The sequence below is a fragment of the Acipenser ruthenus genome, chromosome 15, assembly GCF_902713425.1.
Source record: "Acipenser ruthenus chromosome 15, fAciRut3.2 maternal haplotype, whole genome shotgun sequence".
NCBI lineage: Eukaryota > Metazoa > Chordata > Actinopteri > Acipenseriformes > Acipenseridae > Acipenser > Acipenser ruthenus.
Window position 1 is genome coordinate 32,314,384 of NC_081203.1, and position 144,179 is coordinate 32,458,562.

At 37.7% G+C, this 144,179-nt stretch overlaps 4 protein-coding genes and 1 pseudogene across 8 annotated transcripts in view; 3 read left to right on the forward strand and 2 right to left on the reverse strand.

Annotated features, from left to right (window-relative positions):
* Positions 1 to 273: 273 nt before the first annotated feature.
* LOC117431949 (homeobox protein SIX4) lies at positions 274 to 9,119 on the reverse strand. 2 transcript variants are annotated; one of them, XR_009307412.1, is made up of 4 exons: positions 8,110 to 9,119; positions 4,273 to 4,970; positions 1,430 to 2,944; positions 274 to 1,374 (listed from the first exon to the last, which is right to left on the reverse strand). XR_009307412.1 is itself a non-coding variant. In XM_034053300.3 (3 exons), exons 1-3 carry the CDS (start codon positions 8,838 to 8,840, stop codon positions 2,121 to 2,123), a joined length of 2,253 nt encoding a protein of 750 aa, XP_033909191.3. In that variant the 5' UTR covers positions 8,841 to 9,119; the 3' UTR covers positions 274 to 2,120. The 2 variants fall into 2 exon arrangements, 1 of the variants encoding a protein (XP_033909191.3); XM_034053300.3 differs by having other exon boundaries at positions 274 to 2,944.
* A 1,282-nt stretch (positions 9,120 to 10,401) lies between these two features.
* On the forward strand, positions 10,402 to 55,997 carry LOC131697625 (CDK-activating kinase assembly factor MAT1-like). Its single transcript, XM_058987981.1, has 8 exons — positions 10,402 to 10,642; positions 14,355 to 14,507; positions 15,229 to 15,302; positions 15,860 to 15,963; positions 16,771 to 16,911; positions 20,658 to 20,786; positions 34,700 to 34,821; positions 55,518 to 55,997. Exons 1-8 carry the CDS (start codon positions 10,554 to 10,556, stop codon positions 55,636 to 55,638), a joined length of 933 nt encoding a protein of 310 aa, XP_058843964.1. The 5' UTR covers positions 10,402 to 10,553; the 3' UTR covers positions 55,639 to 55,997.
* A 350-nt stretch (positions 55,998 to 56,347) lies between these two features.
* LOC131697624 (tRNA (guanine(37)-N1)-methyltransferase-like) lies at positions 56,348 to 74,481 on the reverse strand. 3 transcript variants are annotated; one of them, XM_058987980.1, is made up of 5 exons: positions 74,401 to 74,481; positions 58,704 to 59,332; positions 58,412 to 58,536; positions 57,128 to 57,782; positions 56,348 to 56,636 (listed from the first exon to the last, which is right to left on the reverse strand). In XM_058987980.1, exons 2-5 carry the CDS (start codon positions 59,188 to 59,190, stop codon positions 56,578 to 56,580), a joined length of 1,326 nt encoding a protein of 441 aa, XP_058843963.1. In that variant the 5' UTR covers positions 59,191 to 59,332; positions 74,401 to 74,481; the 3' UTR covers positions 56,348 to 56,577. The 3 variants fall into 3 exon arrangements, with proteins under 3 accessions (XP_058843963.1, XP_058843961.1, XP_058843962.1); XM_058987978.1 differs by lacking the exon at positions 74,401 to 74,481 and adding an exon at positions 60,323 to 60,457; XM_058987979.1 differs by lacking the exon at positions 74,401 to 74,481 and adding an exon at positions 60,323 to 60,455 and having other exon boundaries at positions 58,704 to 59,357.
* On the forward strand, positions 60,380 to 83,657 carry LOC117422545 (probable sodium-coupled neutral amino acid transporter 6; annotated as a pseudogene).
* Positions 83,658 to 103,037: 19,380 nt separating this feature from the next.
* Positions 103,038 to 144,179, forward strand: part of LOC117422680 (protein kinase C eta type-like) — a 43,009-nt gene continuing 1,867 nt past the window's right edge. Inside the window, exons 1-12 of one of the 2 annotated variants that reach the window (XM_058987977.1) lie at positions 103,038 to 103,129; positions 114,192 to 114,255; positions 121,880 to 122,033; positions 122,531 to 122,565; positions 123,165 to 123,247; positions 124,545 to 124,674; positions 125,142 to 125,275; positions 125,558 to 125,701; positions 126,126 to 126,299; positions 131,080 to 131,234; positions 141,828 to 141,966; positions 142,361 to 142,549. In XM_058987977.1, coding sequence (XP_058843960.1) covers positions 103,070 to 103,129; positions 114,192 to 114,255; positions 121,880 to 122,033; positions 122,531 to 122,565; positions 123,165 to 123,247; positions 124,545 to 124,674; positions 125,142 to 125,275; positions 125,558 to 125,701; positions 126,126 to 126,299; positions 131,080 to 131,234; positions 141,828 to 141,966; positions 142,361 to 142,549 — 1,461 coding nt within the window. In that variant the 5' untranslated portion in view covers positions 103,038 to 103,069. Of the gene's footprint in view, positions 103,130 to 103,236; positions 104,644 to 114,191; positions 114,256 to 121,879; positions 122,034 to 122,530; positions 122,566 to 123,164; positions 123,248 to 124,544; positions 124,675 to 125,141; positions 125,276 to 125,557; positions 125,702 to 126,125; positions 126,300 to 131,079; positions 131,235 to 141,827; positions 141,967 to 142,360; positions 142,550 to 144,179 lie in introns of those variants that run through there. The other variant, XM_034928084.2, reaches the window with a different exon arrangement.

Here is a 144,179-nt window from a genome sequence, read left to right on the forward strand (position 1 = left end):
GCCTAACATGAAAAAACTTAATAAATCTGTAAAGAACATTTCTGGCAACTGCTTACATACGTCAAATGATTTTAATGCCTATACAGATACGTTCTAATATGTCATACACACATAATCGAGATGCAAAAGATAAAGAAGTGCCTACATCCATTGTTTATTTTCAGGAAATGTTCAAATACAATTTCAAATAAATGAATTGCCCAAGATCCTGAATATGTTTAAGGAACACTAATAGCATATATGAAGAAGCAGAAGAAATAACATCAAACTATGTATAAATATAAAGTTTTATTGAGTATAGTGTTTAGAAAAATAAGTTCACATCATTTTAGAATACAAACAAAAAAATGACATAACATTTCAGGCATACAATCCTATTACAGTACAGTACAAACCCTTAGAAAGATATCTTTGGTATAACAATAGAGCACAGGAATGCTGCCTTGTATGCTCAGTGTACCACCACCAAGTAGTGCAGTATAGACCTCCTGTTCTCTACCCATACCCCACACATTGTACAACTGTATCACTTCATCTGTAAAAAAGATATAAGGCACATAATCGGAGCACTGGTGTATTGGACTAAATTCAGATAACCATGCAAAGTAAGAAAGAACCCCCTTTCCAGTTAGAAAACATAAAAACAAACATTTATACACTGCATATTCAAAACATTTTAGGGAAATCTGTCTCTTAACAGAGATTCACATATTTATCTCAATGCCTTGCATTCTCAAAGCTCACATAGTTACAGGTAAGCCTGCATATAAAATGTATTAAAAAAAACCTATAGAAACCTTATTTTATTCTAATCTGATTTTATTTTTTTACAGTTCAGGTCGGTATATTGCATATAGAACGGATGGAGACCACAGGATAGCAAGCTACAAATCACTGCAAGGGGGGTGGTAAACAGGCTGCTTTCGGGTCTGTCTTTAAAGGGGCTCCTTATGGTCAGCTATGTCAATAAAGTCGTGTTGGAAGATGTAAAAGTAAAGTGTAATCACAGCTGTAAGGCCTACTTTATTACACTCCCCTGCAGTGAAGCAGCAATCCAAGCGCAAGTGGAGAAGCTCATTTGGATGGATATGATTACGTTTACTGATAGTAGAAAAGGCACCTTTAATTGTAATAAGTCATTCTCCATGACAAAGTATCAAGAAAAATCCACACAAAGGACGGTAGGTCAATAATGGGTGAACCGCAGGTCTCCTGCAAGCTGAACTGGGAGCCATGACAAACGTACTGTGAATGTATTGCTCAGATGAAGATTGTATCTGTCTAGTTCTTTTTTTATGTAATAATTACATACATATTGTGTCTGATTCTTTGCTTGGTCACCCCACACACTTGCTGTCTACAGGGCACTGACTCCTAACTTTGTGGTTTCAGAACTTTTTACTTCCTGATGGGCTTGAGACCCCACAACTTTCAGATACCGCTTTAGATAAGTAATTAACCTTTGGTTAAAGCATGTGTCGGTCTCCTTTTTGCTTACAGGCTAAGAGTGTTGTTTACGTTACTCAGCCTCATTAAAAACAATCTATAAAAGTAGGAGAATTAAATTAAATGCGCAGTACAATAATCCATTGAATTATCAAATGATGCATGAAATGCAAATACATACATTGGACTAAATACAATAACGCTGACTTTACAATCAATTATTTTCTGTGAAGTATTCGCCCAAACTTGGAATCTTTAAACCACGGGAGTCATTAATACCTTCAGAAAGGCTGCAATTTACTTGACAAAAGGTATTACAACAAGTATAGTTCCCGTTATCTTCCTGTATGGTAAATTACAGTAAAAAATAATAAAAATAATAGTGGTTCATAAAGAGGTACACAGTCTATAACCTCTGACAAAAACAGCCTATTTTAACACCCTGGTTCCAAAACAGAGAGGTTTCCCTTTAGAAATAATACAGATTACAGTACATCTGATATCATATATATGCTACCTTCTCTGTAGAACCATGAAACTATTGCAAATTGATTTGTAGGTTGTCAACATTATAAGAATTCAGAATTGAATAAACAGAGTTGTCTAAATGCTTTGTAAAAGTATAAGGCTAAAAACAGTCATATTGTCTGCAATTAATAATCTCTTAGTAAAAGTTAGATATCACTGATGTCTTCATCCATTTGGACGTTTTGCAGTTTTGCAAGCTGTTTCTCTTCTGTCTCCATCTCTCCACAGATGACTCTCACCATTTCACTCATTGCACACTTTGACTTGGAGTCGAGCATCATGAACTCCTCGCTCGATTTGTTCTCTGAAATTGAAAGGAAGTTGCCCTTCAGTGTGGGAACCAGCTGCTGCACTGTGACGTGCTGGCTCCTAAAGTCTTGAGAAAGATGCTGCCCTGATCTGCAGGAGTCCTCCCCTCGGTCTGCGGCCAGCATCAGATGGGACTCAGAGACGGTCAGTGTGCCTTGAGCTGCCGTGGAGATCAGAGGGATGCTCTGAAGAGTTGCATAGCTAGTGTTGCCCACAGAAACTGTGTTGGGTGGGTTGCTGGCTGCCACAGAGACAGGCTGGTTAGACACTACTGCTGAGGGCCTCACTAAGCTGTTAGAGTTCAAAGGGTCTGAAGAGCCAAGGACAGCTGGCGACACCAGAGAGTAATTCTGGTTCAACGTTACATTGCCCAGAGGCGAGATCACAGTCTGTGCACAGGCCCCGGAAAGGTTTTCTGAAGACACATTCACATTTTGCTGGCTATTTTGATCGACTTGCAACAATTGAGAAAACACTAAACCCCCCTCTGCTGGCTCCTGCTTGATGGAGGTCACCCCCTGCAGTGTGTTTGGGACCGTGTACAGCACAGTGCGAGGCTGGACAGGGGACAGGACTAGTTTGCCCTGCTGCACTGTTGAGGATGGCCTATTGGAGAAGGATTCCCCTTGTCCAGTGGCAGCATTGCTTAATAAAATGTTACCTAAAAGGAAGATAACAATGGAATTTAAAATTATATTCTGCATCACATTTGTGCAACCTTTTAAATTCTATCTGGTGAAAGCATTTAACTATAGTGTGCACCTAGATCAAATCCCCTAAGTGCACATCTAGTTTATTTTTGTGAACTGTATGCAAGAGGGGCGACGCCAATTAATGTATATTGTAAGGGTGACACATTGGACCGTATTTACTAATTTATTTAAAGCGTGCTACTGTATTACTTAAACATTCTAGTGCATCTCTGAAATTGGCATGGTTTATTTTCCTATTTGACACTATTTCATGAGCCATCACAGAGTAAACAGTGGGCATTTCTAATAGATTTTGATATATTTAAAACATGCTTAAAGATCTTTCACCTTGACAATCAAAATACTTCAGTGGCTTCTGTGTTCTGCTGGTAATGGCAGTAAAGGGATTTGCATGTTAGACTTGAACAAGCTCACCTTGAGATACTACTGCAGTGCAGCAGACTCTGCAGGGCTCACATCAGAACACAACGTATTAAACTTCAAATGCACTTAGCAGAGACCGTACTGTGATGCGAAAATTAGAAGCGTGAGCCTGGATTTCAAGTAGAAAATCAATAACTCCTTTTAAATTGTTTATATGATATGCACTCTCCCTCTTCTCCTGCAGCGAGCCAAGAAAATAAAAAAAATATTATAATGTAGTGCATAATTTTAACCTCTAATTTAACACCCAGGCACCTGCTGTAAACACATAGCCATACTGTTTGTGTGTGTCACTGGAGTGAATTTTAAACTTGTGAGTCATACTGTGCACTTTCCACATATCCCATCCAATGCCAGATCAGTGCAGACACTCTGAGCGACTGCCTTAAATACACAGAAGGAATCCAAGCGGCAGACTACCTGCCCTTTTGTGAATGTATTACATTACAAGGATACAGGTCACCTTTCATACTTGTGGATGACTTGACAGGATGACCCTCAGTTTCCAGGGTGTATGTGACAAATTGAATGGACTACATTATTTGAAACCGACATGCAGATGAGCTAAACTATCACAAAAGTCTTGTCATAATTAGTGCACAGTATAGTAATCCGTCAAATATTGGGCGACTTACATAAACAGTACTCCAGTTATATTTAGAGTTAAGCAGGATTACATTTATTTTACAGAAAAGTCACATTTGTTTTTTTTTTTTCTTTTTTGTGTCCTCAAAACTAGTCCCCATGCAAGCAAATAAACCGAATGAATGGAATTTCACTTGAACACCCTTCGTTTGGGTCTCGCTCTCTGAACGAAGCTAGTGGTAGTTTTAGGTTAATGGAAACAACATACCATGGGAAGGTGCTGTTGAGACAGGAGGCATTTGTAATGGTGGAAGCCCAAGGTTCCCATTGACCATCTGCCCACTGGTTTCAGCAGTGGGGATTTGAACAAGGCTGTACTGCTTGACTTGAAGGGGTCCATTGCATGTTGTAAAAGTGACTACAGGTCCTCCCTCTTGAGAAGCGAGGGTCTGTAAGCTTCCAATTTTGATATCTCTGGCGTTAATGGCTGCTGGGAAGGAGGCACTTGATGTGGTGAGATTGTAAGACATGGCAGAGTTTGTCACAGGTCCATTGAGGAGCTTAAAGTCTTTCTCATCAGACGAGTGCAGCATGATCTCTCCATTGCTTGTAATGTTGTTGGTGCTCCTCAGCGGGCTGAAGGCAATGGCCTGGGTTCCTCCCACGCTTAGTCCATTGAAGAGGATGTTACTTGGCGTCTGAATGTAGGAGCTCCCATTAAGGAACACCGAAGGAGTGTTAGCAGTCACAAGGTTCCTATTGAACACTGAACCAGGTGAACCAGAACAGGTTTTTGGATCCCCTATCTGTTGAATGACCATGCCTTCTGTAGTGCTGGTGAGGGAGATGCTGTTGCTGTGGTGGTGGTGGTTGATCCCGTCCGACGAGTTGGACAAGGGCCGAGGGGAGAGGTCATCATGCCCTTTGCTCGACTCGTCTTCAGTACTGTGATTGCCATCAGACTCGCTGTAGAAACAAAAAATATCTGGAGTTACTGACTGTGCTGCTTCATGGAGACTGTGGCTATGGACAAATGTTTAGCATCACCTAGAATTTTAGGAGCGAGACAATTTAAAAAAAATGTATATATATGTGAACATAATTTAGATCTTATTTAACATTATGTAAAGCAATGAAACTACAAAATGATATCACGAAAGTCTACCAGAAGCCATAATAGTAGTACAATATTTCATGTTAGATTGCAAAATGTCACATTTTTCAATTTGTCAGTTTTTCGTTAAGTATATGGAAAACTACAAAGTGGTGTGTAATTTAATATGTTAACGTAACTTTATTCAGCAGGTTTCATTCGACTTTATGAAGCAAAATTAGTTAATTACATATATACAGCCATTGCTGTATATATCACTTCTGACAGAGCTGATTGGAAACATTCCCCACCCCCACCCCAAGCCACTTTGTCTCATCAAATCATTATGACAGCAGTCTGTAGATAAGGGTCCCCTCCTACACGCTTCATACAACTATGAATGTATGCATCTTTCCACTTCAAGTACAAGAAATGTAGTTTGTCATCAGTTTGTGTGCTTCCAACCTTAATTTAAGATTTAAATCAAATATCTGTAGCAGACTAACAACTTAAATGAGTTTAATTTATGAAAAATTTGAGATCCCTTTGCATTTGGTTAATTTGCGGTTGTGTGTGTGTGTGTGATTATATATATTATATATATATATATATATATATATATATATATATATATATATATATATATATATATATACACACACACACACACATACATACAGACACACACACAATCGTGGACCCTCTGTGTCCCAAATATACAACTTTAAAACTTGCTTCTAGAAAATGAATGCCTGTTTTTCCATATCAGTAAATCGATTTTTCACTAGATTTTGCATATTACAGACTCACACTATAAACATGCATGTCCTTCCAAAAAACCTGCAGATGTGAAGGAGGCATTTACTGATTGATTTGTGGAATTTACATTACATCCGCATGGGCAAAAGGCCCTAATCCCTGAGTGTAAATTAGATTAAAAAAACAAACTAAATAAAATCCTCGATTCTCATGATGCAGGTTTTAACTGCAGATAGCCTGAAGGGGAGCTTGAAAGGATTATAAACAATCTGGAACCATTTGGTGCAATAACAGTATACTGTGATAAATGTCACTAGTAGTCCTGCGTCGTCACAAATGGGCAATGACAATGCCCTGCATGCGTCTACATTTATGATGTTTATTAAAAAAAAAAAAAAAAAAAAAAAAACACATTCGGTATAGAAAGTGTTCCACAGACACACCTAGTACAACAAATGAAAAAACAACGCACTTAACTTTAGAAATACAGTACTCGGTGTACTACAGCTATGGTCAAACGTTTTGCATTACCTAGAATTTTATGATTAAGACAATAATAATAATAATAATAATAATAATAATAATAATAATAATAATAATAATAATAATAATAATAATAATAAATCTCCATGAACGTAATTCAGAAAATGTATTTAACATGTCAAAGAAACTACAAAATTATATTGCAAAAGCCTACCGGAAGCCATAATAGTAGTGCAGTATTTCATGTTAGATTTTGAAATGTTACAGTTTTTTGTTATATATAGAAAATTATAAAGCGGTACTTTATGAAGCAAATTAGTTAATTCTATAGGGTGATGCAAAACTGTGGGCCATAGCTGTACTTACATGTTAATTCAATCAGTCACAAACTTAATATTTTATAACAAAATCAGTTCTCAACGAGAAATGTATCAAATCAAAATTACTTTTGAATTTATATATATATATATATATATATATATATATATATATATATATATATATAGTTGGGGGGAACTTTTCCTTTTTATATGAATAGCCCGTGGCTATTCAAAAATGCTCTTTACGCACACTAACAGCTGAGCTTCCAGCACTTTGAAATTGTAACAGTTCATACAAAGGAGTCTATTGAAGCTTTATAAAGCAGACTTCGTCTACAGCATTTTTACAGGATATACTAGAAATACGAAGTCTTCATCTTTGTTCTCACTCAAGTATCTCATTTTATTTTGTTGCACATTGACGCCAAACATACACACAAATAAAACAATTAATTAATCAAGGTTTTCCTATAAAGGGATTTTGACTTCCCGAATTTATGAGACGTTCTAGTTGATTACAAAGGCGTCCTAGAAGCCAAAATGCCTTTGAGCAATTTATGACATCAGCTCCGGAAAGAAAAATGGATTCAGCCTGCAAGGGGAGGTCACCTCCACCAGGTGCTCATGAGACGAGCGTTACTGAAGAGCGATAAGAGAATACTGTACTCTCAATCAACAATCTGTGTTCTTTATTTGAACATCGCACTTCACGTGGTTCACGCGTTTTAATTAAGGTCGGTGAAGATCTAGAAGAATGAATAAAATAACGTGTGTTGTTCTGTTGCCTAAATAAAACATGCATGGCCTATCGCAATGACGATTACAAAACAAACATGAAAATAAGTGTATTACTTTCAAATATGATTCATAAATGTAAATAGCCTGTAGGTTTAGCGCAATAACTTTTACTAGAAAGTTAAGACATAAACGGTAACTAGATCATTAATTAATAAACAATGCATACTTCACATGGGTTTTAAAAAAACTAATTATACACTAAGATTAAAGCAAAACAAAATAAAAATAAATAAAAATAAAAACAGAATAAAGCAAACAGATAAAGAAAGGAACGGAGCGCGTTAGCAAAACCTGGTCATCCATCTAGACTTCTAATGAAATTCGATCTGAATGCGGACAGAATCATGTTTCAAAACACAGCAGCGAGTGCATGCCATGCTTTTCCTTTTTCAATTAGTTTTGTAAATGATTAACTCTGTCAAAACAAAAAATAGCGATCCGCAATGCAAACAGTATGGTATAGCCTCATTCGCCGTCCAGATTCTTAGGAAAACTTTTTTTTTTTTTTTATGTGCACCGTATCAGTACAGAATGCACTTTCCATATATGGATGTTGTGCTTTATTATATACAAACAGAACAATATAGAGGTAGAGCAAAGCGCCATATTGCAGCACCTCACCAAAAAGAGGGAAAAAAAGGTTTGCGCTCACCTTTTGGATTGCGTTTCAGACGGATTTCTGTCCCGCTGCCTCCTGTTTTTAAACCAGTTGCTGACCTGAGTTAATGAAAGCCCTGTGATTTTCGCCAGGTTTCTTTTTTCGGCCGGAGAAGGGTATCTGTTGTGCTTATAAAGCTCCTTCAGCGCGTTCCTGGACCGCTCTTTGAAGCAGTACACCGTCTCCTCCCCGTCCCAGATGGTCCGGGGAAGCGGGTATTTTCTCCTCAGCCTGTATTTGTCCACAGCTCCCAGAGGTCTCCCCCGAGCCTTCTCGGCTTCTGTATACCGAGCCTTGTACCACAGGTCCTGCAGGGACGAGTGGTTGGAGGTGGTGAAACTGTGGTTCTCCAAAATGCTGTAAAGTTCCTGGTATCGTCCCTGATGGAAAGCCACCAAGGCTTGGGCTTTCAGGATGCTTTCGTTGCCACGTAGTAGGTCGCTTTGGGGCAATGACCACAAAAACCTGGCTAAGCGATCCACGTTACCACCTTGCTGCAAAGCCTCACAGACGCAAGCCACTTGCTCTGGGGAAAACGACAGGGCAGAACTAGCACTAACCAAAAGTTCATTGTGGAGCTGCTCAGCTGTTGAAATTGCATGCTCCATAGACAGGGCTGCGGAATCCAGTTCTAGCAGTTTCGTGGTCTCCTGCGAGTCTCCCGTCCTAACATTCTCTTTCTTTATCTCATTTGCACATATGACTTCGCTTGAGGAAGAAGACATTTTTTGTATGCTTCCTGGTAGTCACTCCTCCTGGTTTCGGCAGGCTTTAGCCGATCAGGTTTCCGTTCGCCATACACAAACTATCAGATGTTGCTGTAAATGGATAGCTCTCTCCCCTTCTCCTCTGACTCAACGTGACTTCTAGTTAGCAAACTGTAGCAGGAAGGGGGTTCTGGCTGTGGAATGCGATCCGATTCGCCGACACGACACTACATGGGAGGAGCCAGTAGAATCCAGCGCAGACAACTTCTACAGGAGATGTCAATCAGAAGCACAGAACACTACGCTTACCTGTACAAGGTGATTTCAGACAGAACGAAGGATTACCAGCATAATGCCATATTAATTGGCGATTACGTATTCCCACCAGAAATAATAAGCATATTCATCTGTTTGCTATGCTGTCTATTAAAATGTTTACGCGGAGAATTTTGATATAGCTAACCGCAACACCACAAAAATGAGACAACGGCAAGCATCGGGCTACATGTGCTATACATTTGCCAGCCTTTAAATTGAAAATATGCAATAATTGTAAATGACAACATTTATAATGTATAAAGGGGTTGGGTGTGGTCGTCCATCAAGATAGAACCCATAATTTCCCATACGTTGTAAACATAGTTTGGGATAAAGACAGATGTAACCTATCAATTGAATACATGCTCCGTTTGAACGTGCATGAGCAGTTTTGCAGGGCGGCTAGATTGTTTCAGGAAAGTATTATGTCAATTCCCCCCCCCCTCATTTTGAAGTGTAGACAAGACACGCATGGACTAACAATTTACTTTTTTGTTACCTGCGGTTTTCATTTAAATCTGAAATAAATCTATACTTTTATAATAATAATAATAATAATAATAATAAAAATCATTAGATATTGGAGTTTGGTGTTTACATTGCTACAATGTTGCAAGTCATGTTTTGTAGTTTTGTAAAATGCATTGTAACAGTTATTAGTATTACAGATACACTTTAGAGCTTTATAACACAAGTCAAAAACATTGTTGCAGTTCCAATAACCTGTCTGCATTTTAATTTAAATAATAACGTATTGTTATAACAATTACCAATTTAACATAATTCATTGTATATATCTATATCTATATATCTATATATCTATATATCTATATCTATATATCGATATATATATATATATATATACATATATATATATATATAAGTAGTACAGTCAGTAACAGTAATTCATAATGGATTTTACATCCGAAAATATGCACCGTATTTCATTGAAGAATTCTCAATGTAACACCTTCTGTTACAGCATTTCTTCTTTCGTGTAAATTATACGCAGTAGCTTGCATTGTTTATAATCACCCGGTAAAGATATGCAACACAGTGCTTAGCTAACCAAAAACGTCTGCTTTTCAATTTCCACTGGGGTTTTAAGATAACTGCCAGGTCAATATGCTGTGCACATTTCTTGTTTTGTTGAGCTGCAAATGAATGTGCTCTGCAACATTCTATTTAATAAGAAACATGTACAGTAATTCGATCCTTGCACAAGCCAAATACACACACACAAGGAAGCCCAGAAATCAAAACAAAAAGCCGGAACTTTACTTCGAACGCACACTGTTTCCAACTCGGAATGTATTTGATGTGAGGCTGCTAGTGTGGGGATGGCTCCGAAACACAGTAATTTGAAAGCAAATTAATTTATTTTAAAAAAAATATCAGTTAAGGCAATAAAAAATGGACGACCAGGGCTGTCCGCGATGCAAAACTACCAAATACAGGAACCCGTCTCTGAAGCTAATGGTTAATGTCTGTGGACATACACTGTAAGTCATTTGGTACTGTTTGTATACACACACTGGATTGATTATGGTTTAAAAAAAAACAAAAGACATGTACAATAATACAAAGTGTGAATCTTTAACTTTTAAGGGCTTAAACTCCTTTTTAAATATCGTTTTTAAATGCAGTATGTGTTTTAAATGATATAGATTATTGTTTATAAAATGCCTCCGTTTAGAACTGATGGTTTAATTAAATATATTTACATTTTTGTTGTCTCCATTTTCAATCATAATTACATATAATTAGGCATTCTTGTACTGTAAGGTTTACTGAAAAACTTTACGGGTGATTTTTTTCCCTCCCAGCTAGACATACCGGTGTTATGTGGTATTCTTATGTACATCTCCTTATTTGTTTTGTTTAATCGCTCATCATCAGATCAATCTGTTACTGATGTAGAGATGTGTTTGTCTGTTTACTGTGTGTCTCAGAACACTTGTTCTTGAAGTTTAGTTTTGAAGAATTTAAACCCTATCAAATACATGGTTGTGGTGATCAGATCTTGACTTAATGCATTTTTTTGTTTTTTTCTTTTTTAAAATATCACTGAAATGTCCGTGCTGCTATATGAATAATATGTTCAAGGTAGTCCGTGGTAGTTGTTTTACATAATCTCATTTTGGCGAGCATGCAAATCATAATGCATAAACCTGCAAATCATAAAAGAGCCTTTAAACCCAGCAGGAGGACTACAAAAAGAAATGGCACAGAGACCACTGTTTAGCTTTTGGTCTGCCCTTAGTGGCAGTTTCCTTTGCCCTTTGTGGCATGTTGGCGCAACACTGATTCATTTTGTTATGGCATTTTTGGTAATAAAAATAAATACTTGTGCATTCAGCCCCCAACTCTGTGCAGTAGGTATTTTAAGACAACCTACTCCTTTTGTCAGGTAATTAAGATTTCAATATGTAGCGACAGTAGAATAGTTTGAAATGTAATCCTGATGCCATCTCTGGAAATCTAGACGGAATTTCCCTTGTCTGAAGCATAATTTATTATTTAGAGGATCAGGAAGTACAGTCATTTTAAGCACAATGTATCCACGGCTGTACCTGTCTATATTAACGTGTCTAAGTGCAGCAACCAGTGGCAGAAATGTTGATCTTGTGGAAGATTACGAAAATAAAGAGCTCTTTTTTTTAGCTGTTTCAGGAACAGAGCCAAAGTCACATGGGCTCATCATTCACCGGTGGTTGTTTATTGTGTTGGTGGTTGATTGATATTGCATGCAGGACAGTGCTGACAGTTCATGAGCTGCTTGAACGAATGCCCAGCTGGAAGGGAAAAATGGAATGGCCATCCTCTAAAATTAAACCAAGCGCACATTTATTTTCATATTTGTTGCTACATACTTATTTGTCACCTATGCTTGCTCACGCAATGTCCTTTGGTATTTAAATCCAGTACAACCCATCGTAAACAAGTAGTGTATTGGACAGCACAAACCATAGTAGATTTCCTCAGTGTCTGTATGTTTTAGCCGTCTCTGAAATACTGTAGCAAGACAGTGCAATTCTCACATGGTAGAAAGGTACTACACATGCTTCAGTCGTGTGAAGAGAACATTTTGACACTAAGCCACTGTTTTTGTATGTCTGCTGATCTCCCGGAATGTTATCTGCTAAAGGGAGAAGTGATCTCTTTCCCACAGCTTCATTACACAGACAGGGCTTGAAACAGTGGGGTTCTTGGCTGGCAGTCCTGAACTACTGTACTGAACTACTAATCTTATCTGGGAGGCAGCAGATATCCAGTTTGTAAACTAGTTGTCAAGATATAGGCCTAGTTGAATGTATTTGCTCATCTCAACTGCACACCTCTGAACTGGGCCTCAGTTCTGTTTAACTGCAATCAGACTTCAAAGCAGGATGGATCCCATTGGGAAATAGATTTTCGATTTCTGTAGATGGGAAGCTAGGTACTTTCTTACTGACTAAGCAGTTTGCAAGCTTATATTTTCAACCGTTTGTTTGAATTCCTTAGGTCCGTGCATATGTGAAGTATATAGATTTTGCCGGCTTTGCAAGATTTTCACAGTTTCAATGTTATCCTGCTTAAACCTGCTGATGTTTTGATAAAGCAAAAGCATATGTTAGCACTGCAGCCCAGCCTTAAAGATTGGGAGATTAACTCTCTGGGATTTTCCCTCACATAGCTCAGCACTGAAGAGGGTGGGTACTCCAGGACTGAGCTACAGTAGTACAGTAGCACAACAGCTACCAAAGCTCTAAGATTAAAAGTGTTGCCCACTGTTTTAAACTTCCAGCAAGTCCCCTGACCCACATCTTTTACTATCACCCCTTTGCATCTTCATCCCATTTCACCAGACCTTAGCACTTTGTTAGGCATATGTTCTGAATGCAGCCATTGTATGGATGAATCTGTGGGCATGAGTTATCAAGAAAGATGTAACCCTAACTACATCCACAGCCACAAACCCAATACAGTCTTTCTATTCTCAACAGGCAGCATTAAGGTATGGATTACTGGGAATCCAGGACCATTGCAATACAGAGTGAATGTTCTTAGTGAAAAGCTGTTGTCTTCCTGCTTGTGTTTCTGCAGTTTTGTTGCTTTAGCAACAAATGGAAGCTCTATTACTAAATGTATAGCTAGTTTTCCACCACCACACTTAAGCTCCTGCCTTGTAGAAAAACAAATAGGCGTCAGTCTAGAAAAGAGTCAGTCATGTTTTATTTGTTTGTGGGATTAATTGGAAATAATTGTCTCACATGAGTTGCAGCATTGGGCATCATGAAAACTTAATATTGGATCAAATGAACAATAGTCTGATTTGATGGCTTGGATTATAACTGTCAGGACCCTTATTTTTTAGAAGCTATTGGTGATTGATGCAGTATTGTTTCTCTCACAAGTGTGTCTTGTTGCCATGAAAACCAAATGAAGCTTAAAAGTCCTGTCCACACGAAGAGCCCTAAAGGTATAGGAACCCAGTGTTTCTATTGTTTGTTTCAAATTATTTGCAGTTGTGTGTTCCACGTGCTGGAAGGCATGTGATTATTGTCCATTGTGTAAAGTATTATCAGTGTCAATCAGCCTCTATGTCAAGGAAATAGTGTTATATTACATAGTCCAAATTGGTCAGAAGTTTAAGTCGCAGGATTTAGATCCACCAGTCTTTAGTTGTCCCCCCACCCCCCCCCTTAGATTTTCACAATAAATATTATGCAAGTCATCTAACTTTTTTTTATCAAAAACAAAATATTCTCATGGATATAAAATAATATATAACCACAATGTGTTTCATAATTAATGATGTACTTACTTCTATGCATACATGGTTCCAGTTACAGCAACTGGTCTGTTGTGTTACCAGTAGTTAATACATGGAGGTGGTAAGTATCAAAGAGTAAAGAAGAACAATTTCCAGCTGGTTTCCAATGATTCTGCATACAGTGGTCTCCTGGACAGCATCAAATATGCAGTTGACAGTAATACAATTTTCTGCTACTAAAATTACATAAAGCACAGCAATAAAAACATTAAAGTTGATGGAAATCTCTCATATCTGCAGTTGTGAAACTATCCAAGACAGATGGCAGGAATGTTATGGGCCAAAGGGTTAGTAAGGAGACTGGAATGAGTAGCCGTTTACCATTGTTCACTGCAGCCTGTGGGCATGGTTCTGATGTTGCTGGCTGTTGCTCACGCCCTTGTGTTTGTGTGTTTCAGATGCGAAAGCTGTGTGGAAATGCTGTTTATCCGCGGCTCTGGAAACTGCCAGGAGTGTGACACCCCGCTCAGGAAAAGCAACTTCCGAGTTCAGCTTTTCGAAGACCCTGCAATAGACAAGGAAGTGGAAATCCGTAAGAAAGTCTTAAAGATGTGAGCAGCGTGCATTGCCTATTGAGAAATCTGTGCAGAAGTAGCTTCATACTCCTCTATAAGGGACATAATAGGTGTTGTTAATCTGAACTCTCTTTGTTCTTGGTAATATAAATGTTTGTTTTGTATGCAGAGTCAGACCCCCCCCAACCCCCCGCCCCTTTGCAGTTATTTTGATTGGAAAACATAAACATCAGCAGTGAAAATGTTGTATTTGAAAGACGTTTTAGTGGCTTCTTAGTAAGTTCACAGCCGATGTTATTTATTACTGATGCAAAAAGGCCCTCACAGCAAATCTTTGCAGTCCTGTCAAAGGTTTAAATAATATATGCATTTGCAGACGATAAACCAACACAAACGTTTGTCTTTGATTTTTTCTAGTTTTAGAGTTTAGGTCACATTCAGAATTTAAACCAGGATCACTCTCATATCAAAACAGATTATCATGTAAAAAAAGAAAATATAGATTCAAGTGCAAAGCGCTACACTTTCACAAGTGAGCATTCTTGTGGGTTTCATTCAACAGCAAGCTATTTCTACAAGCACTCCTATTCTGTATCAACCCTGAATTTATAAATCATGAAAATGTGCAAGATACAGAGCAGATTTTCCTTCCTGTCATTTTTGTCCTCTAGATATATTGATTGAATAAAAGTGATATGGCACAGCATGTACAATTTTACAACGGTAATCTAATTTTAACTTTGTCCTGCAATTCTAGATACAACAAGAATGATTCTGATTTCCCCAGTCTCAGAGAATACAATGACTATCTTGAATTGATTGAAGAAATTGGTAGGTTATTTATATATTTATTTGTTTATTTATTACTTATGTCATATGCCCAGTATTGCAATTTATACAGTTTTACATTAATACATTAATATTTATAGAAAGAAAATCTGATCTCCAATGACCTTTTACGTTTTACTGTTGTTTACTTGCCAGCTCTTCTTGATAGTGAATCAGATATGGTACCATTTAAAAATAAGAAGAAAATAAAATTAAAAAAAAGGTCAGAGGACTGTCTTGTTGTAAAGTGTAAAGGTATTATTAACATAGGTTTAATAAACACGTTCCTTGGTTTCTAGAGATAAGAGGAAACCCAAGTTCGGTGCATATGATATGTTTACAGATGCTTCTGTAGCCTTAGTACAATGCATTGTTTTCACTGCGATAGTGAGTAAGATACAGGCCAGCTCCCATCTAAGCAGAACTGCAGTTTGCCAACACTGCCTGTCATGAGTCTATTGATTTTGTGTTGTAATTTCTCATCAAGCCAGATTCTCTGATTTAATGCCTAGGCTAAGATATATCTGTTTCATCATTTGCATTGGTTTGTGTGTCTGCAGTTTACAACCTTACAAATAATATGGACCTAGAGAACACAAAGCAGATGATGGAGCAATACCAGAGAGAGAACAAAGAAATCATTCAAAAGAACAAAATCAAATTGGTCAGTAGCTGTTTTTCATTAAAAAAAATAATATATATTATCTTATTCAAGATTTAGTATCACTATGTATGGAAAATCAGGCCTCACTTTCCTCATTGACACTAAACTCTAGTAGAAACAGTTGCTGAAAGTTGGAGACTGGGGCTTCCGTACATATCCACAGTCTCTGTATTCATACATGCTTTTTTGTGTACAGGACCAAGAATGCGTTTAAGTAGAAGCAGCACGACAACCTACATTTATGATTCATATATTAAAATAACCAACTTCAGTTTAAATAGATTGATAGCATTAGGATGATATATCAAACCACAGCCCTTTGTTAACAATATGTCTTCAGATTAATTCTAAGAAATGTAATAAAATAAAATAAAATTCCCAACCCTAATATTTATGATGTACATGATTTTGTATTTTGCTTGTTCTTTTGGCTTTAATTACATATTTTATTCCAGAACCACTCTATAGCTTTTGGAAAATTTCTTTTACCATGGTAAGTGATATGGTACCAGGAAGAAGAAAGTGGAGACATCCTTTCGCTTGAAAAATCTCCATGTACCATGAACCAAATTAAAATAAAATAATAAAAATGTGAGCAAAGAACGTAAAGATCTTCAGCCCAGCGAAAATCTTTTTAATTTGAAAGCATTATCACCCTGGTTAACATCATTCGGGTGAGACGTAAAACCGAGGTCCTGTTGTAAGTGACTCTGCAGCAGCAGTTGTTGATGCATAGTTCACCCTCTAGTCTCTAGTCCCTTTGGGTAAAAGCGCCTGCTAAATTCATTTCGGGGTTCTTTGTGTCAGACTCGGGAGCAGGAGGAGCTGGAGGAGCTGCTGGCTATGGAAAGGCAGGAGAATGAGCAGAGAAGACTGCTGCAGATCAAGGAGGAGAAGCGGCAGGTCCTGGCCAAGAAGAAGAACAAGCAGGCGCTGCTGGATGAGCTGGTGAGTGTCTTCCAGATACCAAGAGCAATTCCATTTTTAATTAAAAAACATTCCCTTTAAAAACCTGCCATCTTTAACCCAGAGAGTAATGTTCAACGACAGACAGTCATAACAGCATTTATTTATTTATTTTTAAATAGTAGATTTGCATAATTCTTTGGTTCCACTTTAACTTGCTGATATCTCACAAAACATGTAAAATGTTGGATATGTTTTTGCCATGTTAGCTGTCATAGTAAACCCCTGTAGTGTTTGTTTTTCTATAGGTACACTCTATATAGGGTAAACTCTAAGGGCAGGTAAGGCTTAGATGCCCAGAATGCATATGTCCAAAATGTTTTTCTACATAACATTGAAAAACCATCACTATAAATCCTAGATTGGGGGAGCTCAGTTGATACAGCAGCATACGCTCTTGAGAAGAGTGAATCGGTGATTGCATGAAACTTCCTCCTTTAAACCCACTTGACCCTTTATTGCAGTATTGCTTTGAAGTAACAGACTGTTTATACCAATTCCCTATGGGAGATGTGGTAGAGACTTGGATATGTGCACTCAAGAATGGTGAGGTGGGTTTTTATGGCATTCTGTCTGGATTGAGAAAGCATCTTATTTAAATGTAAGTTAAAACAGACATCTTTTGTTTTAAATAGTCTTTGGAACAGGGAGTTTCCTTAATCTTTTTTTTTTTGTCATCAGAATACAACTAGTTGCAAACTACAACAGATTTCCACAAAAATATCTGTGTTTTTTTTCTCTAAGAGTTTTTTGGCTTTGTTATGTAAGAAGTTTGTGCTTTTATGTAACTAAAGTACAAAGCATTTTTTTTATTTTTTAGTTGCAGGTAACATTCTGTGGCTGAACCAGCTTATTATGCTTTCTCTGGTTTGTCGTTTTAGCGTGTTGCTCAGTTGCTGGTAAAGAGTATGTGGGCACAACAGTCGTTTCATTGTTCTGAGCTGAAGGTGAATGAAGTCCAGATTCTCCCAGGTGAAATGTAACGGAACACAACTGTTTGGCTGTTCCAAGTTTCACAAAGTCTGCAAAGACTACAAAGTCTGCCATTGATTAGTATCTGTTTTGCCAAGTGTTTTTTTTAATTTTTTTGTATTTTTTTTTTAAATGTATTTATTTTTTATATCATTCTTTGTCTGTGTATCACAGCGAATGCATGTTTGTGGCTGTGATTTATTTATCTGTTTTGTATTACTGTTGGCAGTGTAGCCTCAAATCTACGGGTGGGGTTCTCTCTGTTAAAAATCTATTTCCCTGCATTCCCCAGCTAGGAAGTCCCAGAAAACAACGCTTCCATTAAGCGGAGTGATTGGCAGCTAACATGCCTAGGATGCCTCTGTGTCCAACTGCCCAGTGTCTAACACAGCTGTGTGTGATTGAACCCTACCCTTGTGTTTTCCTGTTTTTCATGTGGCCCCATTAAGGAAAAGTGCATCTGCCTCTAAGCTTGGGGTTGTTGCGATGCTTAGCCACTGAACTGGAGAAAGCCCTCCGCTGTTGAATAAATAATAAACAGCAGAGTTATTATCTGTATCACAAAAACAACACATTTCATTATAAAGGTTTTAAAAAAAAAAACATTGGTTCCAGTATCACTTAATTATGCACAATGGCAATTCAAAATCAAAAGCATTTTTTATTATTGATAGTTTCACTGACTGATTTGCAGTTCTGCTGGAAAGAGCAAGTAGAGTAACTACTGATTTTATTTTTTCATATTCTTAACAGCAGTTTTTTGTTATTTCTAAAAATCTAAAATATTATCTAAAAGGGTTTATTTAAATAAAAAAAAAAATGTATTTTTCTGTGGTTGTCATAGTAGTCTTCCAAAACATTGTACTGTATTATCTGCAACTTTATAATGTCCATTTGCATTATTGTCCTGGTTACTTCACTCCAAATTAATTTATTTTTTTGGTAAAAAAAGACTGTACAGGAACACATACACTATAAGAATGCGGACGTCTGTGTCCTTTAATCATGTAATAGAATGCTTTTGTTAAACTTGGTAAAAAACAAACAAAAAAAAACCAGTAAAAATAAATAAAAAAATATATATGCCAAATATGGGTGTTAGCTATAGTATCAGGGTTGGGGTCAATTCCTGTTTTTCAGTTCCATTTCCAATTCCTTTTTAAAATCAATTCCCAATTCCAGTTCCTGTGAGAAGGAATTTTGAACTTGCTGGATGTTTTTGGGGTAGAGCATTACTATAATTCCATATCATATGGAACTTTTAATATATGTGATAAATAGAGTAGTCGACTCACATGCTCTGAATAATCGATCAAAAGGGAACATTGAGATAAAAAGCCCTGGTTTAATAATTAGCCTTCTCAGTGATGGGCTGTGAGACAGAAGTTCCCTGTCTCAGACACTACCCAGGGGTGACCTGGAGGTTCTCCTTCTACCAGTGCCTCAGCCAGCATGCTGCTAGAGGCAGCTAGATGTAAAACCCAGGTCCTGTCTGGCGTGAGGGTGTTAAAGATCCCACAGTCCTTGTTCTAGAGCTGTAACAATGATCTCAATTCTATGGTGAAATTCTACCAGGATCCCATACTTCCTTACCCCAGCCTGGAGACAGGGATCTTATTGTTTTTCATTAGGAGTGCATTATTGCTCTGTACAGATATCTTTAAATGAATGCACACATTAGACTAGCTGAGGAAAGGACTTCAAATACATTTTTTTTATTGCATGCTAACGTTTATGAAAAAGGACTGTAACAATTTTTTGTGCTTTTTAAATATGTCATTTGAAGTGTTGCAGCCTTACAAGCTTCTTGTGTACAATATATCTGTACTCTGGAGAGGTAATTATTCAACGCTCACTGAATAAATCTCTATCTGTTATTTAACTACAGTTATCCACAACCATGTTCAGTTTAGCATTAAGATAATAATGTTTGCTATATTATAGTCACTTCAGATCTCTGTACAACTTGTAGCAGTAGGAGGTTATTAAGCTCTGTTATCCTCTAGAATGAACACATTTTGCTTCATTAAGTTGAATAAAACCTACTGAATAATGTTATGTTAACATACTGAAATTACATACCGCTTTGTAGTTTTCCATATACTTAGTGAAAAACTGACACATTGGAAAATATGACATTTCTAAATCTAGTATGAAATATTGTACTACTATTAGGGCTTCCGGTGGACTTTTGCGATATAATTTTGTAGTTAAATAAAAGATCTAAATGATGTTCATATACTTTTTATTTTTTTTATGTTTTGGTTATTATGTCTCAATCTTAACATTTTAGGAGATGCAAAACTTTTGGCCATAGCTGTAGAAACAAAACCGAAATTTTTAAAAATGATAAAAAATAAATAAAATAAATGAAAACCATATGGGGACAGAACATCTTTAAGAAATTCCCTCTCCTCTAATATTATCTCTGAAACTATTCACGTTGTTCTGCTGACCTGGCAGGGATGATCGATTTTTTTTTTGTATTAACAGCTTTTTGGCAATGATCCTCCACTACAATTTAACGCTTGACTTCCACCTACTACAAGTGGAATATAGTCACGACACTTAAAAACACTTACTGCCAGTATTAAGTAAAACATCTTGCTTATATCCCATTTCTCGATATCAGATCCCTGAAAACGAGCATTAATCTTTTAAGTGCTCAGAGTGAGTTTTTGGACAAGACCTCTTGAATTTGAAGAGATGAGTCTCCTTGCCCTCCCTCCTGTTGAACACTGATCTCTGTGTTACAGGAAAGCTCCCAGCTGCCTGCCACCCTGCTGTTGGCTCAGCACAAGGATCGCGCCGCCCAGCTAGAGACTGAGCTGGAAAAACAGCGGCAGACTGTCAGGCCCACCACCTTCTCTACTGGAATCATGATGGTAAGACCATGGAGTCAGACAGGGTTCATAGTTTGGGTCCAACACAAAAATTGCATTTTCTTCACCAGAACGTCTTTTTGATGATGTTTGCTGAAGTTATTTTGAGTGGTTCTGAGTTCTGTTGAACTAATATTGAGTTATTGTTGTTTTATTTTCTATATCTGTATTTACCAGTGAGCTTGTCTAGGAAATTCTAACTTCCTAGGACTGAAAAGGACTCATTCCATTTAAATCATCTGGCAAACCTTGGTTGTCCCTCCTCCTACTCACCCTCTCTATATATTCAGAGTAGGTTGAGCCAGCAGAGTTGACAGGTCACATTTTCCACTTACTATGATCAAAAACAGCTTCAAGGACTAAAGAAAGGTGGACAATTGAATACAATTATATTTAAGCTACTTTTAATGCATCATGGACTTTCATGGTAGACTTCTTTAAAACAAGACCTCCATTCTCCCTCAGCCAATTTCAGACTTATGGCAGCCCAAAATACCTGAATGGTTCTCTCTCCCCCCCCCCCCCCCCCCTCAGATCCTGGTGGTTTAATGTGCATCTTTTTACAATAAAGGTTTGCCATGGGATACATGAGCAATCAAGTATATTGATTTGACTATAACAATGTCCCATTCTGGTTATAAAAACACTAGCATGCACAGGTAACCACTTGCATACATATTACAGTAGTTCTGAATGATTGAAAGTCTTTTAAGAGTACATTCAATCATCCCTAGTGCCAAACTTCCTTATTAGTTTAGCTTAATGGCATCGACTAATCCTGGCTAATGTTGTGTCTAGATTTGTTATGTATACCATTTAACCTGGTCTAGTAGATAAATGTTCCATATAGTGAAGCGAGGGAGCTCTTTCTGTGAGACAGAGTTTTTCCACTGATTTATACATGGCAAGTGTTGATCCTGGCAGTTTAAGCCAGTTTCAAATACCTCAGTTTAGCAACCAGCAGATACTACTGTACCTTACAGAATATAAAGCCCCTGGTTTACATCCCAGGTGATCAGTATCTTCTGTTTCCAAATGATTAGTGGCTTTTAGAAAATATTATATCTTTTTGACAACTACAGCATGACAAGCCTTTGCTTAACAAACATTCCCAAATATCCCTGTATATTCCTATTAAATCTATGGGAGTTTTCCATACAGTTCTGTCTAGATTTTGATAACCCAATGGGGGCATAAGTTTGTCTGTTTCCTTTTCTTCCTGACATTTGCATGGTTCTTGAAATGTTTGTCCTCTGAACGATACCAAGTCATTTTCCAAGGTACTCTGATTGTGTGGTACAGAAGAAAGATGCTGTATATTAAGCTGGGCTTTAGTTTGGAGACCCAGAAAGACTGGAAGCTATAAAATAATAGGAAACAATACTGATTTGTTGGAATTTATAAATGCAAATATTTAGCCGAAGATGAAGATAACTTGTTTGGAGGGGGGAAAAAATCTGTAATATTAGGAAGGTGTTACATTACTCCTCTTATTTTTTGCTCGAATGTTATCAGAATGCAACTTTACCCAGTAGAGTTGTAAAACAAACAGCTATAACACTCAAATCAAGAAACCGCTGTACAAGCAAAGCACAAGCAAGCTGTATGTGCTGTCTAGTCTGGTTCACAGCCTTTTTTATGTGATGTTCTGTTAATGTTTCAGGATTCTTTTTTGGCAGCAGTGTTTTAGAGAACGGCTGAAATGATGTATCCAGCCTATCTATTTCATTACTTTTGGACTAGGCTAAAGAAAAAAAAAAGCCAGTGCAATAAAACATAATTCACTACATGAGTTAATTTCAGTAATTCTCAATGGACTATGATAGTCTACTACTGGAATTCACATTTGAGAGATTTGCTGTCAGTTTAGAGACTAGAGCTAAGCCAAATTTGTCCCACAACTCTACCTAAGACACCTCAGCTTCCACACCAAGAGATAGGCTTGTCTAGACAGGCGTGCCTTTTCATTTTCTGCCCCCCCCCCCCCAATTTCTGAAATTCTTCCATGGTGAATTCATAGAAGCAATCAAAACATACATGTGCCATATTTGTATGGTTTTATTGTACTTTCTTATTGTTAATGCTGCTTTTGTGATATTTGTTGTAATACTGTTTGCTGTGCTGTAAGTCCAGGAACACACAGGCAGTTGGAAGTATGCATTTATGAAAAATCAACTCGGTACAATGTAAATATTTTGGCTTTTTGCTTATTGTAAATGGTTTACATTTTCAAATAGTTTGATACATGAACCATCAACAGCAATTAAGAAAGGGGATCAAGTCTTGTCACTTCTCTTTCTAGTTCTGCCAGTCCCTGCCTTTTTCTATAGAAGTATGATTAGGTGCTCAGAAACTTTACATGCTGCATCACTGACTCGGACTGACAGACATAATGGTTTGGGTTTAATTTAGTTAAATGCTTTTCTGTTTGTTTAGCCTTTATGAAAAAAATGATTTGATAAAACAAACAAATGAGAACAGCTGTTCCCTGTTTGCAGGTGTTTATAAAACAGTGATTTGGCTTTCTCTTCTAAATAGCTGGCAAATGGATAAATGATCATTTTTCTACAGTGCCAAAGAAGAGGGCTTTATGATTTAATTCACCACATTTAAGACTTCAAGGGGCTCAGTGACTTGGCAATCAAGTATAAGCCCTGTTATCCCCTTAGTTAGGTTTCTGCTTTGACTTTGTTTCCCTGGTAGTGATTTCCATTGTAACATGCATTCTGGTGGGTTCAGTCCTATTTCTAGTAGGCAGGTAATAAAATAGAAACCAGAACCACAGCCCATGCTTTTTCCGCCAGTCTTTCAGAGTCTGAAGGTTTGGATGAACATGGAGCTTGATGTAAATATTTTGAGACAATCGGGAAATAATCACAGGTAGTGTTGTACTGTATCTTCTTAAGTCAATGAACAATAGGCTTCCAGACAGCATTCTGTAATGGACTGCATGTATTTCAACAAGATGCATTTTCAGTCAGGGTAACGTTTGTTATAAACCAAAATATTTATTAACAGTTAAATAAACAGTATGACGTTTGACTTTAAAATGGTTCAATGTTCAGTCCTTTATATCCGAGGCACTTGGTGCTGTGAATAAACAACGTTTTCTAGCCTGAAACACAGTAATGGACAGTATAGCAATTGTATTGCTGCATGTTGTAATTTGAACCCTAATTTTAGTCTCTCCTGTATATTGTAGCCAATATTGTGCTCTTCGAGTTAAGTTGTAGATGTTTTAAAAAAAAAAATTGCCGACTCCCAGACTTAACATTAAACAATAAAGAGTAACCAAAGAGCACTTACGAACAGATTGACTGTTCACATTTGAAGACCCTCACTTTCTAAAATAATGTTTGCCAGGTAGAAGTAAATATTTAAAATTTTGTGACATAACACTTTTTTGTCGAGCCAAAAATGCTTCAGCCAGCACATCAACATTGGGTTGCTTTTTCCATGAATTTCTGTTTATTTTTATAGTCCCCATTTTTGCATAGTTCTGTATTCAATCTGCTTTCAACCTTGCGCATCCGAGTCAGATTTTCAGTCCTGTGTCTTGGTGCCGAAAAGCATGTGACAGTAGTTTTTTTTCTTTAAATATTGAATGAAGGCACCCTGTTAAATCCAGGGTGCTAAACTCAAGAACAGTCTGAAGGCGTTTCAGGAGGGACTGGGATTGGCGTTTGCTCAGTTGCTCTAATTAGCATCTTGAATGAATCTCCCAACTAGAAGAAGCTGTCCTCGACATTGATCTCTTATACCCTGCCGCTCGGTCACTGGCACAGGGCCAGTTTGGCTTCCCCCGTCCATCTCCATCGTTGCCAGTTTGAGTGTTTGCCTCCCACACTTCCCTGTTGCATTAGCTGCACTTGATTATTTCCTCATGTGCGTGTCCTGGGCTTGTTCTGCTACCTTCTGCTCGGCAGCATTTTTTTCAACCGTCAATGCCGTGTTGAATAAAAATGATTATACCAGCTAAAAAGCGTATCTAATAAAAGAGAACAAGAACTATGTCATAAAACACTGACTTAACTCGCCATAAGAATTTTTTTAATGTTATTTTCCAGTTACACTAAAAAGAACAATAGCATGCCTATTTCCCTGTCATTTTTAAATCCAAGCAGTCTAATCCTTCAAAATAATTTGTTTGGTATTACTCAATACAAAGTCACAGGTAGCACATGCTCCTTTTTTTTTTTTTTTTAAACTTTCTTGAAACTTTCAGTTGCAAACCTTTTACAGATACCAAAATACCCCACCCCTTTACCTCAATGCAACCATTTTAGGCTGTAAAGGGTTACGTTTGTTTGTATTGAAATAGCCCAGTTATAGTAATATAACAAGTATTTTAAAACCTATAAATTTCCAAAGAAGAGCTACTGTGTAGTTAATTTAGCTGTGACAAGCTGGTATGGCTTGTCAGTCTGGTTTTAGTGTTGACTACACCAGATAATCACTAGAACAACAGGAGTTGTGAAAACAAAAAATGCATACTTTCATTGTCTTAGTAACATACCTGGAAAAAAAATCTTCAGCTTCTTTTCGGGTACATTCTGTATTGTTGTCTTGGCACCCAATAAAGCTTGGCTGACAACAGTCGCCTGCTAGACTGCTCACCTATTGTTCTACAACAACAGCTCATTTATTAAAGACCTTTGACAGTTTCCTAAGACACTGTTTAGCTTCAGAAAGGGCCTTGTTGTAGGTAGAGACTCTAGGTTACAATTATGACCCCCTAAAGAATGATTGCATAAAACCAAATCATTTTACAAACATACAGTTGCTTCTTTATCAAATTAAAAGTCCACCTTTTACCCATTTTAGGCAGTTTAAATGACCTGTTGCTCAGCAGAGGACTTATTGTCTAAATGTGTATTTTTTAAAGTAGTGACACTCTGCTTGCTTTCTGGGCTGGTGGAATGTTGCCTTGGAACCTCAGGTGATGACTTGATGGAAGCAGTGCCCGGAGGTCTTTGCAGTAACACTAAAGCACTGGGCTTATTAGTAAAGTTCTGAGGACCAGTTACTAAAATGTGTGTACAAATAGTCCTCCTTTTAAATCGCTCACTAGGGGCAAATGCCTAGTTTCTTCAGAGAAACTGAGCAACTAAATAAATGCTAATGATAGTTTAACAAGAGATGTTTTTGAGATTCCTTAATGACAATCTTCATAAGTAACAACTTATTAACTTCATATCAAATTTAAATGTAGTAAACTGTTTTGTATGATTTTGTTTGTACCTGATATACAGGGACCCATGGTTGAAAGCGAGTGCTGGGGACTGAAATGTAATATCTAAGGAAGTAATGTTAATCATTTAGATAAAGCAGTCTTGATCTTTGCAGCAGTACTGTCAACAAAGGTAACGGAAGCTTTTACTGCAGTGGTTTCGTAGCGTGCTCTTACAGGTGAATTGATAAACAGGATCAGTAGACTTCCATTATTGTTTTGACTTTTTAAATGTTCCTGAATTGTTCATTCTGTTTGACTATGGGTCTAATTTGCAGTCATGCTCTCTGAGCAAACAGTATTTCACTCCCCTTGTGCCATTGTTACTGGGTAGGTTGCTGCATACTATGCCTGGCATTTGCCCTTTGAAGAATCTGACCATTTGTGTCCAGCTTTTCATCACCACCTTGAATAAAGCATCCATTCGTAACTTTGTTGTAGGGTTTGCTTAAGTCTATTCAACAAGCAGCTGATGTATCACACATGCTGCACATGTTCTTAAGTATTATTATTATTATTATTATTATTATTATTATTATTATTATTACAACTAAGGTTAGAGTTCTCTAAAATAGAGGTCTGGAGGTAAGTGGTCTGAAAAAAAGTTTTTTAAACACCAAAAAAAAATCTGGTTGATTTAAATGTAATACATGGTATTTTTTCCTGCTGTTTAACCTTGGACTGTACAGTCAAGTTGTATTAGACAGTGATAAAGTTGCATTCAAAGAGCTCTTTTGTGAACAGGCTTATTTTTTTCACTTTCTTGTTTCTGTAATAGCTTTTTTTTTTTTTTTTTTTACTGTGGATTTAAGAAAACAGCATAAATTTTGTCTAGTGTTCAATTGCTCCTGAATCCCCCCCCCCCCCCAACAATTTTTTGTAACAAGTTAAGTAATTAGAAAAAAAGGGTGTATTCATTCTACACACATACATGTCAGTTTCCTGGAATGTTTCCTAGATTTTTTATTATTTTTTTTAAATAACTTTTATAACTTGTTCTTTACTCTTTGTTATAAACTGTCTGGTTAATGTGATTTTTTTTCTTCTTTTGAGCTGTCTTGAGGTAGAGGTTGTCATATAAAGGTGAATTTATTACAGCATGAAAGCAGAAATCCTGCTGAAAAAGGCCACCCATGTGTGTCGTTTAAAAAACAAACAAAAAAAAACCAAAAAAAAATGTCCATTGTATACAGAGATATATGTTCTGCCAACTGGGTTGCTTTGTACAGGTATGAGAGAAGTTGTGCTTCCCGTGTAGGTTTTCAGGAGTCATCAGAAAGGGCTGTTACTCAGCGATGTTACCGGTCAAAGATGAGGATTCCAGGTGAATGCAATATGTATTTTGTTTGTTTAAAAACACATTCTACCAGGAAGATCTCCGTGGAATGAGAGCATCATGCTTCCCTGACTGCTCTCTGTACGTTTGCATGATTCAGCAAAGAAGATCTTGCAGTCAGGGTCAGAGCGGCCGTTCCAAGTGATGCATATTCAAGAATCTTTCTTTTTCAGCACTCGATTGCTGTTGTACAGAGATTACACGTTTGAATATTTAAATGTATTTAAACTGGTAAAATGTATGCAAATCCACATGCTAGGATCTCAATATTGAAATACACTTTTTCCCAAATCTTTTTTATTTATTTATTTATTTATTTATTTATTTATTTTTAAAACGAATCAGAAAATAGTCTCCAATTTATTTATTTATTTATTTTTTTTAAAAAGGAGTGTTCCTAAACAGTTCTCTGAATCCTAATACCATGCAGATGGCTTTTTTTTTGCAAGGGGAATGCCATTATAGAATTATTTGTTTTGGCATACATTTATTTGAAGAATTCTTTTTAAGGCTGTCCTAATAATTTGGGAAAATAAAATGGGACCCCCCCCCCCCCCCTTAATCTTACTTGCTGTGTATTAGAATGTTTTTATTAGTTTATTTTAGTATTAATAAACATTGTATGTGTTTGTGAAATGGTACATTTAGCAGGTTAAAAGTTGGTATCCTACTATGACAGGATATTTAAATGAATTCACATTTGAAATTCAAATTATCCTTCCAGCCCTTTGCTAAAGATATTGTGATCTCTTTGGCTTTTTATTGTTATATATACAGTATACTACTGTTGTTGGCTAATGCTGTGCATGTTTTTCTATGATTACAGTAACATACTTCTAAACTATTAAACTAGAAGTATAACATACAACCTGATCTCCCTTGAAAACTGTTTCCACAGCCACATCCTGAGTTGTAAACCCAATTCAGTGATTGACATTTTTGTATTAATATTTAATAGTTTACTGTGTATTAACTAACCATTAACGGCTTACAGTTAAAGGCCATAGACTGCAGTTTTTCTCATTGCACCACTTGTGTTTTATGTGGGCTGTAGAAGAAAAAAAAAAAAAAAACCCAAGTCTGAGCCGCAGTGCCCCTTTCCTTTCCTATTGCTGTTATAAATCTGAGAAGTGTGTTCAGAAAAAGGGGGCTGTCTGCCAAACAGAACAGGTTCAACTCGTCTCTAAGGATTTATACTGCAGTAAAATGCACGACTGCCTCTGTGGAGGTCATGCTAGAGGTCACCACAACTACAGTATACACAGGGCTTGAAGTAACATGCGCCCATGGCAGCCAAAGATTTGGGAACTAATGATTGGTTATGCGAAGATCGCAAATCATTATATTAAAGTAAAGGCAGGCTGGATATGAAGTATGGTCAACGATAAGTGTAGTACAAAGATTATTATTATTATTTTTTTTTTATACTCATTCTAAACATTTTATGACAGGAAACACACTGCTTACTGTAGTAATACGTTAATAATGTATGTCTTAGATTTATTTCTTACATCCTGTGCTATTTTTCTAATGTAAATGTATGTCCTATATCTTGGGTAACTTATTTGAATATATTTTTTGTTGGCTTAAAACAGTATCCTAGTAAATGTGTCAGATGACTTTGCTTAGAATCTGTAGTTCTGGTTCATTTTCTTTGATTCACTGCTGACACAAGTATTTATATTTTCCTGAATTTTCTGCTTTGCTGAAATGCAGTGTTCTGTGACCTTTGAGAACGCATATATCTATATTTTTAATCTTGGGAGGATTGAGATACAGGCTATCATTTGTCTAGATTTACTGTAATGTGGAAAAACAAATCAATGGATTCGTTCATAGCAGTTCTTACACAGTTCATTTAAAATTGCAGTGCTTCTCAACTTTAACCCTTACAGCCCAGCTTATATAAAATAATTTAAATTAATTTTAGCAGCTTGCAGTTTTTTTTTTTTTTTTTTTTTTTTTTTTTAATAATAATGTTTATCGGAGAGGCATGTGAATACCTAATGTTTAGTAGTTTTAAATTCATTTTTGTTCGATTAGTTGGCCGGAGATTCACAATACATTCATGTGGCTCGCCACAGAAATGAACAGCTATTACACTGGCATTCGAACATTATATTAGAGCTTTTTGGTACATGTTAAAAAACAAAGCACGTTTGCAGGATCATTTCATGGGTCCCCTATAGTTTAAATTAAAAAAAAAAGGTGCTAATGTTAGGCTTATGAGCATGATGACCTCTATAGCTCGCACGTTACAGCCCAGGCTGTGAAACTGAGAGGAACTGAACTTTTGAAATGTTTTGGCTCCAGTGGGGCGAGTGACCAAGAAGTCTGCTGCCTCTTTAAATAAAAAGTGATGAGTATGATGAAGTGGCAGAAAGCCATCTGTAGCAGTGCAGTTAGCTGAGTGAAGAGATGAATGGGGCTCTGGAAGGTGCAGCGGCAAATGTTCCTGATTGACATCAGCATGTGTGAGAGCACTTGTGCTGAAGCCACCTCCACAGGCCTCACTGTAATATTTACACTGAACAGTGCTCAGCTTTCTGGGCTTTGCGAGCGGAGCAGCTGAATCTCTTTCCTGCACTCACGGAGGGGGAAAAAAAGTAATAATAATTTTGCAGATGGCTGTGCTATAACATTGTGATTTTATTGCAAACATTTTATCTAAATTAAACATGTGTTATCTGTGAGTTCTCCCTGTTTGTTGTTATAAAGCACTGGACACTGAGAAGGTATCAAATGTAATAAGCTGGTTTGCCCAGACCCTGATTAGCACTAATCTTGGATTACTTTATGTTACTTTAGGCAAGATATTTAAAAAAGTTTTTTCTATACTGGTAGTTGTTTCTCAATGACTTCTGATAATTGTAGTTTTGCCCCCCTTTTGGTTTGAGTTGTCAGACAGCCTGGCTTCTATTGTAGATGTGTGTTTGTAGGGGTACCCTTGGGTATGTAGTCTCACTCATTTTATTTGGATAGCCTGTGACTAGTACCCAGCACACATGGGTCACTTGTTCTGCACACCTATTTATTTATTTATTATTTAATTATTTATGTATGTAGATTAAGTGAAACAATGAATCACAAAGTCATAACACAGACTGGCTTTGAGCATTGTGGGTTGCATTTATGCCACAGGGTAGGGCTGTTTCTTGTCTTTATTAGTATTCCATTAGCAGACGGCTTGTGGCTTGTGGTGATGACACAGAACAATCTCATGTTCGTTGACATAATGTAACTGTTAGCTACTAAGGAAACAGACCGCCTATTACAGTATGTGGAAATGCCAAGCTATGACTGGCAGACATCTATAAATTAATTTGGACTGGTCCTTTTGACTTTCATATATGCAAATACAATTTGCTATGTAAATACGGATACGTGTGCAATGCATCTCATTGCAGAGCTTATTTCTAGTAAAATGTGAATCAAATATTTTCTTTATAGGAAATATCTGTTGTCGAATATTGAGATTGTATTTTTTTTTTATGGAAAAGCTTTTGCAGATTGAATTTAAGTTATTAAAATATAATTTATATTGAGACAAACATATATACCAAAGTAAAGGCTATTTCATTTTATTGAAGGAATACTGTCAAGCTAATGACATACATCCTTGTTTTTTTTCCTGTTCAGAAATGAGCTAATGTCCTTGTAAGTTAATACATTTTGTATAATTGCAAGGCAAAGGTTTTTTGAGTGGTCTAATTAATAAAAATCAATTGTGCATGATTCGTTCCCCAATCAAGTGTAGAAAAAAAACTAAACTAACTTCCAAACATGCATGCAAGAAAATATATAGAAACAATATGTGCGCTGCAATCACTCATGCACTAATTCAGTGCAATTTCTTGGCTGAATTACTTAAGAAGTTAAATAGATCATATAGTTAAGTATACAGATTAACCCTAGCGCACTGCCTTGACACATATTATAAAACATTTTTTGAACCTTGTTCAAAGCAACCCTGGTACGTACGTAGGTAGTTTAAAATAAAAATAAATAAATAAATAAAAACGTTGCAAGTGGATTTTCCCAAACCTGGATGTGTTTGCTGTAGGTATGTGATGACACAGGTTTTTTTTTGCTTTGTTTACTCTAGACTGTGACTTTGAGTGTTAATGCTAGTTCTCCAGAAACCAACTTGTATGTATGTATGTATGTGTACACACACAGGAAAATCCCCACTGCATGTGGTTTAATTTACATAGATTTTATTAGTTTGCAGCTGTCTGTTTTGAGCTGATTTTTTTATTTCCAGTTCTCTGTTGCTCGGAGCACTCAAGGGAACCTGCTCTATTCCAGTCCCTGTTTGTTCATTTTGTTTATTTTAAAACCAGTTCTGCTTCTTTGTTTAGTCTGGTGCTGTCACATGCAGGTTTATCCGTTTTGATTTTTCTCACATTGCCAAAAACTGAAAAGATTCTTGAAGAAGATTGTGCTTTGTTCATGATTACTTTTTCTCCAAGAAACAAAATGGTGGAGCTTTTCTCTATGCCACTTTGCTCCTCTTCTACTATATATATATATATATACATATAATATATAATTTTTTTGTTTGTTTTGTTTTTAGAGAGATATGTGGGGGCTCCTGAGTGGCACATTTTCTAGGTGGAGTGCCTTTACTGGACGCGCCACTTGATGAGCCTTTTCTTTTGTAAAAAAAATAGCTTGAAGATCGCTGGTTTGAATCCAAGCTATGCCACTGCCGACCGTGGCCAAGCGCTTACTGGCCGGGGTAGGGGTTAGGTCAGCTGGGGAATCATTGGGTCACCACACACCGGCAACCCCTGTAGCTGGCCGGGTGCCTGCAGGCCGGCCTGTACGCAATTTAGAACTTCGTGGTCCTCCGACACTGTAAGTTCAGACTTGCAGAGTGAAAAAAAGAGGATGTCTGACGGCACTCATTTACGAGGATGCGAGTGCTCGTCTTCATCTCTCCCGAGTTAGTTCGGGGGTTGCAGCTGTGAGCCAGGTTGAATAATAATTGGACATTCCAAAAATTGGGAGAAAATTGGAAAATGAAGAACAATAATTGTTAAAAACAAAACAAAACAAAGACAGATATGTGAGAAACATAACCCAATAAAACAAACCTTTTAAAACTGCAGTTCGTGCCACAAAATTCTTCCATTCAAAGGTTTTGAAGGCAGATGATGTTAAGTCTCAACTGTTTTTTCAGATGTTTTTAATATATATATGAATTGGTACAGTATGTATGTATGTTCAGTATATATTGAATGAGCTCATGATACATTAGAAATATGCTGCCCGTGTTTAAAATGCATGATAACAAAACCTTCCCTTTGCCCTTTTCTTTTAAAACCGAGATTTTAAAGTTGCTGACTGTTCTTTCACAGAACAGTGGTGCTAATTGAATTGCATTAATTAAAAGTGCAAGGCTTGCTGTTACTTGCTATGGCTCATTTATTTGCAAAATAAAGCGGGCTTTATCAATGAAGTAAGCGGGTACTGTGCAGTGAAGTATTCCTGGGGCTGATAATGATTGGAGGGAATTTCATGACTGCACGCACAGCATTGTTCCTGGAGCAGTACCTTCTTGGAATTACGGGGTCCCTAGTAATGGTCAGCCAGCTACTAATGACTTTATAAATACACTCAACAAATAATCTGGAAAGATTGTGATGTGTCTGATGACAATTTTAACATCAAACTGGTAGGGAAAGACTATCAGACAATAGTTTGCGGTTGTTTGCAGTGTATTACGAGTGTTTACATGGGCAGAACGTTATATAATAATTATTTCCATTAACCAGAGTTTTTTAATTAGTTGTGTAATTTGCCTGCCCTGCAGCTTTTGATGTTCAGCAAACAAATAATTACTCTGACCTATAGAGGGTGAATGCCTGTGGAGTAGATTAATCCCGGAGGAAAAGGGTAGGGTTGGCATGTGCAAAACTAGTTGTGGGTAGCAATTACGCTGTTATTAGTATTATTTTTTTTTAAAGATGATATTTGTGAATTTGCGTGCTCTTTTGAATCTATTTAAATCAGTAATAAAAGCAAATGTGCAAATAATATCTTGAGGTTCATTTACTTCAAAGGTCGTTGTCCCAGCTGAACCTATATTTAGAATAAAGCAATGCGGTCATGAAGATATTATTTTATAGTCCTTCACTGCATGCACCTTTTTCCCCTGTAACCTAGGAATGAACCCAGGCTAATCCACTGGCACAGTAGGGGTTTTCCTGAATAAACTGCCTTTGTTTACCTACCTCTGCTTTGTTCTCTATCGACTTGCAGCACAGCTGGTACATCATTACTGCTGAAGACTGGTAATGGATCACACAAAGTATACTTGTATTTCTTTGCTGTAAATTAGGATTCCTGTGTCTTACCGTACGGTGTGCTTTTGCTGAGCAAATTGTGTGCTAAAAGTAGTACATTTTATAAAACTTCTGATCAGCATATTGTTGTTATATAGCTATGCAATATAGGATTAAATAATCAGCCTGTCATGTGATTTTTTTTTTTTTAAGTGATCAGGTCAAATTAGCAGTCAATTGTGTAATTAAACTGTGCATTGCAGTAAACTGTAAGTGTTCTGCAAGTCAGAACAAAGCACATGCATAACAAAAAAATGCATACATGTAATTAGCTGTTGTCTTAGTTTAGTTTGGAAGTTAATGGAATGGACAAACATTTAGATGTGTTAGTAGAACTTTTGACAGCAGTTCCCTGGGGAGGTATACAGTAAGAGGAGCACCACACAGTCACTAGCAGTAAATTGTATGTTATTATTTGCATATTCCCAGCAACAAGTATCCAGTGGAGGTGTATTTCAGACTTGATTTCACAGATCCTGATGAACATTAATCTTAGATTAGCTTAGTTTACCACATCCTCCCTGCATATCTCTATAGAACACTTATCCAATTGTGAAGAGACTTGCTAAGGACATTTTGTGGTTCAAGTTTGAGGAGGTTCTGAATCTGGGGTTACATGGGGGCTCATGTCAGTCTGTCCGTAAGTCACAGATTTTTCAAACTGATTTTAGTAGCATGCATACATGCCTTGGTCTTTAATATGACTAATTCAAGGTTTGTGGGTGTCGCATTCCATATTTGTTCGTTTCAGTTTAAATTAATTGCTGGTGTAACCGGCAGTGTTGTGTGATACACTGCCGTTACGGATTCTGTTCCCGTGTCAGTGAGATGAGATGAGGTTAAAAACCATAAAAAAATCATTAAAAAAAACCAAAAAAACACAAATGCTGATCAGCCCGGCTGTTTTGCATAGTGGTTAAGATGCTCACTTGCGCTTTGCAGGTTTGCCAGTCTCTGCCCTGTCACACTAGTGAGGACTTTGTTTTTCTTTGCTCTACAGGGACAGAAGATCTCATTGCAGCCTGTGCCCAAGATTGAAGAGGTCCTATATGTGTATAAGCCTATACATGTGGAGACATACGGACCCCCGCTTCCAGACCTGGAGAATCTAGGAAGGTTTGGGTGAGTGCATTCCTGAAGATATTTTTGTTTAGTTTTTTGCTGTTAATGCTGTATTTTATGTGTTTGACAAGTAGCTAAGGTTTGCAGGGAGTTAATGTGAGCAAATAGTTGCACAGTGCAAATAACATCGACCAATATTCTTACTGATAGAAATGGAAAATATGTATCCCACAAAAATGTCAGTGATTTAAAAAAAAATAAAAATAATAATGTGCCAAAGAAAACCCCTCAAAACAGCTTATCGTGATCTAATATGGTTTGTGGTAAATGTACTGTGTAAGTAAGCGTGCATATTAGAGTTCTCTACTTCTTTTTGCTGATGGAGACTTGAGAAACTGTGACAGAATGTGTCTACTACTTGTTTGTTTTCTGAAGATGTCATTTTTACCACGTGTCTTGAGCGCTGTTGTTGTTTCAGATAGGCAGGCAGCCAGTATGAGGAAGGCCTGTAAGCACATCCGAAGGGACTTGGACATTCTTTGAACATCACAAAGAGTGCAAGGTCACCCACACCGCATCAGTTGCTTAGCGATCCTTTCCAAAACTGTTACTAAGTGTAGCTTCAGGTCTTAAAAGATTGAGTGTTACGGACAATTTCTCCCGCTCTGTCCTGTTATGGAACTCCTGGTACATCCTTGCCAAAGCTGGCACCTGTTGGTTACATTATGGAGCAGCTGTGACTTTACCCAGTGTACTGCAGTTCCCATTCCTGATCGGCAGCAAGTGCTGGCATAAGTAGTCTTGATACATCACTATCAACACTGATTTCTTTTATGTAGAGCTTTTCATAACATCGCAAAGCGCTAGTATGAATAAAACAGTAAGCAAGTAACAAACAATATGTATTCCATGAAGTCAAGCAGAAACTACTGTATCAAAACTAGAACAGTAAACAAAAAAAAAAAGTATTTTAATCCAGGATTGCGTGCTAAAGCGTCAGTATTTTTAACCACGACTCCAGCCCCAGTCGCTGCCGTCCTTTATTGTTTTCATCCTATTGCCATTGATTTGAACAGGTTCTGACTGTAATAAATGAACGCTCTCCATTTCAGAGGGCAATTTAACCAAAGGGCCTTGCACATCTTCTCCCAAAAGTAGGGGAGCCTCGCAGAAAAATGGTAAAGCTTGTTAAAACTGGATAATTAAGCATTTCAGTGCATCTGTTACATTTCAAAGAATGATGCACATGATGTCTGAATTGAAATAGAACAAACTAAACTGGCAAGAACATGGGGTTGGGGACTTTTTTCATCACAGATTCACATGACTGAAAATCCCTGCAGGATCCCAGTCGTTTTAACCTGTACAGCGCACTGCCAAGGAAAACAAGACATTAATTGAATACACTCCAATGTAAACAGATCATTCTCATGCAAAGCTGGTCTAAAAAGCTGATTTCCATAACTGCCTATTTCCATGCATTTAGTTTTTATACTTAATTAAATGTACTCATGTAATCCTGATGAGAATATGTACATTTCGCAGATCTTTTAAGTGGGAGATATTTCATTTTGGCAGGATGGCAGGGTACAATGGCTACCTATACATTTATATTTACTCATTGTCTGTTATTAGTCTCTTAATTGGCTGCACTTCAATGTGAATTATTCCACAGCGTGTATGTAACTACTGTCAGTATACCATTTAGGTAAGATTTTGTATAGTGGTAAATCACCATGATCCTTTCAGGTTAAATAAATACAAAACACAGCAGTCACATTCAAAGCCTTTCTGTTTAGAAATGGATATGCACTCCGCCCATTATAAAAGCTGTCGTCAAGGTCTGCCATTGCAACCTGCATTGTGGAGCCTTTGAAGTACTAATTGCAGGACCTGATTGTGTTGAGTTGTTGTTATGGGTTGCCACTTGGCAACGTTAGCATCACTGTTCAGAGGATTAAATGCAGGTAGATTAGAATTGACAGTCAAACATAAATGACTAAAGCAGGTTTTGGATGGAGAAAAACTCATTTTTTATGCCCAATAAAGCCAAGTTCAGCATGAGTAATAAATGACCTGTCTGAGGTGGAATTTATATCAAATCAGCAGGGGAAACTTTGTTTTCCCTTTCTATGTACCAGCTTCATCACTTTGAAAGTATTTCCACCATTGATTTGATGTATTTCGCGAAGCTGTTTCTTCTTTGAATGGGCTGCTTCTTTGTCAAAAATGACATGGGACCATTAAATTGAAGCTTAACAATATCCAGAACATGCAAGGCAGTTCTCTTTTAATTGCACCTTTGAGCAGCAAGACTTGCATTAAGTCTGATATTTCACCATGGAAACGTATTCATTTTCTTCTCAGTGCTACTCTTACAGTTTAGAAATACTAAAAGAAACTTGATGACAAACATTTTGACAAAACTGCATTGAAGGCATTGAGAAAGACTTCTAGCCAAAACGTTTGTCATTGATTTATTAAGTTTCTTTTGTTACCAGTATTTCAAAATGTAGCACTATTGAGTGTTTGATAGTCATGGATGATAGCATAGACGTACAGCATTGCCATTGCTGAATTCTACGGAATTATGGCCTTTATGGAGTTGGTTCAATCCAGATCTACTATATTCCTCTCGTGCCGATCAAAACAAGCAGTGCAACACAGAATTACCAATAATGCAAAATAGAGTTTTCTGATCAGTTGGGAAATTGATTGTCTAACGACTTGCTTCACAGAGTTTATGATTGTTGGTTTGAATTGACTTTTATGTGTTGGTACTGAAGACAAGATCACCTATGAACAACTATGAAAGATGATAAAATAAGATGTTAAAACATCTACCAGTATTGTTGTATATTAATCCCTTTTCTTCATTGATAACTTCAGAGACGAGCTTAAAGCTGAAAAAATAAAGAAAGAACCCATCAAATCTTGTAGAAGTCTCTGCAAAAACAGCTGGAAAGCTATGTGTTGTACAGTATACTGTACAACTGAGAGTAGCTGTAATTTCCACAGGGGCTTACTTGCATGATTCGGTTTCTGGGCTGACAAAAGGTTTAAGCTTGTTTAAACAAGATACAAAAAGTAATTCTGTTAAGTCAAATAAATAACCTTGGACAATGTTAGAGACACTAAACATGAATCTTTTTCTTCACTGAGTTGGCAGTAATGAGTATGTGGGATTCTGTTATGCACCCGAACAGCCCTCTTTATATGACAGGTCTAAAGTAGGTACTTACAATAATATAATGGTTACCTTTTGCTAACTGTCACTCTTGTGGATAAGGAATTCTTAGCAAAAACATTATTTGTTTCTTTGTCCAAACTTGACTGTAAGCCCTGAAAGAGTATTCTTAAGTGACTGTTGATGTTTTACTAATTCTGTTCTGTCGTAGCCCAGTTTGGAAGCTTTTAAAAATCAGTTACAATCTAAATTAATATACAGTGCTCCCCCTTGATAACGCTGTAGTCGGGAGCCATAGTTAAGACACCGTGCTATTTGTGTTCCAAATGTGTTAACAAGAATACTAGTGTTAGTGTAATGGCATTATAGGGCAAACAGGATCCATGACCGTACCACCTTATAACCTGTTTCACAGTATAATGGGCCGCCTTATAAAGGAGGAGCACTGTGCATACCCATGGTTCATGCACGGTCTCTCAAAATAATGAAACAGTAGACCATTATCCTGGTGTGTAATAAATATATATATATATATATATATATATATATATATATATATATATATATAGAATATATATTTACCTTCTTTACAGAAGACTGAAGGACAGCAGGTGATTGACAGGGACAGTTATAATTCACTTGAAGTCCAAGGGGTAGCCCAGTTAGACTCGCTGAAGCAAGTAGTGGTCCTGTCAAAAATGATGGAAAAAAAGTTACCATACCAACGAGTATTCATATATTCATCCCTGTGTTATCCGTCTGCCTGTTACCACATTAACTTGATTATAATTTCACTAAACAATAGTCTGAGATTTGGTAGAAAGTCTTACAACCAAGTTCCTGAGTCCTATCTAAAAGCAGTGGGATTACAAGCAATATATTTTAAAATGTGTGTGTATGTATGTATTTTTTTAGTCAGTTTTGATACAGTTGTTTTTAGACAGGTGTTCACAACATCACAGTCCCAATGGTGCAAATGATCCCTTTTGTCTGCATTCCTTCATTGAGTTCAAGGACTGGTTGGTGGCTAAACTTATCCTCCCAGCCCCGGAGGGTTTCCCGTTTGGCCAGGGTTGAGGCATGTTGGCTGGGTAGCGTTAGGAAGCTTGCACTGCAGCTGCCCAAGTTGTACCAGCTCTGTGGACAAATAGAGGACTCCATTCTTCAGCACTGTCAGCCTGCCACTTTCAATAAAGAGAGTATGCATCACAATCTTCAGAAAGAAAAAAAATATAATGCAGTGAGGGGAAAACAAAGATAAATATTGCACCCTGAGAGCCAGACAGCCACATATAATCATACATACGGTATAGATGTGGCAGTCTGGCCCAAGGAACACAATCTATTGCATAAGGTTTGCTGAGTGGGCACATCCTATTGAAAATAATAGAACTTTAGGACTGTGAATTAATTAGAATACTAAGTCATTTTCACCACAGAACCATTTCCTTGGAGTAAAAAAAATAATAATAGAGAAATTGGCAGTACATAGAGTTTTACAAAAACCTCAAGTGCTGACAATGAAAGCAAAAAAAGCACAGTTGTTTTTGTTGGCTCGGCACTGAAATTATTTCATCTAACTGACAGGAATTGCTCAGCACTAAATGCCAATCTGGATAATATTTAGAATTTTTTTTTCAATCATGGAAAAAGTGAGTTTTTTGTTCGAACCAGTTGTCAAGCATTCGTCTTTCATCACCAATCGGACACAAGGCAGCTGAGCAGGGGTGTTTAGTCTAGTGCACGCACTCAGGAGAATACCAAGGGGCAGCATAGGAAATGCAATTAGAGGATTTTTTTCCAGAATAGGTGTTTTTACACCAAGGGGCTGTGAAAGTAATGATGAGAGGGAATAGGGCACACTTTGAGAGGTTAACAGCACTATTTTAGAAAAGGCAACATTTGGTTTCTGTGAGACTAAAGTTGCCTTGTGAATAAATGTTAAATAGGGGAAAAAAGAAAAAAATCATTTAAACTGTTTTCAGCCTCATGCCTGTCAAACTACTGTAGAAGTACCGCAAGTTTGTTTTATTAGAATTTTACTTTCATATAATGATTTGCTTTGTATAATCTACAATTATATTTTTTATTCTGGGGAATGGATAGTTTTCTTTAGCTTGACAGCCCTGTTTACAACAAGATGGCACCAAGTTTATTAACATCATATTGTTTGAATATTGTATTGAAGTAGTGTACCCTGCTTTGCAGATGTAAGGATTGGTACTGAGGGGGGTGTAACTATAATGAGTGAGGCTGTACGGTATGGTTTTGAATACTAGAATAGTAGAGTCAAGGTTAGATGACTAACCTTCCATTCTAGTAAAAGGTAAAGAGAGTATACTCAATACTCTGTCATGTTTTACTGTTTAATGTAGCTGAGAAATCCCACTGACCTGTAAGAGCAACATTGCAGTAGATCAAGACAAACAGAAATTTGAGCAATTTAATATTTTATTGCTGATTATGCGATGTACAGAAATTAATAATTTCCTCAAACCTGCTTGGTTTGAGGGTCCACCACCTGGCCTGCTGGAGGAGGCAGGAGACCCCCATAACTGAGCACCAAGTGGGTAGCTACAAGGGTAGAGCTGGGGGAGGCGGAGAGATGCTAATGAATCAGACACAATAGAAGGGTAAGTCTATTTATATAGCTCTGATAGGCCAGGATTGGATGACAATAATGTGTGTGTAGGGGTCAGTATAATGTAAATATAACAATTATGGCTCACAGGCCATTGAGCAATTTTAATCTGCAAACATCATGCTTCTGTGACTTGTCAGGATTTGGTTTTAGTAAAGGGAATTTGTTTTCGGTGATGTAATGAGGGGACTTTTGGCAGGATGTCAGGAAGTAATGGGACTGTGATTAATGTATTAACAGGCTTTTTTTCTGGACTTTTAAGATGTGGAGGTGAAATGGTTTCTTGGACATATTGACAAGCATACTGCAGGTTTGGATATGTCATTTTTTGCGTCGTCATTTACGTGGTCCTTTCCCCCCCCCCCAGAAGTGCATCATTCATCCGTTGAACTACATCTTTACATCTTAGAATTCTCTGACTATTCTTTGCTGTTTGCTTTTATCTTTATTTTCTCTGTTTCGTCGTCTCATTTTAGTTACTGCTGTTTTTGAAGTGGTGAAGAGTTTAACATCTCTAATTCGTTTTTGGAAAGGTTGGATCTGTGGGATCTGGCACTTAAGAAGGCTGTGTTATGATAACTCTGCACAGACAGCACCTTCTGCTGAGCCTTATTGTAATGTTGCGCAAATCTAGATAAAAGAACAGGTGCTCTGAATCAATTGATTTAAATAGCAGACCTTTCCTTTACCACAAAGACGTTCCAGCATGGTTTAAAATAACAGTTGTTCAATCACTTAAAAAACTTGATTGGATATTCACTGTTATACCTGAAGTGCATTTGAAGTTTATACAGGACATCCTTGTTCTGTTTTTAGGCTCATCTGGACTGCCTGGGTTCAATTTTCTTGTAGGTTTTTGTGCTGTTATATATTTTGGCATGATGATTATTTGCTGGCATAAGTCCCCATATTCCCATAAAATCATTCTGCCATGCTTTAACAGTTTTTAAAGTTAAACCATTTTGAGTATTTTGGTTTGGCAGGTCTCTGTATCAACTATCAGGAAGGACCTTGATCTGTGAAGCTGTGCTTTGATTTTGTCTGGAAGTGTACAGTATATGTAGTGTGTGTGTGTGTGTGAGTGTGTGTGTGTCTATATATATATATATATATATATATATATATATATATATATATATATATATATATATATATATATAAAGGTTTCATTCATAAGGTACAAGATCCAGGAAATTACCAAAAAGATGGTGAAAAAATCAAATATGAGGTTTAGGCTTAAACAGCTTATTGAAATGCAGACCTGGAGTTTCTAAATTGAAAAAATAAGTCAAAACTCTGGACCGAGGTTAAATGATTAAAGATTTAAAAATATATCTATTAAGGTGGCCCTGAAGTGCAAAACCAAAGCAAAAAGAAGTATGCCAAAAAATGCCTTCTGAAAGTAGTGTGCATTGTTTGTATAAAGCACGCATCGTTTAACATGCATGCCAAGAAAAATGTGTTCCAGAAGTAAGACTTTTAAAATGGATGTGACGCAGTCCCTTTGACCAAACTCGTGTAAATCCAGGTTTAATATTCTAATAGCAAATTCGGGTTTAACTTTGATGGAACATTTTATTTTGAAAATGAGTACTTTCAGTTAAATCCAGCACCTTATTAATTACAAAAAAAATCCTGCCTTTTGGAAACAGGCGAGTGACAAAAATGAATAGATTGTATAGCCTTGTGACACATTTGTGGCTGCGTATTAACCTTTATATTAACTTCTAAAAGTGTGTAGCTGTGCTTTGTCTCAGAATACCATGGGATTTCTTAGAAATTGGTTGTGGATGAGATTAAGTCATAAACAGTGTATATTACTACGTTGATTTACAGGAATGCTCTGAATGAAGGTTGAAATTAGGAAGAGACGAGTTGAAGCTTTTTAAACTTCCAAAAAATCCCATGGTATTCTTGTCAAAACATTTATGGAACAAAGCACAGCTACAAGCATTTAGAAGGGTTATTAAATTAACGGAAAGTACTAATTTTCAAGATAAAATACTCCATAAAACTTAAACCTGAATTTGCTATTAGAATATTAAACCTGGATTTACACGAGTTTGGTCGAAGGGACTGCGTCACATCCTTTTAAAAATACTTATTTCCGGCACGCATTTTTCTTGGCATGCATTTAAAAAGATGCATGCTTTAAAAAAAAAAAAAAAAAAAGCACATTTTTGAAGACACTCTTTTTTCTTTTTTTTTTTACATGTATTTAAAATTGTAGCAAAAAGTTGTATGTTATATTGACCAAAAATGTGTTTAAATGAAACCTTGCTTTTAATATTAATATTACCCTCATGTGTTGAAAGTACAGCCATCATCAGCCATTCCGACTCCTGCAAGCAAAGTTTAACAAACATTCCAGATCGACTGTTTTAAAGATTTTTTTTCAGTGTATGTCTGGGAACTCTTTTAACATATTTTCCAGTCCATTTGTACTGTTAAGAAGGTAGGGGGTAATGATATTCCCATTACTGCATTAATGGGTCAAGCAATCATTTCTCATTCCTGTTAGAAAGCTTTTGTAATAGACATGGTTGTCTTCCAAATACAGATTTTTTTCCACATTTCTGTTTTTTTTTTTTCTGCAAGGCCTTTTCTGGGCCTTTTTTATCTAACAATACAATTGAGAATTAAAAATAACATGTTATGAAAGGAGACAGAACAGGACTGGTAACGGACATGTGGTCCCCACTGGTACTTGGACACTCTGGGAAGACTGCCTTCCAAAGTATAATGGATTCTTTGTGTCGTTGTTTTGTGATGTGGGCAACGGTTCACTTTGACCTATTGCAAGTAAAAGGGAATCCAAAAGCTTTCAGTGTGCATTAAAGAGAGATAAAGAAAATCAGATTTCACTGAGATTTTACTTTTAATATAGTGTGTGTGTGTGTGTGTATGTGTGTGTATATATATATATATATATATATATATATATATATATATATATATATATATATATATATATATATATATATATATATACACACACACACACAGTGCTCACCCTTTATAACGCTATAGTGGGGAGCCATAGTTACAAGACCGTGCTATTTGTGTTCCGCCTTATAACAAGTATAAAAGGGCTACTGTAATGACATTATGGAGCAAATGGGAGCCACGACCCTATGGTGTTTTAACCGATTCAGCACTATAACGAGGCGTTTAATATAGCGGCTGAGCACTATATATATATGTATATATATATATATATATATATATATATATATATATATATATATATATATATATATATATATATATATATATATAAAATCATTTTTTAATTTTTTTTTATATGTTGTAAAAGTATATCTCGGCACACTGGGTTAGAAAGCTCATGTAGGACTCCTTTTCACAGAACTGGGAATGCGTTTTCTATAAACTCTGTAACTCTGTGGGGTTTTTAAACTCTGGAGCTCTTGCATTGAATCCAGCCCAGACCGAATACATTTAACAGTATTGTGATTCAAGGCTCAAAAAAGGTCACAAATGAAGGTCTGTTTATGCAGCCTGAGGCAAGTTTCTTTAGCGCTGGGGAATCTACCACAAAAATGAAGACATGGCGCTGTTATTCATGTTTTTTTAGTTCTTGAAAGCCCTAGGGAGCTTAAGAAAAAGAAATATATGCTAATAGGAGAATAAGAGCTGGTTGTTAATAATTGTACCTGGCTATGTAAAGAAATTCTGTGGGGAGAAAAGATGGAAGTTATTTTGCCAGCTTAAAGATGCATACTGGTTCCCTTCTGGTTTGTGTATCATATTTTCCATTATCGTTGATATAACAATTCTGCTTGATAGGTTTTAAACTTTTTGTTGCCTAAAGTTGCATTTCTGTTTCATGCAGACTGACCTAGAATATGTTTACACTGTATGCAGAAATCAAAAGGAAGACTTGCCCTGCCTAATTTCCAATGGAAATCCAATTGAAAAGCTTTTGAAAAAAAAACTTCAGATTTTAAAATGTGCATTGACAAAAGAGAAGAGACAGGAACTAAGATCTTATAATTGCAAAGGGATATTTGCATTGCAAACCACACATTAGTAGTGACCCAGATATGTTAGTCAGTTCAGCTTTTATTTCTGTAGGGATGTTGAGCAGGATTGAAAACCACACCATAGTAAGTCATCACATGGGTTTGAGACCCTCCAGCTCTCCTTTTATAGCTGTAATGACTAAGTGCATGCTTCATTTCTCCAGATTATTATTATTATTATTATTATTATTGTTATTGTTATTATTATTATTATTATTATTATTATTATATATGGCTTTGTTTTTAAGTGCTTTACATCTTACAAGACTTTTATAATTTATAAATTGGAGATGTAATACAAGCATGTCTGAACTTGGTGTTCGGTATATGACTTTCTTTGAATCGATCCTTTTCTGTTTGTTGAATAAGATTCCAACTTCAGCAAGAACCGGTGGAGGTGTTTTAACAATAACACCCAGGCTTTGTGCACCAAGGGGGGGCTCTATGCTGGGAAAACTACCTCTGAATCTTAATCTTTTGTTGAAGGTAATTATCAGGTATTGTGTTGAGAGAACCTCCCGCTCTGGCCAGCTCTTGCTTGTTTAAACACAAGATTGTGATTGTTATCTCCGTCAATTACGGAAAACAGATTGGACCTGTTATCCTTCTGTTTCCCCGCAGCTCTGCATGAAAGGATTAGAAATATCATAATGGGCCATTTTATGCTTAGGAACAACTAAATAAGCTTCTATTGTTTGTTTTACCACTTAAATAAGTGCACTGTGTGGTCCAGTGGTTAAAGAAAAGGGCTTGTAACCAGGAGGTCCCCGGTTCAAATCCCACCTCAGCCACTGACTCATTGTGTGACCCTGAGCAATTCACTTAACCTCCTTGTGCTTCATCTTTCGGGTGAGACGTAATTGTAAGTGACTCTGCAGCTGATGCATAGTTCACACACCCTAGTCTCTGTAAGTTGCCTTGGATAAAGGCGTCTGCTAAATAAACAAATAATAATAATAATAATAATAATAATAATAATAATAATAATAATAATAATAATAAGTAATAGTTATGCCACTCTGTGGCTGCATGTGAGTCTAAATCAGCAAAATTCAAGGGGACTGAACTGTGCTGATTTTTAAAGCAAATGTTTAAAAAACCTTATTTAAACATTTTTAAATTCTCACCAAAGTAAGAGGCAATGTTAGAAAACCATTGTGGAACAACTCACAACATTAATACTAGTGTGATTAGTGGTGGTGGACAAATGGACACCTTTCATAAATAGAGGCCCATATGCTCCCTCTGTAGATCCTGAATGAAGAGTCTGGAGTTGTATGTTAACAGTAAACAGAATCTCGCCCTCTAGTGTTGGCCAAACAGTGATTTTTATAAAGGTGTGGTGTGTGTTTTCGGTTTGTGTTTTTTTTTTTTTTTTTCCCCTCAAGATTAAAAAAAAAAATGTATGAGTATTATCAAAATCATTATCCACTTGAGGTGGGGTTCTTTTTCTTAAACAATTGTAAGCCATTTCAACAGGCACACTTATTTCCAAAGAGGTACTACTCCCATGCTGGGGGGTGAGGAGGTGATGTTTATTGGGGGGAATCCATCAGAGCTCTGGGGGGTCAGTATTTCCCCTGCTGCTTTTTAACAAGTGCTGTAGGATCTTTTATGTCCAAAAAGCAGACTGAAATAAAAGCTTCTCTTTGAATTAGTGCTACCACATGTTGATGCACTGGGGTGCTGGTGAATAGAGCTTGTTTTGGTTATCCCTAGATAAGGTATGGGCCTGTAACCTAGTTATTATGTCATCACATTAACTAAAGAAACCTCCCACGCTTACTCTGGTCCAGGTGCAGACTTCTTTTTTTTTTTTTTTTTGTTAAAGCTGCTATTAATATTAAGAAATATATTATAATTGCTGACCTGAAAAAAACAGTCATGACTAGTATAAGTACTGTAATGTCATGCTTGCAATAATATATTATTTATTATTATAAACAAACAAATAAACCCAATCATGGGGAATGTTGGTACAGCTCCAGATTCAAGCAGAAACACCATCCAAGTTGAAAAAGTGCCTCAAATGTGAAATAAACTGATTCAGAAGCTCTGACCTGTAAGACCATTGCTGTGGCTTAATCATTGCATCACTTTAAATATATTAAAATTTCTAGACTCTGGTGTCCTTAGTGTGCACCTGTGTTGAACTTGTACATTAAAAAAGCCTAATAAATAAAAAAAAAAACAATGATACACCAACTATTGTAATGTGGCTTAAATTATATCCGCTCAAGCACTTCTTTACCTTTGATTGTATGTGAGTTTTACCTCCTGCTTTCCACCACTTGGTGGCAAAATATTGTACGATAATTGTGTTGTTATAAGAGAATTTCATTTGTTATTCTAAATACACATTTATTTTCACTTTCCAAATAGTAGGTAAATGATTAAGTCCTCCTAAGTTGTTTCTCATTAGTGGGTTTTTCTTTTTCATAAAAATTGCAGTCTATTCTGTGCATGTTGTACAGTAATACAATAATTCTTAGCGGTCAGAATTCTGTACTGATTTTATTCAGCTGCATTAGAAAATGGGGGAGGTGGACAGACGGAGTTGAGTGCATATCGTTTTCCAGGGTTAAATGGAGCCAAAGGCAGTTAGTCAATGACGTCTAATGTAGCTGCAGTCTCCTACAGTGTAATCCACACCATTCAGAGGGAATGCTTAGCTGGTTTCTGTGGGGGGACTGCAGTATCCTTGCCATGATATGAAGCGGTACAAATATACTGATATGCTTACCAGCACATGCTTCAGTTCTAAGTGATTGATTTGCTGTAAGCAGCAGTTCAGGCTTGGAAATTTAAGAAGGAGCAGGAATGCACTCAGTGTTTTTGTGGAGGGGGGTTGATGAGAGGATGACAGCTGAGCACTGACCCCCGGCAGAATGACAAATGACGAGCCAGGTGCCCGGCTCATCCAAGAATTCTTCCTAATGATTGGTTCCCGTCAGGATGACACATGCTGAAGTATTTGTGTGCTAAAGGAAGACTTCCTGAGCAGCAGATTACAGAGGAGCCCTTTCGCTGCTGCTGTCGTCTCAGGTTTAAACGATCCGACCAAATACACTGTTAAAAACACTGACGTAACCTACCCTTGTATACTGTAGCTCCTTTTTCAGTGGGTTTGTTTGAACCCATTTCCCCTTGACTGACAGCGCTTTCTAAACATGGTTATCTTGACTTCTGACAGTCAATAAATCAGCCCGCTTTTTTTTCTATTTTTTAAAGTTTAGCGGAGGATCACTATTTAAAGTGTGTACCTTTTCATTTAATTAAAATGTGTGGAATGTTTTCAGTAGAAAATACGATCGAATCTGTTATATTTATTACACTTTTAAAATGTAACGGGGGATCGGTACTCTTATTACCAAAAGGTTTACCCACATTGGTTTACTTGATGTAAGAATGCAGGCTGATTTACCCTGGAATTAACCACACTATTTACTAATTAAGAAATTACCTCCTGGAATCAAACACTTAATTCACTAAATAATTAACTTATTTTAAATTCCTTACAATATTTCACTTTTCAGATGTACCCAAGTATCAGTGCAATTTTAATATTTTCTTATAAATCTCTAAAATTGTACCATTTTTCTGTGATGTGAGTAATAAACATTGTCAAAATAGAGGCCATATTATTGAATTATGTATTTAAAAACAGGCAGTACCGGAATAGTGTTTTGAGTCACAGATTAATACCAGCTGACCATTTCACCTGGATTTCAGTTGTTAAATCAAGTATCAAATACCTCCATTGGTTGCCAGTGTGGTTATTCATGGTTAGCCTCTGCACTGTTACACACTCATTTGACTCAAATGTCAGATACCAAGATGTTTTATGGGCTTAAAGTGTTACTGAACACTACGTGAGTCTATCAACATTCTTACAACTTACTGCTGCTGCCTCATGCTTAGTATGTATTGCTTAAACACATCTATCCATGATTTATATTTAGAAAAAACACATATCGTTGGGTCAACTGGGGCAGTGGCTACCAAATACAAAAAGCTGTGGGCACAAAAGCAGATCCTACCAATAAATAGTGAGTGTGTCACAGTGCTTAGTTTGACTTCTTAATAAAGCATATAAGCTTCTCCCCTTGGTGCAGTAACTCAACCACAAAAAGCCATTTAGGCTGTGAATTGTTTTAGAAATCCTTTTTTTTTGTTTAATGTTTACATGTTTTATTTAGACAATAAAATACTGTCCTGGATCTTAAGTAAAAAGACTTTTTAGAGGTGATGGCAACACAACCAGCTTGTAAATAGAGCAGCTGTGACAATAGTTTTCAGTGCCAACAGCTACATTGTATTGTGAGTTAAAAGCCCTGATGTGCCACATTGCTGTAGCTGTAAGTGTAAAGAGACACTGGCTGTGGTGTTTTAAACACTTTCTTTAGTAAATCCAGCCCTCAACATGTGTTCACTGTCTGCTAAAGAGCCCAGAGGATCCACAGAGGATGATTTGGGGAGGTGGGGGTTAAGGGGCAGATACATTTCAAATGGTGCAAGTGGCGGTGCCGCGCATGACAGGAATCTTCTGAAGCCTACTTTAAGTAAATAGTAAAGTGAAACCCAAGTTGGAGTTCATCAGAATGGCACTGTGAAATCCTACCCTTGTTGAATTTAAGATGGACAAGAATTAACTCTTACAACTCGTTGAAAACTTTTGATGCTGCTGAGTATATACCCATAATAAGTGACGTTGACAGCTTGTAGGCTGTATCGAATTCCGGGTCAGTGAGACCTGCAGCTCAGTCCTAAGTGACAGTGCCTTTTCCAGTTTTCATGTATAAAAAAAAAAGAGAAATGAAGAGGATGAAACCACTTGCTTACGTATAGCTGCTAGGTAGTCATGTAGAAGAATGTCATTGTAAAATGAAATCCACAGAAAATCATGCTGTTGAATGTGCATGTCTCACCTGTTGTATATTTTCTGTTTGTAAATGGATAGTTCTCATTCCCATTTCTGCACTTGGTGCATGCAGTGAGAGTGATAAACTATATGCGTCTGGAATGTTGAAGACGCTACTCAAATAATAAAACAAAAAAGCGTGTTTTTGTTTATTTTTAAATAATGTAGAATATGTACAATAACATATTGGTCAGGATATATTATCACACAATAGATTATGTCTCATTTTGTCTTAAGCATTACAGCAACCAACTTTTAGCATAAAATATTATACTTTTATATAAAATTAAGTGAAATGAATCTTGTGTTGTAGCTGCTTCCAACAGCTTGTTGGTGCAGTTAAAATGCAGCACCTGAACTTCAGGTGCAATAATATGGCCTTTTTAAACCTGGATACTGTTGATGGCTAGGTAAATAACAAGACTCTCTAAATAAGAGGTGAAGAATTCACACCCGGAATGGGTCTTCATCCAACTAGGGCAGCTTAGTGGAAATCCTAGATAAAACAAGGATTTAGACGTGAACCCGAGTGGTGCTTTGTGTGCATCTAACTTTAGTACATCCAGCCTGGGTGTTAGCCTGCTGCTGTTTCATAAAGCAGAGCCTCTCACTTTAAAGGGAGCTCCTTGGAGACCCGCAGGTTTAAGGTTACATAGAAATCTCGCTCTTCTTGGAAGGAATGACCACATGAGCTGTAGAGGGATTAAATTAGCGGAAGGGCACTCTTTAAAATAACCCTTTTAATTTTAAAACGTAATGATCAATATGAAGCCTTCTTCAGATCGGTGCTGAAGTGTAATCATGTCTGTGTAGATACAGGAAGTCAGGAGGTGTATTTATATATTTTTTATGCTTGGAGGAAGAATTCAGTGTTTTTGACCATTAATTTGTAACGTTATGCATTTTCCCCCCTTTTTAGAACTTCCGAAAGCTGTTAAAAGCAGTATTTTCAGAACCACAAGAAGTTTTAGTTGTTGATTGATTTATCAGTTGTTATATAGGACAGCTCTTGATTATGTACCCATTTATACTTAAGTATGTGCACCACTGTTAGCATAAGCTTTTCTGTGTTACATATATATCGACAAAAGGTCTGCTTGCTTTACAATATTGGCACTGTACATGATAAATGAAGGTTCGTCCAATTTTTATGAAACAAGTGAATGGGCCTTCCTTGGCAGAGGTTGCATTAGTTAGGCTAATGAAGGAATATCTTCATTTTATATGGATTTATTACTGTGTCCCACTTTTACAACAACGCTGACACCAGTAATGTGGGGCTTACTTTATATCTGCGGCAGGGATACAGTATGCTTGTTACTGACATGCCTCATTACACTTTGTACAAGGGCGTTTCAGCCAATCGGTGCATATTTATTACGCAGCAACAACACCAATCCAATCCAAGCCATGTAAGTATACCCTCAGCCATACAGTTCCAGCACATGGCTGAGCGTGTACTGATGGCCACGTGTAAGTATCCCCTCGGTAACCAGGTGCTGCTTCTTGATTATTCCGTATGTCATGCCAGGATTTAGAAGTCAAACAAAAATCAGTTGATTAATTTCATGTTGATAGTGGCCGCTTGTTAATTAATTTTCTTTAAATGATTGAAATATTTTGTTATAGTTTAATGTTCCCGTCATTTTACAGAAGGGTATGCTGCAGTGTGCATTGTTTTTGTAGGCTATGTTGTTTTGATGGAAGGCAGCACAGATGTAGACGGTGCCAAGTTTCTGGGCCAGCTATTTGATTCTCTACTTGCGTCTTGCTTCATGCATATTCAATAGATGGTCTGGCTCGGCTAGATTATTGCTGTAGGTATTGTGTTTCCTAAGAAAACAATTGACATTTAATAAAATTAGTGATCCGAAACGTGTACCTCCTATTGCCATGACATTTTCCTTCAAACCCTGGCACAATAAAACTTGGGAACTTGTGTTTTCATTGGAAACCAGCCTGCTAAATAATGTAGTAGATTTATATGTGGAATAAGTAATGTATGGTTCTAATGGTCTGTTGTGCTTACTTAAGTTGCTATAATTTTTCCCAAGACTTAACAGGAGAGAAAGAGCCAAGCCTGTCTGGAATTAAGCTAATCGGGATTTCATGATGAGAGAATGTTTGTAGCTGTAATGGATTCTCAAGAAATGAAATCAAACAAACTGATAACAAATAGGTAATTGTAGCAATTTTCGTTAGACCAGCTGGACTTAAGTGCACAAAATTTCAAGACCATATAGGGACCATAATTTAATAAATAGAACGACATACTGAAAACCATAATGTAAAATGAATTTCTAGTTGAAATCATATGACTAATAGTAACCATTTCCATTAACAGCCCTTACATTGAGGGTGTTAAAACAAAAACAACACTGCCCTTTTTTTTTTTTTTTTTGTAATTTAGTAGTCGCCAATTATTTATTTTTTTATTTTTTCTCCCAATTTAGAATGTCCAATTATTTTTAGGCTCAGCATACCGCTACCACCCTTGTGCTGACTCGGGAGGGGTGAAGATGAACACATGCTGTCCTCCGAAGCGTGTGCCATCAGCCGCCCGCTTCTTTACACACTGCAGGCTCACCATGACAACGCAGCTCTGGGCAGCTTACAGGCAAGCACGCAGGCGCCCGGCCAGACCACAGGGGTTGCTGGTCCACGTCCACGGTCGGCAATGGAATAACCTGGACTCGAACCGGCGACGTCCAGGCTGTAGGGGGCATCCTGCACTCCAAGTGGAGTGCCTTTACTGGCGCCCCAGAACACTAATTTAATATAAACAATACAGTACCTGGTATTGATGTTCTGAATACAAAATGCTGAACTTAGACTGCACCAACATGCTGCATTTACATACTAAAACATTAGCTTAAGGAACAAGAGAAAAGATGTATAAATATTTTATTTAACAGGTATTAATTACATTATTCCTGTGGGTAGAGACCACAGAGGTAACCAATACTGTGTGCTATGGGCGGGATAAGATGCCTCATCGGAAGTTCACCAATCATTGCTGACAGAAGAGCAATAGCTGGGCCTTTGACCAAAGTCAAAGGTTGATGTTGTAAATATCGACAAAGTTTTAAATTACTAACGCTTGCATCAGAGGGTTTGCTGCTCTAATTTACTAGCAATTACTCATCAAGGTAAGAAATACCAGACTAGCAGACTAGATCTGTTTACTTTCCTGTCTTCTGCCTAGAACACTTTGTTCATAATGCTACGGTATCATCAACATTTGGGGTAAAAAAGTTCTCAAATATCTCTTATTTACCCTAAATAAAATGTCAAAGAAACTGAAGCAACAGTCAAATCTATTTGCATTTTGGATTTGGAAAATCCACATCTGGCCAACTCCATGAAAATGAGAATGTAACAGACGATGAGGAGGAGGAGCTAACAGAGTGTTAGTATTTTAGCCAGCTTGTCTATGACAGCGACTGAAGAAATGTGTTTACTTCCTAGGAATTGTTATATAGTTATCTTCCCTGGCATTTGATTAATATAATTCTACTTCCTAGCATTTTTATGTATATAGTTCCCTGGCATGTTATGTATTTACTTCACTCAGTGGCATTTTATGCAGACAGAAAATAGTTCCCTGGCATTTCATGTATTTAGTTCTCTGACATTTTAAGCACAGAATATGTCAAATTCCCAAGTCAGATTTTTGCGAAGTTATCTGAACTGAACCATCGACTGAGTCAGAGCAATTGTAAGGTAGCATTGCAATAAAGTGCTACAATATGCTTTTCAATGTGTTGGTTCTCATTACTGTAATTCACGAGTGATCTAATTTGCAATGCTCAAGGCAGGGAGGGTGGCTGCCCCTTGGGGGAGAGAAGATATTGAGATACCTTGTGCTGATTTAGCCAGCATGCTTCTAAACTGAGAGCAGACTTTAATAGGCAGCCACTGAGGGGGAGGAAACTCACAATTACTTCAGACCTCCTTCCCAGCAGGTGTTGCTAATTACCAATCAGATTGAGAAGCAGTAGTATTTCAGAAGTCCAATGATGGGGAAGAGAAAAGAATGAGGGGGAGGGGGAGGGGGTATTTGATCCAAAGTGGAAAAAACTCAAAATACAGACTTAAAAATGGTTTTGAAAAGAGTGAGTTAAAACACAGGACCAATGGTAACTTTGTTTTTTTTTTTGTTTTTTTTTTACTGTTTTTCCAGATACTTGAATCGAATAACTGCAGTTTAATCTGACAGTTTAATGTTTTGCAATTGTACTAAAAGGTGGAAAATAAAGAAAAGGTTGTGATCTTGGAAACATCCCTTCTGAAGAATGTTGCGGTCTCTGTTCGGAACATCTGCTAATGCTTAAAATAAATGTACCTAATACAATAATAGGCACAGCATGTTGAAATCCCAGGCCCAGCAGAAGATCTGGGTTCCGCAACTCCCAGAGCATACATTGCAGAGAGCTCCTTGGCAAACACTGCTGTGCTCTGAGGGTGCACATCAGAGTTGGCTGACCACTGCCAGAAAACCCCAGGAATTCATTTGTTAGCTCTAAATGAAACATCCGCGAGGGGCCCAAAAACAACACATGTTGGCAATTCTTTTGGAATCCAAATTGCTATCAGTGATAAACTTTGAAGATAATAATATATGGATAATCTAGATACCAAAAATATACAGAGAAACTGTTCTGAGTGTAAGGAATTTGAGAGGCAACAGATGTCTGCATTTCATGTAGCTTTTGCATTTATATGCATCTGATTCTGATATTATGTCGTACAGTTGGATGAAGACAACACAGCCTATAAAACATTTGGGAAATACCTACAGCAGGTGGAGCGGCATTTGAGTTCTGAAAAGCACAATTACATCTGCTTCAGTTGACTTTTCTACGATATTTGTTTGATGGGTATTCTAACTCGAGATTAAATGCTAACTAAAATCATATTTTATTCTTTAGCATATTAGTCCACTTTTTATGATTCCAATCTTCAGCACCATTTTGCTGGTTTTGTATTTTAAATTCCACTTTATTATTTTTTTTTATCATTGTAGTACCACAAAACTATAAAGACAACACAGTTAAATACTATGATCAGGTACATTCCAGAGTATCTAGTGTTTCAAGCTCTAGTGTTTCAGCCAGCATCCTGAAGCTGTTTCTGTATTGCTTGCAGTGGGCTGCTTCTACTGCCAGCAGTGCAGCTGTTTAAGAATTTTCAGTGCTGTTCTATCTAAAGTGCAAGTTCAGGCCTGAATGGCCAAATCCTGAAGTAAACTCTGGCAGCAGTGTTAGTAGAAGTTAATGGATTGGAAAATTCTGATTCTGGATAATGTAAACACAGCGTGCCATGAATAAAAGGGAAGGCATTGTATGACAACTTTGCTGGGTTAATTGTGTAAAGCTAAAATAACGCTGGGATGAATTTAATCATTTTTGTTGTCACTCTGTAGCAAATTAAAACTAACTATCACTTAATACACATAAACACATACTCTAAACCATTTGAAAGTCTTTTTTTAGACATTTTGGATATGGAGTTTATAACTGTACAGTAATTACTAATTGTACATCAAATAAATCACATACAGTATTTCCAAAATCAATTGGTGCCAAGAACAGTTTTTTTTTTTTTTTAACTGATGGTAAAGTCTATTTGGCTTTAACCAGAGATAACAAAGGCCCATATGTGATGCAAGTGAGTGACACCATAGAGGAAACCATGGATATTTGTTCAGAAACAAAGTAGAATAGTGGCTCCTGCAGTATTTCAGATTGAATTCATACTAAGACCTACCTCTAAAAGAACCATGGTCCTACTAACATTTAAAAAAACCTAAATGGTAAAGAAAAAACATGGGTTGGGTGTTGTTTTGTAATCAAATGGAAAATATGAAAATGAGAATACTACAAATATATTTACAGTTGTATAAAAATAGAATTGTTTGGTCTGCAAAAATGAGTTTTTTTCCCCCCCCCTTTTCCTTTTCAGATACCTGAACCATGTGCGTGCAGCGTCCCCACAAGACCTGGCAGGGGGTTACACCTCCAACCTTGCCTGTCACCGCGCCATGCAGGATGCGTTCAGTGGACTCTTCTTACAGTCTGTGTAGTTTACTTTACAAGATCAATACAGACTACAGGACAGCAGCTGGAGTGAATTACAACAGCACATTACTACTTTCAACTGACTGCTTGAACATCCATAAATATGCAAAAAATCAAATCATAAAAGTAGAGGTGGATTAGTATGCGTTTTACTTTTAAAATTGGGGAGCATATTCTTGGTATCTAAGAATATATTGTGTTTCTTTTTTTTTATTTTAAATAAACTATTGTACAAACAGCACAGTCTTATAACTGCCCTTTCCTTATGTATGGCCTTTAGATCCAGAGCCTGGATTAAACTCACCTATGCAGGGAAACCTATCCCTCGCACTTAAATAATTAAAAATTCAATCACAATATTGTATACTGTGTACCTTTTCAGTGCTTTCAGAACTCACTTGATTCATGCTCAGTTTCCATTGCCTAGGATTACCATACCTAAAGATGAAACAGGTCAAGCATATTCCAGTAGGGCTGGCTTTCCACAGCAGAAATACTATAGATGCATTGGACCATTTTACAACAACCATTCTTGTTGAGAGATGAATGAAACAGCTTGGAAAGGGAGGGGATTACTGGAGCTTTCAAACCAGAACTTGAATTAATCTGGTAATATTTGTACTGAAGTATACACGTTATTAAATTAATCCGCCTTGGTAACGAGTTTTACGTTTTCTTTTTTTTTTCCAAATAAAGGCACAATAACAAGGTTAATTAAAAACATTTAGTTTGTTTTATTAACTGCTATGAATGAGCATATCTTTAAGTCCATCATTATATACTGTATATGAAGTCTTTTGGGAAGCCAAAATAAAATCAACTGAGATGGATCCATAATTAAAACAAATATTGGAATGGTATTCTGTTTAAAAAGCTATTTCACTGTTGTAGATTATTTTGGATAAGATTCTCGACGTTGTACCCCATTCTGTTTTATCATGATTCTAGGGTGAATCAGGACCATCACACTTCTGACGTTTAGGGGCTGGTTCCTTTGGATTATCTGCAAGAAAGTTTGAATTCATTGAGAACACAAAGATCTGAAACCTCTCCCCCTATCAGCACATTTTATACAATCACTGCACAATGTTCCTCTTTTGCATTTTATAAAGCTAAAACTGACCCATCAATAAAGTCAAAACTAGGAGCATAATGAATATACTGTACTATAGCCAACAATAGACATTTGAAAATTATTAGATAATTAGTCCAATTATGCTTTTACATTTTACTGTTAGCTCATATCCTCTATAAAATCGGTCACAAGTTTATGCAAGGACCTACTTAAAACAATATTTCAAATGGAAACTATTGTGCATCATTAAAACACTACAACACATAGGCCTAACCCCTTTCTACCAAGTTAAAATATATACATGGTTATTATTTCCCTCAGTAACTTATTGCTTTAATTTCATTAGCTTAATCTTCCAAAGGAAACTCATCCCTGCTGAGAAGAGGGTCCTTCAGAGCTCATTCCAATCAAACACTGACCTTGCTCTTCTGAATGATTCCTGTAGAGCACCTCTGCTGGGACCTGGAAGCTTATGCACATCATTTCCTTGTTTGGAGCCACATTCCGCACCAGATGAACTGTGCAGTGACCCTCCAGAGACTTTCCCAAAAAGCCTTCAGCCCGTTCCTGAATGTCCTGGGCAGGGTTATCATGCTTAGAAAAACCATAGCAGTGCACAAACGGCAGACTGGAATCACCAGATGGCTGGTTTTCAAGAAGATTTCTAAAAGCATCAAGGAATTCGATGGCTAAAGCTGGCAGGTTCATGACTATGTGAACAGTGTTTTTTTTCTGTGTCGATGCTTTATGCAGACGTTCAGTTAATTGTTCTTTCACTGCTCCTAGAATAAAGTCCCTACCATCCAGGTTAAATACATGTATCTTTTTGTCTACTTTGTTCAGTTTGCAGTTGTGCTGCAGCCATTTGTAAGACTCAGGGTTGAGGTCGTTGGCGAACACTAAACAGCTTTTCCTGGCCGCTGGAATGGCGAAAGGTCCGACCCCGGCAAAGACATCAAACACTGTGTCCCCCGGCTCCAGGAGGCTAACTATCCGCTCATGCTCTGTGCTCAGCCGAGAATTCCAGTAGACTTTAGAGAAATCAAACTCATAGGTAACATTATTCTCTCTGACCTAAGGAAGTATAAAAGATCATCAAGTTATACATTTAGCTTCTTTTCACCAATCAATTCGTTTAAGATTAACAGATTTATTCATGTTTCAATTGCTTTATGAAACCAGCCTATGCTTTTTGACATATGTAATCTTTTCGACTTTCATAGTATAGAAGCATAAAAAAGAATAATGATAAACTTACATTGTAGTGCCAGGATAACAAACCAAAGCACTCAACTATATAATAATGTAATAACTTAATACTGCAATCATTATATATTACATTTAAAGGTGTTTAAGATTTAAATTAACTTTTCAGTTTGACAAAGGCAACTTATTATGTCAAGTTGTCATCAATGACATCTTAGTTGTCAAAGTAGAGGGTTGTAAGTCGCCCTGGATAAGGGCGTCTGCTAAGAAATAAATAATAATAATAATAATAATAATTTAGCATAACAATTCTCTATGGACCTTAGGATCATGGGTTTCCACACTTAATTACAATTGTACTTTTTAAAAAGGGTATTTTGATCACAGCCCTGCTACACTTTTTAGAACTTCCAGTGAGGATCTCGTTGAGAGAGGTGTAGAATCAGACAGGTAAAGGAAGGGCATGCATCTCAACCCTTTTTTGTTGGAAGGATTACCTTTGTAGCCATGTTGTCTTCTCCAGCAAGAACTTCCATCTGAAAGTTCCGGTAAGTGGTGTCAATTATATTGGTTTTATTGACTACAGATGTAATGCTAGAATTCTTGTCAATTATAACCTGTCCTGTAGAACAGAAAAATAAGCGTACTGTTATACTGTTACAATAAATGAAGATCTTGACTGAAATACCAGAAAAACATCCATACTGTTGAAATTGTACGATGTCTGACCTGAAACTTGTAAAGTAATTAGCACACAGTAGTTGATTACAAAATAGTATATTATCTTACCAATCAGACTCTTGAATGGCAGCTGGTGCTCTCGAAGGTTCATGTGAGCGATGTGTCCTACTCTGCTGAATCCATACGTTACATCCTGGCCCTCGGGTAAAACAGCACGCAAGACCTCCTCGCTCTTGAAGTTTTCATAAGCCAGCTCCAAGTCATATGTGTGAATCCCGGTGTTGACCTCAAGCTGTTTCATTGCAGCATTTTCTGACTCACCAAAGCAGCTAGCTGTTGAAATGGTAAAGGGATCCAGGAGCACAAGCCTGTGGTTTTCATCGTCAGGGTCCTCCACCACACGCTTTATGCCTGGCCGCTGCAGTGCTACATTCTGAAGAGATTTCATTAGTTTGTTTATGACTTCCTTCTTCACTTTGATAGCTGGGACAGAGATGGTTTTCCTGAAAGCATCCCGGTCGAGCTGGGTCATGCCACGCACACCTGCAGGAGGTGTGGACAGATCCATGTCTCTCCCTGACTTCTGTTCAGGCATTGCCAACAGTGTGACAGAGCTTCTTTTGCACAGTGCAAGAAGGGATGCAGGCTTTATGTACTGTCTGTGGTCTAGCTTTGTTAATGATGCTGTTTTCAATCTGATCTCTGGTTTCGCAAAATTAAAGATCCGGCAGATATTCCTATGGAAAAAAATAAAGTTGTTCCCTAAAAACGTAGGGCAAAAAAACAAACAAACAAAAAAAATACTTAGAGGTAATTTAATCTCTATGGTCTCATTAAAGTTACCAGCATGCCTTCTTGGTCCCCATTATAGCAAGCAGGTTTCATGAAGTGTGAAATGTAAACATATTATCTTTGTTCTAATGCACATGTGGTTAAACTATTAAATAATAGAGTAGATAGACAATGAATTGGTAATAAACTGGCAAGCACTTAAAAAGTCCATGTACATGTCATACATTTAATTGGGGGCACATCCCCCGATGCCTCTTGGCTTTGTTGGGGCCCCACACACATTAATTCAGTGTAAGCCAGCAAAGGGCCATTGTCCAAAGAAAATGAAAGGCTGGTCACATTAACATGATGAACAGATCCACAAACAGACTCAATAAATTACACTTTCACGTGCATACTGTGTACATAAACAAACGTTTATGGGGATCTGATTTCGATACTGCACCGTATGTTGTTATGTGAAACATTAATCAATACCTCCAGCATGCGAAAAATGAAGTGGATTGGTTGTGAGGCCAGATAAAGCAATCCCACCCATACCAAGCACTATTATTTTTCTTATAACGACAAAAATAAATAGAGGGGTTAATGATCTACTATCAATAACACAACACTCAAAAAAAAAAACACGTGTAACACATGATTTGCATGGTTGTAAATATTACTGATATTCGATCATTAACCCCTCTATGTATATTGTCCTTATAAGAAAAATAACAATACATACCGTACTTAACAGGTAACACAGCTAACGGATGTTGAAATTATACGTAAGTTTACTAGTTTAGTTAGCATGTATGCACATTGCACTGGACCAGTAAGTTAGGTCTGGGATCGTTTTTATCAGCATGCATTTGAACAAAGGGAAAAAAACAAACAGATGTAAATATGCTGAAAAAAAAAAACAACCCATACATCTTGGTTCTATAACTCACCTCAACATTACCTTTCCTCTCCAAAACTCATGCGAGCAGCATGCTACGACTTTACCAATGGCCGGACTCACGGTAAACGTCACTGACAACAACAGTCATTATTGGAAGAAAGAAGTCTATCTCCAACAAAAGTAGGCGGGGTTTGGAAACATCATCTAAATGCGACTGGCAAAGCCTATGTACGTAAACTTTGGACACTACACGCAGCGCAAGCAGCTGAGCTGAGCGGAAAAAAAAGTGCCGGTTGAGTTGAGTTGAGATATGTGGAAGTACTGTAGATAGTAGTTCAGCCGTATTAGGCTTCCCATATTACTTAGACTTAACGTTGTAGGAAGCTGGTATTTGTAATGTGTGTTTTCTGTGTAATTGTGTAGTTTGTATTTGTAAACTACGGGACAGTGAATGACTATGAGGGTAACAGTGCGCAGCCAGACAGAATTAATATTCATCAGGGACATGATGTTACCGAATCGGCGCTTCTGCTCGCGAATGTAAGTTTGTAATTATTAATTGACAGTTGAATTAGTTAACGCCTTTAGCATCAACTCCTCTGATCTTGTGACCTATGTAGTAGTAGTCCCAATTCCTTATTACTATATTAGTACTATGTTACTATATTAATAATACTATATTAGTATTAGTAATACGACAATCAATCACACCTTTTGAGTTTGACTCTTGTTTTGCCCAGGAGTTTTATGTTTTCATTTTGTATGACAATTTAATTAACCTTAGCCCGATTAGCTCTAATCTCAGACTAACGGTAAGGACGACAAATTAAGTGGTAGTTGGGGTCTGTGAAACCAAGCATTTTCTAAAGCATTTAAGCATGCATTAAATTGTAATTTAACCTGAACTGTGGGGTTGGTCTCCTTTGTCATATGACTTTTATTTGTGACTCTTTGGTAAAGTGGGAGGGTGCTTCAAAACTGGGTCCAGTGCAGTTTTCATCCTTTCTAAAAGAAACTCTTACAGGAAAAGGAAAGAAACCGATCTTTGATATGACATTTATAAAATCAAGCTGTGAACTTTGCACTTAAACAAAAGCTCAGTAAATAAGTCGCATTGTTTTGTTTGTTTGTTTCTTTTGGACGCTGGGCGCTTGCCTATCCCCTTCACCATCTCTGCCTATGACCCTTACCCCCTTGGTGATAGAAGGGTTTGCAAACACAAAGTGCATTTGAGATTATGTCTTCATGCTGGTATTTGTTACACAGCTGTAATCTTGGATTCCCAGTGAAATTGTGTAATGGTCCAAAAAAATAAATAAAACATCAATAAAAATCCTTTCACTGCTACATTGTTATTACTACTAGCTATATTAGAGGCTGTGTATACAGTCATATTCTTTTGACCGAGTTTCATTATGGTCTCATAAAAAATAACCATATTGCCACAAATTTTATATTGAATCTCAGGCCAAATCTCTAGGAACCATTTAAGATCCAGACTTCATATTTCTACATTAAAATTAGCAGGAATATTATTTTGATCTTGCAGTATCAATGATAGAGATTACTCTCTTTGAGATGTAGTCTTTAAAATGGGTACACTGCTACAGTATGTACTATGATTCTGTCTGTCACTAAACATGTTCATGGCTGCATTAGTTTTAATGTGCACCCATGGTCTAGTTTTCATGTGGCCCATACAAAGGCAGTGGCAAAGCCTGCCAAGAAGTATGTTCTCACTCTGCTGACACCTCTGACATGTCCTTCCTGCAGGAAATTAAATTAATGTCATGAACGTGACTCAGACAGTTTCTGAAGTTAAACTTCACCAAATGCATTTTAGTGTAATGAATTGTACAGTTGTGTGACATTATTTTCCTGAACTTGAGCAGTACAGTACACTTATCGGCGCAATTTTTGTGTGTTTTTCATGTACATAAAATGAAAAAATCATAAAAGATTCTCATGGAAGAGTATAAAACCCATTTTTAAGAATTATCTGTTGAAATAAATAGTACCTAGCTAAAGAAAATAATAATTCCAAAGGTATTCATGAGGACAAATACATTTTTTAAAAGGGCTGCAGGATGTGCTAAGGTAATTATCGATTTTGCATAGAAAATAACATGGTGCATGCGAATGCAGTTACAAATCCTATTTTTATGGTTGCTGAACAGTTAAGCAAATTGGAGTTATGCCAGCAGCAGAAGAGCTGTAACATCTTTGCAGAAGGAAATTATATAGCTTTTAGCAAGAACATTACTCCTCTGTTCCAGGTAATCTTATTTCCTGGAAGATGCAGTGATACTCAGGTTTATTAACACTTTAGCCCTTTATTCTGAAATTGATTCTTTGAGAGGATTTTGGTTTGGAATACAATAAAAGGATGCGCATTAAAACATGATACGAAAAACAAGTGTTAAATTCCTCCTGAACATATTTGGAGCACAGAACTCCAAAAGATACAGTGAGAACTCCTTAAATAGTGTTTGAAATGTAACAACATGTTGTCATAAACCAAACAGAGGAAAGGATATTACAAGTAACCACAAATCACACACTTCTTATAAGGTATCATATTGCTGTCTGTTATTTTTTTTTTTAAATCGATGTTTAAATATGCAATATGAGTGCTGTTATGAAGGTACAACTTCTGACCTTTACCTTCTTAACTAATCAAACTGTTGTGTCACTTTCTGGTGTTACATTCCAGTGCTGTATTTTTAGATTAAGCTTAATAACGTACATCCTTTTTCCCTTATGAGGTTTGACTTTTCTTTGAACCGATTAGTAGGGTTCATTATGAAATAAGTATCGGATCACTTTTTTAAATCAAACATAAATGTACAGTTAAACCTGTGTACAGCGTGAATGTGTCCTCTTTAGACAGATGGTCTTTATATCCAGGATGTTTTCCATGAAAACAAAACAAAAAATAATCGTCCTTCCATGCCCAGGGAAGATGGTACCTACTGATATACGATGTTGATATTTAGAAGGGTATTAAGAAAAGCTTCACTGCATAAACCGTATGTAAATTGATATTGTCCTCTTGTTAAAATTGTGTCCTGGGGGGTTTAAACAGAGAGGCGTTGGAGATTGCTTGCCACTTTTTAATTAAGAAAATGAGAAAAGATGCGTTACCTACAATAAACTTGTAAAAGGCTTCAATTGATTTTTGCAAACTTCATGCAAGTACAACTCGGGATCAAGCTCAGGTATTTTAGTTTTGTTCTTGGTATAGGATCACCTAGGATAAATGAGGCCATTTTCACATACTCCTCATTCTATATATATATATATATATATATATATATATATATATATATATATATATATATATATTGTTTGTTTATTGTATCTATTTTAATCAGGTCTAAATAGCCCTTTAGTGTTGAATACAGCCAAACAAATAACCCCAGCTTTTCTAGCTAGTTGATGCTTTTTATTTTGTAGTCCTGGTTTTTAAATATCTGTATAATACCATTTCCTACTTTTTTGCAGAGAAACCCGACCCAGAGATCCCCAGGGGCCTCCTTTGGCTCCTCTGTGTTTAATTTGATGAATGCCATCATGGGAAGTGGAATCCTGGGGTTAGCGTATGCCATGGCCAGCACTGGGATCATAGGATTTTGGTGAGAGAGGGAGAAAGAGAGATTTTTTTTAATGCATTTGACACAGAGTTGTTTAAACTGTGAAATGGTTTTGTAATGACAGAGGAAATTAAAGTTTTGACTGAAGGCTTTGTTCAGTTTGTTTTTCAAATACAGTACACATTTCTTTTGTCGACTTTTTTATCCTGTATATTCGAGTGAAGCTGCCTGAAGTCCTTCTAAGGCCAGTAATCGCTTGTTGGGCATGGTGCTTCTGGCTGCTATAATTGTTAAATCTGACTAGTTTAGCCTTAACCAAGTTTACATTGACTGACAGCAGATCCAGTGTAATCATTTAAGAAGATTTCCATGTATAGTATTTAGGCTTATTTTCCTCCGCTCAGAATCTTCCCAAATTAAACTTAAGAAAATTTACGAACAAGAGGAGGCCATTCAGCCTATCTTCACTCGTCCAGTTCCTAGTAATTGATTGATCTCAACAACATGACTAGGTAACCCATTCCACACTGTGTGTGAAGAAGTGTCTCTTTCCCTCTGTGGTAGGCTGCAGCACTAACTGTAAATGCTGGTAAGCTTCAGCTCTGTAAATATTGATATATTTCACCCAAATGTGGGCAAAATTAATTTAAATTAGCTTTTTCTTTTGCTGTCTAAAAGTAACTCATCAAGTATTTGTTTCATGATTAAACTGAGACTCCTGTAGTCACTACAAACAGTAAAGTACAAATGTAGCATTTTTTTAAAATCCCATTCTTTGTGAAACGTTGTATGGATTATATAAAAAAAATCCCACTGGAAATTAGATGCAGCAATTTAGCAATCAGCATTTAATTATTTCACTTTCATTTATGCTTAGTGTCCATACGTCTGTGACAACTCCAGCTACTGTATTTCAGTCATGGTACAAAGTAGCTCTGGGGTCTCAAGTGAAATGGGTCTGCTGATCCAGACCCCATTCCTTGCGGGCTGTAATACTTCACAAACCCCCTGTGCTGTTATGCACAATTGGCAGTTCCTGTTCAGATTGAAAAAAAATAAATAAATGCTGCAGTCGATAACATTTCCAGACATAAACCAACCAACTCATGTGTCATTTAGCAGATCATTGTGACTGTTGCGGCAGGCCAGTTAACATGTTATGTCAAATTTATAAAAGTATTGAAATGAAAGCCTGTCTGTGCCATATTATGGTCCACCAAAAATAAATAAAAAACACACTCAAGAATTCCAAAGATTGTAATGGAATCACACTGTTGCTTTTAACAATAAAGGATACATGATATGCCAAAAGAATATCAGGAGAATTGTGCCTGTTGTTCATGAAAAGCTTTCAGTATGGACTCAATTAATTTTCTTGTGACAATGACATCATCTGGCTAAGGTTCCATGGTCCGCACCCTATGCTGTATAACAGTAATGTGCCGGTATGGTTTTCATAATAACTGCTCCAGGCATGTCACTTACTTAATCTCATAAATCTGATTAAATGATTAAAAAAAAAAAAAAAAGGTTGAGTGGACTTTCTGTTAGTCACCTCATTCATGGAAGTTGATTTGACTTTAAATAACAACATATTAAATGTTCATTCTTAGTCTTGCAGAATTTGAATAGAAAGAAAATAAAGTTGAAGGGTCATATGACATCAGAGCTAGATTTAAAACAAAAAAAGACCAAAGTCAGAGCATATCCACAGTCTTTTCCAAACCGGGTCTGCAAATTGCTTTATGTTTTTTGTATTGTGTTCCCTATTACAGGGCAGAAAGAAAAGTTATACAGGCTAAATTTTTCCTTTAATTAAACCCCATTAAGTCGTCTGACTTTGGACTTGAAAAACAACGGATAATTTGAATGTTATCTTTTTTTGCAGTATCTTGCTTATAATAGTTGCCAGCCTTGCATCATATTCCATACATCTACTTCTGAAAATGTGTGACCAAACCGGTAAGTGCTACAAATGAATTGCATATACTATAAAGATTACAAGAGCACAAAATAAATAAAATAGGAAAAAGGGGAAAAAAAATCTGAAAAACCTTTACACAGAGTTACAAGTGCATGGAATAGCCTTCCAGGTGAAGTAGTAGCATTTAAAACAACAATTAGATTCCTGATCGAATGAACAAACTCCTTTTGTTCTCAAACTGTTCTTAGGTTGTTTTTTTTTTATATTTTTTTTTTTATAAAATAACACCAAGTACTTGTATGATTAAATGACCCTGTATAGGACAAGGATTAGGATCTTGAAAATTAAATGAGAGAGGTTTGGGTAAACTGCAGAGGATATCAGATCTGTGTATCTAGGGTATAAAGCTCCATCGTTCTTGTTTTCTTACTCAAAATAGAAACAGCAAAGCATCAAGTGTGACAGGTTATCGGAAAGGCTGGAACCTGAGCTAATGCCTTGTAACTGTATATTACAGCACTTAAACAAAGTATTCATTTTGAATGAAAAATAAACATATTTTTAGAATCACTTCCACAAAGAGCTTTAAGAAAAAAAAAAAAAAAGATAATATAAAATAATAAAATAATAACGATTAAATATTGGATATTTAAAACAGGCATGTGGGTTGTGTTTAAAAAAAAAAAAATCCTGTATAACACGTTGTAATAAAAATACAATGTCAGACTTTTTAAGTTGACTTTTTAACTTGAAGGTTGTTTTCTATTATATTATTAGAAATTTTTTTTTTGTACTTTATTCATGATGCTAAATGAAAGTTCACTGTTGTTGTGAGTTTCTGTTAGCCCTGTTAGTTATACTGTAGAAGGCACTTAGCTTTATTCTGAACATTGGCTTTGACAAGAGGTTTATTTGAATAAAAAAAAAAAATACAAAACAGCTGTACTTGTCTCTAAATATAATTCTAAATATAGTATTATTTTTTTTATATTATAATATTATTACTGCAGTAGAATGGAGTCCTTCCAATCCTTTTTTTAAACATGATTTCTTAATGTTTGGCACAAAATATGATATATTTTTGCAGCCTTATGTGTGTGTGTGTATATATATATATATATATATAATGCATTAATTAGTTTAGCATTAGTCATATGTTCTGTGTTTGACAAAATAACTTCTCAGTTTAAGGTGCTTAATCATTACTAATAATATGAAAATGAAAAGAAAAACATTTAGTTGGCAGAAAAAAATAAAATGTGTTGCTCTAAAATAGAATAAATAATGCTTCTTTCAATTACTAATCATGGTTTTGACTACATTCTTCAGAGACCCTCATTGTTTCTTAAATAAGACTTGAACCGTTTGCACGTGGTCTGCGTTTGCTTTTCAAAACCTAGTATTTCATATGTTTTTTTAACAGACAGTGTTTTTGGATGTAATTATTCGAAAAATAAGTCAGTGTGCCTGGATAGAAAAGCTGTAGTTTTACTAAAAGCAATCTGTGTAGATTGTTTAAAATAAATATGCGTAGACTGCTTTCTTTTTTGTTTTTATAATGTTGATGTTGGACGTTTTTGGTTAAAATACAAACTGCATATTGGTTTTGGATTGGGTGCTTGTGGGGAATGAACGGATGCCAATCTCATCGGTCTCTGCATGGGACAGGTAGTATATAGACAGGAAGACAGGCTCATTGCCAGCCCCCCACCCCACAGTGATCTGCCAATGTCACCTTAATCTGTCCTGAAGGGAACCCCAATCTCCATACATCAGACTAGGTGTGCATGTTAATCAAATAGTGAAACATCTTTCAAGTCTGCCAATTGAGCTTGTTCTGACCTCTTATGGTGATTACTTGGCTTTAGATTGTGACATTTTCTTTTCAATTTGATGCACAGGCCTAAGGGATGGGTACTAATCTCTGGTTTACAGGTACTTAAGTCCTAGATGGACAGTTGTTTGTTTGGATAAACCTTGTGTATAAACTAGTAGCACAGTTAAAACAGCAATCTTACTTTAATTACGTATAATTATTATTATTTTTTTTTCTGCAGCCATTACATCTTATGAAGATCTTGGTCTCTGTGCTTTCCAGAAACCAGGCAAGGTAAATGTTATCCACCGTTAATTAATTAGCTATTTTGCATTTGTCCTTCCAGTTTAATTATGGCCATGGAGAGAAACGTAGCCACAGATAGTTAACCCAGAAAACACAGCAGAAGCAGGAGCGGACACTGACAGGCAGCTGGTGAGGGTAAAGCTGCAGCTGCTTCTCTCATAGCAGGTGACTGCTGTTCGCAGAACACTAATGAACTTTATTGCTTTACTCAGTACAGCACCATCCTTCATATGTCAGGAATATGAAATGTTGAATGTCAAAAATGAAATAAAAACCATTGGGCTACCCATTGATGCATATATTAGGAGGACAAGGTGGTATTTTGCATCTCTGAGCTACAACATTTTTTTTGCTTAAAATCCAGAAAGGAAAATAGTCTGTTTGTAATAATTGTATTTATTGAATCAAGGTCCGTTCCTACAATTGCATGAAAACTGATAGCGGTAAAAAAAAATTTTGTACGTTTTGGTTGCAAGTACTATACTGATTCAGAATATTGGAGGTGAGTTACTTTGTACATTTCTTAATAAAATAATAGATTGTTCTAGATATTCTGTTGAGCATTTAAATTGAATGTTGTGTTGATTTTGATGTCTGTTTGTGAGAATATCTTTTTTTTTTTTTAAATGCCATTTTTGATTATAAACTGTAGCGTCCTATGCATTGAACATGAACTCAAACTGCCTGCATAAAACACCTTGCATAGTAATTTGAAGTATGACACTTAAGGATACATTCATCTAAGGTGATAACTATTGTGTTAAGTTACTTTCTGCAGCACCTTTAAATGAAACTTAATGTGTTTTATGCACTGCCCACTGAAAATGTTACTGCTGCATTTGTAACAACACATGTTTTAGTCTAATTACTTTTTCTGATATATTTCAGAATGACCTGAGTTGCAATGGCTCAATACAACCTCTAGCAATTTTTCAGCCTTTTTTTCCCCCAGTTGGTTTGTTTTTTTGTTAAACTCCTTCCTCTTGTCAGTCGGCCTCTTTTCATTTTGCCAAATTTGCAACTGTTCACAACCTCACAATTAACTCTTAAAATCACAAACTCTTAAAGCTCTACAAAGCAGCCCCTATGAGAGGGTAGCTTCTTTGCATACAAAGCAACATAACGTTCACGTAACTGCCGATAAAGTAAAACTGCTGGTTACGTTGCTCCTTAACAGAGATCAAATCACCATCTATCTGTTGGAAGAAAACATTTTAATCATACAAAAGACTACTGCTAAACCCCACTGTTTAAAAATGCATTGTGTTTCTCACATTTGTATTACTGAACAGAATGTGGCTGATGCTGCTAGTACTGTTCACAGGCAATGCTGTCACGTACATCATCATCCCAGTAAGCCTCTGTAACCGGATATCAGAAAGGCATCCCGAAAAAGGTCACAGAGGTTGAACGTTTCAATAAATACATTTGCTGTGCACCCGCCGCTTCGCTCAGTTCTGCTGTTTTTTGAGAGCTGGATGAAAGACAAGCTGCCCGGAGAAGTTCTTTGTCCTTTATCAGGGTTTTGATCACTTAGTTCTCTGCACTGAAACACATGAAAAGGAGAAGATGGGGTCCCCTACGGTGATAAAAGTTTTGCAGAGATAACAACCCTTTTATTCCTTAAAATGTGTCTTTTCAGCTGGGATTTAATTAAGAAGTGTTGTGTAAATACTTATTTGCTCCGATGAAAATTGATAAGCCCATCAACTTTAATTACAGTGTTGCCTATAGAGTAAATCAGCCATGTTGACAGTAGGCTTGTGTGATGCCCTGCAAACGTCTTTTTTTTTTTTGAAAGAGTGGAAACACTTGGCTTGAAGAACAAACACAGCACTTCCTCCCATGGTGCATTTGCTTGTCTAGGGATGGACAATTAATCCTATAAGAGCTTGTATAGACCCTAAGGGTGTTGAGAAGCAAATTTCCGTTCTTCAATGAGATACACATTATTAGGTTAACATGAAGATATATAGACAGATAGATAGAGAGAGAATGCATTACGGGGCTCAGACATAGACCACATTTATCACCTTAAGATTTAGCATATATGTGTGTATTTGTAACTTTTATGTATTTCTTTATTTCTCCTTTCATGCAATTATTGACATGCCATAAAACAGTAAGTAGGAGTTGCTGTGTTTGTGTTTGCATTATAGTTAGTAAAGAAATGCATGGAAATGTCTTCGGTGCATCAACCTGTATTTACAGCCAAATAATACAAACTGGAGATTTTAAATGTGGTGAAATATAAACCGCATTTAATTTCCTCAGACTAATTTTAATATAACCAGCTTTCAAATTAAATTTGAGTATTAATATTGACTTGCCCATTTATTTAAGAATAATTAACTTAAAATAGTTTAAGATCCATATATTTATTGATCTTTTTATTAGGCAAACATTAATATATAAAATTAGATACTTTTCATATATATATATATATATATATATATATATATATATATATATATATATATATATATTTTTTTTTAATAACTTGATATACAAATTATTTTGTTGTTTGTGCAATTCCTGTAACCGTAACAGTTTTATAACAGGAAGTATTGTGTGTATCATAGTCAATTATAAGAATGTAATAAAATTGCTGTAGTATAATTACTGTGGGCTGCAGTTAATAGTTTCTGCCTTGGGTAAAATCACAGATTAGATTACGAGCACACCCATCCCCATATAATATATTTCTTTTTTAAAACCCCAATTTTACGCAAGGAATTGCATGCTGGTAGACGCATTGTTATTGCCACTGTTGCATCCTGAACCATTGATTTGGGAAGCTTAGAAAAAAAGCATATAGCCTATGGTTTGAGTAGTATATGGAGTAGAGAAGCACTAAATAATACTAATAACAAATATAGCTATTCTGTCTAGCAAAAACTTTGGCATGCGCTCCAAACGGAATGCCTTGTCTTACTAACACAAGGTAGAGGTCAGCATAGTTACAGTTTGATTAATGTGATGACAGAAAAATATGTTTTTTTTTAAAAATAAAAGGGCACATTGTTTTAGGTTTCTGTTTTACTTTTCTAATTTTCAGAATATAAACAGAATAGAGTACTAGAAATATGAAATACTATAATATCATTTTACTTTAAGACCAAGTTTAGGATTGAATTAGAAGAATTTTGTCATGAAAACAATTACAGCCTGAGGGATTTCAGTGACCAGTAAATGAAGCCTGCAGGCTGTAACTGCAATGAGCCAGGGCACGACACAGCTGTGCAATTCCACTTCGGAAACCCTGGGACTTTAAGTACAAAGAAGTGAATATTTCCTCATTTACTGACCTAGCAACTGGTTTTAATTTAGCCATGCTGTAGGTAGAAGTCAGTTTACATTAATGTGTTTTTCTTGTCGGCATTGGCAACATGCCTCATTTATTACGTTCGAAGGCTTACTCATGTATTGCGAATGCCTTATACCTAGCCTTTCTTTCTTTTTCTTTCTTTCTCTCTTTCTCTTTCTTTTTCTTTTGTTTGTTCTTTCTTTCTTTCTTTCTTGTGCATAATTCACAGGATTTTAATGAAAAGCTAGAGGAGATCAGATTACAGAGTTGGGGGGAAAAAATATTCTGGTTGCCATAGCAAGAAATACCTGGATTAGGACTGCGTTTTGCAGCTCAAATTGGAAGCATTACTAATGGGTTTGAAGTGATCAACAAATGTCTGCAATTCAATAAATCAAGCATACAGTCGTTTTTAAATTTGCTGACCGAGTATTATGGAGTAAAGGTCAACAATAGTTTGAAATTACGTTAAACTGAAGAAATAGAAAAATGATTTAATTTTGGTCTACTTATTATCCACAGCCATGTCTTCGTACCTGTTTATCATCAAGTCTGAACTGCCTACAGCTATTGCCGGGTTCCTTAGTGGTGACCAAAGCGCGTATGTAATTAATTCAATTGTCTGTCCACTGGCCGTTTAACCCCTATAATGCCTGACTGAAATTGTGTAGCAGATGCCCAATGTAGATATCACCTTACAAAAATTGATCTTGTTGTAACACTGTCTTCACACTACAGCCCAGTAATAACCATTGAAGAATTTACGGTTTAATTTATTTGGTAACGAAGCAACTGTGGAACATGTAAAAAAAAAACAATGCCCCATCCATAACTAACTGAGTTCTGAGAAAGCTAAAATAATTATCTTTGTTTTCAGCGGTGTTACGTTAAGTATTTTTTTTTTAAATAAATTTGTAACATATGTTCATGTATTACATTTGTACACGAAATATAATTTCCTATAGGAATGTATGTTTTTTTAAAAAGTGACTGAAATAAAATGTAATGTTCAAAAACACTGTTCAGTGTTCTGATCTAGTACTTGATTTCAGCCGTGTGTGGCTCTACTGCTGGGCATTAAACTCCTGGGGGACTGTACATTTTCAAGATATTTTAAATACATTATTTTTATTATTATTTTGTATTTTTCTATTCACCACCTTACTGGTCATGTACATCATTTTAAACTTATAAACACTAATAAGTACGTACCCCAATGCCATCTGCAGGACACAATCCTGCAGCACTTGGGAACATTTTTGGGGGTTGCTGATGAAGGTAGGGGCAGGGAGGTCAACACCCCCAAGGCACTGTAACCTACTGCTGACAGCATAGGACTAAGCCAGTAGCCCCTCGAGGTTTGAATCCAAGCATAGTCGCATCATCACTTTTTAACCTTGAGTAGAAATGCATTGTACAACCATTTTCTTTGGGCAGAAACACGGCAGACTAACCTTAGCATTAAAATGTGGGCTGCGAAGATCAATTAATGTGTCGGTGACTGAAATAGCTTTTTTTGTTTCACATAAAAAACAGAACAGAACTTTAACTTCTTTGTAGTGCTAGTGTATTTTACTGCCATGGAGTCTAAGCACACCAGATGCTAATATGTTGACCCGTGTGTCAGAAAGTTTAAAAGTTATGTCCCATTTCTTCAGGGCAGGCTGGGGATAAAGCTGTTTACCTTATGTCGGTTGTGTGGTACGGTAGACGTTTTCACATTGCAATAGCACCTTTGTGAGATGGGCCCATGCTTATAGTCAGATATCCTGAAGCCTTTAACTTTAGCTTCTAGCTCATCTTGAATGATATTAACTGGAGTTAGACACATGGCTTGCCTTTGGATATGTGACCACTACCTGTAGAAACAAGGGTAGCTATTTATCTTCTACATGGGATCAGGGATTTAAAAAAAAAAAAAAAAAAAAAAGTCAGTTGGGACACAGATGGTGGAAAAGTGTGCTGAAAGCCTTGCTGTTTTTGGCTTTTGGTTACTATACCCAGATCTGTTTCTCATTGCAGTGGTAATGCTTACTGATTGACTTGAGAAGCCGAGTGTCTTATAAATAGACTATAAATAATAATAAAATAAGTAGAATTTATTTCATAGATATTATACTCAACACTCACTGACTTTGGGCAGCAAGAAGTTGCTGCTCTAGAGTATAAAAAAACAAAACAATATAACTATAGGAAGAATATAAATATGTTGGTAGCTGATTTGTATGTGTTTGCAGTTTGCCCAGTCTTTCTTAAGCTAGACCATGCCATCGGAAGCACTCTGGATTTTAGTTAATAGGGTAACACAGAAGCTGCTAAGCTGCCAAGTTGGCGTCACTTTGTTTCATGATGTTGTTACAGCAGGTTTAGCATCTGAGTGGGTGATGCACAGATACACATAAACAACAAGCGAGATTTAATTTTACCACCAGCAGTGCCAGCGGAGCGAAACGAAGCGTGTCTTCTGTGTTTGTCATAACGTCAGTCTTCCCTCCAGATATACATTGTCAGGCCGTTCCTCAATAAGGAAAATATTATCTGGCATTCTAGACATTTGACAGGAGGCTGTATGGTTGGCAAAATTAAGCTGTGCACATGTGAATTACATAATTGTTATGGTTTGTGAGTAAGCTCGTAATTTATAACACATGATAGGCTGTCTCACTGCATTTAGGAAAGAAATGAAGACACATTTTGAAACAGTCTGCTTTCACTTAAGAGCTTGGAGCATGAACATCTGAATTCCATAGCATTTGTCACACAGCTAAAGATTTTTATACCTATTATACGGTACCAGCCACAGCATGTACTGTACAGGGGTGATATTAAAGAGCAGACGTGGTTCAGTTTAGAACAATATATTATTTAAGGATTAGGTTACAGCTACTCAGAAGAAAGCTGTTTGCTATGCAGATGTGCCAGACAGTGTTTTACCACTTTGCAGAAGGAATGAATAAAAGGCAACTGGGGTGAAAAAAAAAAAATGCTACAGCTTAAAGATGAGGTTTAAGATATTGTTTCCAAAAACTGATAAGCACTGTTAGGTACTATCTTACAGTTCTCAGTTCCTCGAGTATATTGTACCAGCTAACTGACCAAATGTACCTTTTAAACACATAAAATATTTTATATATATACAGATTTAAAGAAAAGAGGGTAACTATTCCTTGTTGTACATTACTTTCTTATTGCAGAGACCCTTGGTATCTTGATGGAACGATTATTCTCATTATCACAGCTGTCTGCATTGTTCTTCCTCTTGCACTTCTTCCTAAAATAGATAAGCCAAAGTCATTAAAAATAATATTTGCATTTGGAATGAGGGCTGTGGGTTTAGTGCAGAGCCTGACATTAGAAGTCTGCTGTAGGGGTTATTTTGACGCCTACTCTTCCTAAGTAGAGAAGATATGTTTATAAAGCACAGATATACACAGATCTCTTTCCTGATTCACATTATTTGATCCTTTCTGCAATTACAGCATTCAATGACACAAAATGCTATCTAAAAATCCCATTAATTTAGACTCTTCTGTGACCTATGAAAGCCCACCATGGTAAAATAAGAATCTTCATCTTGTATAGCATTAGAATATAAAAAAGGTGTATGTATATGTCTCTGTTTAACAATTAGCTATGTTCCTACTTGTCAATGTAATTATAGTTTATGATTAATCAATGTAGATTAATCAAACTGAAGATTTTTGTGGATCTGTATTCTGCCTGTGGGGCTGTACTTCTCTTAGAATTCTCTACCCATCAGTCTAAAATAATTAACTTATAAGCTATATTGGAGTCTAAACTTGCCTAATATTTAGCATGTCAATGCAGGTGTTGATTAATTTTAATCTCTGCATCTTAATACTGTTTTTACAATTGTGTTTCTGTTGGCAGTAAACTTGAGCTAGACAACGAGCAATTAACTGCTGTCTGTTTGTCTTTATAAATGGGTTGCAGATTTTTCAAGTGCTTTTGTTTCCTTCAAGAAGCAGTTCTTACCGGCAATCAAATCATGTGAACTTGCATGACTAATGCGAGTTAGTTTGTTTCTGTTCTCTTTTGTACAAGTGCCTATCAAGCAAGACTGTGAAATAGCACCAGTGGTTAGTAGCATATCCTTTTTCAGAGGCTCACTAGAATGTACTGGATGTTTGCTTGAATGAAAACCTTAACTAACATTAGTTAGTGAGGTGTACATTGGCTATGTTTACAACTTTCGGCACCAAGAGTGGAACGTTCTTTTTCTAGAATTGATGTCATCGTACTGTCGTCATACTTTTCTAGATTTTGAAAATGTGTTCCAAGTCAGGAACGCCTGGGGGGGTGGCCAGTTTCAATTTGATACGATGAATATTGTTCCATGGGACGAAGTGCTTTCAAATTCAAGGAACAAATTGAGACAGAAATAGTACACTTCCTTCCTCTTTCCTGTAATCCCATTGCAAGTCTTGTGTTAATAAATGTTTGTCGCTCAACTTCAGAATGAATAATGCAATGGCCAATAAAATTCAGTATCAAAAACAAAAACAAACAAAAAACCGCCAACCAGGGAAAGAGCACATCAGAGCTTCCCCACGATTCTCAAAAGTACATTCTTAGGAAATTCACAACAGATTTCTCTGAATAATCTAAAAACAGGTTAATCTGTTTATACTGTAATTCTTTCATTTAAATATTTAAATTATAAAATACAATATAAAATCTACACACCTCCAGACTGTCACAGATAACCCATTGAAATCTCAGCGGCAAGCCAATCTCTGTCTGTAGCTCAATCAATAAAGCATTAGTTTAAGGTCCTTGAGATCATAACATCAGATCTTGCTGTTGAAAAGTATTTTAGTTTTTAAAATACTTAGTAGTACAGTTCTTTGTTGAGTGATATCCAAAATATTAGTGTAGGCCCTCCTTAATTATCGTAAAATGACACCCACTGGCGTGACACCGAGAAGTTTGTTGTAAACCCATGTCCTAATATAATATAAAAAGGACAGGGTCAAGTGGATTTTTTTTAGGAATAGTAGCGCTACAATCAGAACGCGCTGCCTCTATTTTTGTTATAAGCATAGCTATTGTTTGATTTGTATTTTATTTTTATCTACAGGTTTTCTTGGTTACACAAGTGGCATATCTTTCCTGTTTATGGTGTACTTTGTTATTGTAGTAAGTAAACTATCCCTTATTACAACATTTTTCTGTTATGAGCTAAATATGTAAACAATTCCTTGTATTGATTTGGGTCTGCTTTGCAAACACTAAAGTAACTAGCCATTGATGCTAATTTATAGAAAGATGTTAATATATTGAAGTTTGTGTTCTTTTTTTTTTTTTTTAAACCAGTTGTTTTCTTAATTTGCAGATCATTATTAAGAAATGGTCTGTTCCTTGCCCTCTTCCACAAAATGTTACAGTAAGCTACTCGCAGGTAAACAAAACAACTATTGTCTAGTGTAAAATGTGTCCTGCCTCTTGCCTGTTCCCTGGACTTCAAAGAAATGGCTGCTTTTTTCAGACTGTAGTTGCTTCGTGAGCATGGAAAGCCAAAGATGTCCAAGCCCTGAATTGTCTCGAGGAAACCGTGCCAGCAAACCCAGTCAGGAGCTATTAAAGTGAGCGTGCACAGAGAGGGAAGGATTCTTAGTTAGACCTCAGTCGCTTGCCATCTATATCAAAGATTTCCCTTTCTGGCTCAATTAAAGGGCTTTCTTTACCTACGTACAGAATGTGCATGTATTTAGACAGGACGTCTCTTTGAGAATGTATACATGAGTCCAAAGAGGACCAGGGCTGCTAGGGGTGGGGGTTGTAGCCAGGGCACTGGGGTTAGAAGCCCTGCTCTGAGGGTCATTAATGTCTGGAAAGCAGAGTTTGGATTAAGTGTTCTGCTTCAAAGACACTCTTAACGGCACAGTGCCACCACTCACCATTATAAGATATCTGTAGAGGGAGTATGTCCATGTAATCCTCAGACAGGAATTGACCTATGACTTTCTGTGTCAGAGGGGAGTATGCTGCCCACTTAGCCCTCAAGAAATGTATTTTGTGATTGCTTCAAGATTGCTCGATCCTGTCTGTAAAGATTGAGATTTTAAAAACTATGTTTTTCTTTTTTTTCAGTTTTCAAATTCCAGCGACTGTGTTCCAAAACTCTTTGCCATTTCCAGTAAGGTAAGGGACAACAATGTTTGCAACTATTTCAATTCTGATCTACAGTAGGTGCTGTAGCAGTACGTCACATTGTAATATTTACACCCTACTACTGTTTAAACACTACAAAACCACCATCAGATTGCATCCAGTTCTCAAAACACGCCCAACTTTTCCATGCAACAGTATCCTATTAGGAATCTGGAAGAGCTACTGTGTAGAAGTTTATTTGTTCATTTTTCTTGTCCACTGTTTCAGAGTGCATATGCCATACCTACCATGGCTTTTTCTTTTTTGTGCCACACCTCAGTTCTGCCCATCTACTGTGAGCTTCGAAGGTAAGTCTTTAATGCAGCTGAATGGCATATAACATAACAGATGCAACGATTAGCTAGTTTAATAGATTTCTGTCATTAATCCCGGTCAGACAACACTGTGACCTCTGCTGTAGGTGTAAAGCGATCTGTACAAGCACAGGGGCTGTGATGTGAGAGATGCCCCTGCACTCTATCCTTGCCTCAATAATGCATGTGCCTGTCTTGTTTTGCACTGCAGTAAATGTTCTATGTATCAGTTGCGTCATGCCCAAGGGGCCAGGCCTCCCTGCATTTTTTGCCCAAGCATTGTGTTACAGTCATGCTTTCATATTCATGGGGCTTTCTTTCAGTAAGTAAGACCAAGTATTTGCATTTCACACAAAAACACTGTAAACAATATGCATGGCTGTGCTTAAAATAATCCTGGAATAACAGTTAACACCATTAAAATGTGTATTTCAACGCACTAGCTCTGTACTACTCAAAACTGCAGTGGGGTGGCAAATGCTGTGTGTATTTTCTACCGATTTTTTTCAGAATTTTTCATGTCGCTCAGTAAAGATGCATTAAATATTTTTTTATGTCTAAATATATATTCAATTGTGTTTTTTTGTTTGTACAGTATGGAAGGCACTTGATTATTTTAGAAGACAAGAACCAAACAACTAAGTATTATAATCCCAAGATCCCTCAATTCATGCTGTTTGTTCTTAGTTTTTGTAACAATTTCTCCCTTTGAAATATAAGAATCCATTAATAAACGCTGTAAAGTATGCGCCATTGAGTGATCTTACCATTTGTGTTGTAGGCCTTCAAAGAGCAGAATGCAAAAAGTAGCGAACACAGGAATCGCCTTCAGCTTTCTAATGTACCTGGTGTCAGCTATCTTTGGATACCTCACCTTTTTTGGTAAGAGTGGATTATGAACATTAAGTTAGCCTGTTTTTCCTTAAGTTTTCTGCACATTTAGTTATGTTGTGAGCTCATCCTGTTGAGATAGTTGATGTAGAAAGTGATGGGAACAGGCTTTAAGTTACATGGACTTTAGCATCGGCTCTGTGTTCTGAGCAGTGATGAATAAGGCTGTAGCTATTGCCCTGGTCTTTACACATGATTTCCAAATCTGTTCCTCGTTAGCAACATCGCTATAGCTGTTCAGCCCGTGTACAGTATGGAAAAAAAGAAAAAAAAAGTACTTGTGCATTTACAACCCCAACAATAAGAAAGTATTAATATTAAGAAGGTCTCAAAACTTAGAAATATGAGCAATTAAAGAGTCCTTATTAAGGTTTTGTAAAGGTAGAAAATACAAAACAACATAAGAATAATCACCACAGTGACTTGCAGAATTTCTTCATGTTAAATCTGAAATGTTATTGCTGTTTGTTTGTTACATCAGATGAGGTCGATTCTGAACTTCTCCAAGGTTACGGCCAGTACCTGCCACATGATGTTGTTATTATGACTGTCAGAATCAGCATTCTGTTCCTCTCATACATTTCCCAGTAAGTGCTGCCAAAATTATTTCTATTCTAGTATTGCGGTTGTCTTAACATGATGGAAAGTATGTACAGCGCACAGCGTTTTGCAGACTTTAATTTTCCCTCCTTGTTGTGTGACAGATTTGTAGAGGGCTTGTTTCTGAAAAACCGCAAAAGAAAATATGACGTCGCTGATTTTAATTGTATTCCTGGAATCCCTAGAAAGTCAAAGGGGTCACGCTGCTTTGAAAAAGGAATGGTTGATTAGTGGTGGTTCATGGTTAAAACATTTCAAAGAAAGTGGATGCTATTGGAAGTGGCATCTTCGTGCAGATGGAAACATTTGCATGCAAAACAGGCTTAGCTGCATATTTTCTAGGTGAACCTTCTTCCTAGCCTTAGTATTACACACCCTCCCAAAACAAGGCTTTAATTACAATAATCATACATATGGGTGTACAGTTTTTGCTTAGCACTGGGGCCTTCACAGATATTGAGGTTTTTAACACTTTAAGAAAACTGACTTTGCAGTGGAGCCCAGGATAAAAACAAACCTGTGGGACATTGGGTGAATTTTAAAATAGAAATGAGCAAAAAGAGTTAATAAAGCACTCTTTCTCTGTCCCTCTCTGATACTGAGTATCTGGTTACCTTGGATCGTGCAGTAGCAAAGCAATGACTTTCTATGATGATTACAAAGTAAAACAGGTACATTCTTTAGTGTCTGGTTGGAGGTTTTATTAAACAATTCAGAACGAGGTTGAAACCAAAATCTGGAGTGGAATACCCTGCTTTGCCCACCCCTGCTCGAGAGCCATATTGATACACTTTAGAAAATGTGAAACATTCCTTATCTTCAAATTGGAGCTCTGATTTAATGGTTGCTGACAATGCATTGTTTGTAAGTAAAATCTCTGCGGTTCTTGGATATTAATTTGTTCTGTAATTTATCACCTTTTTTCTTGCCTTTCAAGTAAAGCCAGATCCAAGCTCTTAACCTAAGCCGTCTTTCTGAGGATTTCAGTGTCACAATGCTTGTTGTGGTCCTGCAAAGAACAAAACAAAACACACAAGGTTATATACTGGTGAGAAGTTAAATAAGCACAGTGGCGAAAGCTTGTGTTAAAATGTAGGTCTATTTAAGCGTTTTGTTCTGTTCCGTGACTACCCTGCAGGCAAGGAAGGCTTTCATCATGCTGTGTTTTCCTGGCCGTCCATTTTCCTGGCTCATCCACATTGTGGTCACCATTGGCCTTGTCACGATCATTGTTTTGCTTGCCATATACGTGCCAGACATTAGGAATGTATTTGGAATAGTTGGTGAATATAATTTATTAAACAAATCAAATGAACATCTAGGATTTCTTGTAAATATTTTCCTACCTTATTCACGATATGCACACTGTCCTGCTTTTATTCTATGATGTACTGTAGTGAAGGATTTTGTTATTATTCATACACAGAATGTTTTTGTTTGTACTATTGTTATTTGTTTGAACATGGAAACCATCCTACTTACATATTTTTGAATGCTCTACTTTCCATACGTGTCTTTCTAGGTGCTACTACCTCAACTTGCTTGCTGTTTGTGTACCCTGGGCTATTCTACCTCAAAATTAGCAGTTTCAGATCATTACAGAAGCTATCGTTAAGTAGAGTACTGTAAAACAAGAACATTTCGTGAGCAAGAAATGTTTGCTAATTTCGCGTTTATTAAAAATCTGCAAAATTAATATGCCGTGAAATATATTATTCATACATGTGCCGAACATTAAAATAAAAAGAAGCACAAACATTTATTGCAGCAAAAATGGACCTTGAAGGCCATGAGCGAAATTAAGTTGCCGAAAAACAATCCTGTTTTACAGTATTGAACACTCTGAATTGGAAGATTACAGGTATTTACTGGTTTATCTGTTTCCCATCGAACCATGATCACAATGCAGTACTTCAGAAGTGCTCAGCTCTCCTCTGTACCCTCTTAGAGTTGGTTAATTGCACAGATAAGGGCCACACAGACCTCACTTCAAACCTGTGTTCTATTCCTTTTTTTCTCCACAGCAGAACAGGAGTGAATATAGACAGCATAAGTGCTGCAGTTTGCTAATCTGGTGCTGATACACAGAGGCATTTAACATCCTGTTTGCAGTTAGATGGAGAAGTAGCAGTTCACTTTCCGCAGCACGAGATTATGGGCATCAGTCGGTAACAGTACTCATTTTGAAGAGTGTCCGCTGTCATTTTAAAGTCTGCTTTAACAAGGAATGGATCGACTTGAGCAGTTTAAAGCAGCTAAGGACATGTGTTTCTGATTTGCCGATTCCCTCTCTTATGTATGGCTAATTGTTTTTTTTTTACTTTTACTGTCTCCACAGGCTCTGGCTCTCCTGGTATTCGGTGTGTGTGTTGGTTTGCTCAGTTTATCTCTAATCATTTCAAACTGGTTTGAGAGTCGGTAGCATTGCTGATGCATTATGTACAGACAACAGACTAACAAGTTTAAACATCTTAAACACACCACTGAAACAATATGCTACATACTCTTCAAAATCGGCTACATATGTTTATCCGAAAGTGTAATGATTATATTTTAGTGCTGGGATGAAAATAGACTTTTCATTCATTTTTAAAATTTGTACTTATTTTAAACCTGTCCCCCACCAAAATACCTTTGAAAAAAGGAAGACGGTAATATACAGTCAGTTTCTTTGTATGATACAGTATCTAATGGTATTCTAATGTAATATTCACTTTAATATATATATATATATATATACACATACAGAGACAGAGAGAGAGAGAGAGAGATTTTTTTTGAATAAGAACATGGTTATTTTTGTTACATTTCAGAGAAAGTTAATTCCAGGATTTATATATTTGTTTAAATCTGTGATCTCAGATTCTATAAATTATGTGATCAGTATATACACATGCTGCTTGAAATCTATATCCATAAATTCCTACTGTCTTGACAATTTAGCACAAATTCATGTAGGTGTATATTTTGCCTTGTCCTTTCAGATGAAGGCTGGCACAGTTGTCATTACAACTCCAACCAGTACTTTAAATTTATAGCATACAATATAAAGTGCAATTGCTTTTAAGTAGCATGCACATTGACCACATATACTGTAAACCCTATTTTATAAGTGTGCCATTCATTTACAGCTATTTTCACTAAATCCATTTAATAATCTCTTAACTTTTACTGTCTACTACACCTGTACAACACAACAGTTTGGTTATGTGGTTTACAGTAATGCAATCCATATTCTCAGGGATTATTTTAATAGGTGACAACACAATAATGCTGTTACATGTTCTAAGAATATGTTCTTCTTTGAAGAATATGTTCTTTCTTTTAGAAGACATCTGTAGTTCTGCTTCATTGCAACGAGGGCTGGCCCAATTAGAAGGGTAACATTGAGACTATTCACAAGGCATACAAACAGGCAATGTATTTGGGTGCTGGACTAGAACATATCTTGAGCAGTCTCAATGAGTATGGTAAACATCAAGAGATTTGGATTCATAAGTAATTCCAATATATTAAACACCTGTAATAAGTTTTTTTTATTGAATTAAAAGAGATCATATTATAAATAGGATTTAATATTATTTTGAATATCACCCCTCCTCCTCCAAAAAAAAGCATATTTATGTAATTAATATATATATAAATATTTATATTTTTATGTAATTTATATATAAATATAAATATTTTTAAGCGTCAGACTTACTTTTGTAAGCGGTCTACAAATACTTTCATTCATTGGTGCTTAAATTCATACCTGCAGGATAAATGCATGATTAGAATAAAAAGTGTACATGTGCAGTTACCTGCTTTTCTGCAGCCTAGGCCATTTACTTGTTTGGTTAGGAAAAATCTGCAGATGTCCATCATGGGGTCTATTCAGTTAATCCAACAGCGTTTACATATTTTAAAGACACAAATCCCTAACTGTGTACATCACTCGCACAGTCTGACCATTTGACTTCTTAACCTTGTTGCATAAAGAGCCTTATTATTGAACAGCAGCAGTATCTAGACCAGTGGTACGCAACTCTGGCCCTCGAGAGCCAATCCAGTCCAGGTCTTTACTCCAAGAAGGTTCTAATGTAGTTGAGTACCACTGATCTAGACCAATTGAAAAGACTCTGCTGAGTGAATTAAGCATTCCAAAGCCTGGGTAATATAACCTGTTTTTAAAATAAATTGAATATACTTCTGCTTTTTTTTTTTTTTTTTTTTGCACATTTTGTGTTGTGGTGGCATTGTTTGTTTGTCAAACAGGTTACGTAAAGGAACAAACACCGCTGAGCAGGAGTTGCTTTTATGTGTTTAGGAGATTGTGGACCTATAATTTGTTCTTATGTTTCTTGTAATTGTAACACTTGTGCCTTGTTACGGTATATTGATTATGGTGCTGTATAAAAAAAAAAAAAATGAGTTGTTTGTATTTAAATATAAATGTTTTAAATCAGCTATTGTGTTTTGGGGTTTTTTTTGGCAGAAATGCACATGCAATGTGCATATTGTGATTGTAAATGTTTCCCATATATATTAATGTATTATTACTTCCCTATGATTTTGTATAGAGTGTAGATACCCTATTTATCTCTTGAAGGAAAAGATCAATGCAAATTTTCAGTAATCTGCTTCTGATACTATTATTATTGGTCATAGCGAAATCACCTGGAAGGGGTGGGCTGGTCATCAAGTGATTAGAAGAAGCTAGCTCTGAAGAGGTTAACAGTTGTTTTATAATGTTTAATTTGTATTTGCTATTATAAGCATCTTCTGTTGCGTGAATGCTTCCTCTGGCTGTGCTTTACCAGCAGCTGCTGCTGCATACTTGGCTTTCAGAGAGACAGGGCCCTGACTGTGCCTGGCATCCCTCTGCCGTCACACTCCGGACTTAATCGCGTCTTTTTGAGCATTCAGGGACAGGACCGCAGCCAGGAGACGCCAAGCCGCCCTCTGCACCTGGTTTAAATTTAAAGCTTGTTTTTACATGATGTCACAGTGTTATTGTCAGCACTCTAAAGGTCAAGTCTGCTTTTATTATGGGAAGGCAGGTTTCCAAACGTCGGAGGGAATCCTTTTGTGTTGACTAAATGAGTGCTGTGGCAATCTTAAGCTACGTCAAATTGAAAAGAAGGGTTACAGGTACATATATATTGTTGTATTAAGTGTATGTAAGATGTTGTTGGGCCTCTGGAAAATTACTCTTTGAAAGTAAGTGAGTAGCCCGTTAAAAATAATACAGTAGGTCACAGGTTCAGATTCCTTTTAGGGCAAAACTAATGTACAGTCTGTATACCAACAGCACAGCATTGTTACAGAGTCCTGCCAAGGCATTGGTTTAACCTCAGTTTATTGTCCTCCAGGGCTTCTGCAACATGTGTCTGCATTATTTCTTTTTAGAATATTGGGACAATAAAGCGCCATCTAGTGACTGGAAGATGTAATAAATATAGAATTGTCTCCACTAAGACCTGCTGTATTCTGACACACGTCATTGGCTGATTCAGATAACAGCTGCTGTTTAGCAACACACACACACACACACACACACACACACACACACACACACACACACACACAATAGAAAATGGTGTATTAAAAAACAAAGAAATAAGAGAGTTCTGTGGATTCTTGTTAAGCTCTGTCTGTGTTGGTATGGATCCAGTCCTTGCGTGATTTCTATAGGTTTGGTCTTATAAGACACAGTAATTGCATCATTATTGAGGTTGTTATCCCATTAAACAACTGATCTTTCAACTCTTGATAGTTTCTGTAAAGACGGATTTACATTTGTTTTCAAAATACTTACATACATGACTTGGGGTCATATTTTTCTTTGTGAAATCCCCACTTAACTGTCATGGCTTGGGAGGAAAAAATTAAAATTACTGTGTTCAAGAGTGTCTAACAGGCAATTAGTGGTAAACTTTTCATCATGGCAACAGCGGGGATTGATTTTTACTGTCAGAATCTCTCACAATCCCTGTCAAACGAGTTTAATGCAAACACATAAATATATTATGGACTGTATTGATCTTATCCTTGCTTTTTTCAGCTAGTTTTCTGCTTTTATTTTTTTTAACAACCGCATCCATTTAGCACTCTATGTAAGGGACATACACTGAAAAGTGCTGAATCATTCATATAGTCTTGCATGTCAAGTGGTGCTAGACAATGGTCTATGGATTATTTATGCCGATTTCCATGCTTTTTGAAGCAGATGGGAAAAGTTTCCCCTGAAACCTGAAAGAAAATCCTATACAACTCAGGTCCAGAATCAAAAAAACTGTTTCAAAGCGGGTATCAGGTACCAGACGTTTTTACTGCACTAACTTAAATGAAGATTCACAAAAAAATCTGAAACTTGTCAAGAACGTAATTTAAAAGCAGTTGGAGTATAAGTTTCTGGTCATGTGTAAGTGGGATCCAACAATTGTTTGTTTTTCAACAAAAATGGGGCACTAAGTTGTTTACTCTTAAAACAATTCTGACAAAAAAAAGGTGTATAAACATGAATGACTTCTTTGTAATTGACTGACTATCAGCTAGAAACATTAGGTGATGCTGAGCTTCATGCATTTGTTTTCTCTGGTTTAGTTTATAAATCCAGTTCAAGTTGAATTGTATAAATAGCTTCATGCAATAAGTCGATGGACAGTGTAGTCGTCTCTTTCTTCCTTTTCATGCTGGGAAAAGTCCAGAGGTTAACCTCACCGCACTGTACTGGGGTGTGTGCTGAGGCCCCTTCCACACAGCCTTTACAAATGTGCTGTGCTGTCATGTAACCGGGCCGGGGAACATACTGTTACAATTAAAAGTCATAATATCAGAATATACATGCTGAAGACACAAAAAACCCTCGCATAAGATCTGACTGGAGGGTTTAGCTCCCCTTGTGCTCTTAAGAAGCCAGGTAACATTCCCACATGACAGAAGTGAGCGTGAGAGACCGAGGTGCCCGAGGCTCACAACGCTGACAATGAAGTAACTCTAAATATCCGTGACTAAGGCAGACCTGTGAAAAGCATGCAATTATCTGATAATGACAGAAAGGCTGATTCTCCGCATTGACAAGCACTTGCTAGGTGCAATGGGCAGGGCAATAGGCCATGCAAGTCCCACACTCAGTCATGCTAACTACTACTGTTTACTAATTGAAGGTAACTGGGAGAACAGTAGCTCTGTCATTAGTACAGCTTTAGCAATTTATAAGATAGGAGGCCTTTGTCTTTGTTGAGAAGAAAATTACACTACTGCACTTAAACACAGAAGAACACAAATTCTAATAGTTATAAACCGGTGAGATATTTATACCCTGTATTGTTCCTATTGAATTGCATTTAATATTTAAATAATAACCATTGATATTTAGGTGGGTTTTATGCTTATGGGAACTGTTAAAATGCATTATTGCACATTTGTTTTTTGCAGGTGACAAATACAGATACTTCGTCATTACTAACAGAGATATAAAAAAAAAATTTAAAAATCCATGACTTGTGTTGATGAGGTTTCACAATTTCTAAAATGTTCATGTATTTGCAACGTTTGCTAAAATAGCGTGCAGTAATGTAAAACATGAACACTGCGTCTTTAACCTAATAATTCTGTGTGAAATCAACTGGAAGAACCTCTCACCTGAGGTATTAAAAGCCCTTTTAATCCACACGAACCACAAACAACTAGTCCATGGAGTTTTTTTTGAAGAAATACGAGTAAATGACTGTAATTCTTAAAAAAGCAAAGACCTAGTATTTAAAGATTATATTGAGCTTTCAAACAATTTGTCAATGACAATACCTTAGAATGCCATGTTAAGCATGCCTGGGTGACTGGTAAAAAAACAAAACAAAAAAAAACAAAACAACTTGTCAGCTTAGTGTAAATCGTGTTTAGGATTTATAACCCTTTCATTTCAGGACTGCCTGGATTTGGTGGGTATGCAAGGATTAGTCTCACCACCAGTACTGGCACCTTTTAATTGAGCATTTACAGTCACATGTTTTAAACCATTCTCCTTCCTAGAATTAGCTCGGTTTTACAATCTATTGGGGTTATCCTCGTCTTTGTTTAAATAAATAAACAATCTGGACCAAAATCGAGTTCCCTATTAAGTTATTTACCTTAAATTTTAGAATACAATTGTAGAATTTTGCCCACTATTGTAGTTGCAATGTATTTCAATCCACTCTACCTCGAATTTAAAGCAGTGTTTTAGTCCACTCAGCTAAAAATAATCACCTTCCCCTCTTGCTATCAAGTAGAACAATAGTCTATTTAATTTAAAAAATAGGGCCATGTTTACATAGCAGCAGTCAAAACAATTTTTCTTTATTTTTTTTTTACTTTTTAATTTTTTTTTAAGCACAGTTTTCCTCTTGGAATCCAGACCCTTGCTAGTGAGTGAAAGAGAGCATTTGTACTGCTTCGTTGTCCTGCTTATCCAGATGTGTAGTTAAATGGACCTAATTGAAGGCCTGGGCGGAGCATCTTCTGACGCAGTGCTCCATGTGCCTGCACAACAATCCTGTCATTCCACCGGAAATTTAAGTGGAATGGAGGAAATTGTTACAGCTATTAGCTCCCCTCAGGACATGAAATCCCTCTCCATGTTTGGAAAATCTTCCCTTTCATTGAGCTACCAAATAATGTGAACATGCTCTAGGATCCTGGCTAATAGCAGATAAGCAGCTTCCATATGTTTCCCCTCAGCATGAGAAAGACCAGGCTTTTAGCCAGGGATTTACTGTTGGACATGAAGACCTACCTTTCTTCACTAATAGGTGAAGAGAAAGGATTTCATCCGGAATGGTGTCATGCATCAGGTACAGAACAGAGTAAAACACTTTCGCACAGTACAGTACTTGTTCATTGGATATGTCAAGGCACATCTGAAGGAAGCTGTGCAGAATCTGACTTTAAGAACCTTTTTCTATGCAAAGATTCCATTAGTAAGGAAAGCAAAATAAGGTAGCCAAACATTTTGGCTAGTGTCCAGTTTACCAGTGTACATCTGTAAGTTACCTTGTATTTCTGTTGTGATTGTGCTGAAGTTATGGATGATTCACTTACAGGAAACTGGTGTGTTGGCATGAAAGGCTGCTGTCTGGCAGGGATGCGATTTAATAAGAAACTGCAGTAGTCCTACATCTCAGGTCCCAAGGGCTGCCTCCTACTCTTCAAGCTGCAGGAGGACAATGAAGATAGATGAATACATGTAAATCCCTGATAGATCACAAGAGTAGAGTTGCCTCCTGTTTGATACAAGACTGAGAGAGACAAGCTTTGGAATTATATCATCAAATAGACCAAGCTAATGCAGATAAGCGGGGTGGGGAATCTGATTAACAAAATGCTAGGGCTTTCCTAAAAACAGCATTGTGTGGAAATTCAACTGATAGTAATCCTGTATACAGTACCTCCATTACAATTGTGAACATAGGGCCATTGTTACAATCCTGCGTATTACTGAATTGAGAAATACAATTATTAGGGAAGAGATGATCATTTGGATTTTTTCCTTTACAATATTTGGAAATCATAATCAAATAAACAGCAGTTACTACATTTTGCCACTGGCAGCACTGTGTGCAATGTAATTTGCATAAAAATTTTTTAAAAAAAACATTTACGTGTAAATATTGTATTTTGAAATTATTTGCAAATACAGCACAGCGGCATTCACTCTGCTTCAGTTATGTAACTAGAGTTTAACTCCCTTGGACAGTCAGAAAGAATCAGAAACGATATTCTGCTGGAAGAACACAATGCAGTTGTTGTATTCAGACATTCTCAGCAAAGCAGAACACACCTGCTGTGGAGTAAAATATATACTAAAACAACACAGAGTTTGGCAACTAGCACAGTCACTCAGTGTACATAGAGTTTCAAAGGAAAGATAAGAAGAGAATGAAAAATGAGAACCCACTTGTTTCACAAAATTCCCTTAATAGTTTAAGTGCAATAGACACCAAGGTGCTTTTTAATCTGCCTTTGGTTCTACAGTTTAGGCACTAAGGGACTTCAATGGAAAAAAAAAACAATGTTCACCATTTGAAAGACTGAAGGTACAACACTAAACCAGCCTTCTGCTTCTGCATTTCGTCTTGGTCCATCAGCAATATTACACACTCCAGCCCCCACCGTAGTGCTCCTAGCCACTATAGTAGCTGTTTTTAAAACGTTACAGCAGGTAATCATTGCGGGGAATGTAGGGTCTGTAATTATCCCATTAGGTAGTTTATCTGCAAGACCCTTATGGTTATCCTTATCCTTTTAAAGGTTTAGCTGTGATAGTGACATTTTAATTCATTCAATTCAGAAGTCCATTCACGTTACACATTGGTGTTTGCTTTTTGTGCTGTGGCTGGTCTTGGCTTGTAGATGTAATCTGAGGTGAAGTTCTTTTTTCACCTTTAAACAGATCCGTGGACAGATTGTTTTTTGTCTGAGGTTGCGTTATTTTACTGTCAATATATGAAGTTAATCTTCTGCTCGTGACTGTATTTTTCTTTCAGAACCTCACACATCAGTGCAGTGGTTATTAACAGTGAATAGTGCAAGAGTTGTGTTGCCTCAGGCCAGATAAATAAATAGATTAATAAATAAATAAACAAACAGTAAATAGCTAATGTTTGATGAATAAATAATACAAAAAACCCCAGCTGGCAGCTGATTTAATTTGACAGGATGTAAGAACTGAAAGGGTTATACCTGTGACCTCAACGGCTTCCCGAATGGCAAATCAGTTGTTTTAATAACTGGGATCTGGATCTTTTCAGTGGGACAGCTGTGGAATTGAGTTTGCTCCAGCTGAATGCTCTCCCGATCACGTGCAGGCCGGGGCCTGAGGCCACAGACCACCTGTGTGGCACCTGCACAGCAAACCCAGGCTTAATAACAATAAGCGGCTCCGCCCCCACTCTCCTTTCAAAACTCCCATTCATGCCATTCATGCTGCCCCAACAATGGCCTGTTTTCAGGGAAAGAGACAATCGCTGCTAATGCTTGTTATCCTGGCCTCACCATACTTTACCTGTGCAGGTTCACTGCGGGACAAAAGCAATGATCCTAGGGGGTTTCAGTATGGATTGCATTATATCAACTCTGCCTTAAAGTGGTTTGCAGGGATTTTGAAGCTACACTACCTACTGCCGTGCAAGGCGAAAGTACATTACAGGCATCAAGTGGCTTAACAAAATATGGTGTTGTCCGCTATACTGGTGCAACTCTGAACTCTCTTAATAAACCAGTATTTATCTACCATTGCATATTCAGCCAGGGTATCTCAGCTTTGCTGCTTTGTAAATGAATAACATCAATCATTTCCATTGCTTCTAGGCTTACTGTGCATTACATCCAAATGCATTTTAACTAAGCTCTAAACCACTAACCAGTAACCATACTGCCTTCACACCACAGCTCTTTAATATTAATCTGGGAACTAGCAAAAGATGAGCATTCGTTGATCTTAGGCTGTGGCCATGGACATACAGTAAGGAGTGAGATACTCACTCAGATAAGCAGGTCCAAAGCCAAGAATTGCCTTGTAAGCGAGACGCAAAACTGAATCTGTAAATCTATGCAAAACTTAACAGGTAGCCAATGCAAGGACCTAAGAACTGGAGTGATATGATGACTAATTGTAGTCGGTATTGTAGCTGCAGTCTTTTGTATCAGTCGCAATCTACTTGGTGAGGCCTCTGAATACCACGAGTTGCAATAATCAGCATGTGAGGCAGCATGAATCAGTGTTGCAACATCAACTTCACCAGCAACGTGTGCCAGCAAGAAACACTGCAACTCTCTTCTAAAATAATAATGGAAATACAATATTCAGCCACTGGGTGGCATTCTGAAAAAGTTGAATCAATGGTGACCAAAGCAATAACCCCTTGATATTATTTGGTTTTCCCCACTATAATAATCTACTGTATTGTACTGTAGTCACCTGAGAACTGTCTCACATACCATATGGCTGTGCCTTCTGGAGTATACCATGTCTAATTATTTTTAAATGATTTATGCTTTAAATCAAGAGACATTCCTTATGGGACTACATTGTTTCGTAACAAAAAAAAAAGTCCTACTATAACAACAACCGAATGGACACAGTATATCTACTCATAAAAGCACATATTAGCACTGGGGTTCATAAATCTGAGAAGTGAAACCCGAGTGTGAGTCGAACAGTGTCTGGAGGAGCTGAGCAGACAGTAAAACCTGGCTCTGTAACCCATGCTGTTCAATTAAACCGTGTCGGGATTAATCACAGATTCTGTGTCACGCCACATTGATTTCACAGCCTATTGGGAACCAGCCTTCACTGTCAACATGAAACGTATTACCACAGTAAAGTCTCTGTTAAGGTAGACTCCCTGAATACTGAAACACTTTAATAATAGTGGTACATACAGTATTACGAGTATATGTTTTATGAAATCCTTGGTCTTATATTTTTAAACGGGTTACAGCAGGCAACGCTTTCAGAGGGACAGTCCATCGGCTATGGGGGGTAATATCCCTTGTGTTTAGTGCCGAGGTTCCCAACCTGCAATCTGCACTGCTTGTGGTCCGTGAGAACATTCCAGGTAGACCCTGACCCATTCCCAAAGTTTCTGCATCTTCCCGTTTCCACACACCCAAACCGCTCCTAACATCCTAGTCGCTATTTATCTATTCATTCTGGTGGATAACACTCGGGTTAATCCATCACTGCTAAAATGTGACCACAAGCTGCCCTTTGCAATTACAATGCATTTTTAAAGATATTTATTATTATTATTTTATGAGCGTAATATTCCTAAAAAAAAAAAACACATGTGTTTCTGGTCCCATGCTGGTAGAGGTCTGTGAGAAAAATCCCCGAAAGGTGAGCCCCACTGGGTTAGCATCCCATAATTCAGAAGGAGCAAACTGCATGAAAGTGTGGCTGAACTGGAAGAGCAGAGCAAAGTACTCCTCCGTGGAGGCTGTGAGTGCTCCTAGTACAAACAGGTGAACTAACTGTTACAGTCCTTCATGCCTCTAAAGCACCTCAGCTGTAAAACTGATTCAAAGAGTTATTATCATGGAGTCATCAGCCTCCACCCTGCTGATCAATGCGCTCCGTTTACAAGAATTCCAGTTCAGTAACACTCTTTTTTTTGTAGTCAGCTCATGACACACAGATGAAAATGTAAATACGAAATAATTCTTAAACGTCACTTATCTTGTTTCACAATAGAAGCAACTGAAGTTCACGTTGAACAAAACTAAAAACCTTTGGCAGAAGATGTCGTAGTGTTCCTTTAATTAAAGATGACACCCGAGAAATCAACATGAACGTTCTGACCCCGTTATGAAGAAGTGTTCTTGCTGGTATTTTGCTGACTAAACCACTAAGTTATGCGTTTTGGTTCTCCCTTTTAATCAACATATGCACATGAACACTGATACAATGAAAGAAAGGGTCAACTGCACACATTCATTCATATTACAAACCGACTACACCCAAATGCAGCTTGGGAGAATGGTCCTTTAAATTAATAGTATGACAAAACATGTATGCCATTTGTTCTCTTTTATTCAGAAAAGACCTTTCTATGGGAAAAAAACAAAACAAAAATTAGAATGTTTGTTCTTTATTTATAAAAATAAAGCAAAGTTATAGACAATGTACAAAAGGGAGGGCATTATCACTTGACTACTACAGTAAGTGTGTGATTAAGTTAAATGTCTTGTGTAAAAAAAAAAAAAAAAAATTATTTGTTGTTCCTCACAGTATTCTGTGATCTCTTTTAACTGCAGGCACCCCAAATATTTTTGGTCTGCTGGACAAAAGCTTACTTAATATCATAAGGAGGCTGTGTGGCCTTGTGGTTAAAGAAAAGGGCTTGTAACCAGGGTCACCGGTTCAAATCCCACCTCAGCCACTGACTCATTGTGTGACCCTGAGCAAGTCACTTAACCTCCTTGTGCTCTGTCTTTCGGGTGAGACGCAGTTGTAAGTTATTCTGCAGCTGATGCATAGTTCACACACCCTAGTCTCTGTAAGTCGCCTTGGATAAAGGCGTCTGCTAAATAAACAAATAATAATAATAATGTTTTGTGATTAATTCATCCGAGGTAGTCAAAGGTATTTAAGGTGTAGAACAAAAGGGATTCGCGCTTGGTTCAGAAGCCACCAGTTCAGAGACAGCCATGTGGGGGCTCAAGTAAATTTATCCTTTTACTGAACGTTCAAAAGATTCCTTCATACTGGAGCGACGCCTCTCTGGCTGTGGGAGTTCTTACATCTGGTTCATATTAGTTCTGATGGAAAGCCTACTTGCAAAAACGAGACGTACCCAGTCTCTGTGAAGGAAAATGTCACGTTATTATTGCTCAGGCCCAGGTCCTTCTTGCCCTCTCTCTTTTTTCTCTGAGTTGAGCTAACCACTGTAAATTTTCTCAAGAATTTTTATGGGCTGCCATTTGAAAATGTGGAGCTATATAGATTAAACAAGCACTGTTTCACGGTTTTCCATTTTACTTTTAAAATATGAAACCATCAGAGAAACGGGCCTCAAACGCACGGTTCGGAATATTTTATTAGCCCCTTCAAGTGCGATTATGTTTGAACTTTCTCTGCTTAGTTCGTTAAATGGTTATTATTGCGGTGTTTTTATTCAGACTAGCTAGGCTTGACCGGGACAATGCAAACTCTCTCAAGCCTCTCAAGGGTGCTTAAATTAAAGTTTTGGATTTCATTCCCAATGTGAGCTGTTGTATGAAATGTAGACCTGTGAAAATTGATAGTTAGCACCAAATCAACTTTTATGATAGTAAATTATATGCCTTGGTTTTATTCACATTTTAATATGCTGGTTGTAAAATCCTTGGGGACAAAAAAAAAAGAAGACTCATAACCATTGCACACTGCTTTTCATTTAAAACGTTTACAGATTAGATTCAGCGTCTTAAAGACACATAAATGAACAGATCAGCAGGTAAGAAGGTAAAGGTCAGGCTGGTACAAAGTCACTGCTTTTTACTATAGAAAGGACCTACATCATTATACAGTGTCATGTACAATTTTAATGCAGGAGATGCTTGGGCACCATTCTGTTGTTGGCGGATCTGCATTCCCCACTATGTCTGGAGTAGCACAAGACTTTAAATGTCCATAAGAGAAAGTCATCTAAACGTTTTAGACCATAGTGACCTATGTGGCAATTCAATGGGATGTCTAAACTATGTTGCTTTGAGAAGGCAGCTCAGACACCCCTGCATGCTCAGTATTTAATGTGTACCTTTCTGAAAACAAAATTGGATTTTTCAATGTCAATAAGTTTGCTGATATGAACATTGGTATATATGTATAAGAACTGGATACCGTTGATTACAAACTGCACAGATCCTTAGCACAAATCTATCTCTAAGACTTTTTTTTGCATACAGTTTGTTAGCAGATGTAGAGATTACTTTAGACAACAAAAGCCATTTTATTCTAGTGTGCCCTCTTAATTGCTGCACAAAAATAACATTCTTGAATGGGCAAATTCATAGGGCCTTTAAAACTGTCAAAGCTTTCCAGAATGATTCCTCTGTCCTGAGCGGACACATTCTTAACCAAGAGAAATTAGGGTTTAGTCATCCCGACCCTCCTAATTTGGTTCGAGGTTCAACAAGTGAAAGGTTAGTATATAAATCCAGAGAACAACGTTGTCCCAACCCACACGTTTCTGGAACAGCTATTGAGCAGGCCGAGAGGAATTGCCTGGAGCCTGTAGGGGACCCCACATCTGTTTTCCCAATACTCATGTCGTGCCCAGCGAGTTCATAATGCTTTATATATAGTGTTGTCAGAGTTTTATATCCCTTAAGTCACACATTATTGGGGTTCCCGTCCCTGGCGTGAGTTTTAAGCCAGGTGAGTTACAGTTAACAGCGGGGGCATGGTTGGCAAGTAATTTGGTTATTAACTGCAGTGGGAGTTTATGACCGGGGTCAGGACTTAGCGGTACAAAGTAACTAAATCAAGCTCTGCCCGCGGTCCTGGCAAGGTCAAGAACAGCGTTCCAGCCAGAGAAAAAGCCTTCACTAAGGTAGAGGGGGTTCCCAACCTCATAAAAACCACACAACCCAAATGTGCTAATTTAACAACAGAACAGTCTGGAGGCGTACCTGTCTGCAGGCTGGATCAATGAAGCGCTTTCAGAAGCTATACAAGAAGCTAAAAGGGCAGTAAAATGGATTTCTGTTCTCCAAGACAGTCTAGCAAGTTGAAGAACAACTCACTTGATAGCTTGAGGTAACAGGGATAGCTTCAATGTATGCACAAACTAGGATGTCAAGTTCACTGCCATGCTTTAGTTCACAATGTTCTGCTGATCCTTAAAGGTATGTCTTGATTGTATTAAACACTTCAACTACAAAATCAGGCCCGATGCTGACCAAAGAAAGCATGGTTCTGTGGTTGTATCTTATTAATGTTCTGTTGATACAGGCTGCTGTCAGGTGTCTTCTTAGCCGACACATCTGTTTTCACTGATCCTGTACATATCTTTACTGACTAGTTTCCTCTATGTCCAGTGTGTTGCATAGGCAAAGGGTCCTGTTGATGATATCTTTGGCTGTGGGTATATAACAGGACACTAACATACAGTAGGTACTGTATTTTTTATTGAATGTCCACATCAGTCTCAAAAAAGGTTCATGACAAAAAATAAATACAAAAATCTTGTATTATCCCTAAAGAATTGCTTGCCTGTGTGTATGTGTTTGCATAATGTCTATTTAAAACTAGTCATGCTTGATGTTTTGTGTTTTCCCAAACATATGGAACATATTCTTTCCCATTTAATCTACAAGCTTCTTTTGAAAGCAAATAGGAGGAACCTGGCATGATTAAGCAACTCAAAATAAATTCTCCTTTTCAGCGGTAATTCCTGGAACTGCGTTTTTGCAGGTTTTGCAGTAATGTCCTCCCACCTGCCAGAGTGTAGTGGTAATGGATTCAGCAGGAAGCAGTGTGTGACTGTCAAACATGAAACACTGGAGCTTTTCATTCTCGTGCGCAGTTAAACAAACTCCTGACCAGGGATGCTTTCTACACACAAGGAGCATTGAACTGTTTTACTGTTAAGAAATAAAAGTTAAGCTGCACCTCTTTTCAGAGACTGGCTTCCAGTCAGCCTGTGACTATGTGTGGACAAAGTAAGCTGTTCTATTGAAACAAGATGAGTAAACTGCTTGTCATGGGTATTGTTCTGTGCAATGTGGAAAATCATGTTGGGCTCATTTTATTACGATTCATGAATGACACTACAAATTGTCACGTTGAAGATTTTGAAGTTTTACTGGGGGGGGGGGGGGCAATACCCCATTAACCTCTGTCACCAGTATTAACATGTTCTTTGGATGATGTTAAACAGCCATATTTAGTAATCCACAGTCAGCCCACTCTGAGAATCCAGTGTGTTTGGGTACCGGTATGTCCCCGGTCACCCACTTCACCCACTTGACTCCCCTGCATAAGCTTCCTGGAACGAGGCACTGCACAGGAAGAATTTTAGACTCACTTTCTTTGTGATCCTAGACAGTTCAGTATGCCGTCAAACATCAAATAAAGCCCGATAATCAATATCATAACAATGATCAAGGCCCATCTCACAATCAGCTTCAGATTTCGAAACAATTTCAGGCTGATGCTTTCAACGTGGGATTAATACAACAACTGCCTTCAAAATACCTAAAAACTATATAGTGCTCTATACCTTTAAGGCAATTGTGTGTGCTGGCACTGCGAAGGGCAAGATGAGGTCATCAGAACAAAAAATATGCACAAAGTTTTCACTCAGGTAACCCGGCTGAAGACAGGTCTGTCTGAAATAGGAAAACGAGAGAACGGCAAAGCACAGCACCAAAACCTTTTCAGGTGAGGTCAAATAGTTTAGAATTGAAACAGAATGCATGTACAGCACTATGAAGGTTAAACTATGATACTGGATCTTTAAAAAGGTTCATCACTGCTTGACTGGAACCTTTTTGTTTGCATTGTGACTTTCTCCACACAGTAAATTGACTTTTTAACTGTCACCTGTCAAAACCAGCTGTAAAATCCATGAACACACAATGTCTATCCCAGCATTGGAAAAATGCCAGCCTATTGTTAGTCAACTCTTGCTTAATGTAAATACCCTGCATAATTACAAAGAAAATAAAACAACAACTGATACAACAGCAACCAATGGCATGAGTGCACTTAAAATACCGTGTCAGCAATAATAAACGCATACTAATACTATGTCATCAAAAATAATACATACATACAGTTCATTCACAAGCTTTACTATGATAAAGGATGATTTCCAACAGCTATGCCATGTTTATTTAATTTGAAATTAGAAACTTTAACATAGGTTACAAAGTTCTAACCCTACCGTCCTCTTGGGTCAGTCTGCTACCTGCTTGATACTTGCACTAATCATTCTACAGCAATCTTCCCTGAAATCTGTAAACTGCTCAAGTAACTCGAACCCCAGTGTACAAACAAGAAAGCCATTGAAATATTTCTGCGTTTCCTAGGTACCTCATTTCTTTGAAAGTTCAGTTTCTCTAATTGATTTGAAAATTGAAAGCTGACACATGGAGTAACAGTCATGTGAATTAAAACCAATTTGGATTTCAACTGTATTTATAAAGTAATAAAAGTCAGGGGATTTCAATCAGTCAGTGGAAACTTTTAACATGAAACTCCCATCTTTGCATCTCTTGCAAAGGAAAGCAAGCCTGCCCCAGCTCTCTCACGCAGTGTGCAGGGTGCTGGGAGACAGTGAGTTTGAAGGGTGCCTCTTGGGCAGGAGTCAAAGCTATTACTGCCCAGTACTCTCGGAGCCCCCCTCACCATTAAGTGTTAGTTCAGCTGGTTTGGGGAGGATGTCTAATTCCAGCCACTGTGACCCCTTGTGCGGCAGCTGCCAAATCCCAATAGCTGCCAGTCGCTAGCTGGAGAGAAACCAGATCCCAGAGGTGAACAACAAGTGCAATCAGGCACATTCACTTACTGTGGCATCGACACTGGCACTAATTCCATTCCCAAAAATAGAGCCTGAGGTCACCAGCAGGTATATTCTGCCCCCTGCAGGACTAACAATAAATAACAGGTTTGGGGTTGGCTTGAATCTGCAGCTCCTCGTTTTCATTATTTTGGAACTGCCTATTTGTCCTAACGCACACGACTGTAAGAGCATTAGGGAGGGATTCAGGGATTCCAGGCAGGTTTAATGAAATAAAACTGGTTCAAACAAAACTGAGTGGATTCAAGCGCATTCTTCTAGGGTAATGTAATGTTTCCACAACAACAACGTGTAGACTTTTCCTTTTGTTAAATACAACTTTAACTTGAAAAATGATTAAGGTATGTGTTACTGTAAGGATTAACCCAGTTAATGCTGTGGCAGTTTTGATATACTTTGCATATATCTGAAACTATTTATTTTCACATTACCAGTTAAGAACGCAGCTATGAAATGGGACAGACAGGTCACAGTAACAGGCATATTTCTAACACTAGGGTTACCACTAGGGATGAGCAACTATAATTGCTGCCACCTCTGTAACTGTACCACTGTTAGTAAATGTAAAATGTTTCAAGAAAATCAGTTTCAAAGGGAGAAAGCCATTTTTAAGCCACCTCATTTTAGAACTTTTAAAAGTGGTTGATTTGTATTTATTTAGCAAGCATAGCAAATATTTATCTAAGCAGAAACACCAACAGAAACAGTTAAAGTGCTTAGCTGTGCTCGAATAAAAACAACATTAATCAAATTGAATCTCTTCAGCTACAGCCAGACTAAGAGAAAGTTTCAAATATATTTCTATTACTCACGTCTGTTTCATGTTCTTCCCGATAACCTCAGGATTCAGAATAAGACGTTTTTATGAGGAGGTTGAAATGCACTCCCGTTTTCAGAAGGTACAAGCACAATCCAACGATGTGTAATGTGGATGTTAAAAGCTTTGGGGCCAAGTCTTCAAAATTAAACACATTTATTTAAACCAGCTGGCAAAGAGAGACCGAGTGCTCAAGTGGAGCAGGTCAGGGGTCAGGGTTAACACCAATCGCAAAGCGGCTTTGAAGCTGACATTTTACAGATTATGTGTGCCTCTGCACACAGTGGGCACAGTGTATACACAGGACTCAGAGGCAACCATTTGAACTGAGGGTTTTTATGAGTCCACAGAGCAGCGAGAGCCCCTCTTTGAACCAGAGTACATGAAGAAGGAAAACTTGTTTTTATGTTGTGGAACCACTTAACAGAAATGACTTTAACATCTAGGGCTGCTACTTCTTGCTAGATGTCTTCCCCCGCCCCCGCCCCACCAGCAGCACCCCCACTTTTCACTAATAAATAACACTGCTACATTACACATTTTTTTATGTAGATTTAGAAAAAAATTAATTATATATATATATATATATATATTATATATATATATATATTAATATATTATATATATATATATATATATATATATATATATATATATATATATATATATATATATATATATATATATATATATATATATATATATATATATATACACACACATGTTATAATAAGGTTTACTTAGGCTAGCTATAAAAATAGATAAATAAAACTTAAAAAAAGATAACTGAGAAATCCATTCCAGACAAAACAATGATACTACATTCATACATTCACATGCTCATGACTACTGTATAATACTGTACAATGCAATTAAATCATGGATAAATTCGGTTCTTGTGAAATAGCCCCCTCTGGTGGTGAGAGACTTTTACTGCAGTCATTTTTAAATGACTTCTAAATATTCAGAGCTCAACAGTTGGACAGTGCAGGGATTATTGATATAGTATTACTATGGAACCACCATATGAACTTTTTTTTTCACGCTGTGTCTTGAGTTATACGTTAATAAAAATGAAAGCGAACAATGACCTACAGGGGTATTGTGGAATTCAATGTTGTAAAGCAACGTCCACTTTCCAACGAGCTCACTGTGGTGACAGCAATTTAAAATCGAAATAAATTGACATTTGCATTCTCCCTTGCCTGGCACATCGTAATGTACCGTTCGCAGCTTCTTAATGTAGCCTGGCCTCTTTGTTTTTGTACCCAAACAGTAATCACCCCTGCTCGGCTATTGCTGCCACCAGGAGTTGTTTAACCTTCACAGTAATTCATTCAGAGTGACCTCAGTTCACCCTACAGCTGCTTACTTCATTAAAACAGACCATCAAACAAAACAGGGGGGGGGGCAATAAGTACTTTCATCTTGTCCAAAGGGCAGAGAAATCGCTCCTGGTAGCCTGGTAGAGGCTGGGGTTCTCTCGAGGCACCATGGGTGGTTAAGATGGATGTGAAACAGATGTATGGCAAGCAGGCCTGGCCTCTACTTTACTGCCAAATTAACTGTAGCAGTGGAAGGCAATTAAAAACCAATCATTATACACTGCGCCACAAATAGTTTCAAAGTGTGGTAACATGGGGACGCTTACCTCACACAAAGAATGCAGACTGCCTTTCGATTCACGAGCTAGCAGCATACTGTACTGCGCTGTGAGGTAATACCAAGGCCAAGGGAGCAATATTTTACAGTCTCTGTTTTTTTTTCTCTCATGCAATCCCTCTTGCCTGCTCCTGTTTGTTGGTCCTGGGCCCACTACAGAAACCTCCTGCCGAGAGAGACCAGGGCTAAAAACACATCAAATACAGGTCAGCTCCATTAGCTAACAGTTTTAGTAGCCATCACATTTAAAAGAGACACAACCCATCTGCCTTTTTCTCCTTTCAGTAAGGCTGAAAATGTGTTATTCGGTTACTGTGCTGTTTAAAGTTTCTGTTACATACATGCCCATAAAACCACAATACTTTTAGAAAAGATTATCTAAACAATATTATTTTTGGTACGAGATCTTGTTGAGAACATCATATAAAGGGGCAATAGTAATATCAAAGTGTCTGACCTGCCATTGCTGTACTTAGGGATTCGATATAAAATACAGAACAAGTTGTTTCCATGTTCTATGGTGATATTCAATCCAGAGGCACAGTATAAATGCTCTTTTCAACAGATCTCAATCACTAAAGGAAGGGGGCTTTGAATAAACCAACATCTCTAAGGGTGTGTGTGTGCCTCGTAAGTGTATTTTAGGTCTTTAAAAGTAAGTACAATGACAGGCTTGATCCGAATTTAGTATTTAAACGCTGGCAGTATTTAGCTCTGCTACAGGTTAGATCAATTTAATAGGTGATACACATAGCACCACTAAACAGGAATCATAACATGTTAAGATAATGATCTGTGCCATGGTTTTGACTGAATCATGTGTTTGTTTGTTTTTGTTTGTTTCTGATAACTAACATACATACATGCTGAATCGGACTCCATAGATCCTGTGGAAACTCATTTTTATGTTTGAGCTCTGGTTCACTGCAGCAAGCCTTTCTGCCAATGCCTCATTTCGGGGCTGTGTTGTATGAAACATTAGATCCTGGCTGCTTTGCATAGAAACACGAAGGGTCTTGGACCAGGCTTGCTTGCAGACAGGTGGTCTTTATAAAGAGTTGGACCCAGTAAAACACTGCGCCCAGTAAAACCAGGAATGTTTCTGCTTCACTCCTGGTATTAAACCCTAATGAAAGCAGAGGAAATGAAGCTGAAAAAAAAAAATTAACCAAACATAACAGCGAACAAATGCTCTTTATGGGAGAAACTCAAAAGTGTTTTTCTTTTTTTTATTTTTTTTTTTTACTCCACAGCATTTTGGAGTGGGGTGTTTTTTTTTAAGAGCGAGAGGTCTGGTTTCTGTTGGATGAGTGTTAAAGAACACCATGCCTTTCTTTTATTATATTTATTTATATGAAAGATTATTTTTTTAAAAAATTGAACCTCTTTAGATTATTTTTAGTGCCAATTTCAGCCCAGCAGACTCCAGTGATTTCCATTACATGAGTTTTTTTCCAGTAATCTTTCACTCCTCTCAAGTCACAAACTCGATAATCCTTTCTCCTACTCCATGAATCAAATTCTTGCCGCGCCACTGTGTTTTTGGACTATTAATGGAATATAGAGGAAAACTTTAACTTTTTTTTTAACATGCATTCTCCTGTACTCTAGTGACCAAATATAATCATTGTTTGATATGTAGAAGCAATAAAGCACAACTGCCACAGCTTATAGTTGACATACCCCCTTGGCACAAGTAGGGAGGGGCGGGTGTGCGTGTGGCGCAGGTGACTGAGCTGCGGTAAAACTGGTCACGCAATCAAATTGCAGATTGGTGCAGATTACCTGAGTTGTTGTCATATTTGGGTTACTACTGTAATAGTTTATCATAATAATATAATATTTTAACAGTTCTTGGAGATGTCATTTATAAACCTCCGATATGGAAGTATAGTGGCAAGCAGGTTTAAAACGGAAAGGAAGTTCAAATTAATCTAAAACAACACTTGGGGCATGTAAACAAACCGGCCAGTAAGGTCTGCTTTCTGAAGACGAATAGAGAGGAGGTTAAAATATTGAAGGAATAGCGGCTGCGTTTACAAAAAAAATAGTTTACTACATTTCATTAGTTCAAATGCTAGAAACAGCATGGCCGTGTCCGCTGATAGATAGATAGATAGATAGATAGATAGATAGATATACTAATGTCGTGCATCTGCGCTAGGGTAGTTTTTAAAATGTTGTATTTTCTTACCTCCTCCCTGCCTTCTGTTTATCGTCCTCTTTCTCTCGCCCATTTCGCACTACCTTCCCAGGCTCCGGAAACATAAAGATTATCTGAACATTTGCCAGAAGGTGGAGCTATTTCCCAAGTTATGTGTGTCCTGTTCCCGTAACAACAGCACACCTGTATACAAAGCCATGTGGACAAACACAAGGTGCGCAGTAATTCAAGGACAAGGCGCCCTCGTTGGCATGATGGTAATAATATATATAATAATAATATATCTTTAAACGGTGCTTAGACGAATGGTGGGGGCTGGAGTAGCTAGACATTTTGGAGAAACTAAAACCCCAACAACCTGCTAATTTGTACTTTATTACTAAACCAGAAATTGTACAAACAAATGCTAGATTTACAAACACATTAAATCATACTATACCAATTTAGCAAGAATCCAGACAAAGTGGAGTGTACGTATTTGCAGTTGTGATATTTTAGCTGTCAATATGCTACATTTTATATCCACTACAATTACAGTCTAAGGTGCGAGTATGTATATGATTGTGTTGCCATTTACAAGCTGTACGGGCGCATTTATACATAAAGCTAATTTGCAGAATAATTTCAACCTCCGAAAACCAGCTGCTGCCAAACTCGGAGAACGTGGTGCATTCTGGTAGTTGTAGTCCCAACACACGGTCAGACTTTGACATTCAAGCGGCAGAAACATAGAAAAAACGACATATGTTCCCAGACGTCAGCTTTTCTTTATTTGCTTCACTCTTTAAATAAAGGAAGTGGTGAAGAAATTTGCTAGATTGAAACTTTGCAGAACTCAACCTACAAGTGCATACTGTACAGAAACTAGTGTTTACACTTCTCGAGTGTGTTGTTGCTAATGTTATTGTTTGTTTTTTGTAAATCCCATAATTTCCTCGTGCGGAGCTTTTCGCAAAGGCTTTCCTGGTTGTGTTGCTTGCGAGAAAAGCGATTTCATGTGATCAGTTTCAGCTAACACCACCAAGGGGCAGAACACAGCGTGATGACTGCACACTAGTCAGTCAGGTTTGACTGAAGCCAGATGAAAGGTTAAGTGAATCGAGCAGCATAAACGTTCTTGGGAAGAACGAGGACAATCCGGCGAGAGCGCTACACCTGTTGCCTAGTATTTTTCTTTTCATTATTTGAAATGGTCTGCGTTCAGAGAAAGAAACAGTGCTCAAAATAGGAAATCTGCGACAACATCTTCTTTTGGTTAAGTAACTTTTCTTTGATGAGACTACATTTTTTCTATTCAGAAGTTTCTTGAAACCTATTGTATAAATGGCCAAGGACTCGGGTGACTTTTCTCCGTCTGAATTCGGGAATATGATGATCTGATAAGACATACCAGCAGGGCTTATAAACGGATATTGGCAACATGAAGTTTAATGGTTATTTAAAACTGAGGATCGGGGAAGCAGTAGATCTGAAACCCACCAAATTTTCCCTGAGGCACTCAGTACTTTTCAGTAAAACATCATTTTTGCTGGATCCCTATATAATAATCAATGTGGACGAGGGGAGAGTAGGGCAGACTCACACCAAACAGCGGACCAACAGTCCTACATACAACGAGGAATTCTGTGTCAATATTAACAATGCACGCAAGATCGAGCTGGCAGTGTTCCATGACACCCCGATTGGATATGATGACTTTGTAGCCAATTGTTTAATTATGTTTGAAGACCTGATCAACACCGTCAACACTGAAGAGACCTTTGAAGGCTGGGTAAGTGATATTTACAACAGGCTATGAGGTTTGTATGTTATTATTTTAATTGCAATAGTCATACAGGGAAAATGTAAACATTGGGCGGGCAATTGCAAATATGAAATGCGGTGAATTTGAGCAATAGTTCTATAGTTAAATTGCACTGTATGTATATAAATATAGATTCATATGTTCAGTTATTTTATTATTACAGTGATGATTAGATTCTGATTGACGTGCCTGTCTTAGATAGCTTGCTGTACATTCCTATAACATTCCCAACAGGGTGATTTTAATGTCAGTATGCACATCCATAACATAGAATACAAGATGAAAACTTTGTGTAAAAAAATAAACAAAAATACATTCCGTGTAGAACAAGGAGGCAGCAATAATGCAGGACACACAGCAGTTGAAGCATCCCATTGAGGACGTTTAATAGGGTTTCAGAAGAACACAGAGAGAATGGTAGTCCACGTTTGTGTTGCTGTTTAGTCTGATGATTAGTTCCATTTTTAGTTTTTAGTAAAACACATTTATTGAAGGGTACAGTCAGAAATGGGTTCGGGTTTATTCAATGTGTGTGTTTGATGTGTCTGTCTCTTGAAGAGCCCTCGGGTCATTAAAAATCCACTTTAAGATGAAAAAGTTATTCTGGGACATAATACACCTGCTGGGGGAGCAGCAGTTCAAAGTGGATACTGACTGATTTATGACTACTCTGTAATATACATTGAAGCTTAGCAGACATAAACCTAGGCAACAACAACATTAGCATCACTACTGATCCCAAATAGATATCCGTGATGGTTAATGTGTCTAATAATGCTTTTATATTGGGTCCTATTCACAAAACTTGAACTCAATCCAATGGGGTGGCCTTTGAACAATCCTAAGCAACCTAGACTGTTCCTAAGGAAGCCAAAAACTCTCTAGAACAGTTTCTTGAGTATAGAACTGTATTTAATTAGAGAGAAACAGACTTGAAAAGTCTTTAAATAGCAAACAAACCAGATACGTTGTAGCATTGTACTGTGTATCTATATATGGCCTATTGTTTCATAAGGCTATCTTTAATGATCTGATCTGCTGCTGTTAACATGAACCTTTTTGTGGAAGAATACGTTCTTCAAATGTATCTTGGGCATCAAAGCAGCAGAGTCGACATTGCCAGGGCTTCTCTTAACGGTATTTCAGTATAATGACCCATCAAAAAAAAAAAAAAACTTTCTAATTCTTACTGTAGTCTCTTGTTTTAGGCTTGTGTAGTATTTTGGTGGAACCATATAAACCCTGTTGTAATCAACATATCTTCTTTATTCTCAGATAGGGTTTGTAAAGGGAGCAGTAGTTTCTACTCAATATTGTACTGCAGTGTAGAAGATACGGTGTAGTAAACATGAGTTTGAAAAGTCTTTCTCGCTGAATGCATTTGCATCCTCACACTGTGGTTTGGCGTTCTTCACAGTATTAAGCTTTTTGGAGTTAGAATTGTACTACTAATACATAGTAACCACAGACCCTTATTTGGTATCCTGTAAACAATGCAGGACTTGCATGAACAGTAACTGCAGCGATATCATTTCATTGGGTGCATCGTAACTAATTGTGGCAGCGAAATATATGGTGAATAGGCTGTGCAGGCAATTGTGCTCATGATTCCCACGCATTAAAATCGCTTTGAAGTGACAGGTAGTTGGCTTTCGTTTGTATACTGTACTTGGAGAATGAATTAATGCTGTGCTTTCGTCACCACCATTGCAAAGGTACAGATGTACTTCATCTCAATCATGGTATCAAATGGTCCTCTGAGAATCAGTAAAAGAAATGAGAACTATAGGACAACATCAATGGTAGCGGATTGTACTGTACCTTTCCGATGAGGGCCAAGTGAAATGCATAATGCGTCACACTGTTCACACTCAGTTATATATATATTTTTTAATTTAGCAAGGAAAAAAAATAGAAATGATCAGTTCCTACCTGCAACTAAGTTTTAAGTTGCTTGTTACTTGTTGCTTTCAAGTTGCCTGAAAAAAAAGGTGTAAAATGAACACTTCAAAAACAAGAGCTGTACATCCCCATTTTGCTGTGAATGCTTTTCTATATAGAAGTTATATATTTTTGCTCAGGCTGCTTGCTTTGTGCAAGGCAGAGTTACTGGCTCGCTTATGCAGATTCTAGTGGCTTATGTGGGAGTGAAGGCTCGCAGTCTCCTTGGTCTGTGTACATCATGTTCTGTTTCCACCAGCACCTTTTTCTGATTGGGGGGGTGGGGGGTTGGGGGGTGGGCAGATATTTTAAGTTGCATTTGTCAGGCATTCGAGCATTACGTATGGCCACTTTGGTGAGGTTAAAGTACCACATAGTCCTAACTAAACTTGCGTTATTCTTCAATTTTGCATTGTCTGGGGTTAGATCTAGGTAAAAAGTGACAGGGTGTGCTTCCAGTGGCACTAGCTTGGAGCTGAGAGGTTATGAACTTGCATGTGGAACTTCTTTGTTACAGTGACATGTTTGAAACTACCAAAACCTCACTTAGGTGCATTTTAAAAACTACCGATTTGGATGAAAAACAATTAAATGAACTGGAAGATAGCAAAATGGAAAAATATATAAAAAAAAAAAAAAAAAAATCACTGTCTTTATACTCACTCACCCTGACTTTGTCACTTCAAATAATGTCTTTTTAGCAGTTTGTAAACGCTACAGAAAAACACAAAAGATACTTCTACACATTATCCACCCCTCTGCGACACAGATCTTGAAAAATGACTGAGATCTGAGACGTCATTATTTTAATTTTTTTTTTACTCCTGTTCGGCTGCACGTTTCAAAATGTGCGCGTACACACCAGAATACCCTCCTTAAACTGGCAGCTCCAGCTGGTTTTCAAGAGAGATTCAGGAAACAAAGTCAACAAACAAACATACAAAGTAGATCCATATTGAAATCGGGTGCACTAACAGAAATGTAACCATCTCTGAGGTGGAACCCTGAACATGAGTTTTGAAGTATCCCTTATTGTACTGTGTGAGTGTGGTCCATTCTCACACAAACAGCTGTTTGTAGTTTCTGTGAGATATAACGTGCTCAGTGTTTCTACCATTAATAATGTTTTTTCTTTTGCATCCCACTTTCACAGGATAACATGTTCTTTTATTCAGGCTAAAACTCGACACTTTTGGCATAATAGGTATTCCCCATATTCTTGCAGTTTTAGCGTGCTTTTCCCATGGTTATACTATGCATTTACCATAGCCTACCCTGGTTTGCTGTATTTATTACTGTGCTTTACCATGCTCTCACTATTCTTTACAATGCTAACCTATGCTTTACCATGCTCTCACTATGCTTTATTACACTTTGCTATGCTTTTACTATAGGTAACTTTGCTAAAGTTTTTTTTTTCTGAAAGGACAAACCCCTGCATTTAGCCTGGAGAGTGCAGTAAATGTACTGAATATAGCCACTGGAAACTACGCAAGACTAGTAGAAAAAATACTTTAAAAACTGCAGGCCTTCCCCCTTCCTTTTCTGAATCATAGCATGAAACTTAATTTCCACTTGACACATTGTGAACACTATGTGAACCACGAATAGAGGAAGTGCAAGTACAGGGTCTTACACGCTTACAGTATCAAGTAGCAAGATTGTTCCAATTGTTAGCAGTACCCTGAACATGAGAGCATACAATGCTGCATAGAGTAGTGTCCCTTTGATGGTGCATTTCCTGTGCCACTTTACCTTTCCTTGTTATGATTTTCTTTGCTATCATTCTCTGTGATTCTTATGCTTTAAATGTTTGATCGTATCTTCTATAAATGTGACTCTGTTCCTGGATTTGAATTTGCTAGGAGAATCCTTATTGTTTGTCCCGTGTCTGTGCTTCCTGATTCCAGAAAAATCAGGTTAGCTCTGCATGCTTCTACCATGGATACCATGGAGTTCTGGCCTTTGATTGGTTGGGCTAAATGGTAACGATATATTGAGGACCAGCCGTACTTTCAGGTGACTAGTTTCATCTAATTGAGAACACCTTAAAACCTACATATAACTACGTAAAGTGTAAAATAATTAGCTGACTCATCAATTTCCCAGAATGTCACCCTTTTAAACTATGTGGTATAACGTATTTTAAGAGCTTCTGTGTGCAGTTTTTTTTTTGTGCACTTCAGCAGTCTGTACAGAAGCACAGGGGTCAACTATTTGTGGCTTCCTGTAACATGCAGCACTAGAAGTCACTTTATTTATCCTCCTAGCTTAACAAGAAATGACAGAGAAAGGTTAGCTCAATACCACTGGAATAATAAAACATTTGGAACCACCTTTAATGGATTAGATTAAACACCCTTTTTATTACCTCTCTTAACTTTTGACCAGTATTTTAGATCACTTGGATGCATGTGGATTCCTGTCGTTCTTGTCATTTTAATGGCACAGTCGTGGCTCATTTTCATGGCATAAGCTGATAATCATGAACCGAAGAATAAGAAAAGACAAGTTGGCATTGTTCATGTGATTGATCTTTTCTAACCTGCCCACAGTTTTCCACTGCAGGTGGAAGCCACAAACCAAAAGACTGCAGCTACTGTAGACTGTAGACAGTTTATTCTGGTGTGTGACATCATCAAAGGGATTCCATAATGTCACTACAGCTTCCTGCTGACATCAGAACAGTCTGCTCTGTCGTAAAGAATATATATATTGAAATCAACTGTAATCTACCGTTACTGTAATTGACGCTTTTTAAATATGGGATAGTATATGTATCAATATGTTTGAATATATTTGTTAGGATAAAACATTTATCAAGTTTTCTTATAATATCCCACTCGCCCTATGGTTGCATGTGATCCAGATTATTTGTTTGATATGTTTACCTGGTTGCTAGGCAGCCAATTCCTGCACTCTTTTAGAAGCCACATGGGCCAGTAAGAAACCTGGGTTTACTGTGCCTCATAAAGGAGGTTCACTGTATACTGTAATATATTTTGCTTCCTGCAAGGGGAGGTGCTGTAGAATAGGGCAGCACGAGCTGTATAAAACAATTAATCCTTGGCAGTTAGGGAAGGGATGTAGTTAGGTGCCAGGTTTTCAATGGCAGAAGGTTTGGCAGCTTTACTCAGTACAGTAATGTATTGTATATGTAAAGTGGGGTGAAATAAGATGGCATAAATACTGCAGGAAGATAGCTTACAGAAATAAGACATCCTGTAATGTCTGTGCTGGGAAGAACAGCTGTCACCTTGCGTTTGAATTTGCATCTGAATTGTTGATGGAGAACAATTTTGCATATCTGGTGTTGACCTCTTCCTCCCCAGTGTTCCACACCAGGTTATGCCCTGTTTTCTTTATTGTAAACATCAAGCTAGCATGAGTCAGTCTCTGTAGCATTCTACAAACCGTCACATGTTAGGATAACATTTATTTATTTATTTATTTATTTTACTGGTCACTTTCTCCAGTTAATGACCTGTTAATAACTAGCTTACTAACACGTTAAGTGTGTTTGTGTTTAATTGTGAATGTAGTAAATACTTCAGATATAGTGAGTTGTCTGGAGGTGGTGATATTGTTGAAGTGAGTTTACGTTTGTTTAAAGACACTTCAACAGTACTTTTTAAAAGTTTATAAATCTATTATCTAACCTTTAACAAACCTCCAAACTCTTTTTGTTACTGTGTTAGTAAGCTAGCTGCTGATAGTTTAGGAACTAACAAAAGTAAAGCAGGAGTGGTATTGGCACACAGATAGATCCATTGCAGTTCCATGTAATGTTCCATGTAATGTAGTTACCACTGCTTTTCTAGACTTGCACTGTTGCAAAGCTGTACACTAATGAAACCCATTATCACTCATTGCAGAAGTATGTATGGCAGCCAGCTGAGCATGTGAGTCATGCTGCAGTCCCCTACAGGGTAAAAAAAACAGAGACTTCACGTGAACGCCACTCCCTCTACCAGATACTAATACGAGACATTTCCAAAATCACACAAACTGGACTGACCTGTGTTATCTCTTCCACTCCAAATAGTTCACATTTTTCTGAAGACATGTAATTGGAGACATGTACGGGCAGATGGCATGGCTTTGAGCTGCATTTCGTTGCTGTAGCGTGTAAAAGCCAGGGGAGGGTAATGTTTTAGCAGGTGACACGATTCAATTCACTTTTACTGGGGGCAAAAAAGCATTTTAGGAAAACATGCAAAAATAAGAGCAACTGATGGAGCATTTTTTATTTTATTTTTTTTGTTTAGACAAACTCACAGATTCAGTAGGGAAGAAATTACTGGTACACACCCCTATATGTGTACCAGCCTCTGATATGTTCCACCTTGCACAGGCTTGCTCAGACAGAGCTCCATGGGTGAAATATCCTGGCGACTTTATTAATGTCCAGGTATGATTATGATTAAGAACACATGTCGGGAGGTTTGGTGGTCCAGTGGTTAAAAAGAAAAGGGCTTGATACCAAGAGGTCCCTGGTTCAAATCCCAGCTCAGCCACTAACTCCCTGTCGCTTAATCTTGTGCTCCGTCCTTCGGATGAGACGTAAAATCGAGGTCCTATTGTAAGTGACTCTGCAGCAGTTTTGGTCTATAGTTCACCTCCTGGTCTCTAAGTCACTTTGGATAAAAGCAGCTGCTAAATAACTAATAATAGTTATTAGTTAATAAATGCATGAGTCATTAGTTAATAAATACATCAAAATGAGTGGTTAGGCTTGTGCTTGTGGTGACTGGTTTGTGCCCAGCCTCCATTTTGTTGTATTCATCTTGATACTCACACAGCTCATAATGTAACTTTCATTTCACTAAACTGCAGATAACACTTCAGCCTAAAAGGGTCTTCAGCCCTCTCTTTCCAGCTGGTTCGGCCCCCTCTCATCTCAAGTCTTATTATGTCTTTGCTTTCCCACACCCTGTTCTACAGACTTTTCTTATTGAAACTCATTGAGACAAGGAGATACAATGGACAGATAAAGCTGCCATTTAGAAAGCCCATCAAAAATGAAGCTGCGTTCATGACACTTAACAGCTGAGTATTAAAAAGTTAAAAAAAAGGAGCTTCAAGTTGCATTTTCAAAGGCTTTTTGTGATTATTTTTTTTCAGTCATTATTATATACATTTATCCAATGTTTATTGTTTTTTACTTTTTCATATCTTTGTTACGTTGTTTTGAGATGAGTCCAGATTTGTACTTTTTCATATCTTTGTTAAGTTGTTTTGAGATGAGTCCAGGAGCTGTTGTTGTATTCTAGATAAGCTAAAGTGTCTTCATAGAAGTAAGAGCCAGTGCCATCTGGTGCACAGCGGTGTATTGCCAGCAAAACAGAAAGAGACTTGAGCCTTCCTGTCTTTTATTAGATGGTTGTCATAGACACTGGCTGATCTAGAAAAAAACAGGTAGAAACAGGCAGTCTGGTCCAGTGTTTAGGAGGCAGTGTGGTCCAGTGGTTAAAGTCCAGGGCTTGTAACCAGAAGGTCACTGGTTCAAATCCCACCTCTGCCACTGACAGTCACTGGTTCAAATCCCACTTCCTGCCACTGACTGACTCACCACTGACTGACTCATCTGACTCACTGTGTGACCCTGAGCAAGTCACTTAACCTCCTTGTGCTCCATCCTGCAGATGAGATGTTAAATAAATGTCCTTTTGTAAGTGACTCTGCATATAATGCACAGTTCACAGCCTACCTCTGTCAAGTGGTTTGTGATGGTGGTCCACTATGAAAGGTGCTATATAAAAATAAAGATATTATTATTATTATTATTATAACTGATAAAGGCATTCACCAACTCTCTGCTTTCTTGCAGTTTTGTCAGGCTAGAAGTACTGCACAGAGTGGCTTCCTATCTTAAAACATGCCTACTGTTTATGATTTGAGATGTTTTCAGCCACAGTCACAGACCACAGTGTAGTATATAAGTGAGGAAAGTGACAGTTATATTAAGTGCTTTGCATAGAATAAAAACAAAGTGAATGTAGCAGAACTCACAAGGCCTTTGTTCTATGTGTTTACTCCAGCCTATACTGTATATATACTCCAGTCTGTAGATACAATGTCCCTATCATTTGTTTACTGTAATATAAGTGTATTATTCAACATGCAAATATTTTGTTTTTGTTTCATATTATTATCTAATAATTATGAAAATGGTGTTCCTGCCTTGGATTGCTTTCTAGAATACAATTCTGCATGCTTGTTAGTAATTAAAATAAATCATTATGAATAGCATTATCAGTAAAAAGCACAGGGCTGCAGGCGACTTAGACAAGCTCATGCTTCATGTGCATGGCCCCAAAACTTTGTATGCCGGATATAAAATGTATTAAAACCACAAGGATAACAAAAGCTGGGCTGATAACTACTGATAAGGGTGGATATGTTGGCTTTGTCTTGTGGTTTGTGACTGGCTTTCAGTGCACATATGTCGTGTTTAACAATAAAAAAAGCTGGTGGGAAACTTTCAGAGCGTGCAAGCTTAAATACTGATCAGGAGTTCAAGCTGACTAGCTCTCATCTCGTTACATATTGAGAGTACTGTTCCACAGCATTTCTGCTCTTCTCTATAAGTACACTCGCCAGTGAACTAATACACCGTTACCAGACAAAGTAATATACTGCTGCCTTTTAACCCCCATTCAGGCACACACAGAGCAGCGGAGATCAAGAAAGAGGAAGTAACCCCCCAGCCTTCTCTGCCACACAGATCAGCTCTCCTTGTAGCGCTACAGGAGACTACAGTGCTTTTCACCAACAAACTAATCCCATCACATGTATTAGCAAATACTGCAATAATATTCTATTTTACTTGGGCTATTAGTTAGGTTTCATAGTATAGGGCCACAGTGATAAAATCTTACAGCTAGAGCTGTATCTATCAATAGGAAACAGACTTATTTTATACAGTAGATCTGAATAGTAAAGTATTGCACAAAAGATCATTCAAACAGAGTAAGAATAAAACACATTGTTACTTTTGAGTTTTGAAGAATATTCAAATGAATGAATGTCTGTGGCTACACCCAACTTGTGAGCTGTTTGCACTGTTGAATCAGAAACCAGTCTGTCATCTCTAGCTTTGTGTCTATAAGCTTGCTGTTTGGGGTTCCTCATCTCATTACCTCATAATGTAGTTATTAAAAAACACTACTACCTGTTTACAGTCACATCTTGACTGGTTTGCACTGCAGTGCTGAATGCCCTGCAGATCGACACTGCAGTACTATTATGTATAGTAGAGTACCTATTCCAGTTATGCCCTCATGGCATTATAAAAACTCAAGTATGGAGTACACTCGATGTATATGCATTTATTGCATTGTTATAACATTTTTAACACTGCTATACTGTCGAACGCAGTATACTGTACAGTAGTGCTCATGCATTTCCGTGGAAGTGTCTATTTCTAATGTACTGTCTCTGTAAGTCGCCTTGGATAAAGGCGTCTGCTAAATAAACAAATAATAATAAATAAACAAATAATAACAATAACGTTATTGTCGTAAGTTCTGGTTGTTTCTCTTCCTGACTTTTGTCTCTCTTTTATTGAACAGGTGGATTTGGAGCCAGAAGGGAAAGTGTTCATTTTGATCACCCTCACAGGATCCTTTACTGATGGTAAGACATTAACCAGATTGTTTTTATCCTGTTCCCCCGATTTTATACAAAATGATTGGATTTCCATTCCGGTGCAAAATGACTAGTGCTCAGGTCCACCATGTTTCATGGGGACCTACATACACACCCCTCCAAACAGTATTAGGGTACAATTTAAATGGTGCTCCGTTCTGGTTCTGCCTGTAGGTCATTTAACACAAGCTGTAATGGGGTTGTCTAAGGACATCAATGGTTCCAAAGGTGGCCAGGGCGTTGATGGCCATGATCCATACAATACAGCACCAGTTGATTAACCACTTCTCTTGTTGGGTTGTTTTGTGCCTGTGTTTTCTCGCTGCTGATATGTCTATATTCTGTGGGATGCTGCTACCAAGTGTTAAAGAGCTGGCTGTGATGAATGGGTTAAAAACACATTTAGGATGAATTCAAACAACACTCTAGCACTTCATGCTCAGTGCTTATTAATTGTATTGTTATTTTCAAACACAGAACTAGTTTTTTTGGTTGTTTTAATGGTTGAGGGTGTGCATATGAACTTTCTCACTCTACAAGCAGATACTCAGTGCAGACGTGGAACATGTCTACAAAATATTAGAACAACTTCTTTATGATTTCCCATGAATGATGGGTTTCCATCATAGCGCTGTTCATGGCACCTGCTTTCAACCTTATTGACTCTATTCAGCAATGAGTACAAGGGCAAAGGCACATTTTCTGAAAGGAATAAAAACCATTTTAATGGTGTAAAACTAGCACACCAGTTCTCTGATGGTGTTCCCAAGAGGTTTAAAAGAAGTGAAAATATTCACTGTTGAGCAGCACACCCTACATATTTTATATCAACTCCAGTATGAGCTCTACAACAAGGATGTACACTCATTGTCTTCTGAAAATCGGGTGTGTCGGGTAATTGAGGCTGCAGTGAATATATTATGGAGACAGAAAGTTTGTGTGGCTAATCCACAGGCTACAGTTATATCAGCTGGGGCCAGAAATGTGGCCCATGTGTTTACTCATGGGTTATCTCTGCATACCTGCATATTATCGGAGCTAAAGGGAATACATTATTTTATTTATTTATTTCAAAATTGTAGATACAGAAAATGTAGGCTTGCATCTATCAGTATCAGCCAAATCAATTATCGATGGAGCCATGAAACTGACACAAGGGCATGTCCCTTAATTACTTGCTACAATATTCTGACCTCCAAATCACCATTCCAAAAACAGACAGGGTCTGGAAACCTACCTTACTTCTGTTTGTTCTTGATGATGTACAGATAAGCAGTCTCACGTGACACTCATTACTTCTCAATATAACTTAATTTTCTATATCTCTACATAGCCAGAGCAATGAAGCATGTCCAACACGGCTTCAGATATTCAGTACAGAAGTGCATGTGCATGATACTGTGGGTCACACTTCACTTGTTGAGGTTCTCACTCTGCAAGCCTGCAGAAACAGGCAGCTGAGGACAAGAGATTGTGAGAAAAGCCAATGCTATATAGTGTTGCCTGGCGTGAAAAACAAACCCGTCCTGCTACACATTTCCTGTGCAAAACCGATGCTTCAAGCCAAACCGTCTTTATTTAGCATCAAACTGACCTTGCTGCAGTGAGCAAGCGGGCCGTCTGCAACATGCATAACCAGGTCCAAGGCAGTTTGTCAGCCACATTGCAGGTTACACTGATTAAGAGGAGCAGGGACAGCCTTGAAGAAGAGGCTGTAACATTAACAGGTTCCTTTAATTCATGATACTATTCAGCACAAGTAATTCATTACAGCTTATAGGGTAGAAGGAAATCTGGGCCTTTTTGCCCATCCCTATGAAAGTACTAAGGACTGCAAAGCATGCTTTAATTGCACCTCTGCAGCTGAAGGCTAGCTGCAGTATATTATTGTATAGACCACTGTGATGAACTCATAACTGGTTTCATATCAATATAACCCTGATACAAGTGTACCATGTTAACAGCATAGCAAGGTGGAATAAAGCATAGTGCACACATGGTAAAGCAGGTTGTAAAAACAATGGTAAATCCATAATATAAGCCAGGGAAAAGTTCATGGAAATTGTTCATAAGGGTTCACAAAGTGCATGTATCAGAATTATATTCCACCATATTCATATTTTATGATCTTTTTTTTAATCATTATATATATATATATATATATATATATATATATATATATATATATATATATATATATAATTACCTTTGCCCTAACCATGATACAACATGATATAATCTTGAAAGAACTTTCCAGTCTGGAGGTGTTTGCAGGAAACATTGCTTTGGCAACAAGGACACAACTGCACTGTGAACGGTGACATTGAGGGAGCAGGGCTGCGTGACCAGGGAGCTGGAAGGTCGAGTGAGTCTGCCGTATGTACAACCATCTGATGTGATTAGTCCCACACCAAATATAAATCCTGTTTTTGCATGCATAATGCATTTTTTTTGCAGTCTTTGCAAGTTCAGAATCCATCTAAAACCTGGTTTAAAAAATGAAAGCACTGAGAATACCAGTCAGCTGAGTGAGTGTATGTCAAAGTCCAGGGCAACAGTGATAGGGCTCTCTTCAGATCAGATAAATGACAGTGAAGAAAGAGTGTGTGTATTCATAAGTCTAATGCACTTGCTGTACAATCACGTTTCAGGCTCTCTTTCGATAAAGGAATGAATCATCAGCATATTGTAGAGGATTGAGCTCCTTCCAACTGCCATGCGAGAGGACTTTTAGCAACTCCAAAGCTGATGCTGTTTGTCCAGTCAGCAGTACTCGGGGTGCCATGACTAACCTCTTAAATGAGAAGTAATGTCTGTCAGCATTTAACAGTGTGTGAAGGGCTCGAGAATTTCAGTTCAGTTCCTATGTAGTTCAAGCTTCCTGAAGTACCCCTTCCATTGACACCAAATACTTCCCTGTTAGTGTAAATCCTGAACTCATTGTTTTAAAGCACACATAACTAGTTTTTACCTCTAGCAGGAAACCATTTCAGTGTATGCTGAGAACACAAAAGAGCATTTCCTGTTATTTCTAGAGACCCTTCTTGCAGGGGCGCCATTTCAGATTTCAGTTGGGAGGGCAACTTTATGCTCTTGTTTTTTTTTTTTGCAGATAAAAACTTAACAAAATTACCAACACAGGACAAACAGGCGACTTTTAAGGCTAAGCAATCTGCACCTGCGGCGGGCAGACCCAGTTCCAAATAAAGCCTTATTTTTAAGCTTCTATAAGATCAGAATCTACTATAAGATTTTTAATGTATTTTTTTATACTATTGGCTGTAAAAATAAGAAATTACTATATTAGTTTTGTTGATATTGCCTTGTAATGCAGGTTTTACTTCTCAATACTAACTGTCATGCAGTAACACAGGGTAGTGGGGTCGTTCAGTCATTTTAATTTGGTAGAAGGCGGTCGCAGTACTGCAGAGTTTGAGAAGTGCAGCTGTAGAGTGTGTGGTGCCTGGTTTAAAAAGCTCTCCTATGACTCGAGTTCATTAGGCTACAAATACAGCTTATATTAGATTTACAAACAATTCTCTCAAATGGAAATTTGGGAAATTATTTTTCTAAAACAAAAAGAAAACAATTAAGGTTGCAAAAATGTAAATAATCTGATTAAGATCTATTTTTTTCTTTTTTGTTCTGTATTATTACTAAAAAATGAACAAAACATGAAGATTTACACTTTAGTTAATACTTAATGGATTGTCTGCAAGTAGAGTTAACATAATTGATGGGAAAAACAGTAACTGTCAGTAACATTTCATTGTCAACTATCTTCTATTTTAAATGAACACACTATTGCTGTATATGAACACATAGTATCAATCAATCAATCAATCTGAATTTCTAAAGCAATGTTGATGCTGAAATTGTAATAGAAACGCTCTTTCACTATTTGTGTGACTCAGACTTTCGTGCAGAATACTTTGCAATGTGTGAGTCTGGGAACATGTCTCCGACAGATTTCCTGAACTAGTCACAACATGTAAAGATCTCTGCATATGTAACTTTCTTGATCTCTGTTTTTCCTTTGGCAGTGAAAGATGTTATTGAAATGCTGGTTTTCATAGCGTCGCTGGCTCTTTTGTGTTTTTGTGATCTTGTGCTTACCACAAACATCATCATTCTTGCCCCCACATCCCACCGTTATAATCAGTCCTGCATAGTTTACAGAAAGGATGTATTTTTCCAACGTCGTTTAGAATTATGTGAGAATATGTTGTGGTCCAAGAATCTTCAAATTTGCATATATATGGATATATATATATATATATATATATATATATATATATATATATATATATATATATATATATATATATATATATCTCTCTCTCTCTCTCTCTCTCTCTCTCTCTCTCTCTCTCTCTCTCTCTCTCTCTCTCTCTCTCTCTCTCTCTCTCTCTCTCTCTCTCTCTCTCTCTCTCTCTCTCTCTCTCTCTCTCTCTCTCTATATATATATATATATATATATATATATATATATATATATATATATAAAATTAGCATGCATGGGGGAAGGCAGCAGCAGGGCTGGTAGGTGACGTAATCATATATATAATGTATAATGACGTAATATATATATATATATATATATATATATATATATATATATATATATATAATATATTATATCCCCTGGATCCTAAACCCTGCTAGGTACACACGGGGATTGCAGTAACCACAGCATGCCTTTTGTAGAAATGAAAGGTTTGCTGACATAAAGGATTTAACAGTAGAGTTTGAAGCAAAATACGGGAGAAAGTATCTGACTGGGAGAAGTATCCAAAAAACGTGAAAGTTCTGACAAATAAGTGAGAGTTGACAGGTCTGCATTATTGTGTATTGTTCCTAAATTAACAAGTGGTATGAAACACACCCCTGCCTTCTTGGAGGTACATCGTCCTCAGTGTTGAACCTTTTACCCGGTTATTTATTATGTATCTCTTCCACAGCAAGAGGCCCTAGAAGCCTATATAGCCTGATGATCGCACCTGAATAGCTGGGATCAGTAAGATACTAACAACCAAACGAACAAGATGGGCCGAATGGCCTCCTCTCGTTTGTAAACTTTCTTATGTTCTTATGAGTTTTTGTGAAATACTGCCTGTGCTTGCAAATAAATTCTGCAGAGGAGAAGTGAGACTTGAGGCACCCATATTGTATTGTACTTTTTATCTACTTATGATCCATGTTGAGTAAATAAAGATTTTCAGGGAACTGATTTGATTAGTCAAGGTTCATTTCGTATTTAAAAACAGCTTTGCAGTGCCCTCATAAAGTAACCTGTAGTTTCCAGTTGATTTGAATATCAAAGTTGTCTCTGTGCCCTTACAGAAAGTTTACTGCTCCCTCAGGTGGCTGTAGGATGGAAATAATCTGTTTACTGTGGAATTGAATTTTCACTTCCGTACAGAAGTCATTGATGGTTAGATAGTGTAACACAAGTCGTTCCACATTTTTATCTATATAATAGATACAACAGTGTTGTCAATTAACTCTGACAGCTCCAGCCAGTCTCTCTGTCTGTATAAATGTGAAGTAGGTGGGTCTGGCAGTGTGGAAAGGTCACATTGCTGCATGACCTACAGTAAGTAAGGTCAATGAAAAAAGCAAGTGAAATGACAATTTGAAGCTTCTTCCTCATTAAAAGTTTGAATTTAGTGCTGAAAACTTGTATAACAAAATAGGTATTGGTGTTACTTCAAAGATGAGCTTCCTGATGAACATTTTTAGCCACGGACTTCTCTCTGTCTTCACAGCTCAATACATGCTGTGCAGGCAGTGTTAGAACTAGAACATTGTGTTGTGCATGTACAGGTGTCAGTGGTTATAAATGATAAATGAGAGACGCCTGCTAGGAGATGGTGGTCTGTAAACAGTGACTTTGAGGAGATCGAGTCAGAGGATCAGAACGATATTTAGCAAAACTCAACTGAAGTGTTTTAAATCTGTTTCCTGCATCTTGAGGCCAGTTTTGCAAGACTACAAAACCCACAAAAGAGAGCTTGGTTTCCACTTGTAATGTGCATGGTCTTAATCAGATATGTTTGCGTTTACAAAACAAAATGATTAAAATAACTATAAATAATGTCCAATGCTACATAAATGACATGGTGTGGAAGAGCGAGCAATACCAAAACCTTAGCAATGTACCTGAACACCCCCTGCCTCCTCACATAATCACGTCTTGTAATAAGAAATTGCCTGTTTTTCTGCCTATTGCAAAAGTAGATAGTATTGCCCCAGCATCGGGGTTGCGGTACAATATGATGTTGTGATTGCTTCACATGAAACTGTTGTGCCGCTGATGACAGATAGGGTACTTTAAAAGCAAAGAATATTAAAGCATAATGCCAGGATCTCATGTAAAGCTTAATGATGTTTCAGTAAAGCTTTAAGGTTTTATGTATGATACCACATTGATCAATTTTTTAAAATGTGCTAACCAGTTTCATAAATCACAGGACTTTAAAGTGAGGGTTAAATATGACCTGTAGAGATTTATAGGACCATCAACCTTGTATTTATAGCACATGCATACTACATTGATATATTTCCCATGTTAAAGCACATGGGTATGAAGACCTCTTTTAGATGGTCCAGGGAGCAGTCATTTCAGGAAAGCTTTGAATGTGACTACCGGCTGTGTGGGTACACAGTGACTGAGTGGCATGCTGGTTACACAGTGACTGAGTGGCATGCTGGTTACACAGTGACTGAGTGGCATGTTGGGTACACATTGACCGAGTGGCATGCTGGGTACACATTGACCGAGTGGCATGCTGGGTACACATTGACCATGCTGGGTACACATTGACCATGCTGGGTACACACTGACCATGCTGGGTACACATTGACCATGCTGGGTACACACTGACCGAGTGGCATGCTGGGTACACACTGACCATGCTGGGTACACACTGACCGAGTGGCATGCTGGGTACACACTGACCATGCTGGGTACGCATTGACCATGCTGGGTACACACTGACTGAGTGGCATGCTGGGTACACATTGACCATGCTGGGTACACACTGACCGAGTGGCATGCTGGGTACACACTGACCATGCTGGGTACGCATTGACCATGCTGGGTACACACTGACCGAGTGGCATGCTGGGTACACATTGACCATGCTGGGTACACACTGACCGAGTGGCATGCTGGGTACACACTGACCATGCTGGGTACACACTGACCATGCTGGGTACACATTGACCATGCTGGGTATACATTGACCGAGTGGCATGCTGGGTGCACATTGACCATGCTGGGTACACACTGACTGAGTGGCATGCTGGGTACACACTGACCATGCTGGGTACGCATTGACCATGCTGGGTATACATTGACCGAGTGGCATGCTGGGTGCACATTGACCATGCTGGGTACACACTGACCATGCTGGGTACACATTGACCATGCTGGGTATACATTGACCGAGTGGCATGCTGGGTGCACATTGACCATGCTGGGTACACACTGACCGAGTGGCATGCTGGGTACACACTGACCATGCTGGGTACACATTGACCATGCTGGGTACACACTGACCATGCTGGGTGCACACTGACTGAGTGGCATGCTGGCTCTTTGTTTTAGATACAGCGACAGCCAATGGACGGACCTTCAAGCACTTCTCCAGGAAACGGCAGGGAGCGGTGCGGCGGCGAGTGCACCAGGTCAACGGGCACAAGTTCATGTCAACCTACCTGCGCCAGCCGACCTTCTGCTCGCATTGCAGAGACTTCATCTGGTAAGGGTCTTTCCACCCCATTGAACATACTGTTTCAACACATCAAGCCCTCTCATCATACGCTGCACTCAGCATAGTAAATATGTTCATTATGAACCCATTAAGGGCCATTGACAGGACAGGCCACTTTGTAATTGTTTGGAGCATTTTTAAACTGGCATCTACCTGCTATTTTAATTGTCTCTTTAACTATATTGTTATGATAACTTACTCTAATTTTGTTAACCGCAAAAGTTAAGTGTAAATGTAATGTATCAAATTACATAAATACAGCTTTTTTTTTTTTTTTTCCCCCTATAAAATATATTTGGTACTTGATGAGTTTAAAAAAAAAGAAAAACACACACACACTGAAGCAAGCAAAAAACAACTCAACACAGTGAATCAGCAACGATCAATAATTGAGCTACTAATAATATCCACAACACTGTGCCCTGTCTTTAAATGTCTGTTTGTTTTCATATCACTCAGTTGGTTTTCATTTGGTTTTATTGCAGGGGAGTGTTTGGGAGACAGGGGTATCAGTGTCAAGGTATGTGACCTTTTCTGTGACCAGCTGCTGCTGTTTTAATCCATTATTTTGTCAATGTACTGAGAGCTTCAAATTGTTCCTAATGCTTCTGTATGTTAAGGAAGCTGAATGGGCAAGGACTGAGTCACCTCGCCGCACTACAGCGTCTCCAAGCAGATATCTGCAGGGCTGGCCTTTGTCATCCAGGGGCCAGTACCTCACCGACATCCTCTGATTTTATCATTAACACTTCATGGGCTTACATTTCATCATATCTAGAGAACAGCTTATCCTCTTGTGATGAACTTTGATATACTGGGCACAAGTTATAGAGGGCAGCCTAATAACTTATTGCTGAACTGCTTTTTAATGTGACTGTCATGGTGGGTAAATGTAACTGTCAAGACAAATGTGTTGATCAAAGCTTATCTCCGTCAAACCACAGAGCAGTTCAGCATTCCTGCAAGTAAATCCATATATTATCAGAGCTGCTAAATGGGAATCTTACAATGTACCCGTCCATCAGATCATCCATCAGTCGAACCCTTTCCCGTCGATGTTTTTAAATATCAAACCAGTGGGGGCCCTTCTAATGCATCTGTGTCTCTTCTGGGTTTCAGTCTGCACTTGTGTCGTGCACAAACGATGTCACCAGCTCATCGTCTCGGCGTGCCCTCGCATGAAAAAGCCTGCAATAGAAGAGGTAATGAAATTGAAGTTACATTTTTAAATTCACAGATTCAAAAAAAAAAAAAAAAAACAGTAAAAAAAAATCAAACATTCTTCCTTTAGAGTACACTTGCAGTCTTATGTGAAGAATTTACATGCACACAACCACAAATGTTAACGTGCCAATAAAACTGTCACAAACCCAGCGACAAACTGGTTAAAATCGAGTCATTAACTGACAGCACGGCGTCCTCTTCGTTCTTCCAGCCTCGGGGTTTTCATTAGCCGTGTTTCTGTGGGGTTTCACACTTGAATGTTTGTTTTGTGGTATCGATACCTTGATATGAATTCTACCTCTGCAGCTGACAGTGTGTGCCTTTTAACATGTCTCTGCTTGCAGCTGGTTTACCAGTGGTGTTCAAAAGTCCTTAGCATATTTAAAGTGAGACAGTTATCTATCTATACCAAGAAATTTAGTGAGAAAGTATTCTTGAGTGTAGTTATCCAGGAACAAACTCCCATCATGTTGTACTGCTTTCCTAGAAAAAGAAGAACGTTTTGGAGTACCATTCTACTTGTGAGATGTCTTGCTCATTAATATACTTTTTTAAAGAGGAGATGATCATCTGTTCAGAGATACCAGGGTATTTTGGAAGTAAGGGGTCTGAGTGAGGAAACATGAGCAACACAGTCCCCACCCCTAGCCTTGCTGTAAATCATTTGTTTTTCAAACTTTTGAACACCTCTGTGGTTAAATAGTGAATAAATGCATTTGCTGCTGATATAAAATGTTAGTTGGGTAAAAATCTCTCTGCTGCCCCCTCACTGTTGATGCTGGTACTAAATGTACTATAATGACATGTCTGTACAGCAAGTAATAATTTGTCTAACACTCTTGTTTGTGTTGGGTGCTGTGCTTAGTAGTCACTGTAATTACATTAATCAGTGTAAGATCAACATTTTAATTGCTAAGTAAGTACTAGATAGGTTTGATGAATGGAATAGGTTTATTTAACAGTATTAAATAAACACACAGATCATTTTTTTCAATGAAAAATAATAAAGTATTAAGTTAATCAATGGTAGCTTGAGTGGTTGGTAGTATTTGTGTGATTTCTATATTGTTAAAATAAGGCAGATTATAAGGACCTATTTTAGCTTCCGTAGGGCCGCTTAGCTTGAGGAGGAATTGGTATAAATATGGGTACCTGTCATGTGCACTTTTACAAACAATCAGGTGTTCCACGCATCACTTCATTTTATAAATGTATACTGCAATTAACTGGGCAGCAGTGTGTGAGATCATGCAATGTACTCTTCTGTGTTTGCAGGCAACTAACCAAGGCTTCAGCATCAACATCCCTCACAAGTTCAATGTTCACAACTTCAAGGTGCCCACGTTCTGTGACCACTGCGGGTCTCTGCTGTGGGGTCTGGTGAAACAGGGCCTGCAGTGTAAAAGTGAGCACTTTTCATTCGCTAAGCTAAAAGGATACAAGCAAATACCAAGCTGTAGTTTGCTGTCCATACTGGGATCAAATAAATTATCCTTTTTTTCATTTTAAATAGTTAAAGGAGATCATCAGTTCTACACAGGGACTATCTAACCAGAACATAATTGTGCAACATATTTCTGACACCCAGTGGCAAACACTGTTGTGATATACGTAATGCAATGCAGTTGTTCCTAAACTAAATGGGCCGCTGAAGTAATCCCAACCATATTACATGGGGGTGGGAGAGGAAGGAAATAACTGTTATTGTTAACTACTTTAGAACCAGTAAAAGACTGAAGCGAAACTGATACAGCAGTATGTCTTGACATAAAAACAACCCTTTACACTCAGCTTGTTTTAAGTAGGCTGCTGTGTCTAACGGAGAGCAAGAGGGGAGCCTTTGTGACGGCATGTCCGTTTTTTTAATTCCAGATTGTAAAATGAACGTGCACATCCGATGCAAGGGCAACGTGGCTCCCAGCTGCGGAGTGAACAGTGTGGAGCTGGCCAATAAACTAGCGGAGATGGGGCTGCAAGCCGGAGGCCTCTCCAAAAGGGGCTCTTTGGTACTTAATTATTTATTTATTTTCTGCACCTATGGGACAGACCTTTCGATTTTACATTTATTTATTGGGTAATGGCGCCATTAACTATTCATTTTGCAAATGATTCAATTTAGCAGTACTTGACTGTATTTCTGATAACTAAGTTACCCTCATATACTATTCATTCTGTTTACTGTCCAGTGCTACAAATGTTGACCATCCCGAGAGTTGCCACAAGGTGGCATTCTATTGTCTATCACATTTGAAAATATAAACAGTATATGTTTTGTATTATTTGTACAGGCAAGTAATAATAACGGCAGTGAAACAGGATCCAGAAAAGTAAGCAAGAAGGACAATCAATCGAAAAACAGCGACGCAGAGCAGAAGTTAGGCATTGGAGATTTCACCTTCCTTCAGGTTCTGGGGAAAGGCAGCTTTGGGAAGGTTGGTAGTCCTTGGTTTTTATTTGATCTTGCTCTGTTTCTTTTTGAGATCATGTCATGATTTCCTCCATTGTCTTGTGAACTTCCCATTTATGTTTTAAAATAAATGTAAAAAATGAATCAACGGAGATGTACCTCCTGTTTACAGCACCAATATGGTGATGAGAGCTACATCCAGTAATTTGACAAGGCAATACCATTAGCCTTTTCTGTTGCTGTCAATGTGACACCTTCCTGGATGTTTATAGCACCACCTTTCAAGAACAGATTTCTTGAGGGCCACCTGTTCTCCCTACCTCCTTGGATTTCACTTATTTTCCTCTGCAGTAAACCTTTGTTTCGAAGTGATTTCAGTGTTGTCTGCGTGGCTGCAGTGGATCCTTCATCTTGTAACCCAGCCCCTGTGCCTTTGCCTTTCACTGCAGGTGATGCTGGCCAAGCAGAAAGGCTGTGAGCGGGTGTTTGCAGTCAAGGTGCTGAAGAAGGACATTATCCTGCAGGACGATGATGTGGAGTGCACTATGACTGAGAAGAGGGTCCTGTCAATGGCGGGGAGCCACCCCTACCTCACCCAGCTCTTCTGCTGCTTCCAGACACCGGTAAGAGAAAGCTCACATGCATACCTACCCGAGAGGTCCACATAGAAATTCTAAAGATATTACTTAAGGGTTATTCCAGCTCCACTGGAACAAGGAAGGTACTCTGAGGCCATACTTTCAAAGCGTTTACTCCAGGGTTTTTTTCTAGGAGTTAAAGACTGGAGGTAACACTTTGAAAGTAGACTGGAGGTAACAATTCTTCAGTGAATTATAGAAATGTTTGAGTTACATGAGTTACAGTTTGTTCTTTTGCATGAACTCGACACCTGCCCTGGCACCATGTGCTCAATCGCATGCGGTTTCTGTATCATCAGCCAGAGGAAACGCCTCCCCAGATTTTGGTCCAGTTAGAATGACCCATACAGGCATTGATAGATAAAGACTTCCTGTTGGAAAATTTTCAAAAATGTTAGTGATGTTTCCGGAGTCAGCTGACATTGAACCACACACATCCTGTCTGATGAAGCGGGCACATTGCATCTAGCATAAAGTGCAGTAAAGAAAATGTGTTATGAAGGTATGACTATCTAAAAAGAATATGGAAAAATATACATATATTTAAAATAAATAAATAAATAAAAATGGAAAATGAGATTTAGAAGACGACGACAGTACCAAACATTTGCTTGTCATCTCGCTATCTATTTACAAACTTGCACTGTATAGGTTGTAATTGTGTAAATGTGAACATTGTAATGGTTGGTTCATTTTAGGTTGTCGATAGTTGTTGGTATGATTTAAGAAATATATTAAACCATGGAGGTGCTGAGACAGGACTGTCCCAGAAAAAAAAAAAAAACATAGGGAGTTCAGGTCTTTTTTACTACAATTATGTGAGGTGTTTTTCTAAATACAAAATGACTTCAGAATCGCGCTTTGCTAAATAGATGTTCCGTTGGGAATGCAATAATCATTTGTTGTGCAATTTGAAGATCCAACCACAAGGTGGCAGCAATTGCTCCGGTTTTTACAGAGAGGCGTTGAAAAACTGCTTAATTTGCAGTTACTGGCAGTAATTGAACATGAGCAGTTGCAAATCCTAGACCTCCAGCCTTATCTCATTCCTGTACTATCACCAACTGTTTAATCCTTGACATGAAGGCTTAGGGTCTGGGAGAAACCCTCTTCTCTTTGCCCTTGATGGTGTTATCAGTTGTGTGGAGGGATCAATACCATTCGTTACAATATCTCTTAACTCGCCCTGACTAACAAGAGGACCTTTGCTTTGTTGTGTATAAAAATGCAGGTTTATGTTTTTGGTCAATATTTTCTTTTAACTAAATCGCAACAACATTACTGTATGGTAGCTCTGAATTTGTGTTTATGTATTTACAGCAGCTCGTAAACATGATTTACAGCATGGAGTTAGTAATACCGTCATGATTTATTTTCAGGGGTGTAGGTAGTTTAAAAGAAGACAGTTAATTAAAAGGTGATGCATTTAAAGCCAGGGGAACTGGAAGAAAACAAACAAACCAGTAAAGAACTGTGATGCACTAAAGCTGGACAGCACTAATCACTGCACAGCACAGCCCAGGGATTTAACAGCAGCGTGGAACCTGGGAACAGTTCCATCAGCTATTGTATTTGCTTGATGAAACAATGTTTAATGAAGCAAAACTAAATGATGTCTTCATTCAATAAATAGAGTTCTAAAGGGAGGGGGTTACAGCTGGAATCCACCTGTGTGAAGCTTCGATTGCCCAGGCAGATGTGTACAATGCATTTAAAGACTTGCACGCATGTATATTTCAGAAAACCAGGCCATTACGTTGCTGCAAAGCTAAAACATGCATTTTTTTTTTCAAATTGGGAAGCCAAGAAATGCTAAAAATGGGCCTTGTTGCTTTGAATAAAACATTTCTGTGTCCAATTTAGTTTTTAAAAAAAGACTAAAGGATGCCTGACAGTTGCTAGCAGGTTTCTCTCAAGGGTTTATTTTTTCTCACTCAGCTAACTGCCTTTGAGGTAAGGAATACACTGTCTAGTGTCCAGAATTAGCTAAGAGCTCACATGATGTGCTTTGAATTATTTAGATCAATTAATGGTGCTGCTAATTTCCAGAGAGGTGTCTTTGGTGTGTTTTATTTTTTACTTTTTTAAAAGACACTTAAATTTGTGCTGTATCAGTGTAGTTAGGAACAAGCTTCCCCGATTTGATTCAGTCAGACATAAACATGTAGCTTAGAACAAGCATTTTCCATCTGCAGTTTGTCAACAAATTGACCTTGCAGTGTCCTTCCAGAGCCGGCAGAGAAAGTCAACAGAGAATGTTCTTTTACTTTTTGATACTTTTAAAATGTGTGCTGTAAGGCACTGCTCTGTTGAGTTGTTGCTGTTTTCTAGCATTGCAAGACGACTTTGGAGCAGGTTTTTATAGATGGAACTGATTGATGGGAATAAATCTGTGTATGTGTTTATCTTTATGTTGTCAATGCACTGGGCAGAAATGGAGGAAATCTTAGCTGCTCAAACCTGCATTACCAGCAGGGGGCGCTAAAGGGCAGTGTGGTATTTTAACAGTTCCACAAATGAGCAAGAAATGTTCAAAAAGAATAATACTTTAAAATAAATCAATCAATTGTATATGGTATGCTATATCTCAGTACACGTAACTGTGCTATCAGTAGTTTTTGGTTTATTCCTTCTCTTCAAAGGGTATCATTATGTGTGGTTAAATAAGACCCCCCCCCCCCCCCCCCCCCCCCGTTTCGTCATTGATGCAATAATTAAAGAGACACAAACATAAAGCAAGTGTAATTACATTCTTATCATACAGGATCAATTACATTGCAACACCAGTTAGATTAAACTCTGAGCCCTAAAACTCTCTGTGGGGTAATGTAGAGGAGAATAGCCATAGATTATTTGCACATTTCATTTGATTCTTAAGTATACATTTCAGGGGAAAAAATATCTGTTTTTCCATCCACTCAAATGTCAGGGGGGATTCTGACCAAACCTCATGATTCCTGAAGAATCAACCCTTGAATGTGGAATAACTGACTGTATGTCAAGCAGTGTGATTCTCTTTATTAATAATGTACCTAACCCAAGAGAGGAGCTCCACACACCACTGTTTAGAAAACTCCAGTCACGAAAGCCTGCTACACATGTCAGCTTAGATTCGATCTAATTCTTAATACTGCAGACACATTTCTAAACCCCAAAAAAGGAAGGTGTTTCAGAAATATTATTAGTAATACCATAATTCATTTTATTATTCAGATAACACCCTTTGTATTATGTAAAACAGACAAAGTCTTAATGTAACTTTTGGTATTTGATCATGTGATATCAGGAAGTCTTTTTTTATTATTATTAAAACATACTTTTTAAACAGTGTGGGGACTCTTTACCTTTTAATGCGTATATTAAACCAGTTGATTATCGATTTTCTTGTCGGAGTGTAACATTAGTGTTTTGCTGCCGGCACCAAAAGGCTTTCGTCTGAACTAACACTTGAATGCTGTTTCATTAACACTGGCTTCATACATATCTAGTCTATTGAGGTGGCAGCCTTCAGGTTTTGGCTGGCAGTCATGTTTTCACACATTTACGAGAGAAGGGTTGCTGTCCCTTGAATTGCCTCAGATGTGTTTAAATGCATAACAAAGGCAAATTGTTATGTGTTTAAACACATGGAAATATATCTGTAATACAACGGGGAGCCCAAGAATTTTAAAGCATGTGATAGTGGGGACTGGATATTACAAAGCTATTGTAGATGAGTTCCTACTACATAGAGGAATCCGATATAACTTGCTTGACAGGCAAGAGTTTAGTGTTTTGTCTAAAGCTCAAACTTTCCTAGGCAACAGTGCTGTGCATCCAGTTTGTTAAGGGCAGTGATTGCTTTGTTTCTTTAAAGAAAGCTGTGACCAAGATTAAGGTTCTAGTAAACAGGCAGTCGTTTAAGTCTGTTTCTCTGTGCATGAGCGGTTTTACATTTTCTTTTGCAATTTTAGTGACCATGTTGAAAGCATTTGGAAATGATGATGTTGATTAAATTTACTGTAAATTACTTAATCATAAAGTATGGTAATCACAAGTAAGGGTCACTTACCAACTTATTACAATGAGTTATATATAATATATATTGGAAAAAAATAAGGTATATAAATGATGGACATTGACAAAATGTTTTTGATTTCTTTTTAATCACTTGATCATTCATCCTTGGCCATACACGCTTGAGTGACTGAAGCATATTCACTTAATCACCTAATTAGTGAGACAGTTGATTGGATACTGGATATGGAGTGATGTCAGCTGTTGAATTGCAAGCTTGAATAAAAGCAATAAAGAAAATCACAGAAAAAAAACAATATGCCACGTCTGTCAAGAGAGCAGCACCTTCGTGCAATTGGCATGTTGGAGGCTGGACTAGGGCAGCGTACTGTGGCTCGCCATCTTGGGTGCTCACAGCCAGCAATTTCAAACCTGGGGAGACAGTATAACCAGACACACTCTGTCAATGACAGGCCATGAACTGGGAGACCAAGAGTCACAACACCTGCCCAAGATCGACAGATCATGTTGCAGCATCTTCGTGATGTCAATTGTTAATCAGCACAATAAAAAATCACTGCACAAGTCACACATTCCTAATTACTACAACAGTAACTGTTGCTACCCATTTTTAAAAACAACCTGTACAATACATGTAGCCACACAGCTAGCTTCAATTAAAACTCAATTGCATTGGAATCAAGCAAGCCCAAAGTGCTTTACAGCAATAAGCAACCATTACAAATGTATCTTTTGTGCCCTCTTGCAGGATCGTCTGTTTTTCGTGATGGAGTTTGTGAACGGTGGCGACCTCATGTTCCACATCCAGAAATCTCGGAAGTTTGAGGAACCTCGCGCCCGGTTTTACACAGCTCAGATTACCTCGGCACTCATGTTTCTGCATGAAAGAGGAATTATTTACAGGTAAGGCTGGGCAAACTGATCAGTTCATAATCTAATAAAACTCTATCTCTGATTCATCTTGCTTAAAGTTGAATGATTTAGGGAATGTCGGTCAACTTCAGTGATCTTATCGACAGTTATTATATTTAACCTATTTCCAAGAAGAATACCATGGATTCTCTTTTGGTTGTTTGGCATCCATCCAGTAAGGTGTCATCACTCTCTGCAGTGACTGTGCTGTGGACCTTAAGGGTCCCCCCTATGGGAGGTACCAGATCGCTGCCAAATAGTTCTGCCGTCTATTTTCAGATGCAGTTTAGCCTTGCACTTCATACAAATCGGTGACATGTTATGATCATTTTCAGGGCCAGGAAGCCAATAGTAAGCCTTCTTGAAGGGGCGCTGCCACTGTCGGTGTTGTTGCCCGTGAAAGATTTTGATGATGTCGGTATCCTGCCCGGATCATTAAAATAAAAGACGATTCTAAGAGATTCTGTTATTTAGAATGACCTGTCATGCATGCATCAAGTATATTCCACCTCCCCTGCGGCTGGTTTCACAAAGCCCAAGATTAGTGCTAATTGCGAGCTGCGAAACAACTGAAAGTCTTGAAAACTAAACTAAAAATGAAAAGAAATGTGTTTCGAATGGTTGTAGACTTTGAGCTTTAAGTGGAAGTTGCAGGGCAGTGTGTAAAGTAGCCCAGTGGTTTGAGTTACCTGGAACGCTTCCAGTCTGCACAGTAACTGTATTCCAAAGGTGGATGCAATCAGCACCTCACAGGGCATTATACTTTGTTACTGCCTTTCAAACAAATCTGTGCTCAGGGGAACCCAGGGCCAGAAGACATTTTATTTCCACGAGAGAGTAATTCAACACATCCCTAATGTTCTTTAAAACCAAGTTATTGTCCTTGCTCAAATGGAAAGATTGAAGCAGAATGAAGAGTGCTTTCAAACACATTTGGCTTTCAGTCCTTCTCTAATCTTTTGTGTCCAGTAGCTTAAAAGTACACTGTATAACACTGTAGTAATACTTCCCTGTAAGTGAGGTATAGCCCTCAAAGGCTGCCAGTGTTAATGGCTGTTTCAGACTCCTAATGATGGCATCGCATTATTGTGTCCAGCAGAACCGGATGGAGGGGCACACTTCATGGGATTCCACAGCTTAAAAATCCCCTCTCCCTCATATCAAAGTATGCTGAGATGTGTTTAGGATTACATGAAAAATGTGTTTGTAATGCAGGAAGCAGAGTATTTATCTTATGCAATCTTGACTTGTTTCTTAACCTTTGGTTAGAGATGTCAGTGTTTTCTAAATTGAGAATTTAAAGCTCATGCAAACTCTGTTTGATGTAGAGACAAGGGTTTTAGGCCTAATGCTGTGCTGGCCATGTGAGTAATCAGCTGGCATCCTTGGTGAGTGATCCGATTAGAGCTTGATAAAACTGCTGTGGTTTTAAAATTAGAACTGCTGTCTCCATGTCAGCAGGAAAAAACTGTAATACAGAAACTCAAAGTCATACATAGTGGAACGGTACATACACATAGATATAAATAAATACATTAACAAGATTTGCTCAGTATGGATAGGTTTTCAAAGTGGAGAGACATTAGGTTAAGGAGGCCAGTCAGGGTAATTCAGCTGACATTGGCACATAATCCCATTGTTTACAGTGGCACTGATTTAAGTATGGAAGGCATCCAAGGTTACTGAATAGTAGGTTTGCAGGAATGATTTGTGAAATACAGAGATTACCTTTATATCTAATTCTAGGACAGATCATGAGTAGCTGGGAGTTGACCCACAGTCGCTGTCTGTCAGTTCTGTCTGCTTGTTCAGTAGCTGTTTCTGTGGCTGAAATCTCCTGGGTTCAGGGTTGGGTTAATTCTACCCAGATCTTAAGTCTCACCTCAATTCTGTTGAACAATTAATGAGTTGAAATGAGATATTAAACAGCAGGTAGGTGTTTTATGGTGTTAAGGGAGTAGATCTGCCCTGGGGAAGGAGGATCTGCCATAGCTGCTGATTATGGTAGTTTATTGGGGGGGTAAAATCTGCGATATAGGAGCTTATCCAGGGGATAGATCTGGTGGTGGGAAGACCTACCATGTGATACCAGCACTAAGCATTCCATTGAAATCATTTGACAATATGACCTTTTAACTTTGCCAGCCCCACATAGTCTACGTACATAGACAGAGAGAGTATGTGGAGCTGACAGAGTTTAAAAAAACAGGTAAAGGGAGTAACCACTCCGATTGATGGGCAGCAGCATAAAATTAGCAGAGGACATTTCAGAAGGCAATTAAAGTGATATTTGAAGCTATTTGCTCTTCCAGGTAAACTATTCTCCTGGATGACATGACAGCATTTTGAAATCCTAACCCTGCAGCTGAGATGGGATGGGGAGGCCTCAGTGCAAGAATAGAATCTATTTGATAGACGATCGTCTGATTTCACAGACCCCGATTTGCACCAGACTACCTTTCCTAATGTCCAGTCTCATTTTCATAAATTTAGTTAAAGTTTAAAAAGGCTACCAAAAAAATTGCATCTGTGATTGTGCCTTAGCTGCTTTGTGCAATATCTCTTCACCTCTGCCTTTTTCAATGGACCAGCTGCTGACAGGCTGATAAGACAAATGCTCCTCTCTTAAAGGTCTTTGTAGGGGCAGGTTAGAATTCACAGCAGTTTTAATTACATGTGCCCTGCAGGAAGGCTCAGTGTTGTTCCTGTGAGTTGAAATTTCTGTCAGCCTTGCAAGGTCATCACCATCTGATGCATGTTTCCTCTGTATCGCTAAGATAACTTAGATTTCAGGAAATTAAAATACCACTAAGAAAAGGAAGTGAAAAGTGTGATAATAAGCCACCAGACAGGCAATAAAATACCTACTGTAATATACCAGCACTTTTATAAGGACCTGTCTACCCCGATTTGATGTGAGGCATGTTCTCCTGTTATACCTTGGGTCCCTTGGTTACTATATAAGGCTGAGCGAATGATGCAGTTTACTTATGCTTTGTTGTGGATCAAGTCCACTCAACAATGCTGCACTTTGTACCCTGATAGTGATAGCTACTGCTAATATGATAGTACACCCATCCACCATGCAAGAATTGTGCACAGATGGTTTGAGGAGCATGACAGAGACTTCAAAAACCCCAGATCCAATTGAGCATGTGATTGCAGTTATGTTATCACAGCAGCCACTTCCCTAATAAAGTGCTGCTAGGTGTCAATTTCATTTGAGCTGCATGTAGTGTTTTTTCAGATGGGTTAGGATCTCTAGAACTCGTCTCTTGGCCTCCCCGGTATGACTTTTTTTTTTTATATAGCCATATTCTCTAGGGCTTGTATACACAAAGAGTTGAAAGGTACATGATATTGGGAAACTGACCAGTTAGTGTAGTCTGTATCCCAACTGCAACAAGTAAATCAAAAGCCACTTTAGATATGGGCAAACATCCCAGCCACCACCCTCGTTGCCACACTTCATAATTCCCGGAGAGTGCTTTCTTTGAAGGTGTTGTGCAAACTCAGCCTATTTCTCTTTACTAAACTTATCCTTTTTGTCAATGTCAAAGCATCCCTCTGAACACATCAGATACTGTTTTGTGAGTGACAATATCAAAAGAGAGTAAGCTGAAATATGCTTTTCAATATTACTTGCAGTGCCATAAAAAGCACCAGCAGGCATTAGCAAATGAGTGTCAGTGGTTCAATGCAATCAGATCAGACCTTAAGCCCCTAGTATGAAAGATATTTTGGATTGTGTTTTTTTTTTAAAAATGTTATCCATAACAGAGAGCTGTGAGCGAAACAGTTGCAAATGGACATACAATATGAATGCAGACACGCGTTAGTATTGTTACACATTTACTCAGTAATTTGCAATAGATGTTAGTAACCGATAGTCCACCAGATTTTAAATCTTCTTTGCATATCCCTATTTAACTATTCAGCCATCAATAAGATGATTACACTTTGTAATGAACAAATTAGATGTTTGTTTCTTACAACCACTTTAGCTGCACCATACAACTTTTCAATGCAATGTTTTTCATATGGATAATCGCGAACGTTACAGAACAGCAGCAGCAGCAGCAGCTTTCTTCTAAGTGTTCTTCAAGATAATCTGAGCGGACGCTACAGATCTGGAAGAGAAATGTTCCTTAACATGGCACAGGTGATTTATGTTTTAAGCCACCTGCCTCTCTTTCTCCTGCAAGCTCACTGGGCAAACACTATGTCTACATTTTACTCGGTGTTAATTCGCAAAGGGGTCACGTTCTTTGAAGCTCTCAGCCGGTACTCGAAACTCACAACCTCGCTGTCTAGTACTCACAAACCTCTGTAGTAAACAACAGTCTACAATATTGAATATACAGCCTTTAAATCAGAACTTGGACTGGGCGCAGCAGTTATTTCTTACTGAAGCCAATGTTTGTAACACATGTAAGTTGCCAGTTTACTGGGCTGTCCAACTTATTTTGAAACGCACACAACTATTGAATAGAAAAAAAAAACTGTAACCTCAAATAAGTTTACAAAAACTACAAATCTGATATAGAAAATGGGAGAAAAATGATAAAAACAGAAGACAACATTGATACCAGCATTGGTTTTTCTTGCATTTTGACTGTACAGTAAATGCTTTCACCAAAGACTGCATTTAGATACAGGCACCATTGCCGTGGATCATCTGCTGCCAGTATCACTAGCCTCAACTCTCATGCAAAGGACCATAACTCAAGTTTTAGTAAGCTCACAATACTTCCTGTTCAGAAATGCTAAATGAAAACAGCAACCCCCATACTGCTGTAGAGAGATGGATGACATTACAGCCTCATTGTAGCTAATTATAATCCCTGCTCACAGCAAAATTCATGTGCCAGGCTTATGTGCCTGTAGATACAGTATCTATATACAAGTAGGATTATCTGTGGCAGTCAAGGTCAGAGTCACAGCCATAAGACGATCAGAAGTTCCTTTAAGCCTAAAGAAAGTAATGTCGTTGTTTTTATAGCTTCACTTTGTCACTCACAGTCTAGCACTGCACAAGGGGATATGTAATTCTTCTTGTGAATATAAGAGAGGAGTTTAACATGTGTCTCCGGGGCCCGGAGATCATTAAGAAAAGTGATTGTTTTAAGTCCGGGTAAGGTTTTTGTTTTTACCATCACTTCAGCATGGGTTATAAATACCCAGCTACATTGGCTGCAGTGTTTTGTATTGAAATGTATGGATCAGTTGTCCTTGGTGGTATAATGGGCTAGTACTAGATAGAAAGGATCCTGGGAAAGACTGGGATCCTGAGAAAGTGACTGTACAGTGCCTCCCTGTTTCTTAATCCCTCACGACTACAGCGGAAATAGACCGGGAATGAGATGTAGGTTCATAGTCTAGGCCATCTGCATAACTTTTTTTAAAATTTTATTTTTAAGCACACAACCCAGCATCACTTTGAATCAAAAGGAAACTAAAATACTGTGCTTTCCAAAGGAAATACATGCCAACGCGGCTTTGTACTTTCACAGACTGGCAGAAGTGTCGGCTTCCTTAGCATTTGGTTCAAGGTCCCCTTCCTCAATGAGGAATTTTAGGGAAAATAGTGAGACCCAGAGTAGCAGTATATCCACATCTTGGTTTGAGGTTCACAGTGCTAAATCTGTATCCAGTGGCAACACTTCAACATGGAACTGGGTAACATTAGAAACCTTAGTATAACAGCATGACCGACATAGGGCATTGCTATATGTTTGTGAATCACCCTGCTATCGACAGTGAGTAAGACAGGTGCAGTAAAATATAAGGGATATGAGTCATGAAAATCACCAGACAAGTCTTTAGTGGCCTCACCTGTGGCTGGCTTTTTCAGTGGGCACTGGAGCAGCACACCTTTATTTCAGCCCATTGATTTCCTGCAACAGCGTTACTCAGACTGCAGTTTGAAAGTGAGCTCACGTACAGGTGACTTTTAAAAGCTTATTCAGCATAACGGCTGTGACTTGGTAAACAACCACACCTTGTGTTACCTCACCGGAGCAGGAGTAGACCTGAGTGCTATCAGACCTCACCTGTATCAGTTTCCATTAAAGCAGGGAGAAGGGCATTGACAACTCTTATTAATTGTTTGCTGTGAAAGAATATGTAGCTCTTATCAAGCTTGAAGCATTGCTTAAATCACGTTAGTGTCACATGGGTTTATTTTAATTGTATAATAAGTGGCAGGCTTTGATAAACTGAATTATTATTAATTACACCTGCATTGCCAATAGAATATAGTGTGTCACTGCAGGGGAGCTGTCTTTTCCCATACAAACACCTGCTCTGCTGTGGAACTGTAGTCAACTGGCAGATTTTAAATCAAGCCCAAATCAAGCTGCTATATCTATATATATATATATATATATATAGATATATATATATATATATATATATATATAGATATATATATATATATATATATATATATATATATATATATATATATATATATATATATATATATATATATATATATATATATAAATTAATTTGCTCCACTATGCTTACTAATGTATTGCCTCAATATTGTAAAATTATTGTTTTGTTAGTTGGGCTTCCTTATGTATCCAAAATGTTTGCCATTTTCAGCCAGAAACTCTGAGACTAGCATGAAGGCATTTAGCTGGCCCGTGTGTTTTAAGAAATACAAATAATAATATACCACTGGTGGACAAATGTTATGTTTCGTAAGGATCTTAAAGAACTAAAGCTAATGAGTTATTTTAAATTGATTCAAATCAAGTCTTTCCCAATGTCTTCGATGAATTATTTCCTAGTAACAGGAACATGAGAATCAAATGCAGTTATTTTGCGTTGCAATGCCAGGACTGCTGATCTGCCATTGGTACAGTATCTCAGTAATAGATATTTACAGTACAGTGTTCAAGGACAGCTCCCTCGTTCCCATAGCACCCCACAGGCAGAGAGATGGACACAGATACAGGATGACAGGTCAAGTTGAGATTTAGCTTGGTTGTAAATCCACAGACCAGGACAGTTTTTTTTCTATACAGCACAGAGCCTGCATGGCAGATTCATGCTCTCTGGCTTTTTTATTTTTTGCTCATCAAAACTAAAGAGGATAAAGAACTTTGTTCTTTAACATGCGTGGGGCGCCACCAAATAGTTAGACGCCCCTAATAATGAGCCTTAATGTCACTGTTTGAGTCATGATGAAGATTGGTTCCTGGTATTGAATAGGCTCTGTGCGTCAGTAAGTCCAGTATTGATTCCAATGGCTAATCCGACCTCTTGCCCCATAGGCCAAACTCAGTTTAGTGAAAGCTGTGGTTTTTTTCCATACATCAATGACCATCTCTCTCTGTCTCTAAGTAATGTATAATCCAGTCTGATTGCCTAGAAATGGACTGCTGCAGTGTGCTAGGAAATAGCATGGCCTCCATAGTAATATACAAAAATTGCATCTCCAGCTATTTGTCCAAATTTATTATAATGCACTTTCTGCTGCAATTTAAACATCAGTTGTTTTTTCATATTGGCATTAACAAAGAGCCCTGGCTTTATATTCTTGTCTCAGTGTCTCAGTCAAGCTATTTTTCAGCATCCTGGTTAAACTCAGTGAAAAAGAAGCCACCTGGAGCCTTGCTGTGCAATTATTTGACAGTCTTTCCTGGAGACGCAAGAGAACAGAGTGTAGGACATGACAGGAATCTTCTAGACATGCTAGGAGAAGCCTGCAAGCACTGCAAGACTGCTGTGGATGGTGCAGCTTGCACGTATTCCATCTAGCAGTGAAATCAGGGTGCATATTAAAGGTGATTCAGCATTTGCAAGACCAAAACCCTCTGTTAGTAACTGGAGAATGAGCCTGACATTGTGAGCATGTCTCGGAGCGAGGGAGCAGCTCACTCTCCTTCCTGCAAAGTTGCCTGATTTAAGTTGACTTTTGTCTCTGTGGGCCAAGTCGATGCCACTAAAAAGTTAAGTTGACCATCACAATGCTCTGAGATAGCGTCCTTGGCTTTGGCTATTTAGAGACGTGTGGCTATTAACATTACTCCATCACTGACCTCAGTCACAGAGTACAGTACATCACAACATGGGAGTAGAACAATCTTTCTTCACATTCTTTGCATTGCTCAGCAAGAAACAACTAACAAGCTTAGTTTAGGTACTCTTCAGTCCACCTCAGTTGTCGGTGGGTGAGGGTTGGGTTGGAGTTGAAGCAGTTGTCCACAGCTCTGGCCATGTTACATCCTAGTGTTAGTGCTGAGGTGACAGACACAAGCCCAGTGCTGCTGAGGCTGCTTTGACTCAGGAACACTTCAGGCAGTGTGTTTGCCACTTCACCAGCTTTCCATTGTAGGCGGGTAAAGGCTTTAGAATTACCAGGTACAATTACACTTTGATTGGAGGCTTTAAAGAGGTATAGCTGGCCTAACAGGCAGAGTTGCAAAGGAAGATAATTGCATGTGGAAAGCACACAAAGCAAACCTTTTCATTTCATAGAATCTGGAGATCGGTCCTGTTTATGTTGGCATTCATCTAAACTGGGGTTTGCCAGGAGCCTCAAATGTCATTATAATACCACAAATACTGTGGGCAAGCAAAGACAGCTCCCTCTGCAATTGAGGAAGAAATTTAGCAGCCGAGGGAGAGGCTGCACGTCAGTGCCTCTGGAAATGTGGTGATGCTTGTTCTAGAAATGTCACTCTTAGAGGCTGAAACTTGAATGTATTATTTTATTTTAATTTAAAACAAAGCCTTTTCTGCCAACTAGAAGCCTCAACCTTGGGCACTGTAGTAGCAATAACTCCCACTGGAGTATTTTAGAAGTATTAAAACTGTATTGTTGGTTTAATTTGGTTTCCTGTCATTTTCCTCTTATCACATATCTGAGCCCTTCCATTTGCATATCATTTTTGCAGGGGCTCAGAGCTGTAAAAAAAAAAAAAAAAAGCAAGATCTAACCATTTCTATTCAGCAGTTTAAAAAAATTGTGTGGATTTTTTTCTTCACTGAAGGAATTACCTGACAATGTTTTACCTTCAAAAAAGAAATGACTTGTCAGAAACATGGATAGGACTTAAATATTGAACCACTTTCAATGGCCTTTCACACCTTTTTTGGCAGTCTTACAGAGAAATGTCTTACAGAGACGCCACGCATTGAATGGCTGCTCACTTAACTCTCCAAGGAAGGGTGGAGGCACAGGAACCATGCTTTGTCATGCAGAAAAAGGATTTTACTTAGCCTATAGTGCGGAACCTCTTTAAGTCAGAAGCTCAGCAAATTATTTTTCTTTCTAATTTCAAGATAGATTTCTGTGCACTGCATCAGTTGCTTGCATGAAGTAACATAACAAGCACAATGCACAAAAAAAATGTGTCTCTGCTTACAGTTCGTCATCAGATTCTGATGGATTTGAATGGTTGCAACATTCAGAAATGAGATGAAAAATATACACAAAGTAGCACTGCATACCCTCAACTCTCAACACTAAACACTACACTCCATAAGTATTGATGTCAGAAAGTATATATAATAAATAAAGATTTGTTTGAGAGGCAGGGCATGAACTCAGTTTGCCTTGTTACACTGTTACTTTCCTTCTGTCATAACTAATAATGCAATACTTGGCACACTTGATTTGGTTGAATTTGTCTGCTTGTCAACAAAATTACACTTTATGACATAATTGGTACATAATCATTAAACGCTGCCTGCAAATGACATTTATCAGTATGATCACACCTCTCATAGATAAATATTTAATTTCCTGCATGTCGTAACTAAACTGCTATTAGATGACCTGTTTAAAATATCAGAAGCTTTTATTAGCTCATGGCTGATCTACTTTTTCTTCCCAAGTCCAACAACATCAGTGCTTCTCTCGTTAAAAGTCTTATGTGGTTGTCATAGGTTGTTTCAAATAGTTCCATATTTTCAAATTCTATTCCCCTGCCCTAAGTTATCCAGTGGACTGTCTCTCTCTGTAAATGGGTCTTAAATTCCACACAATTGTGATCAGTGTAATTCTTATTCACTCGCCATGATAAAGTACATGTGTTCTCTGGATGGTTATCAGTAATGTGCTAAATAGAGAGGGAGGGAGGGAGGGAGGGAGGTCATAACCTTTGACCTCTTGCAGTTGGGCTGAGCTTTTTTTCTTTCTTAAACAATCAATATCTTTGAAAATCTGAAAAGTGGCAAGACGTCAAAGGTCGGCCTTCCATACTCTTTTTTTTTTATCAGTTCATAGATCTCTTTTATGGACAAAATATGTATTCTTTGTTTGGGTAATCAGTATTGCATTCAAATTCACTGTGCACTGAGGCCCATAGGTGAAGCATTGAATCCTGTGAAATCCTGATACACTTCCCCTCCTCCCTTCTGAAAAATCAGCTTTGAGGACTCTTTTAGAAGATGATTTTACAGGAATAGTTAGTAAAGAGGCAAATAATGATTTTGCCAGAAAGAACAATAAAAAACGTTCTACAGAACACACCTTATAGGGTGAGATGAGATATGAACTTTTCCTTTGCAGTGCTCTTCAATTTTACTGGAATCTATACTTGACCGCTTGCTTGTCTTTTACAGAGACCTAAAATTGGACAACGTGTTACTGGACAGGGATGGCCACTGCAAGCTAGCTGACTTTGGGATGTGTAAAGAGGGAATCTTTGAAGGAGTCGAGACCGGCACTTTCTGTGGAACTCCAGACTACATTGCTCCAGAGGTACAGCATGCGCAGATAGCACTTTGCCAGATAGCATGATGGGAAACCAAACAAGCAGTTGAGGAAATTCCAAAGGAGATTCCAAACTGGAAACAACTGTGACTACTGCTGATTGATATGCACATGTGGTTTAGAGCTGCAGTTTCATGTTTACTTTCAGATACCTGTAAGACTGCTCTACTTAGTTCCCATTGGATACCACCCCCCCCCCCCCCCCCCACAACAAATTGCTGCTAGATAAAAAATTTTAAAAAAGGAAAAAGTATTTGCGAATTTATCAGCCTCATCTAAGAAAGTGTAACTTGTAAAATGTCCGCCTTGCATTGAGGGTGAGAGTTCGAAGCGTGATGAGGCTGTCTGTGCAGTGATCATCCCCCCTGTTTCTGGTGCTCAGATTCTGCAGGAGATGCTCTACGGCCCCTCTGTTGACTGGTGGGCTCTGGGAGTGCTGCTCTATGAGATGCTGTCGGGACACGCACCCTTTGAGGCGGAAAATGAGGACGATCTCTTCGAGTCGATCCTGAACGAGGAGATCTCCTACGCAGCCTGGCTGAGCCAAGACTCTGTGGACATTCTCAAAGCAGTGAGTTTACAACAGCAGCCTGTGTGTCAGCTGGTGGGGGTGGTGGTGGGGGTGGGGGGGGTGGGGGGAAACCACAAGCTTGCTTTCCCAGACTTCTCTATTGCTAACTGGAAATGTTACAAGACTAGTAACTAACATCTTGATTGCATTGTGTTCTTGTTCTTGCCAAATTACATTTGGCACTAAATCAAAGCAGAGAGATACTATTTCACTGTATATTATGAAACCAACAAAGATTAACCAGTAGGATAGGTTTGTTTTTTATTATCCACACCATTGTACGGAACGTTAGAGCTGTTGTTATCAACTAATATATTTTTATTTCACAATTTGGTTGTTAATTCCCTTAATATACCTTGCTGGATATTAAACTGCCATGCAGCCAGCTAATTCGCTCTATATTTTCTGCAGAAGATACACTAGCAGCTGTAAAAGAGAAACACTTAAGGTAAATTAAAACATGCTTCCACAAAAACGGGGGTGTTGTTAACGTAAGATGACTAGTTTAAAAAGACCTGCTTGGGGGGATTTTGGCAAACGAGAGCAGAATTACCCTAAAAGCCTGCTTAGTGTGTGTAAGAGATTCTGTGATTAGAACCGCTGCAGCCTGGGGGTTTCATTCTCTAGCTGTTACCTTGACTAGCTCTCCAGTGCACCCAACCTTTGTTACATAAATGTATTAATACAGCATCCATGGGCACGGCTAAAAATAAACGGCAGCTAAGAAGCAGCTCCAGCTCAGATGCACTTAAAAGCGCTCTCCCTCCTTTTAAAGTGTTTTCTAATTAAGATTGAATGAGCAGCAAAAATCATTCAAAGCAGATTGAACTGTAATATTGCATTGGTTCAGTAAAGCATTGCATAGTGTAGTACATTAAACATTTCAGTCGGAATAACAGTATTGTATCTAATTGAGATGGAAAGCAAAATAAATTCAGAATGGGTATTAGAAATGTAGTGATGGAAATAAGCTGCCTATTACACAGCAGTTTGAGCCAGTCCAGGGTTCACTGCGATCTTACACCTGAGATTACTGTAATTAGGGGAACCACAGAGAAGAAAAGCTCAGGTGGACCTTATTAAGCTCATAGTAACACCTAGAATCTAATTTCCATCCCTGACCCTGTATATTTTAGGGATATTCAAATTTGTGTTTTGCGTGTTCTACTCACAATCCAGAACCCCTTGTTGGTCTACAACGTAGCTAAACGCATTTAAACCAAATTGTTCAGAATTTCAGCAAGGTATACATTTTAAATGTAATGCGAGCTCTGTTCCTCCCCGCAGAGTGACTTGCCCGCCCAAATCAGCTTCGCTAGCCATGCACACAAGCTTCACATGTTCTTATATAACAGAGCACAGAAAGCAGTTTTCCATTCAAACTACATACCAGCTGCAATTATACACGGAATTATACACTCCGTTAACTACCTTCAAAGTGTCCCAATAGATTTATGTAACAGTGGCGATTGTAAGAGAGCAAATACGTGTTGGCCAGTTTGGTCAAACTAATGCTTTAATTATTTTTGAAGAACTGCTACGTCTATGTTTTATGAACAATCCACAGTTGTCTGCACTGCCCACAAGATACATCACTGTTACTAACTGGGGATCTTGTCTGAAGTGACCT

Excerpts from the sequence above, each read along its gene's own strand:
- LOC117431949 (XM_034053300.3), bottom strand. The coding sequence starts at position 8,840 with ATGTCTTCTTCCTCAAGCGAAGTCATATGTGCAAATGAGATAAAGAAA. Across the intron at positions 4,971-8,109 it reads TCTGAAACGCAATCCAAAAG|CGAGTCTGATGGCAATCACA; the intron begins GTGAGCGCAAAC and ends TTGTTTCTACAG. Across the intron at positions 2,945-4,272 it reads CTCAACAGCACCTTCCCATG|GTAACATTTTATTAAGCAAT; the intron begins GTATGTTGTTTC and ends TCTTCCTTTTAG.
- LOC131697625 (XM_058987981.1), top strand. The coding sequence starts at position 10,554 with ATGGACGACCAGGGCTGTCCGCGATGCAAAACTACCAAATACAGGAAC. Across the intron at positions 14,508-15,228 it reads CGTAAGAAAGTCTTAAAGAT|ATACAACAAGAATGATTCTG; the intron begins GTGAGCAGCGTG and ends CTGCAATTCTAG. Across the intron at positions 15,964-16,770 it reads AAAAGAACAAAATCAAATTG|ACTCGGGAGCAGGAGGAGCT; the intron begins GTCAGTAGCTGT and ends TCTTTGTGTCAG.
- LOC131697624 (XM_058987978.1), bottom strand. Across the intron at positions 58,537-58,703 it reads GCCATTCAAGAGTCTGATTG|GACAGGTTATAATTGACAAG; the intron begins GTAAGATAATAT and ends TCTGTTCTACAG. Across the intron at positions 56,637-57,127 it reads GAATCATTCAGAAGAGCAAG|ATAATCCAAAGGAACCAGCC; the intron begins GTCAGTGTTTGA and ends ACTTTCTTGCAG.